Source organism: Opisthorchis viverrini, assembly GCF_000715545.1.
Source record: "Opisthorchis viverrini unplaced genomic scaffold opera_v5_40, whole genome shotgun sequence".
In the NCBI taxonomy this organism is placed as follows: Eukaryota; Metazoa; Platyhelminthes; class Trematoda; order Opisthorchiida; family Opisthorchiidae; genus Opisthorchis; species Opisthorchis viverrini.
The window spans coordinates 93,941-199,034 of NW_008751694.1; the positions used below are offsets into that span (position 1 = coordinate 93,941).

Below are 105,094 nucleotides of genomic sequence, written 5' to 3' on the forward strand. Positions count from 1 at the left end.
TTTTTTACCGTTGACCCAGCAAACACCCGGCGGGGACATAGTAAGAAAATATTCAAGCTCAGGGCACACACATCCGTTAGACAAAACTTTTTTTCATTTCGGGTAGTAGCTGCGTGGAATGACCTTCCTCCGACGGTTGTCCACGCTCCTTCTCGAACCCAATTTAAAGCACTATTAGACACTTAGCTATGCGAATCCTCGCGCTGGCAAGCATACTGCCTCGCGCTTAGAACATAAAGAGCAGTGCCACACCCTTTTTCACTTGTGCCTTCAAGGTGAACGACAGCCACTGACCGACAAAAACAAAAGCGACCCGGGAAACTTGGGCGAAAGCCTGGATCCTATGTATCAATCCGTGAATCCGTGAATTGTGTGATGCGAAACCGAATCAAATGCTTTCGAGATATCAAAAAACGCCAAGCTAAGGTTAGAAGCAGTGGCTGAAGAGCAAAGAAGCAGTGGATGCAACAGTGATGTGGCTTCCGAACAGCCGTATCAATGTAGAATTGCAAACTGAAGTGGGGATAGTTGCAATCTACGACTCCAGCGATCAGCAGGCACTTTTTGGAAGCAACGATCAAGAATGGATGACAAGGAGGTTGATCTCAGTTGATCCGGTGAATTCATATTTGGGACCTTCGGAAATAGGGTAATACGGGAACAACACAGATCTGGGAGACAACCCCCAGATGATAACAATAAGTTGAAATACTCAGTGAGAAGGTTAGCACTGAGGGCGGGCACTCATTCGGGCAATGCAGACAAAAACTGACAACACCACTAACGTCCACTAGTAGCTGCATCTTATTTTATTTAACCGCAGTGGAGAAAAAACTGACAACACCACTAACGTCCACTAGTAGCTGCATCTTATTTTATTTAACGAGGCGCAGTGGAGACCACGCAGTCTCCATCCTAGAATTCGAGTTGCATCAACAACACCTGGGCCTCCTGTAATTTCTTTTGTACCCCACTGTCAAATCAAAGGCTAACCACCTCCATTTTCTGCCACCCTGAGTTGGGCAAGCAAAACAACACTCCCTAAGGCAAATGATGATTCGGCGCACGCCGTACATTGCTTCACCAACGCAGCTTCTGGTGCTAAACACATTTCCCGTGAAAGCTTCCGACGCTAAACAGAACACTCGCTTCCAAACGGCCTCGTCGCCGATTCCCCCGCAGCAACCTACACGACAAACGGTTCTGAGATAACGGTTGACGAACACATGAAGGCCTGCACGTGAAGGCCACAACTCACAGCCACAGAAAACAAATCATCTGCAGTACAAAGCCGCCAGGTGATCGGAAAATTTTTTCGAGACCAGACTCTACATGAGGGAGAGCAATTTGACAACCCAAAATAACCTAATTAAATACTGGCTTACGTTTTATATAGATAGATGGTGTGGAGATGAATTGAACTTCTGTGATCCTCGCCGAATGTCCAGGATGCGAACAGTCCGGTAGAAAGATGAGATGTTAACGACACGTTCGTTGGAGGATCCGGAACGTCTTCAATAGAACCAATTATGACCAAACATATAAATTACCTTGCACAACGACTTCTGACGTTGCATTGTATTGAAGACTATCGAGCGAATACGCAGTACAGGAGTAACTTCCTGAATCTGCAGCGGTTGCGTTCCACACACTGAGTGTCTTTTCCGAATTTTCTGAGCCTGATCCGTAGGGAACCTTCGTATTGTCTGGTGTCCGCCAGATAACCAGAGTTATGTTTGTCGTTTCTCCACATTGCAAGACAATCGAACTGCCACGACGTACGTAGATGCCCGAATCTTGCATGGGACGCAAAATCACTAATTCTGAGTCGGCAACTTTAGCCAATAATGATGAAAACAAAACAGCAGCCATAAAGCAGTCCCATATAGCGCAAAAGTACGTCATGCTAGAAGTAATTGATATACAGAATATTTATTACATGGAATCAATTTACGCAGGAGGTGAAACGCTTGATTATGGAAGGGTTTGGCCGGGTGTCTCTGTCCAGGGTGGCTATAGTTGGAAGCACCATTCTCCAAACATCCTTGTTTCAACCGCAGCCAGCATTCGGCGCAATTGGGTGGGCATCAGAGATCTCCCGATTGTGACACGCCGATTGGTCAGTATTGAAAGACCACGATTGACAAATGCTCGCACTGATACACAGGATCGAGTTCGTTCTGGTCGTTCAGCGGCTTCCGTTCTCCTGAAAAGCATTGGCGGAAAAAGAGCGTATCACTTTTTCCGTAAGTTCCCTGCGCTGGGAAGTAAGTTTGCCCACGCGAGGCCCCAAACAACACTTAAAAGAGCGTTGAACTAGGTCTCAGGTATATCTTGAACAACCGATGAAAAACCTGCTGAATAAAAATTGTTCAAACAAGGTATAGGTGGGTATTATGTCCCATCCGAGGGATTAGTTCGAGCTCCCCGAGACGTACTTCATAATCCACGGATTCGAGACCGACATACCTCTTCGTGGCAGCCCCTTGGGCACGCTCATTAAGACTTACGTCCTTCGTGTGTCCCAAGTAGACAACTTTGTTGGTCCGACGTATGCTCAATAGGGTATCTGGAAATCCATGCAATTAATATGGTGGAAGCAAGGCCGACTCATCCCAGGAACCACCAATGGTCTTAGAGCCGACTTTTCATGATGAAGTAAGAATGGCAAGTTGGACGAGAGCCTGATAGCCAATTCCTGTTCATAACTACCCTCTTAGTAACTTACTGTTAGTTCTCGCAATTCAAAGGAAGGTGCCAGTTCGGTACAATTGCTTTGCTGGGGTGTTGCTGTTTTACAGGCAGCCTCTGAAAGTCGTCGAAGGCGGAATTTCCTTCCAGAAACATGTGGTTCTTCATAACCCTTGAGGGGAAATTAAGATGATCCGATACATTCCGCGCCAAATTTCGTGCATGTTTATCCTCACAAATTGATTGACTCAGCATTATAACAAAAAAGTTGTTTTCCAACTGGTGGGTGGCCTACACTCAGAAGTGTTCATAACGTCACAGTCAGAATAAACGCATTACTGGTGAGGTTTGTAGGTGCAAGTGATTGTGCGGAAAATGGACTGTGCCATAAACAGTGGGTATTATCCAATACGTTCGTTAGGATTTGAAGATGGTGAGTAAAAACAAAATGGGAGGGCAAACAGTGGGCATCTCTCCCGATACATGATAAGACAATTGCAAATTACGGGAAATTAGGAGCCATAATAATCGAGTTGGTGAGGCAGCATATTTGGCGTACGCAATCCGATCAATCTGAACTAAAATATAAAACCAGTGGTGTGGCCTTGTGGCCTTGGACCGTTAGGCCGATGGCCAGCAGCACGAAAATCATAGGTGTGGGCGATGAAGTGGAGGAATTAGCAATGCGGCTAAATGGTAGCAGGAATCTCAAAACCGTGGTGTACAGAGAAACTCTAGAGACCTGGTTTCGCTGATTTAGTGGAGTCAGGTGTAAAAGTTGTTTGGAAGAGTGAGTTGGTGGCAACACACTAGCAGGAACGTGGACCGTACAGATAATTATTGACTTTGTGGAGAGCACAGACTGAAAATCTGCCGAAATGGTCAATCCCGAAAGAACCAGTAACGCCTTCAGGCGAGAGTCGCGTATACTGACGGTGGAGGGCCAGGAATCTCCCTGAATATGTATATACATTTCTCACATTGTGTTCAGTTCCGGAAGCAGTAAGTAAATGCGCGTGATTTGTTTGGCTGATGAGGTGGGTTTTAGTGTGTTGCGGCCCCAACTATGATGAAGGCAACCAGAGCTCTGCACGTCGATGTCGGCCGCGGCCACCGCAGTGTTCCCAGGCCATCTTATCTTTGATTAGCGAATTTCTTTTTTAACAGGTGAAAACGCAGTTCTGACCGTCTTTGTTTCATAGTGTTGCCACTTCAATTCCACAACGAGGACGAGTATGGCCCAGCAGCAACAAGCGGAAAACAGCGGTGTTTTATGATGGATTTCCTGAATTAAAGGCCATGCTCATAACCGACGGCGATGAGCGGAGCATCCGTGCTATTGGAAGGGTGGCGCGGAAACGACGCGTCATCGTGCAACAAAACATGACAACTTCCTGTAGGACGTGTCGGCCACCACACGAAATTTTCGGCCCTTGTGCGTGCTACCAGATCTCAAGGCTGTATGCCACCAATCAGCCATTTTTGCGACTTATGCATTGATAAACAACTCCAGCTATCAGATATTTTATCCGGTCAGGAAAAAATTAGGCCAGTAAAACAGCTCAGTCACTTCAAACAGGCAAACGTCAAATAGCCGCTGGAAAGGGTAAGTCACGGAAGAGCCAAATGAGGCGCACCTGCCCTTGGGACGATGGCAGCAGAACGGAGTAGCCCAGAGCATACGAACCATGGCTAAACGATGAAGGGGTGTGAGCTACCAGGCCAGGCAAAGAGTACCGCAATGCCATGTGTGAATTTGGGTAATGGTGTATAAAACTTTCAAATCCACGCGATATTTTCAGATAAACTGGTTGTTGCATTAGTTCAATCATTCAAATCTTTCAAAGGGGTGAAAGCGTCTACGGAAATGACACTTATGACGTGCTTTTGCGCGTAGATGCAAAACAGGAGCAGTGATATTTTGTGTTTTAAATGGTTCTGCATTGCATTCCCAGAAGAGAACAGTAATTTTGGGCGGCAATTGTTGTGTGCATTATACCGCATATGCATAACCTCTTGTTGTCAATCTAACTAACGTGGTTTTTCAGAGGCATTTAATTCAGTTTGCCTATGCTGTCAAAAGCACGTGGCGTCTCAAGGGTCCTCATGCACAACAATCTGCAAAATCTGTAGTTGTGAAGAAGCTAGATAGAACGTAGTATCAAACTTTGTTCCAAATCCTCAGCCAGCTATTTCCAGCAACGTCGGATTTGGGATACCCTCCTCTTAATTTGCACGCATGCGCAATGTTCATGCTGTGGGATACGTTCAACTTTGGTGAGCAACCAAAAGATTATTGAGCTTCCTTGACTCATAGTGGCGTTATATGACTAACCCTGTTCTCAGCAGATCCGACCCTGTATAAACTTTAAATCATCTGACGATTTCACGGCAAGCTCTGAGGGTTCTACAAGTCTCCATGTTTTTTCGCCAACGTAATACAAATTTTGTCGGACGAAACTATCTTGGAACACAGGTTGAACACAGTTTGCAGGACGTTTAACACTCTGATCAGTTAGAATCACATAGGTTGCAAAAATTGGGAATAAGCATTTTCAACAAGTTCATGTACATTTTTGTGAAATATTCGGTGTTTCTGTCCTGATAATTATACTGAATGGGTCTTATCGTGTTACAAAGATGGAGTTTCGTGCATCCACCCATACAAACGTGCAATTTTTGCGTTAACCAGTACATTAACTCACAGCGGATTATTCTTGCCATTGTGGCTTAAATTCACTTTGACGATCCTTTCACTTGGACGTACCTATCGCACTACAAAATCACAAAAACGTCCAAAGCTCAGACTACTATATGGTAAAATGGTTTGACGACAATCCAACGCGCTTTCCCAGTAAATGTACCTTCTTCAGCAAAGACAGCAAACCTTAGTTTTGAACCTCTCTGCCTGAAGTTCCTATGGAAAGAGTTCTGGCCTTGTTGGAAGATTCCAATGATCGCACGGTGCGGAGCTGGAGGTGCACGCAAAAGCAGACGATCAGCGACTTGGTGGTGAAACCAGATATCTAGTGTGTGACTCGGAATTTGCACGTGCTCTTTTATACGTATTTCGATATCACTGAATGGAGGTACACAATTATTTAAAGATTATCGAGCTAGAGTTGCCCCGTACTGGAGTCAGTTATTGCTCTTGCCTTTTGAGACAAATCGCCTTGTACTAAACTTGAACCTCCATAGGATCACAATTTGATCTTGCTCGTCGGGTGCAAAGACCTGGTATCAATCACAGCACTTGTGACTTGCAGTATGGTGAATCTCAATGCGGATCAATGAAATGACGTTTCGTGTGGGTGAGATAGCTTGGATCAAGATCAGGTGAACAAGTAAATACCTGGCCTCCACGTGCAATGTACCAGCAATCTTTGAATTCAGTTACTCCTTACAGTGGTGGAGACGGTCACGTAATAAGTGGAGCAGTTGTGCGCTGAGTGGGTTGTGGTACCGAATATGTAAGGCTTGGTTGAGTCCTGGCCTAAGCTACACTGTGGACCTTCCAGCACGCGACGATGAAGATTTGGAATCTTTTCGGAGGTCGATACCAGGCCAGACTAAGGCGAAAACGCCCTGGTTCGTTTTCTGAAATCAGCTTAAATCCAACACCTAGTGCTGGACTGCAGAACAATAGAAGATCGTGCTTGCTTTGTTTACTTGGTCTGAAATCGCGCACCGCGTTCGACCAAAGAAAGAGCGACAGCTGGTAGCTATGGCGGAATATTTTTGCACATATGTGTCACACGCAACAGCAGGGATCCTAGACCAGTTTTAATGACGTACAGTTGTTAAGAATTGTTGATCTTAGTCTAGATTGTCTGTAGCGCCTTTTCATCTACCAGTTCGTCTTCTAATAGGGGCCATATTACTCTCAAGATACTCTGAAACTGTCTCGCCCTCCACGATATCTGGCTTTCGATACGGAGAGCACCCATTAGCGTTCGCGCTCCAGGAAATGGATGGCCAAATTATCGAGCTCCCATTTTCGGAAGCATTCTTTCACGTCGGCTTCAGCCAGATTAAGATTTGACCCGTTGCCTCTATGAGCTTTCGCTGGACCGCATGTCTAGCAACAAATATTGAGAACGCGCAGAAACGAATTAATAGCCAATTTTGTCTTCGGTGTAAATAGCGTGGCGTTTTGCGCAGATGAACGAACAGCCATACGGCTCCTCTGTGCCACGTCTTCGTTTGTCTAACGACGGCTGAATGTGCAGTCCAACTGGGTGAATGCATACAACTGCTAGCACATATTCAGAGCACGCTTTTGCATAATTTTTTGGTATGTTTTACTATAAATGCGTTGACGGATTGTCCTCTCGACAGTATGTTAGGGCGTTTATTCTTTTAATACATTGCAGCCTATCAGAAGCGGTTCTCTCCACTAAAAAGCCCGTGATCCCTAAAGGTGATCAGTGGACTGACGGGCAAGATAACTGTGCGCTTGTCACCGGCGGGTATATTGTTCGGCATGTAGAGTTCATCTGTAAACTAGTTCTCCTGAAAAAATTACAGTACACATTGATGGCTGCATTACCCCTTACTGAGTTAGATGCTGGTTAGAGTCGGTCACTGAGTTGTTTCGCTGTTTGATCAGAATGCAAAATCTGGGCTACGTAATAACCATTGTGAGCCTTATGTAACCAAGAGATGGTTGACCGCACACAAGCAACTGTACAATTCTGGCTTGTCTTCATCATCTATGAGGCATGTGGGGCTTGAAGATTTGATTCTTCTGACCACGACGACTATTCGTCTAGCAAGAGTGTCAGACCTCGGATACGAAAAATAAGTCCTAAGTGTTCTGCGGTCTCAACCAGAGATGCGGTATCCGGTGGATTGTTTTTGCAGTCAACGCACGTCGACTGATGTGTATATGTGAATTAGTGTCTAGTCGGTTTTGGCGCACCACAAAACCCCGAAAACGGGTAGTTGTTTTGAGGAGCGTCCGGAAAACGATTAGTGGGTTTATTCAAAACGTGTCCGGTGTGATTAAGACACACGACTCTTTTTAGTGTGCATAGCCATTAGTTCAGATAGTAGACCATGAGCTTTAATGTAAAATCCCGATGTCCTCCAGAAGAGCAGCGCGGGGTCATTCAAAGTAGCATCTTTTGTGGCGATCATTCCGCAGCCGAAGATAAGAAACTGCCTCGCAGGCTTTTACGATGCTTCCAAGAAAAATATAGTTCATGAGATTAGGAACAGACAATTTTAGAGAGTAGGCATCTCGGGGTCCTCAATTTGGTGAGGGCGTTCGTAGGCCGTCTTAATTTCAGCCACAGCCGAAAAAGTTCGGCATTCAGTGTTTCATCCATCTTAATCTGTAGCCTACAAAGCTGTACTAAATTTGGCCTTCCAGGCAGTTGAGCTGGGCAGACGAATCCTTTTGGGTCGCACAGGAAGGGTATAGGTGGCAGCATCTTCCCATTTTCGATGGGATTCAAATGTGGCATCTGCTTGATAAAGGGCTTCTTCATTCGGCATACCCTTTTGAACCCCATATTTCTCGTGCCACGAAGGTGGCTGTGGATATGCATCAAGTTTTAACTAGTAATAATAGCGTTTATTCGATCCTCGACATATATTACTGCCCAAAGAATATATTCGCATTCGCACCATTTTTTGGTCGGACTGCCAGAGATCTCGCCAGATTAGACGTGACGGATGGATAGGGTTCTGGAAAAATGACGCTGGGAAGTGAAACGTCCACATAAAGCACGTGTTTTGCTGCTAATACCTCACATTACGGTGGCTCTTGATGGTATGCATTAGGTTTCAACCGGTGTAGAAAGAACAGGAAGTCTCTCTTAAGGGTTATAAAGTCATACGCATAGGCCTTTAGGGACTGCTCGTTGTCACCGTGCCCTCAACACAGTAAAAGTAAGACTTCTCTGTCGGTTCGATTCCGTATCTGCCGCTATAATTTGCTTATACTGGAGGGAACAAAGGAGACTCTGGGTATAGCGTTCACTATTTATGAGCTAATATGCAGTTACGAGTTGAGAAGGCCCACGTGCACTTGACATGCACAATCGTATAAAACTCTCATCCTATTCAGCTTTTGAGGGTGGACCACCAGATGGTGTGACAAGTACCAAACTCACTCGGGGCTCGGTTTCGAATTTTGATTGAAAGGCTTGGCATATCCTTTGGTCGGGCAGCGGTTAATGGATGTTGCACAAAGATCGTAGAGGTGTTTGTCGTTGGTAAATACCTTACCAGGTGAATTGAGTATTTGACAAGCAACATATTAGCTTGATTGCGAGCTCAGACAACGGTTTTCCAGAGTGAACCAATTTTATAACGTACATCCGACGGACTCAGTGAAGAGTTCGCAATAGACAATGCCTGTTCAAGTGCCTGTGTCGCGGTGACTTGTATCACTGAAAAGCAAGCTTCCCATTCAGAAAAACCGTTTGTGCCGAAGCTTGCTGAACAAATTTATATCATTTGTTATGTTTTGAGGGTTTTACGCGTGAACATGTTATTCCAACATTTTTCGCGGTTGAACTTGCAGGACGTATGCTGTGGATGTTATCTCCATTTTAAAAGATGCTACAATATATCAAAGTTTGATTATATTTTTTACTTCGTAAACCGGTGATAAAATGCGAGTAGGCGATGGTAGATTACCTCAAAATTTTGCTGGCCTAAACTGAAGGGTGAGACCAACATGTTACTAAAACATTCATACCCATTAGATGAATGGCCCGGGAAAGTCACAAGTATGAGCACCTCATGGTTCCCCTTAAAATAATTGCGGTTTGGTTTCGGTGATCAGCGTGTGTAATAACAGTGCAACTGTAAAAGTGAACTGATTAAAAAGTGTGAAGCTGAGTACGTAAAAGAACTTCAACAAAACTCTAGTAGATTGTGCTGGTACTTCGTTTGGGCATCCATCAAGCGGATTGCAGTTTTTCATCCAGAAATTTTTTCGACGCAACTTTTAGGAGGAAATTACGTATGCCGGACAAGGATCGTTCCCCATGTACACCTATGGACGCAATCAGCAGAACCGACGATTTGTGGATGTGCTTAGGTGGCAACTTGCTCAGCAGGCGATGGTGTATTGGCAAGTCTCATGAAGTCGCAGCTAAGTTAGAAAGTTTAAGTGATTCCTGCCGACAAACAGTTTTAAGATTTTGAAATGAATCGTATAAATCGGTGCGTGGGGAGATTCTGGATAGTTTTTACTTGGTACCTTATTCATTGGCAGGATTAGGGGGTAGATGATCGCAAAGATTACTAGAAACTCGCCAATGAACTTTTGAGCCAGTGATGAAGAGCCGCTCCCGTCCATGCGCATTGGTATGTGTGCTCTCTTGTTTGACTTATGTGGGGTAGATCACATGATCTCTTATTTCCCTGGCTGCTTTGCAGTGGCTAATACAGAACGCGGTTGTTAAACAGCTGACTGTATTTGGAGCTACACGTCCGTCTCTTGATACTCACGTGAGTGCTTGGTTAGCTCATTGGCACTTGTTTACTATCTGAGCCGCCATGGCTGGGATTTAAGTATCGTATTAGCCTCTATCGCTCCCTCCTGCTGCTTTCCCTGTGGTGCTGAGTGTTGTGCACCCTCATTGTGGCGTTATCCACATTATGGCTATAGTCCAAGGAAGGCAAGTTGACTCATGAAAGAACAGGAACCTTTTCATCCCTGAGTCGTTGATGTAGGCGCTATTCGGGTAACTCTTTCCTCGGGTTTCCCATCCGAACCTGCCAATGAGAGACCGCCTGCAGTCAAAGCCCACATACCCATTTGGTGTAAAAACTCACGTATAAGTTCATGCATTTGTTACAACACACGTGGCAGCAACAACAGTGGGCAAATACCGGGAGCAATATATTGGACTATTTGTTGCTTGCCTGCGTTTATTTGTGGCTGATAAGGCTATTCTCACCAGTTCATCTGACCCTGGCTGTTGGTCTGCAAACGTTTCCTTGCGAAGCTAGGCGACACCTTACGGCGCGCGTTGATGAACAGGTAATATAATGATAATAGGTTTATTTCCAAACTTGTAGGGAGCATAACGGTTGTGGCACGGTCAGCTCCTTTAAAGGAGCCAAATGGGGGATTCAAAACGGAGACATACTTGTCACGTGGTTGGTAGTTATAAATTGGTGAAAACAAGAGACACCAGAACAATGAAGCAGGGAGTGAAACAATTTTAGTTGCGCGTCCGTTTGATTTGAGCTAAAACTGGAAACCGCTGCGAACTGCAAGTGGCGGTGAACTGTTTAATCAAAGGCCAGTGTCACGGGGTTGTCCAGAAACCGAAGTATGTCCGTGCGATGATTGCAGGGCACTGACATACGAAGTTTGATAGCATAATCGTAACTATGAACTTCATATTTTTGATAATGCGCTTACCTAAAACTGCGAACGAACTATTCACCTGGCTCCAGCCGCCTTCAGGTTCATTTTAACCCGCTGAACCTTCGTTTTGGAAGGTCCGTGGTTCGAACCTAACCTCTGCATCCCGACCGCTCCTGTCTAGTCATAGTCAACCTGGAAGTATCCCAGTCCTCGTGGTTCTTTCAGATGGCATGGCATCTATACACCGGAATGACATCTGAATGATTATTATTATTGACGGTCCTCCACTCAGGTTCTCGGTTAGGTGAAGCAGTGATGAGCTATCTGATGTACAACGATTAACGCTATTGGGGCCGTGAGTTACACTCTTCTCGCTCGTGTTTTGCACTTTGAGTGTGTGATTTCGAACTCCCACTTCTTACGACATAACGAGCTGTTAAATGCAACTGAATTTTGGAAATTTATATATGCTTTATATGCTCCTCACAAAGTCACTTATTTTCTGTGCAGCTCGCGTTTCGTCTTGTGCGCTGGCACCAAAATAATAATAATGTATATTCCAAACTTGTGGGTGGCATACCGTCTGGCATGATCATGCGTTTACAGTCAGGCTGGGGTAAGACAGAGGGGTTTGCGGGTAGTGGGGCTTGCGCGAAAAGCGGATAATGTCATAAAAAGTGGGATGTACTCGAATAAATTATAATAATATGTTTATTTTGAAACTTGTAGGGAACAATAGGCCTGAGGTCCGACTAATTCAAAGACTCAGTCGGCTGACTTGAACTAAAACTGGAAACCCATTGCTGGCCATGAGTGACCTTGGGCGGTTGCGTAAATGACCGGATTCATAACGAGCAAAAGTGGAGGTGGAGATGGGCTAATTCGAATTGGAAGAACACGGCAAGTTTAGTCTCAAAAATATGGTGCGATCTGAGAACAAGCAGACTCACTGGTTGCACTGTTGTTGGGAAGTCAGGTGAGGGGTTAGTTTGGATGGGGACGCTAAGGTGGTTGAATTCGAACGAGTAGTCCAATAGGTTGGAATGAATGTCCTGGTGGTCGTTGGGGTCAATGAAACGAGTGTGCAAGAGGGCACGGTTAAGAGGAGTAATGGTAAAGTTGCGGGTGTGCTATCAAACTGAGTATGGCAGTGCCGTGCCAACATTGGCCTGACATGCTGCAGTTTTTGTACAGTCCCGTGACGGACGTCACATATGAGATGATTCAGCTGGGAGTGTGCAGCTGATTGAGCAGCGGTATTCATTTCAGCTTGGTCGAGGAAACAAGCTGGAACGAAGCCGATATGAGACTGCAGGTTTTATTGGTCCGCTTGGTGATCCCGGAGTTGTAGATCATACGCCAGGTGGAGTGGAGATCAGCTAACCAGGCCGTCCAAAGCGGCCACTTCCGAAGTTCAAACCTTGAGAAGGTGAGGGGATGGGAGGGGATTCGCAAAACATAGTTTGAGGGGATATTAAACGGGATAATATGCATTAATATACACAGAAAGAAAAACTTGGCGTCTGCTGCAACTAGTGTGATGACAAGTGATTACATGGAGTAGGAAATAGATATATTTGTACTTAGTAGGCTAGCGACCAAGGGCTGATTTTCCTAACGTACGATATTATATTAAAAGGGATCTAGTAAAAACCGATGTAAGCGCGGTATGGGAATCATATATGTAAGGGCTGGCTGGAATGGACTTCTAAGCTAACTGGTTAATCGAGTGTTTATTACATGAGTTGGATAATACCAGAAGGGAAGGTATGTGCTTGAGAAATAGTCACCAGTCACCGAAGCACTGCTATCAGCTCTAATCTGTAGGTGATGCATAGCAATGAAGACTTTCTTGTCTACCACTGGGAGTGGTGAATAGATGTATTCTCTGTTTGGTTGACGGAATGGGCTTTGGTGCGGTGTAGCCTCCGTTCTGACGAAAGCAGATACAACTATGCTCGCCGATGTAGGCCATGGGCATTGCAGAGTATCTTCCGGCTATCCCAAGTGATCTTTTAATTTTCCTTTTTTCCAGATGAGAGGCCAAATTTTTCCATGTGTGGTTTATGGAATTGCCAGTTGCATAACTCCGCTAAGGCGAGCCCAACACCAGCAGCAACAAACAGAAGTCAGCAGTACTTTTTTATTTCCTGAATTTAAAGGCCAGACTCAGAACCGCCGGCGATGGGCGATGCACCCGTGCTACTGGATGGGTGGCGGGTGTACGAACGCACCATGGTGCAACGTAACAGATCGACCCCCCTGTTGGGCGTACCCGTCCATCACACTAGGTTTTTCTCCCTCGTGCATGCTACCAGATCTGCAAGGTGGACAACCATCCAAGCAGACATAAGTGCGGTTTGTGCATCATTAAATACTCCAGCTACCATTTTTTGGTCGGGGGAAATCAAGGCCGGTAAAGCCAGCTCAGTCAATCCGAACAAGCAACATCATACAGACGATGGTAGGGCAAGTTGCGGAGGAGAAGTGAAACGACAGTTGTCAATGAGTCGGTGGGACTGGAATGTTGATACTCGTGGCGATTGCACTATGGCTAAACGCCGTCGGAACGTTGGTGTGGGCTGCCACGTCGAGCAGAAGCGTTCCGCGATATTGTGTGAGTTTTTAGTGGAACAGATCATCGAATGGATATATATAAGCGCAGAATGCGCTCTGATAATGAAATGAAGAAATAAATCGACTTTGGTTTGGTTTTTATCAGTTAGACTGAAAGCACTATTTACTAGACAGAGCTGATAGAGTAAGCCGGGTTAGGGACTCAACTAGGACGACGAATAAGTTTACTGAGTAGGAAAAAACAACCAGGCAAGTAACACAGCATAATTATAATTAGTAGGTGATTAAGTCGTGCAGTGATTTGAGGAAGAAACAGCCAATTTTAATTTGGTTTTTGTCAGTAGATTTTGGACGAGAACAACAGACGCTAGACAGAGTTTATAGAGTAGTCCGGGTTAGGAACTAGACCAGTGCGAGTTGTAAGTTGGTACGGGGAAAAAGGGGAAAAAAGAAAACAATCAGGCCAGTAACGCTGCATATTTAGATCAAGTTGGCATTTAGTCCTTTATTAGCTCAAAGCGGCTCAAGTGGATGGGAAGAAATAATAACAGGATCCTTTACTTGCCTACTAACTGCAACGTCGCTCAACTCATGTGCGCACCGGACCCGATTCGTGGAGGAGGTCAGAGGGTAGTCGAGTATTAAGTAAGGCGGCAGCAGTTTCACAAGTAAGGAATTTGTCTACAGGCCAAGAAAAATCATGGTGATGCGTGATGCTTCGCAGCTGCTCAAGAAGGCTGTTCCAGATGCGAGCGTAATAAACTAGAAAGAAGTAGTGGCGTACGTTTGTGCGAGCTGGGGGACACACTATGAGATTGCAGGAGTTGCGGAGTCTGTAGCGAGGTTGTGAGTTTATGCTTGGTCTAGCCTCTGCTATAAAGGCGCCCTTATGCAGCAAACGGTGTAAGAGAGCTAAATTCAATTTTAACCGTCTGAGCCATAGTGGTTCGAGGCCTAGGTATTTGACAGCGGGAGCTGTAAGGGAGGGGGTTTGACCGAGGAAAGAGTTTTCGTAAATGAGCGTTGGACGCTTTCAATTGCGAATCTGCAACTTTAGGTGTAGAGGAAGGAGAACGCGGAACAGAATTCCACGGTTGGGCTTACGCATAGCTTAAAGATTGCAAGGAAGGTGGCAGTAGCGCAGTATTAAAAAAAACTGAGCCTGCGCGCTCCTGCAACCTGAAACTTCACCCGGTGGAAAAAGCTAAATGTACATGAGTATCTGAGGCCGATATCTTTGATCTCTGTAGAATGAGTAATAGGATTTCCATTAATTGTGAAAGCATCAGCTGGGAGGGTGCAGCGGCAGGAAGTTATACAGGATTTTTTTGGAGGGGAAGCTTAGGCCAGAGTCGTTTGACCAGCGAGTAAGTGAATCTAGGTCTTGCTCAATCTGGTGAAAGGCAAGGGTTTTTGCAGTGGTGGGGACCTTGTGCGCGATTTTTATATCGCCCGCGAAGAAGAAGGCCTTACCGTGGGATATGGCGCCGAAGACTTCACTGATATATAGTAAGAAAAGGATGGGGCCTAGCACGCTTCCTTGAATGACTCCGCTAGTGATCGCTAGTGGAGATGATTGTATGTCCCCGATTTGCGTAATTTGCCTCCTGGCTGATGAATAGTAGGCGAATCACTGAAATAAGGTTCCCGTGATGCCAACGGTGCTAAGTTTGTGTAGCAGGGAGGCGTGGAGGACCTGCTCGAAGGCTTTTTGGATATCCAGATAGACTGTCACAATGGAGTATCCAGCGTCGTAAGCTGCTGTGACGGTCTCAAAGAAGTGAAGCTGGCGGCCATTTACGGATCTTCGAGATAGAAATCCGTACTATCGATCATCTATGGCGTTTGTAGCTAGGAGAAACCTAATTAACGAGCTTTCGACCTGACTTTCGAGGGTTCGCATTAAAAGAAGGGTATGGTGGATCCCTCTGTAATCCGAAGCAATTTGCCTGGATCCGTATTTAGAATGGGGACGAACAACAGATTCTTTCCATTCAGAGGGGACGATTCCAGAGTTGACTGAGTGAGTAAAAAGTTTTAGGACAAGGTTTTTGGCATCTTGACCACCATATCTCAGGACACGCGATGGTATGTCGTCGCCTCCCGGCACGGCGGAGTCATTGAGGGTTTGAAGAAAGGCTGATACATCAGCTAGGGAGATGGTCAAGCTGCTCAGAGACTGGCGGTTACTCTGTTGTAGAGAGTTGGAATATGAGGCGGAGATTGTAGGATTGAACTTGAGAGAAGGAGGTAAGTAGCAGCTGGCGAAGTAAGCATTCAAGTGGTCGGCTATATTGATAGGACGAGTGCTGAAGCGACCGTTGGTGGAGCTCAGACAAGTGACTTGGTGACAGGAACTTTTACTATAGACCCCACTCCAGCGGCGATACTAGTGGGCCTCTGCAGTTTCATTGTATAGAACGATGAGATTCTCGTCAACATAAATCGATATTACTGATTCATCTACTTCAACATCCCCAATTTTGCTTTATATGACATTGGCCATAAGCTCAGCAGTACAGGGACGAGGTTTTCTCAGCGATGGTTTTGAAATTTAGTCCACACTGACCGGCCAGAAAGATACAATCCAGCTACCCTTCCAGATTCGTTGTTAGGGTTCTTCATTTTTCGAAATTTGCAGTTTTCTCCCCATTTACCATGCAGGATGCTTCGTTTTTGCCCTCTCTCTCTCTCGTTCTTTTTCTGCCCGCGACCTTAAAACCTTAACGATCCGATCTTCGCTCAGCTTGATGCGTCCTCTCCCAGAGATAACTTCCTGGCAACTGTGTCTCCCTCATTCTGGTTTGTGCGTGGTCAAGTCTAGAATGGCTATGGCCAATTATTTATGACGTTTTATTCGCGCAATCCCCGCAAATTCCCACAGTCATGCTCTATCCAGATTGTAACCGTATGATCATGTCTGAAGGTATGCCACCCACTTGTTGGGAATAGACATTGGTAATATTGTAAGCAAATGGCGAAATTATGGTAAAAATCTGAAGGTATGCCACCCACTTGTTGGGAATAGACATTGGTAATATTGTAAGCAAATGGCGAAATTCATGGTAAAAATAAACAACAAGTTGCGTTTCAGGCTAATTGGTATCGCTTTTGGAGGAACGTCACGTGTAAAGTTTTTGTGGGAGGGAGAAATGGTGTTAATGCATTGATCAGAATGAGCGTTTTTAATTCAGTCGTTGAATTTGTAGATATGGGAAACTTCAATTGGTTTAATACAGTGAGATGAATAAACCCTAAGTGTTTCGCAAATTAGAAATAACTCGTTTCAGATGTGGTAGAGGATAGGTAAATACTTTTTCGTAGTTGCACGTAGAGGTCCGAGATAAGGAGAGGTTACAGTAGAGAGTATGAAGAGCATATTCGCGGGTGTGACACCAGAGTGGACATGAGAGTGCCTCGCTGTCAAAAAACTGACATACTTCGCTTTCTGGAAGTCTTGTATTAGAGGTCAAGCATGTGGTGATCGGACAGAGGATGCGCATTCCTGTGGGCAGTTGATTTAGACTGCATAACGCGCATAGAATCAAGGTGATGTAGGATCACGGATAACTTCATTTAAATGGAAAACGTCTCACAAGAATAATTTCCATTCCATCATCAAATCTATCTCGAATCAACGATGTATACGCAAACGTAATTCAAGGTTGCAGGTATGTATTTGACAAACAGCTCCGCCATTCAGACGCTACAGAACAATATGGAACACAGTCGCAAACAACGCCGGGTCAGGAGCATTTTGAAGGTGGTCGAATTCTTGAGGGCGGCCAAGGTGGGTCGTAATAATACGCATAGTGCCCAGTGAATGATGGTTAAAGGGACGTCTTGCGTTAAAATCACTAAGTATAACTTGGAGACATGAACTCTGCATGCAGTGAATTTTCAGCACAATTTGGGCAACACCAACGTTGCGGACAAGCCTCAAATCAGCTCCGGGTGCGAGTGAGCAACGATGGAGTGCGAAAAGGTCTTTTGGCATACGAATTATTCAGTGAATTAGTCGCGTTGCCATTGCACCGGACAATCCAGTTTGAAAAAACGCTATTGCTTTGATTATTTTTCTTCTGTAATGCCGTAAGAAGAGTGTGGCCTGCTGGTCGGAGAGAGATACCTTCGAACATATACCTCAAAATTCTGGGGATCTATGTTTACCAGGAATTATTGCGGAAATGTTTTGGTGCATCAAATAAGTACACGTACTATAACCAAAAGTACCCGCTCCTTCTCACCCTAATTATAGAAGGCGACACATATGCATTGAAAGATCTTACACAGACTGCCATTTTTGGGCACTTGTTTGAGGCGGCCTAAACGAATAATATGCACAAGTAAAAACTAATAATAATTCAGTTTTGAGTTAGATCGACCTAACATATGGAAACGTATGTAGTATTGAAATTAACGGCAAATTATTCCGTTCAGATTTTATACTGTTACATGCAGCAGTGCAAGCACGAAAAGGTCATAAAATGTCTGGAAACCACCTATCTGGCTAAAAGGACAAACAGATATTATTTTTACGACATACATGCACCACACACAAGGCCAAAATATACCATTTATTAGATTGTTAATCTTGTTTGACCAGGTTGACAGTAAAGATTTAACACAGGAGGACGGATCTTCACACAGCTTGTGAGATAGGTACAAATAGTTTGGTAGTAATCTCCGCCTTATGGAAGCCAGCTTGGTTTTTCTCACTTTAACTTCTTCAGGGGTATAGCACCAGAAGCATTGAGAGACAAAATAAGACTTACGGAGCAACCCCTCATTGCTTCAGGGTGGACAAGTACATGCATGTTGCCTCACCCTCATAACACCTGTTGTCGCAAAGTCGATCTGGTGACTGCGACGACAGAAGCCTCAAGCACTATCCTTCTGATTCACTTGACTAATCAAAGTATGGTGGTAATTCCAACCGGTCCCCACAATGAACGGTCTTTGTGTTGCTCACCAATATTTTTATCAACCCCCTCGCCTGTACATTTCTTGTATGTCACCATTGTGGCTGTTCTTCCAGTCAGTCGCCGCCGGATGTTGTATTTCAATTGGTTCAACCCCTAGTGATCGCCGAACCGGCCTGATATCCATAGAACTTCAGAAATGGGGACAAATGTCAGTCGTATCATTGGTAAGTGGTTCTGGGTTGACAAATCACACGTATAAGGATACTTAAGGTATGAGACTAGAGAACATTTGTTCACCATTCGCCTCACTTCCTTTAAATAGGTTATCAGTGGTTGCACTTCGCTAGCGTTCAGCTACTTACATTGCTCGGTTCCCGAACCAACCGTACCAACCACCCTTAGAAGTCGCCCTATTGGTTGAACTTTCAGGGACAAAAGTAAAAATCAATCCTTCAGTGTAGCATGTTCTTTCATTTGCTGCGTCCTGCAAATTTATGGACTTCTTCGACCACTTTTTATTCAAAAAGGAAAGCCTATTCAAGTAGCTATTTCATTGTGGGTCCCTGTTTTATTGATTAAACTGCAGGGCTCCATGAGGAGTGGCGCAGTTTACAGTGAGCAAGCTACTCATAAATTTGCACGGCGGGCCCAAAAACGAGAAAAAACACAATCGTATAGGTTCTTTGCAAATGACTAAGGGGCGGACTCCAAGACAGGTAAGATATAAGTCTACGTATACGGTAAGGTATACATTTATGGATTTCCCGTACAGTGAATAAGGTAAAAAGGGTAAGATTAACACAAATTTACCATGAAATTTTATCATCGAAAAGCTTTTACGAACACACTGTGTGGCCTGACTATGCTCTACGGTGCCTACTGCTTACATATTCCTGAGAAGCTGTAGTTGCCTACGTCGTAGTTGTAGTTAAACCGCACCAAAACCCACTTCGCCAAATGAAGAAAACGCACATACCCCCACCTACTGCTCTTAGTAGTACAAACATTGAGATTCCCAATTCTATACTAACAGCACCTAAGTTTTATCTTGCCATGAAACACTCGAGTAAAGCACTCACTTTCGCCCCCTAGATTACGTTACTGTCCAGTTCACGTAGGAAATCCCACTCTGTCCCGGTCAGTCAGCCCCTGTGTTTGGTATCATCCACCACGGGATCTCCTGCACACTTATGCAGGTTTTCTGTCTCGTGCTGTGATATTAGCAGGCTAAATCAGTTCTTGACTTCTGGGCTAGTGACGTAAAGCTAAGGCTAATACGTAAACCCCTCTACATAGTCTCATTTAGTCACTTTTTTCACCGCCGTAACTGTAGTAAACGCTAGTTTTTTCCATGATTGAACTTTGTCCCATCTGGTGCCCCCTGAAACGCATCAGGCCTTACCGTTCTCATCCACAGCTACCCAAGCTTCAGTCTTGGGTGGTACCTTCCCTGTTTGTTTGGCCGTCATTCGCCTGGTCCGTACTTTAACACGAAGGGACACCGAACCGGACCAAAAATGTTTGTGATCTTACATAGGTTTTGTTCTACCTCCGCGAATTTCCCTGACAGACACAAAGTCTGGTCATCTCAAACATTACGCCTGCCATTGAGATGTACAGAAACTAAAGCATTCCAGCGAAGTGATAGTACGGCACTACCACACCCAGTCTGAGGGCACATCTACAACTATTTCCATTCTACTTTTTGCAGTGCCCCCTCGCCCACTCGGTCCTTTGCCTGCAGCTATGAACCCATTCTTTACCCGGTCGCAGCCGCTTCTGGGAAGAGTTCTTTCCAATCAGCTAAACGATTCGTTTTGATCAACCCATCGCGGTGGGCTTCCGGTTGGTGGTACCACAAATTTCAGTACAGTTCGCGTTCATTCCTATGCGTTGGCAACAATTCCAACTCCTACGAAAATTACGCATTCGGCTCGGCTCCATGGACGTTGCCGGGGGGATTATGCAACTTCGCTGTACGCCGTGCGTCCGATATTTAAGCGACTGCAAAGTTGTTGCGAATATTCCTAATTTATCATCCTTAAGCGCGATTTTTGCGGCTCCAGTGTAAAGTTCGCTGCCTTACTGGCCGTTTTTCGATCTCCAATATTCATTATCGAATTAGCCATATGTGAAGTGATTTATGGATTGTGATAATTAGAATAGTGGTAGATATCTTAACTACCGAATGTATGCGTAGTATAGAAGACCGAATATGAACGAATGAGTATCGTATATTCGCGTATATCGCGGGCGTATTCTCAATCGCATTGTAAAACAAAGGCGTATAAAAATACACTAAACAGAATGAATAGAATAGAGTCAATGTTCACCACATCCACCACACGTTGAATGAGCGTGCGGGTGTTTATAGTCTCTAATAGGTTGGAACCTTAAACGTTCAGATCTTCTCAACGTCGGATTGTCAGGTTCAGTGTTTGTTTCATGCTCATCAGAACCATCTGTAAGAGAACCTGAAAGGACATTAGTGTTTGAAGCAACAGACGTATTGTCGCCAAACTGAACTCTAGAACTGAATTCGACTTGATCAGCATACCGTCTGTGACTTGAGAGATCTTCGAGGTCAAGAACCGTGACCATACGATTTCCGTTCCTCCCAATAACAAAACCTGTAGATGGACGTAGATCGTTACCTTTGAAAAATGTTACGTCGGCAGTCCCAATGCATTCCAGGTTCGTGCGTAAGGATCTCGACTTGAATAGCTCTGCTGGACTCTTACCAGGAATTGAATGAGCAGCATTCCTGTACTGCATCAAGAAATTATCAATACCTCGATCAAGATCATGGAAAGTAACAGGGGAAATAGAATTGATGGCAGATTTCAAAGTTCGAACAAAATTTTCAGCGAGTCCATTAGACTGTGGATGACGGGGAGCAGTAAATAAATGACGACAACCAAGTCCTTTTAACCAATATTCGAGAGATTTCGCTGTGAAGTGTGAGCCGTTATCAGTGACCAAAACAATTGGTACACCTTCACGACTAAATAGTTTCCTCAAAGCATACTGAGTAAACTCAGAACTCGGGGATGTCGTGAGAAATACTTCCGTCCAGCGTGAATAGGAATCTACAACCACCAGTGCATAATATTTGTTCAAAAATGGACCGCAATAATCTGCATGAATGCGTTGCCATGTTTCACAGGACAATGGCCAAGGAATCCATTTGGATGATTTGGAATGAATTTTGTGTGTACAGTTCATACAATCCTTAGCCGTACGCGCAATGTCTGCATCCAACTCTGGCCACCAACAAGTAAGTCTGGCAAGAGACTTCATTTTGTCGATGCCTAAATGTCCGGAATGCAAATCGGATAAAATGGCACTTCTGTGTGTTGGTGGAATCACGACACGATCGTTATAACACAACAATCCATCAGGTGTCAATGCTAAACTGTCTCGACGAGCATAAAATGCGGGAAATCGACGACGTTCTTGGTGCGTCCATCCTCGTCTTAATGCAGAGATAACGGATGAAAAGTATTTTCGGGTATCACGCACAAGCTCGTCTCGTTTAATCGGAAGCGGTTGTACTAACAAACAATCAGAAACATTAGATTGTGATAAACTTTCTGGAACTCTGGATAGATAATCGACGTGCTGAATGGATTTAGCACCACGATGAATAATGTCATATGTATACGAACTGAGAGCGATGCTCCAACGTTGAACCATGGCTGCGGATGACTTAGCCAATGATTTCATAGGATGGTATATGAATTTCAAGGCTTCATGATCGGTCACAATCGTGAATGGTTTACCAAAAAGATACTTGTGTAGTCTACTTACACCCCAGTAGACAGCAAGAGCTTCACGCTGTGTTTGAGAATAGCCCTGTTCGGCTTGTGTTAGTCGACGGGATGCACAAATGACAGGACGGCCATTTTGTTCGAGAATAACACCTAATCCAGTTGGAGACGCATCAGTTATAACGGTTGAATGATCTTTCGCAGAAAATGGTTTCAAAATAGCGTCAGATTTAAGATAATTGAGTAAAGAACGCAAAGTTTTCTCATGCTCAGATATCCATGAAAATGTTTTCAGAGATAACAGTTCAAATAGACAATAAGCTTTCTGAGAAAAGTTAGGTATGAATCGGGAATAATATTGCAATGCACCAAGTATGGAACGAAGTTCGGACAGATTAGAAGGGGATGGAGCATTGACTAAAGGCGATAAACGTTCTTTATCAGGAGAAAAACCATTTCCATCAACAGTGTAGCCTAAACATGATAGTTTGTAAACAGAAAATGCACATTTCGAAGAATTAACGGCAACATTTAAGTCATGAAATCTTTTGAATAATGCAAGCAAGCGTGAATCGTGCGTAACCTTATCGACAGCATGAACTATCACGTCATCTTGATAAGTTACAACACCTTCAAGACCGTCAGTAATTGAATTAATCACATCTTGAAATACAGCAGGAGAGACATTAAGTCCGAATGGCAAGAAATTATACCGATATAATCCAAATGGTGTATTGATGACTGTGCATTCACTAGTAGCATCATCAAGTGGTATCTGCAAGTATGCATCCTTCAAGTCTATTTTTGAAAAGATTTTTGATCCCGCTAGACGATACAACACATCTTCAGGTTCTTCTGTAGCACACGAGCGTTGAAGTAGGCTTTTGTTGAGTGTCAATCGATAATCGCCACAAATTCTAACAGTTTTACCATCAGACTTTAATGGCGTAACAATCGGCGTAGCCCATTTGGAAGACTCGACAGGTGTCAGAATACCTTTTTGGCACAATGAATCTAGAGCTAGACGCACTGGTTCACGCAAACCAAAAGGTACTATACGTCGTTTGAGGAAAATCGGATCACCAGAAACCTCGAGTTTCACTTTTGGTATGCGCATTCCTCCGGTGACTTTGGAGCAGCTCGTGATCAGTTGTTTTAATTCGGTTTCGTTGAAATTTGAAGTAAGTAGTGAAATGTTAACGTTAAGCGCACGTAAAACTTTGAGACCAATTATTGAAGGACCAGAATTCGATACAAGAAAATTACAATCAACAAAGTTACCACTGGAAACTTTGACTGGTATAGTACATGAACCAAGAAGCGGTAAAGCATGTCCAGTGATACCTCTAACAGATAATTGTGTCGGTTTTAAAACAGCAGTAGGATAAAATGCTATAAGATCTGACTCAGGAATAATGGATTCGACGCTGCCAGTATCAATGATAAAACTATGCTTTTTACCAGAGCCTGATATGAGCGTCTTCGACACATGCATAGAATTCGATAAAACAGATAAAGACATGGATGAGATGTTATCAGTCAAAGGCTTGATATCAGAATTTGAGTCGACAGTCAGTCTACAAACTCTTTTGGACTTACATACATCCTGAATATGCCCAATCTTACCACATGAAAAACATTTTGATTGGCGATGTATGCAAGTATATCTGGAGTGGTCCTGTCCACACGAAGCACATTTGCCAAGAACTTTTTTTGGTTGGCGTATTTGACGATTTTGAATGTTCGAATTCAGTTGGTTGTTTTTGTTATGATAACGCATATTGGTTTCAAATTTACCGTGTGGGCGACCTTCCAGCCCTTTCGACTTTAGTGCATTAAATAAAACGGTCTCGTTGCATTTGGTTACTTCTTTAACATCCTGGTATTGCTCGCAAATTTTTCTGATCGATATGAAGCGTTGATCAGTCTGTACTAGGAGCTTTTGTTGTAGATCTGGAAGATTAATTCCGGCAATGAGGCGATCACTCAGTTGGCTTTCAAGTTGTTGGCCGTAGTCACATTTTGCAGCCTGTGTTTGCAGTTGGAGGACAAAATCACGAATACTCTGAGATTCGGATCGAATAAGCGAATTGAATTTCGCTCGTTCTGCGGCCACAAAATTGATAGGCTTAAAATGACTGAGAATTAACTTCTTTAGAACATCGAATGTGCAATCGATCGGCGCCGTAGGGAATGATAAATTCTTCACAAGAGCATAAGCATCCTTCCCAATGTAGTGCAGGAAATAAGCTGTCTTCTTTTTATCATCCAGATCCGATTTGGTAAGACACCAAATGCTGAAGCGTTCCAAATAATCCTCCACCTCCCGTGCAGTTGAATTTACACTGAGCGATTCCAATTCAGATAACATTGTGATGAAGAGAAAAAAATTCCGGACCGCGACGCCAAATGTGATAATTAGAATAGTGGTAGGTATCGTAACTACCGAATGTACGCGAAGTATAAAAGTCCGAATATGGACGAATGAATATCGTATATTTTCGTATATCGCGGGCGTACTATATATCGCATCGTAAAACAAAGGCATATAAAAATACACTAAACAGAATGAATAGAATAGAGTCAATGTTCACCACATCCACCACACGTTGAATGAGCGTGCGGGTGTTTATAGTCTCTAATAGGTTGGAACCTTAAACGTTCAGATCTTCTCAATGTCGGATTGTCAGGTTCAGTGTTTGTTTCATGCTCATCAGAACCATCTGTAAGAGAATCAGAAAGGTCATTAGTGTTTGAAGCAACAGACGTATTGCCGCCAAACTGACCTCTAGCATTGAATTCGACCTGATCAACATGCCGTCTGTGACTTGAGAGATCTTCGAGGTCAAGAACCGTGACCATACGATTCCCGTTCCTCCCAATAACAACACCAGTAGATGGACGTAGATCGTTACCCTTGAAAAATGTTACGTCGGCAGTCCCAATGCATTCCAGGTTCGTGCGTAAGGATCTCGACTTGAATAGCTCTGCTGGACTCTTACCAGTAATTGAATGAGCAGCATTCCTGTACTGCATCAAGAAATTATCAATACCTCGATCAAGATCATGAAAAGTAACAGGGGAAATAGAATTGATGGCAGATTTCAAAGTTCGAACAAAATTTTCAGCGAGTCCATTAGACTGTGGATGACGGGGAGCAGTAAATAAATGACGACAACCAAGTCCTTTTAACCAATATTCGAGAGATTTCGCTGTGAAGTGTGAGCCGTTATCAGTGACCAAAACAATTGGTACACCTTCACGACTAAATAGTTTCCTCAAAGCATACTGAGTAAACTCAGAACTCGGGGATGTCGTGAGAAATACTTCCGTCCAGCGTGAATAGGAATCTACAACCACCAGTGCATAATATTTGTTCAAAAATGGACCGCAATAATCTGCATGAATGCGTTGCCATGTTTCACAGGACAATGGCCAAGGAATCCATTTGGATGGTTTGGAATGAATTTTGTGTGTACAATTCATACAATCCTTAGCCGTACGCGCAATGTCTGCATCCAACTCTGGCCACCAACAAGTAAGTCTGGCAAGAGACTTCATTTTGTCGATGCCTAAATGTCCGGAATGCAAATCGGATAAAATGGCACTTCTGTGTGTTGGTGGAATCACGACACGATCGTTATAACACAACAATCCATCAGGTGTCAATGCTAAACTGTCTCGACGAGCATAAAATGCGGGAAATCGACGACGTTCTTGGTGCGTCCATCCTCGTCTTAATGCAGAGATAACGGATGAAAAGTATTTTCGGGTATCACGCACAAGCTCGTCTCGTTTAATCGGAAGCGGTTGTACTAACAAACAATCAGAAACATTAGATTGTGATAAACTTTCTGGAACTCTGGATAGATAATCGACGTGCTGAATGGATTTAGCACCACGATGAATAATGTCATATGTATACGAACTGAGAGCGATGCTCCAACGTTGAACCATGGCTGCGGATGACTTAGCCAATGATTTCATAGGATGGTATATGAATTTCAAGGCTTCATGATCGGTCACAATCGTGAATGGTTTACCAAAAAGATACTTGTGTAGTCTACTTACACCCCAGTAGACAGCAAGAGCTTCACGCTGTGTTTGAGAATAGCCCTGTTCGGCTTGTGTTAGTCGACGGGATGCACAAATGACAGGACGGCCATTTTGTTCGAGAATAACACCTAATCCAGTTGGAGACGCATCAGTTATAACGGTTGAATGATCTTTCGCAGAAAATGGTTTCAAAATAGCGTCAGATTTAAGATAATTGAGTAAAGAACGCAAAGTTTTCTCATGCTCAGATATCCATGAAAATGTTTTCAGAGATAACAGTTCAAATAGACAATAAGCTTTCTGAGAAAAGTTAGGTATGAATCGGGAATAATATTGCAATGCACCAAGTATGGAACGAAGTTCGGACAGATTAGAAGGGGATGGAGCATTGACTAAAGGCGATAAACGTTCATTATCAGGAGAAAAACCATTTCCATCAACAGTGTAGCCTAAACAGAATAGTTTGGAAACAGAAAATGCACATTTCGAAGAAGTAACGGCAACATTTAAGTCATGAAATCTTTTGAATAGTGCAAGCAGCGTGAATCCGTATGTAAACTTATCAACATCATGAACTATCACGTCATCTTGATAGGATACAACACCTTCAAGACTGTCACTAATTGAATTGATCACATCTTGAAATACAGCAGGAGAGACATTAAGTCCGAATGGCAAGAAATTATATCGATATAATCCAAATGGTGTATTGATGACTGTGCATTCACTAGTAGCATCATCAAGTGGTATCTGCAAGTATGCATCCTTCAAGTCTATTTTTGAAAAGATTTTTGATCCCGCTAGACGATACAACACATCTTCAGGTTCTTCTGTAGCACACGAGCGTTGAAGTAGGCTTTTGTTGAGTGTCAATCGATAATCGCCACAAATTCTAACAGTTTTACCATCAGACTTTAATGGCGTAACAATCGGCGTAGCCCATTTGGAAGACTCGACAGGTGTCAGAATACCTTTTTGGCACAATGAATCTAGAGCTAGACGCACTGACGCACGCAAACCAAAAGGTACTATACGTCGTTTGAGGAAAATCGGATCACCAGAAACCAAGAGTTTCACTTTTGGTATGCGCATCCGGTGACTTCGTTTGAGGAAAATCGGATCACCAGAAACCAAGAGTTTCACTTTTGGTATGCGCATTCCTCCGGTGACTTTGGAGCAGCTCGCGATCGGCTGTTTTAATTAGGTTACGTTGAAATTTGAAGTAAGTAGTGAATTGTTAGCGTTAAGCGCACGTAAAACTTTGAGACGGATTACTGAATGACCGGAATTCGATACAAGAAAATTACAATCAACAAAGTTACCACTGGAAACTTTGACTGGTACAGTACATGAACTAGGAAGCGGTAAAGCATGTCCAGTGATACCTCTAACAGATAATTGTGTCGGTTTTAAAACAGCAGTAGGATAAAATGCTATAACATCTGACTCAGGAATAATGGATTCGACGCTGCCAGTATCAATGATAAAACTATGCTTTTTACCAGAGCCTGATATGAGCGTCTTCGACACATGCATAGAATTCGATAAAACGGATAAAAACATGGATGAGATGTTATCAGTCAAAGGTTTGATATCAGAATTTGAGTCGACAGTCAGTCTACAAGCTCCTTTGGACTTACAAACATTCTGAATATGCCCAACCTTACCACATGAAAAACATTTTGATTGGCGCTGTATGCAAGCATATCTGGAGTGGTCCTGTCCACACGAAGCACATTTGCCGAGAACTTTTTCGGTTGGCATATTTGACGATTTTGAATGTTAAAATTCAGTTGGTTGTTTTTGTTATGATAACGCATATTGGTTTCAAATTTACCGTGTGGGCGACCCCCCAGCCCTTTCGACGTTGGTGCATTAAATAAAACGGTCTCGTTGCAGTTAGTTACTTCTTTAACATCCCGGTATTGCTCGCAAATTTTTCTGATCGATATGAAGCGTTGATCAGTCTGTACTAGGAGCTTTTGTTGTAGATCTGGAAGATTAATTCCGGCAATGAGGCGATCACTCAGTTGGCTTTCAAGTTGTTGGCCGTAGTCACATTTTGCAGCCTGTGTTTGCAGTTGGAGGACAAAATCACGAATACTCTGAGATTCGGATCGAATAAGCGAATTGAATTTCGCTCGTTCTGCGGCCACAAAATTGATAGGCTTAAAATGACTGAGAATTAACTTCTTTAGAACATCGAATGTGCAATCGATCGGCGCCGTAGGGAATGATAAATTATTCACAAGAGCATAAGCATCCTTCCCAGTGTAGTGATGGAAATAAGCTGTCTTCTTTTTATCATCCAGATCCGATTCGTTAAGACACCAAATGCTGAAGCGTTCGAAATAATCCTCCACCTCCCGTACAGTTGAATTTACACTGAGCAATTCCACTTCAGGTAACATTGTGATGAAGAGAAAAAGTTCCGGATCGCGACGCCAAATGTGATAATTAGAATAGTGGTAGATATCTTAACTACCGAATGTACGCGTAGTATAGAAATTCGAATATGGACGAATGAATATCGTATATTCTCGAATATCGCGGGCGTACCATGAATCGCACCGTAAAACAAAAGCATAAAAATATACACTAAACAGAATGAATAGAATAGAATCAATGCTCACCACAGGATCCACATATTGATAAACGGGATCGATGCATTCGCCTAAGTTTCCCGGGTCGGTTTTGTTCTCTACTGACTGATACAGCGGTGTGCGGCAGTCGACCATGCTTCGCCGGTTGAAGGGTCAGGATAAACTCGTGACGAACTCCGTCGAAGGTTGAATCACCGAATCAAGCGTTTTCCCTCAGGCCTTCGGTCTATGTGGACGACTGTTGATCTTATTGTTTGAAACATATAATTGCAAGGACTCACGCGCAATATCATCTCCCGGGCTTTCGTTTTCCGGGCAGTGTCCAATGATGGAGTACGGTTATCCTGGCTATGTAGATGGTTACTACCAAACGCAAGAGGAAGAGGAGGAGGAGGAATGGGATCGGCAGGCGTATTTGGATCCCATGTGGGAGATTCAGCAGAAAAAGGTGAGACGATGAGGTCGCTTTCCAAGCCGTAGACTTTCACTGCATGGTGTAATTCCTATCTCAGAAAAATAAACACTTCAATTGAAAATATCGAAGAAGATTTCCAAGATGGCCTCAAGCTTATCCAGTTATTGGAGACCCTCTCAGAGGAGCAGCTTCCTAAACCAGATCGTGGTAGAATGCGGTTTCACAAACTGGCAAACGTGAACAAAGCTCTGGAATATATTCAGAGCAAAGGAGTTCAGCTTGTTTCCATTGGTGCCGAAGGTTTCATGGCTCCTGGTGTTCCGTGTGCTTATTGTCTTATTTACAGAGATTGTGGATGGAAATATAAAAATGACATTGGGTATGATTTGGACAATAATCCTTCGGTTTTGTATACAAGATATCACAGTAGAGGGTGAGTCTCAAAGAGCAATGCTGTACATTTCGATTGTTGATTGCCACGTATTTTACGTCATTAAGCTATTTCATTGACTTCTCTTGGAACCTCTAGGCTGAATTATCTAAATCTCACAGGGCATCCTGATGCCCAAGTAACCACAGTCGTTCATGCACTGTATGGATTCAGATGACTAAGACATGTGTCATTATTTTTCACTGTTAATGGCTTGGCTGCATATAATGATTAGCTTTCTGGGAACTTCGAAGGTAACACAAGTGCAATCGGGGTAACAAACAATGTGGTTGTGTTAATACGCTAATGTGTGGTCTTGGCCACGAAAATTAGGTAAGATGCATAGCATTCGACGTCGATAATATGCAGTGAATGAACAGTAACGCCTCGATCGGTGGGCCGAATACTGCAAGCAGCACCTGGCGTGGGCACCAACTGTCATTCACCTGGAGCACACAGTTGACTCAGCACCCTGGACGGTTAACGTGGAGCCCTCCAAGGCCTCGGAGATTTATGACTGAATGTGTTCTCTCAAGCGTCCCGGAGCTTCTGGTCCGGATGATTTTCTACCCGCGTCCAAAGATGGGGTTAGATTCTCAATCAACGCTTGCCTGATTTATTCACCTGCATTTGGGCAAACTGTCCCAGATCGCTGGGCGAGGGGAGTCGGTGATATTGCCCATTTTCAAACAAGGGGCTCGTAGTGAATATGGTAACCACAGGGGCAGCTTAACCCTGGTTGTAACTAGACTGCTGGAGTCACTTGTGATGGTGGTTCGTGGAACAATGACTCGAGAGCAGCAAACGGGGTTGCGTCGACCAAACAGTCACGCTCCGTCAGGTGCTAGAACAGCGTCACACGTACGAATGATACACTGTTTTAGTATTATTGGAAATCCAGGGCTCATTCGACTTGGTTGACTGGTCTGTTCACCTTGTCACACTTGCCCATCAATAAACGCCCCGGACGTTTTTGAACATAATAAATTATTTATATTCTCAGACTTGTGGACTTGTGAGAGTATCCGGAGATCTCTCCAGAAGCTTTCGTACGCAAAGCGGCGTCCATCGGGAGTTTCAGCTCTCTCCATTCCTATTTAATTTCGTGATTGATGAGGTAATGAGGCGAACGATGGAGGGTCTTCAAAAACCCTGTGACGGAAACCTTGTCTATCTGGAATATTCAGATGACATCGTTCTTGTCTTCGAAGAGGAGGAGAATGCGCAGTTTTTGGATGAACCGATGAGGGCCATCACGTTCTTTAGTATGCACTTTGCACTCAAAGTGTAAGGCTATTCTCGTGGAACTGCAGTCACTAAACATTCCACCCACAATCCAGGGAGAGGCACCGAGAGTTGTGGAGCGTCTTACGTATCTTAGAAGTTGTATTAGTTTTGTGTGACAAATGAGGTCATTGCACGGCTCCGCAAGGCTGGGGTCGAGTTTGTTGATTAAGGACAGAGTGATATATCCCTGAATTTCAAGGGACTTGTGTGTCAACTACAGCGTGGACTGTTTTATCGTATGTCTGTGAGACTTAGTCTTTTCGAGCAGCGGAACTGAGACTTCTTCAGATGTTTGACAGTCGTTGTCTCAGGACCATAGCTCGTGTGGGTCGGTGTCGGCGAATCCGTAACGAGGCCGTTAGAAGGCGAGTTTTCGGCTGTTCAACAGGGATTTCCGGTACCAGAAGCTGCGTTGGTTACCCATGTATTGCGCATACAGAACCATCGTTTCCCAAAGAGAATGCTGTTTTCAGTGCCCATTTCAGGGTAGCGAAAGCAGAGATGGCCAACCCTTGACCTGGTAGAGGGGCATGAAAGATGTCACAAAACGTCCGGGTACTGTTGGACCAACGCACCTTCCAGGATAGGAGCCGCGTGTTCCCCAATGCCCCTGGTTGAAGACGCTACAGAATGTATTGTGTGTGTATTGCACCAGCACCTGGTGCTGGTGCTAATTTGCTTCACGTGTGGCGTTGAAAATGCATTTCCCTAAATCCCAAGGGTCGCGCGTACCAGACTTAAGTAAGGGCTGTGTTGTATGGATGCAAAACGTGACATTTGGGGACCGATGTGGTGAAAGTCTTCAAGTTTTTAACCACTGATGCCTCAGAAGCGTTGGGTGGTATTAGCGGGTTAGTAGGTGATTAGAAAATGGGTATTTGGTTGTGCGGCATATACTTTACCCGATTAAAACATCTAGCACCATCAACTGTGGTGACCCGGTCATTTGCTACGCATACCTAAACACCATCTGCCGTGAAAAGAGTTGTTTTCTGTGTTTCCTTTGGAATAGCTCAAACCGCTAGGTGGACAATGTTTGACGTGACAGGAGGGCGTGAAAGAGATCACGAAGGATTTGGGTGTTCTACGCCATCCGTGATCGGGTCCGCGTGACTCCACCTGTGCTTGGCTGGAGCCATTGCAAGAAATGACGGTTGATCAGTATCAGTGGCGTTCGTGCTGGCAGTTTTTTCCACATCGCCTGATTGAGCAGTTGGATGTGTAGGTAGCTCAGAATGCTTGACATAGGCCAGCACTATGTCCCCTCCCTCACCCATTGTTTCTCCCATCTTTTCGCTCTATAGCTATAAAAATAACTAGATGATCTGTATGATTTTTCGGCAGCGAAGCATCAGTGTCGATACTGATTTTGATGCCTCTGAGGATGATGATCAACGGGTATCCAATCAATTAGTGGAGCGTGCGCTCGGCTGATCAATGCAATACGCACACTGGCACATCCGGCTGCGGCGGCCCCTGCATCACCAGAGATGCGCAGCCGCGACCCGGTAAGGAGCGAGGGTGTAGTCAATTCGTAATTGTGACATGTATCCTAGTTTGACAGGCAGCGTACATCAATGCAGACGGAATCCAGCGGGCGAGCAAAAGCCACTCGTTGCCCTTCAGTGTGTGAACAGTAAACGCAGCCAAGTTGAAAACACACTTCGAAGTATTTAGGTTTTCACTGTAGTCGGACACAAGTTGCAGCTGAGTGTGATGCACAGTGAACCAAGTGGTCAGTTCTATTTCTGGGACCTGCAGAGTGAGTATTCAGATTTGGGTGGGATAGGGTCGAAGAGGGAATACGTGAAAGTGTAAGAGTCGAGGTGTCAGCGGTAGCATGATTTTGTGATCCAACTGGTGACCCCACACGATGGCGGATTTAGCATGAGAGTACCGTAACTTGTAAGTCTCATGGTTGTACGTGGACCGGGATGTTGTCCGGGCCCCCTGATTTGGACATTTGGTCAATTAGAATCCTCGACCAAAGCATTTGGCTCAAGAGCCTTACCATAAAGCAGCTGTCTGACTGAAAATGCAAGGGGATTACCGTCCTTTTATAAGTCACCATACATGTTCAACCCCCTGAAGTGGATACCAGCAGACCTTCAGCCAATGACCAACCATTGACCATTGACTTTGTACGTTTTGCATGGACACTACACAATATACCTCAATGGGTCACGGAGGCACACAAACCGTCACATCACGGGAAGACCCGGTTTCTTTGTGACGGATTACGTACTGCAAATATGCATATGAAAAACGCCAAGGATGAACTCAACGTTTTTATATTTCACTCTCCGCCTGTTTGGTGATCCAGAAACGATGACTTATGAAGTGGATGTCTAGAAAGCTGCCCCATTGTCAGTGGTATACGCGATTCGCTAGGTTGGATTCCAGTGGAGTCCGTTCGGTTATACAGCTTCGTCTAGTTCAATGCTTATCGACCTGGAAGACTGTGTCTGTGCCTCAACGGACTGCAGTTCCGACGCCGAGAAGGATACATTCTATCAGTGATTATCCGGGTTCATTTCAGGAAAGCTATATCAACAGGCAATGAGTATGATGGTACACGCAAATCCCTCAAACGCCAAATCGTGTAGAGCCTAGGCAAAACCCCGTGGGCTTTGATGGACACTGAAAGCTCAGGAGGTGGAGAAAACTTGCCGCCGGTAACAGCCATGCCCTGTCCAAAATAGTACGATCGATCGGCCGTAGGAGAGAAATGGTCCGTGAAATGATAAATGAAAAAGATGGCTCATCAATTCCTTCGGAAAAACGCCGGCTAGAAAGATGGGTCAAACACTCCCAAGAACGGTTTAGCTGGCCTCCTGCAACGCAGCCTCTAGAGACAATGCACACAAGCGAATGAAGTGTGAATGGTGATTGCTTTCCTGAAGGAGAAACAAAATGCGAAATATCGGTATTGAAGCGTGAGAAAGCATCTATCAGGAAGGTCAGAGTCCTGAAAGCAACCACTGAATGCCCGATATCTACTGGGACTCTCAGCTCCGCTAGATGCTGACCAGACATACAACGCCCCCTCAATGTGCAGCACGTCACAGTCTTGTATCAAACTCAGACAACGCAAGCCAGCGTTGATCAAGGTTAGATAACGACCCCGCAATATGCAGCGTGTCACAGCCTCGTACTAAAGCCAGGCTGTCAGCGTTGGACCAAGTTCAGACAGTGTCTCTCCATTCAATAGCTTGAGGCGTCGTATTTTCGCATTCGCTTGTCCGGAATATAGCTGTTGCGTTCCCTCCTGTAAGTCTTTTTCCCGGCACTAGGCATTGGAGCGGGTCAGCAGTCGGATACAACAGATTGGCGAATCAGCAGGTATAACAACATCAGGACCAGGCGGTGTGTATCCAGCTTTTTTCAAATAAGGGGAAGAAACTTCGATGATCCATTCGGCGAAGCCGACTGATGCGATATGGAGTAGGGAGGTTACATTTGACTTTCAAGTGGATACACTTTGAACTGCCCTGCTATCACCTAATTCGAGATTCTATTTTACTGGGAACTCAAACGTAGGCTTGTTAACCTGTGGTAACGTCAACTGACGGACGCTGGTGGTCGATCTGTTGCATCATGACTAGGGTTATCGTTGACCACAACAGAATACTGTGTGGGGTTAAGTGACAGCGTAGTCTTTTTGGGGTTGTCGTTTTCACTGGCTCACACTGAAACACAACCTAAACGGCGTAGATGTATCTTTTCAGCCATATATATACACCAAAATGGTTGTTGAAATGTGGGTCTTGATACTTCCTCTACATTTCTTGGATCGTTGATTTAAACAGATAATGCTGTCAGCAAACTTTACATTCACATCACAGTAAAGCTACATGTTTTCTTGACGGGACTCACCGCTTATAAGGGTGCTGAAACTTCGCACATTCAGCTGAATAACATAGTAAACAGGAGATTCATTCGGGATTTGGTTGAATCTCCCGAAAACACTAACACTCGCAAACAAAGTTTTTCTTTTGTTTGTTCATCTCCGTGAACCCTTTTACAGTGATGGTCTTTAATGTCTTCAATTTGTCGACTGAGTTCACACGCCACAAACTGATTTCGGATGAGTTTTTTGTGACTGCGATATTGGATGTACGTTGATTACTTCTCCAGTTTTGGTGACCTGTTGTCTAACTGTATTCACTGTCAATAAGGACCGACTTGACGTACCGGTTACTTCGACCCGTTTAATTTTTTTTCGTTTGTGCTGACTAGTACCCAGGATGTTCTCTTGCGACTACTACTAATATTACTGCAGCTGTTATCAAAACACAAGTTTTTTCCCACCAATCTACCGCTGCTAATTTACTTCTTATATTTGTTTGCCAGAATTGTGCGCTAAGGAAGGTCTTCTCCTCTGGTGCCAGAGAAAAACGAGCCCCTACAAAAATGTGAACGTTCAGAATTTCCATATGAGGTAAATCCTCTCCCATTTTAAATATTACGGTATTTACGGTATTTTATATCGCGCTGAACATCTAAATTTTTATAGCTCGATTTCGGCTAAACTTTGGAGTCATAACTATCCAGTGTAGGCACATAGCATTAAGCTTGAGTTTTGTCCATCTGTTAACGAGTACACTATCCTCTTGTTCGGACATCCCTAAGTTCAGTCATTAGCAAGTCAGTTTCTGATATTTAAGTTGCACACAATTTCTTTGAAAATGCTGGTGAACTTCTGAATCGCATGTTTGGTTTCATTTTCGAACTGTGTACTGACCGGAAGTATTTAACTGACCCTACAGGAAAACTTTAAATATATGAACTCACGATTTGAGGGTCTCGATAGCAAAGTCCAACCAGGCTAGTAAACACGAAACTTAGTGTATGAGTTATCCAGGTATGAAATTTTCACGCTCTCGAAGTACGTATTCAACATAGCTTGAATTGGGTAATCACAGTGCCTGGCTTGAACAAAAAAGCTGTGATCTCTACTCATTAGAGGTTAACAACACATCGATTGACACACAAAGGTTTACAACAAATAGTTCACTCTGATGGTGAGTGAGCTTGGTGTAGGTTTATACCGATATGTTAGAATGTGAATGATGTAATACCCACTGCTCAGTTATTTCAGAGTACGACGCAGATGCAGATTATTACCACATGGTGGCCGCAATCGATAGGTCATAGAGACATTCGGTGTACTCCATAATAATGATGACTACTGTTCCTGGTAAGCGGCTCAATCGATTTGTTAGTGGTAAGTCCCGGTACCAAACCGGCATTCAGCCTTTTTAATGACGAATTGTCGTGTTCCGCCAGATGGGGAAAATTACCAAGCTCCTAGAAGGAACGAGATTCGATTTCACCTGGTCACTGAAGTGTCTGTATTTTTAGAATAATAGATAGCCAGATAAACTGATATTAGAGATCATCAGTAAAGCACAGCATTATCGGAATGACTCGATATCTATCCTAAGGTGTATCGACAGGAATCCCAAGACCAATGCATATTACGTTATGATGTCCTAAGGAACAGGCTTTGACATAAAACTCGTCAGGACACCTTACCTTGGTATCTAGCTCTTTTAGACACCTTAAGAAGTTTGTAAGACCTCTTAAAACCTCAATGTTTCAATCTCGAATTTATATAAAGAACTTTTGACTCTGGCAAGGTAGAGTGGCTGACGCGGAAACATGCCCTGCACAGGCTAACGCTAGTATGCTGGGTTAGAACTGTTCCCTTCTCCATAAAGGCTACCCTAACGTAAGGGGCGTGTGTATTGTAAACCTGGATTAATATCTACAAATGATTAGTTTACACCATTCCGGGGAGCGCTAATGACCATTGACAGCGTCGTCTGTCCCCGATCAAATACTCGAGATAAACTGATAGAAGCCTAATCGATCACAGTCGCCTTCAGGCATTTTGCACCACGCCACTTGTTTTCCTCCAGCCTTTCGGTTCCAACCTCCTATTTTTGTGAGGAATTCAAGGCAAATTATTCAGTGGCTGGGCATTCCTGGGGTGCGTCCTTGGCAGTGGTGAAGCACGAGCCACGTTTTCCTTATGAAGACGGTAGATTTACGTGAATTTTTCCATCCGATTTGAGAATCCCATTGTCTACTGTAGGGAAATGGACCTACATCCATCTGAATACTCCGAACAGTGTCTATACAGACTAGTAAGGACTAACTGGGGGTATGATTCGGGAATGTCTATGCAGACACCAGTCGGCGCACTACATAGGTGGTAGTTTCTGTAGGATATTCTGATCCCGCAGATTCACTTCAGATCTTCGATCGCGAACACGTCGGCTAAACACAGTTGTATTTCTCATAGAGGTGCTTTCAATTGGAACCTACCAAAGGCTCTCTGATGGATACTGTTTTGCCCACAGCCGTTTTTGAACCCGATTGATCTACTGTTTTTCTGCCTGAAGTACTACCCTTTCAATTCACCTTTCGGGGGTTGATGAAGAGTTGCTCCTTCTGAGACATCGTACACTAGTCCACGGTTAATTAAGAACACCAACTTTGGTTTTCCATGTAGTTATCCACACTCGAAGGGTCGGGCAATTTCTTGTTCTTTGTGTATAGACACTGGCTTTTTTCGGAAACCAAAGGCTGAACTGAAATACCTTGGAAATGGGCTTGGACTAGAATCATGATGACTGAGCGAAAACAGCAGATTTTCTGTCGTCCCGACTTCATTCAGTTTTTCACTCGTGACTGTGAAAATAAGCCCCACACACGCGAGACATTTTGACCCGATCTAGTTGTACAGAAGTTCCCGTAGAGATGACGCGCCGATCTTCATCGGAAATATCCGCGATTCGAAGTGTTTTTGAAGACAACGGTTGTGGGATTTATTTGTTCCTGTTGTTGGATACTTTCTTTAATTGACATGTGGGATGACTCATACGTCAAAGTTCACACCGCTTTTGAAGATGTCAGTGGAATAAAAGGGCAATGTAAACCATCGAAGCGACGAACACAGTCACAGTAAAACCATCTGCAATGACCATTCCTCACTAGTGACTGTATTGTATAACCTGTTGGCTTACTGTTTTGGCAGCCCAACTTGAATTACTGCCTTTCTGGTAGTAACAGTTAGGCTGCCGAATCATCCGCCACATTGTTTTTTTTTTTGAAATTAAGAATGCATCCCAAGTAACACCAAAACAACACGCCACAGCGTCCATTTCTCTGAAGCGGTCCCATAGGCAGACAGCACAGTGTTTTTGGAGACAATCAAAACGCTTGTGAGTGACATTCAGATGTCGCTTTATCACCGCCTGTACGAAGTTGGCTAGACGCAGACGTGTGAAGTTGTTTTTTTTCTTCTATCTAAATGAAATATCTCCTCAAGCCATGTTAAGTGATCGTGAAAGCATTCACCTCGCTTTGTAATTTCGCTGGAAGCACCTACACTTTTGTACACACCACTGTTCCACGCAGACACTCATCCCATATGTTGGCTATCGGTGGATCGATAAGTTAACCACATTCCATTTTCTGTTTCACCACTGTCTCCCGTATCAGTTGGAAAGATGGTCTAGCTTTCTGCGCTTTGATCCACCGGCATCGACCGGATTTGATTGATTACGCCAAATTGTCAAGGGTAAGATTTATCGCATGTGTCGTTTGTTCCGTATGCGAGCGTAAGAACCGGCATGCACTTCAATTCAAGATCATCCGGCATGTCCAAAGCGGGAATGCATTACCTTGAGTTAATAATACATTCACCACCTATCGTTCACCCTAAATTTTTTCCTCTATAGGACAATCCCATTCAAAATTTGAATTATGCATTCGACGTGGCTGAAAAGCATCTGGATATTCCTCGTATGTTAGATGCGGAAGGTGAGCTATTCTATTTTGTGTTCATGAGTTTTTACGTATACTGTTCACTCGAAACAATTCACACAGACCAGGTTCTTTCAGAATAGTGGTAGAAGTCACTGCATGGTTCCATGAGGGTTTGAACACGTCCGCTACTTTGCTAAACCTGACAACTTATACAAGACACACTATTTCTGAGACTGTTGAACACTGTTCGACAACCTACTGCTGGTTTCACCCTCTTTCGGATCATCAGTTGGGCGTATTTCCCTAGTTTTCATCCACCTTATGTTCTACGTGAACACCAAAGTGTGTGTAATTGATGAAATGTGCTGATTTACGAATTACATTTATGTGAACGGAAGACTCGATTGGGTCTCGTTCATGACATTCTTAAACTGAATGTGCTGCACCATTTTGGCACTATTCAGGATATCGGAGCATATTTTCTTGACGGAACACGTCACTCATAAGGTTGCTACATAAGTGCACTTTAAGGTTACGGAATTCGAAGTCTACTAAATTGTGTCATCATCGTCGGCAGAAGATGAGTGTTCAACCAAAGATGCTCTGTTGCCGCACACTGGTTTGACACTGAATCAAACTAGTGTTCGGAAACCATGGTACACGCGTTTTAAGGAATTGCTTCTTTTGTTCGGTTTCATGCGTCGTGTTCCCTTCACTCAGTTATTTCCATCTTATGCTTAAAGGCTACAGATTGGCTACAGTGCTCAGGCGCAGCGTCACTTCAATAGTTTAGAGCGACTGGGCGACTGTTCAGTCTGTTTTGGTCACAAAGGACTTTTGGCGCTGGCATTCATTATCGCATGTTGCTGAGAAACGGGTGGTTGGTCCTTTGGCATTCGGGTCCTTTTACTTCAAGTCGGCCCGTAGCGCTGGCATAACGAACCCTGCTGGTTGGTGGAACGGCGGGACTAATTGGTGTTCAGCGTAACCCCACGTTAGTCGACACACCTCGATGAGTGTGCGCTTAGGTAGCTAATCTATTTCGACAAGTATATTCCCCTTGGGAGTCCATGTGGTGTAGTCTGTGTGATTACGATTGTTACAGAATGGGTTAATGGCACACAAAAAATCCAGTGTGTGACAACTAGTAATGGAAGGCCAACTTGTTGAGGTGTCCATGTACGGTATGAACTGGCTCCTGCAGTAAATAGTTCGATTATAATTTTGTAGTGTATTTTCTATCGCATTGGGTTACCTGTCTTCTTTTCCGAATGTTACCGTCGGTTCAATATCATATCACAGGCACTGGGTTTCACTTTCCACCGACCGAACAACTGTGCATACAGTTTTCAATGGAACTTCCTTCGGGAAATGTAAGGTAAAGGTCAATATACAGTCACTTGAGATGTGGAACGCTGAAGCTCTTTTACCTACCCCCATGCTCTTTGTTTGGTATGGGAGATGGGTCAACAACTAGGCACTGTTAGGTTCGCCGAAGTATCTGCGCGTGTCCGGGTTCAGCTGAAACCGCCACTCGATTTCTCAGTGGACATAGATTTTGCACTCGGTTCCGCATATAGATACATTTTGCTCCCGATTTCGCATCTAGCTACGTTGTGACCTCAAATTATGTAATGGAGTTAGGCGATGCAACGAGAAGACGCACCTTAACCAGGTTTAGAACAATCTTTTGAAACGTACAATGGATATCCCTTAGGAAGCCTCAAAACTCGCAATACCAAAGTGTGGAGAACGGTTCTGGATCAGTCGAGCTGACATGTGTTGGTGTGCGGTCATCGGAAGGATGAGTGGTCGTCATCTGAATTCCACTTGACCTCAACCCCCCTCAAACTAGATTATCCGAGCACTCACGACCCCACAAAGACTAGGGAAAATCTACCAGTGGCCACCGAGGTGAATCATCAACAGAAGCACCCTGAAGTGGAAGATTAACGAACCAAACCCGATCGGAATTAATTTGAACCCTCCCAATCCACAAAAGCAAGATTTTGACAACTTCACTAACCGACAAGAGCTGTTAATTGACACTCAACACTGATCTAGTGTGATAATCTGAAGAGGACTGACTTACTGATTGGTTCCTCGTCTGCCTTATAACCTGGCCAATTTGGTGACCTGCTCACTTGGCCTGATAAAGCTTTTTTGTCAAAAGCGAAACGTTGCCCAAATAAAAACTACCGATTGTTTATCAGGCTCTTCTGAAAAGAGTAAAAGATTTTCTATAGAGGAGAATGTCGGTAGCTCAGGTAGCGTAGATGGTCGTTGGCTTGTTCGCTGAGCGGTTGTGCACAACCGCTACCCCCCGGTTACGCACAACTACGCACTGAGATGTCACCTTTAGTGATGAAACGTTTGCAACCAAACTGCCCAGCTCAGCGAACAAGCCAACGACCAGAGTAAAAGATGTTTAACATGATGAGCTGACAAAGGAGTTTTGTGAAGTAGTTATGTGAATGCCTAGATATGTGTTCGACTCCTCGTGGAACTGTGCAACTCTCAATGAACAATTCATATACACTTTGTAAATAGTTCACTTTGGAATACCGTTCTTGGTAAATGTACTCATGAGAGTGTGGATTTTTCCCTTTGGCTTCATTTAATGGACCGGGTTATTTGACCTGATTGGTTATGGACTGGCCGGTTTGTTTGGAACCATGATCTTTTGAAAAATATCCGGTAATCTGACTTGTGGATGTACGCGTCACATCCAATACTGTTCCCGAACACCCATTGTTTAACACAAGGTGAATTCGTTTGTGTCAGTATTTTTTCACTGTTTTCGAAAAATATTGGCAGATCAAGCAACCCGCATTACATCCGTCAATTAACAACCGCGTTTTACCAAAGCTTACTTTATCATTCGAGTCTAATTTCCGGTAGCTATCCGATCTCACCGTTTGACGAAGTATCATCACTATTTAGATATATTATCACTCTCTGGTCAGGAAGCTCTTCTGTAGCACAGAAACACACGGAGTACCCAAGGTGCATAGTACTTCTGGTTGTTGGACACTAGACGCAGACACCAAATATTCTCTTGTTTTTCGGACTACCGGGTTATAGATGACTCGGATGGATTACAAAGGTTTGAGTACCCCGTTATCTTTATCCTAAGAAAACAGCTTTTTATACATCCATATATATATATATATATAATGGCTAAAATAGATGGAAAAATGACACGACGCCACATCGCCAACAGACGGGATGAGATGAGTGCTGAGAAACAGCAACGTCGACAAGCTGCTGGTTGGAATCGGTACTTCGGAAACTTTTCATTTCAGATTGGCTGTTCGTGGACAGCTGGCCGTTTTTTAGTCAAGGCTATTTTCAGGATCCCTTCGCCACCTGGGTTGTTACCTAGACCGAATTTAGTAACCTCAGGTGAAGTGGTCATTTTGTTGTTAGGAAGAAGCTGATTTACGAATTTTTATAGATTCTTCAACTTAGTTTTGGAAAAATCGATGGGTCTGGGTCCGTTTGCTGAATTTATTTCCGGGAGTGTTCCTGAAGATGTTTCCCATGTGAATCTGAGAGCCTCTTTATTCTTATTGCTTGTCGGATTTCCACACGTAAAAACAGTAATTAAGTAGATCAACTCCATTTACCGTAAATTCTCAAACAGTGTGAAACGGATTCGTTTACGGTTTACTCTGTGACAACCGAAAATGGCTTTATCTGGTCGATAATCCCTATATGACTTTGGGAAACATGATGGATCACCGAATCCTACTACTGTTTCCAAGGCTAGTAATTTATCACCAATAGGTGCGAACGGATCATATGATTTCAAAAGAAACAAGGCGATTTGTTTAGCAAGAAGATGGATGAACTCAGCACTCTTTTGTCATCGTAACTTTCCGAAACAATCGTTCCGGGCGGAAACGGGTTCTTGTCAGGGCAGGAAGCGTGATCAGGTGATTTCTCTGAACATTCAGAATTGGAAACGCTGCAAATGAATGAAACTCTACCCATAGGTATAGTTGTCTAGTTTTTTCGGCAACCGATATATCATGAAAACAGTTGCAAGTTTACCTTCAGTTGTTAAAAGATTGAACAATACCAACCGCTTCGGTGACAGTTGTTCAAGAATGGTGAAACGTTTATTGGAAAGATCACGGTATCATCAGATTACCAGACGAGCAGGTGGTTTACATTATGATATCGATGACTCGGTGCACTCTGTAAGAAACTGCTACTTTCAAAACAGTGAATACGCAGATGTGAGACACCAGACAAAAATTGCCACGAACGAAAGTATCCTTCCAGACAATAAGCACTATGCCATTTTGTCCGTCAAATATGGGTTGTTAACTGCATTTTGTAGTTTTGAACCAGACATTCTCACCTAACCAGACACTGTGTTTCCTCATTTTAACAGCCCATGTAATGTACCCTAAAGTACTGCATATCTGGGTCATTCAATTGTTGGTGTGGAACCTTCAGTCTTTCTGGCTCAGAATGATCTCCATTTTCCACATACTAATCAGGTATTTCTGATGGTCTAAGTTCCGCATCCTGTCTGTCCGAACGCTCACAGTTTTCATGCTTTTCCCTTTTAACAGATATGGTGAACACAGTAAGGCCCGATGAACGATCGGTGATGACTTACGTCTCCGCCTATTATCATGCCTTCGCGGGTGCACAGAAGGTAGGTTTTCGGTACCTACACTAATCAAATGAATGATTACTACGTGCCGCATGCACAGCAGGTTGGGCTCTCATACGTCTATCTCAAAAATGTCCTCCATCGGTCAACTTCACAATTCTATGGCCCCAACGTTATATATATATATATATATACATATATATATATATATATAGTACTCTCAATTCCCGGAGCTTGCATGTGTCGCAACAAACGTGTTTCATCGACTTTTTCGAACTCCCCGTAGCAGATCATTCGCAAGGCTGGTACCTGAAGCAAATCCATTAGCGATCTTTAATAACATCCTGAGAAGCGATCTTTGATTTATGAAATCAGGTTGTTGGATGTGTAAAATGAAATTCCAGTTTCGGAGTCCGGCCTGGGCATATTTTTGTGGCAAGTTTCTTCATAACTGCAACTTGTGCTTCTAGAGGTCCATTGCGTGACGGTCGTTGTTGACGCGTTGTTCATAGCGTTTAGTCCCTCCCCGTCCCTTCGGCAATCTTGCAAAAAGGAGTAAGCTGGGTATCAGTGTTTTGACGTAAACGGGAGGGGATAAATTTTCAAATATTTTACAATAAATAAAGAATAAGTTTCAATATTTGTCTCCGAACTAATCAAAGGTATTGTAACAAGTACGGAAAACTGCGTGACACACATAAGTTCACAAGCGTTTGCCACAAAGTCCGCAGTTTGGCACACGGCATAACTATCGTCCGGACGCCATTCATGCATCTACCATTTTCGGTGCTGGGTGTGCGTATTTGTGATGTCTGTATGACCAGGTGCTGCGATTTCGTCACAATTTTCACACAGCTGAACCTCACTATGGCGTGGTCTGGTCTGCTCAGAGAGTCAACCAGTTGGCTACACTTAACAATATATTGAACCTAGGTGTCTCATCGGCCACACCTTGCAGCCCGTCGTAAAAACTCAGTTTGATTGATCTGCTGCAAATGTAGCTCGGTAGACAGCCACCACAGTGAATGCCTTTCGGGTGGGCCGCCACACTATGAACGCAACTGGTTCCAAAATAGATGTACACCTTGGACATGCTCACTCAGAGCGAACCAGACGTCTCATATACCCGAGTTATCCACTGGATCCCTGCTACTGCACTAGCAGTTAATGCCTACTACCAATACTGGACTTAGCCAGCTTGTAGCGCCCGACCTTCAGCTTCATCGTTTTACTGTAGTACTGACATTTCTGTCACAAGAAAAATCAAGCGGAATTTGTCGGCGGAGCCTACATGTTTTGAGGCCTCCGAGGAGCATTTTTTGGGGCATAATACATGACGTATTTTCCAGTTCATCCCCCTTCGCCAATGCTGAGAGTCTTTACTTGACTTGTCAGTTTTAGAGATTCGCGATCACTAGTGTTTTATGGACCGTTACGCACCTTGGGCACTGTTGTCGGAGCTCACCAAGACGATATTTCCGAGGAGCATTTTTTGGGGCATAATACATGACGTATTTTCCAGTTCATCCCCCTTCGCCAATGCTGAGAGTCTTTACTTGACTTGTCAGTTTTAGAGATTCGCGATCACTAGTGTTTTATGGACCGTTACGCACCTTGGGCACTGTTGTCGGAGCTCACCATGACTAGACGATATTATGCAGAATTGGCTTGTTTTATCCACTGCTCTAACTTTCGAGAAACTGTTAAATGTTTATTAGTTTGGGTGCTTCGAACAAAGAATTTTATGAATTTTTTTTCAATTTTTCACTGCTTAATGGGCACGGTTTCAAGGAAATGGCGTTCAAACTCGAGAAGGTCCTGTGTGAAACACACCTGACACTTTCAACGGTGTCCAGCGTTGTAAAACGTGCAGCACGCGGCAAACTAGAGGACTCACGTGCTACTGTGAAGATAGTTATCCCGTCAAGTCATTCCTTAAAAGTTGCGCATTGTTGAAACGATTTGAAAAGCCACATTTATTTGGCTACAAAGGACACTAGAATCAGCTGAACTTACTGAGGGATCGGCTGGTGACAGAATCACATGACGGATGTCACCCAAGGCCTAAGATGAAGCAGAACTAAAAAATTTCTGATATGGTTTCTTTAANCAGTCATGTGTCACATTCAGCAGGAATTTCACACGAGAAAGATTCTTCCGTACATGTGAACTGCATCCCCCAACTTTGACTGGAAAATTGTCCTGATTGTTGGCTTATGATATACATATATTTTGTCCGTGTATTCAACTGGTCTCATGACATACATATCCTCTTCTTCAGGCATTTGCCTCATATCCTTCGCGTGGAAAACTAACGATAATGACTGGACATCCTTTTGCAAATTTGTTTATTTTGATCACTTGAGAGCCCATCGAGTAGGTATTTCTCCTAGCCCCTTTGAGAAGAATGAGTAATTTGTTAGCTCACCTTGATTACCTGACTATTGAGTAAGGCAACGTTCGGTGTAACAAGGTGACCTGACTAAAATTTTGAGGCGATTCTCGTATTGCCTATATCTGTGATTCTCGCCTTCTATGAAAGCTGGCCACACCAAAGTGATGCAGTCCGGTTTGGAAGTTTGCCTGAATAAATTGACTTCAAAAGGACTTTACCAAGCCCAGGTCCCCCCACCGATATAAATAAAATGTTTATAAATAGACACATGGGAATTTGGATATTTGACTGATAGCCTGATAGTTGTTCTCGTAAAACAGTGAACTCACTAACTGTGACCGTTGACATGCCACATTGCTCCGTGGCGATTTACTGACCCGGCGATAGTCCATACATAATTACCAGCTGCAAGTTGTGCTGGTGGCCCACGACCTATCACTAATTCAATAGATTCCTCGCTCGAAGTTATCTCGGAACTGATCAAAAAGACTACTCTAGGGTGATGTTTGTCATATGGAAATTTCATGTTAAAGTGTGTTTATTTGTGTACGATTCAATCACCTCTAATATATTTATGCAATTGGATTACATTCGTTGTAGGCAATTCGCTTGTTTTATTTTATGGTTTGTACATTCTTAATGCGTCATTTGAAAACAACAACATAATTGGAAAATCTAGCGGCTGATATCCATAATGGATTTCTTTTCTCTCGCCCGGCTGAAAAAAACAGGCTGAATCGGCTGCCAATCGTATCTGCAAAATCCTTCGTGCGAATCAGGACAATGAGCGTTTGATGGAGGAGTATGAACGAATTGCTTCGGACCTTCTATCCTGGATTGAATCAAAGACGGTATTTCTGAAGGTGCGTCTACTCGTTCTTGCTTAGATTCCCGGATGAATTCGAAATGAATCCACCGTTTGTCATTTTTACAAGCTAATTTCGACAGTTATCCGTAGTGGTCTGTAATCACTTGGTGTTCTAAGGTTTGGGTAGATGGATTGCTGATCCTCCGGGTGAGGCATTTCTTCATGACCCCGTCCGTTCTGCTCTGAGCATCGTCCATATTCAGCACGTAGCTAACCATAGGACCATATTAATGATGAGTGCCTGTTGCACGACGAACTCCAGCTAATGAGTTGAGGCTGTTTTGCCAACCTATTGCGAGCATCTTATAAGTGAATGTTCTTCCTTATTACTGTCGTTGAAATACACTGCCATTCTATTGTGTAAATTCTACACCATCATGTGACAATATTTACTAGCTGTACCGTGATATATGAAATGTTAGACTGTCTATTTCACTAGGGTTTTCAGGGCATACCAAACCTGAGACGTCCTGGACAACCTGATCAGAAACATGGATCGTCATTCATACGTATAGCTTTGGAGTAGTTAGTAATTTGGACCAAACAAGGACTGGCAGGTGCTTATTATTGATAGAGTAGTCGCATGGACCGAAGTAACAGATTACACGAATTCATACTGCAATGCGCGTAAGTGTGATTAGTAACCGCGTGTTATTCTCCTGGGAAACCAAAGCCATGCACGACCGCTCCTGTCACATTTACTGGCTATACCAAACTGGTAGTGTTTGGCTCATCCTATCCTTACCAGTAATTTGTAATTCATTACCGTAGTCCTACATAAGGAATTTCATCGCACCAAACATTTTCCCCATAAAGGATCGGACGACTGACGGCACAATTTCCGGGACATGTATGAAACTGAATAACTATCGCTCCTATCGCCGGGATGAGAAACCTCCACGATTAGAGGACAAAGCGGCGTTGGAAAACTTGTTCAATACGCTGCAAACTCGTTTACGTCTTGCAAACCGCCCGGTTTTTCTGCCTGTTGAAGGCCACATGATTGCAGACATCAACTCGGCTTGGAAACAACTTGAAAACTATGAGAAAGGATTTGAGGTGAGCAATCCTAGTCGACATCACCGGACCATCACAAAACCCACATTTTAGCTGGGTCTTCCCTGATTTAGGACCTTGATTCTTCCGTGAGCGGCGTTTTCGTCTAACGTGTAACTGTTAACGACTGTCTCTTCCTCTTTGTAGAAACTAGCTGTTTCACGTAGATGCTTATTTGTGTCGCCAGTATTCCGCGGCTTGATCGTGTATCCGTCCGCTTGTCGTTGCGCAATGAACTAAAAGCTATCTCAGGGTAACATGCTTGAAAAACTGCGGGTTACTTTCTTGAGGCCTCTACCTAATTGTTGGCCGCATGCGGTGGCGAATTCCCGTGGTGTCATTATCATTCCAGGCTTATTTGTTGAACCTTGTTTGAACCTTATATCACTGATCACTTGATACATTTTCGGAATATTGTTCACGGCTTGGTTTCTGCTCTGAAATGAACGAAAAATGGCCGCGATGAGCTTGTGTGCACATGCCTCAGTGTCCGAGTTCTTCTTCACTCCTCAATGCTTTGTCCATATGGGGTACCAGATCGGGGACAGCATCATCGGTGTTGAAACTGATGCTTCACCGCTGTGCAACCATAAGACCCAGTTACTTGTATTTAAACCCCTAAAAAGAGAGAGGGCCAAAAAAATCGTCGAGAGCCGGACATGGCAATCGTCGCGAGCTTTTTGAGAAGCCTACACTTCAGATGGTTGGGGAAGTGACAGAGAGCAAGAACACGACCTCCATCGATTAGCCGCGATTCCTTGAACTGTCGCCAGCCAAGTGCGGGGCTCACGTGGACCCCGTTCTGAGAAACGGGATGCATCAACAACCCCTAACTTGGGAATCTCTATCAAGGATCGGGAAGCTTTTATTCCCCAATTTTTGGTGAACACCGACTACATTCGACTGCAATGGCGAACGGCTGTTTGGGAGCATGCAGCTATATGTTGCATTACTTGTTCAGTAATTGACTCAAAGTACTAGGTAGTAGTGTGACATAATCCGACGAGAGTATTTTTCCGTGCAGTTAAATAAATATTTTTGGTGGGTGCACTATCACTTGGATGAACAAGATAAAAATTAAGACTGTTATTTTTCCAGAATTTTGAATAATACGATGTGAATACAGGGACTGGTGGCTGAAAGCGTTCCTACTTGCCTCTTCAGTATTGAGGCAGGTGAAGAGGGCAACTAGTCTTACGGTATCTGCAAAGTAACTTGAATCACGTGATTACGGATAGGATAGGTTAGTCGATCAGGTTGCTTATTAATACATGAAGAATTCATCGATTGATCCAATGCAAGAGCCCAACCAGACGTCAGAAGGGGTGAGTTTTTGTACCGGAGACTGGATGATAAATATCGAGGTGAAGTAAGCTTAGTCCTCAGTAGCGAGAAGCTATCCGGTCATAGAAAACCGTTTTTTCCCCTTGGATATCCATCCAGCAGTTTCAACCCCCCACAAGTAAGCATATGCTTATAAAGATAGGGTGATACCTGGAGTATCTCATATGCTTTATTTAATCTTATCGATTTCTTAGAGTGCGTCTGTGGCATTCACGCAAGGACATTAAAGCAATTGATGTACGAAACCGTTTAGTGTGGGCTCCTATTTACTGATCACACATCTATATATATATATATCATATATATGATGTATGATGTATATGTATATATATGTATATATGTATATATGTATATATACATACACATATACACATGTATATATATGATATATACGATATATATGTAATGTATATATATATATATATCACATATATAAACACATGTAACCGTCTGTCGTCGCTCAAGAATACTCACTGGTTAGAACGCGAAATTCTTGACAGAACGTCCATGGTTCGAACCTAACCCTGGCATCCCGGCTGCACTTGTCTAGGCTTGGGAAACCTGGCAGTACCCCAGGTGCCTCCTTCGGGTCGTTTAGCAGCTAGGCAGCGAAAGGGTGTTACAGTTGGACGATATCGACAACTTTAAATCGTAAAACTACTTTAGGTATGCTTGTGTTTGCGCGGGACAAGAACACTATTGCCGGGTGCACCTTTTATCTTCACACAGGACTGGTTACTAACTGAACTCAAACGCTTGGAACAAATTGAGCATTTGGCGCGGAAGTTTCGTTTGAAGTGTGGCACGCATGAAGCCTGGACAGAAGGCAAAGCCAAGGCACTGGAAATGCGTGATTACGAGAATGCCAGTCTGTCCAGTTTGAGAGCAATGGCGCAAAAGCATTCGGCTTTTGAGGCTGACCTAGGGTCGCATCAGTCTCGGGTGGAGCGAATTGTGGCTATCGCAGAAGAGCTTAAGTGAGTTTGCTGTTTATCAATTCCATGCCATGTTTGGTTGCGTTTTTTCAATATGTAGCTTGTCTATATTTATAAGCAGCGAAGAATCAGAAACAGTTGATAATTTTTTCTCGCATACCATTTTCAGACAATATTTTTCCACCAAAGTAACTGTTTTTAACACACTTGCATTATCCAAATACCTTTTGCAGGCGAGTGTAAAGTGAATCGTAAACTCCATTGTTTTGACAGAAGGGTAGCAGACCACCAGCATAGAACTCGAAGCGAATGCAGGTTAAATGCAGGGCGCCATCACTCATGCGAGAGACGGAAAATCGGCCAGTACGTTTATCATGTGATACACGTGTGAAGTAAGGGGTAGATAAGCCACTGAATACTAGCTTGATGCATGTTGTGTTGTGGTTTGTGGGATGTGTATTGTTCACATTCACATCACTCTCGTTTGAACAGTCGTCCTCCTGTCCTGGCGCAATTATTCTGGTGAATCCGCACCTAAGGAGGGGGGGGGGGCAAGCACTGGACTCGAGTGAACTCCGGACACCTGACACATGCGAGACAAACGTGTTACCACTATTCTACCAGAGCACGTTGGACGCATATGAATTCTCGCGTCTGAACGGGCAAACGTGTTCACGCTTGAGCGAATACTAGCTTATCATCGATTACCACACGGTCAGCTCAATCAATAAGAGTCGTCGATGTTTACGGTCGTTAACACTGTTCGCCTGCGCTGGAATCCTGCCTGACCTTCACCAGTGGAGTGAAACTATACCTTTTGTTTCATCTTCGTATTGTTGTGTGTCGACTTCAGACAGAATTAAGCATGGATGTCCTGGAGGGACAACAGTTTGATGGGTCTCGTTGGGGTTCTGTTGCGAATGCAATTCTTGTAAAGTTAAGGATGAGGTAGTCGACAGGTGCTACATCCTGGTTGTGGCCAGTACTATGGGTGCCCTCAGGTGGACCACGGTTTAGTGGTTTATCCAGTGAAGTATGGTTCAAACTAATTCCCACAGCCACCGTGCTATAGTCCATGTGTCCGCTTCCAGGAATATATATCCAATGTGTGGAATCGAAGGAATGAATTTTCAGTAAGGGATTTATTCTAACACTCACTTAAACGGTAGAACAACCGTGCGACCTACGCTCGTGGGAAGTACGTTCAAGAGGGCCGTAACTTTCATAATATCCTAGGTATCAAGTCACGGTTCAATTACCATGGCACGTTTCTAACCTCGTTGCAAGAGTGCTGTAATTAGACCACACTGACAGCATCTTTGCCAAGATTAAAAATGAATGGATGTACATGCGGTCGATTTTGACAACAAGCGCGTTTATTTTACGTCTCACGCCGGCAACCATCATTGTTATTTTCCGAACCGCACTTCGCGTATTGTGGAGAAACAGTCTTCGAGTCTTGGTTGGTCTGAAGCATCGATGGTAACTGCAAATTTTAGGTTCCTGTAGAACTTTTAGAATGATTCCTATTTTCTACAGGTCTTTGTCCTCTGCGAACGATAAAACTCTGTGAACTGCTGAATTCCATAACAGTAGTCGTCTATGCCCCGAGGACTGTAGAGGAATGGTATACATGAAAACTAGCCTGAAGTGCTTATTTCCCCAGGGTTCGAGCAAAGTGGCCACCGGACGAACGTCTGTGTCATTATTCAGGCACCATACTCCTTTCCACAAATTTCAGTTTACACAGAATGACGTGAAGCCGCATCTAGATCTGCAATGTACGCTTGACTTGACGACGGACACCGCTCCAATGAACTTCAGCGGATAGGCAGATTCAACCACACAATGAAAGCGATTATAACAAGTTGATCTGAGGGCCCAAAAGATGCCCATTGTGTGGTTACATGGCAACCGAACACGAAAAAGAAGTTTGGGATCCCGACGCATGCGAACACTGCTCAGTGCAGTTCATTTCTGTAAGGGCTCAAAAAAGGATAAGCCGCAGCACTCCATTTCGGTTGATGTGTGGTTGATGCCTTTGAAAAGTCGCACATGGCTGTATGCCTATATGTTCAATAAGCCTCGTGATAACGGAATCGCGTTCGGGTTGTTGTTGGGTAGTGAAATGGAATGCTGTTTCTCACTTGTCTCGGGTCTTTCGAAAAACAGCCGAGCGGAAGGAGCAACCAAGTATACATATATTGATTAAGGGGCTTGTTCCTAGGGAAATCATTACTACACCTAATTTTCAAGTACCAGTGTTTTGTACACAAAAACGGAAGGCAACTATCGTTAAAACTGTCCAGTTTTTTTACACCGCTCATCAAGTGGAGTAGTATGAAAGTGCTACGCGTGCAGGAGAACAATTTTCTCCAGAGTTTATATAACCTGTTGCTTTTTGGGTTTCACTATGCAAAACGTTCGCCCAAAACGTCGAAATGGTAAGACTACAATCCGAGGTATGTGCGAATTGCTCATATTTATGTTTAAAAAGTGGTGTTTTCCTTATTTTATAACCTTTGCCATTCCGACCAGTATCCTTAGCTCAGCATCGCCTGGGAGCACTGAGCTGCACTCTAGCCCCCCCCCCCCCAGAACGTTCGCAAAACCATCGTCAAGGAGCGCCGGCAACTTTGCACATATCATGGATTGGGAGCTTGTATAGTTATCCTCGGTTCCGGTTTCTCAAAGATACCATAATCCGTTTTCTTAGCAAATGGTTTACACAATAAGTTTTCTGAATTCTGTCATCTGTTTTCGATTATGGTAGTCCATCAGATCAAGCCCTGTGTTTTTAATGACTGTCAGAACTCAAAATTCTCTAAAGTATGATGCCTATTCATCTGTAGCTAACAGCATCCCGGTTAGTTGGCACTGATTGCTTTACCAAACACCTGGGCACTCACTTTGGGATCCGTACCTGCTAGCATGCTACTACAACTACGGTGCCATGTTGAATATGGGCATAATTCTCGTTTCAAACAGTAAAATTAAAGTGGCTAGGTGGCAAGTAAATTAATTCTGTGCCACTATGGTCAACGGCTACCATGCATGTGTTATTTAGAGACTACATCTGATCAACAATCGCCATTGTCTGAATTCGTGCGCCACACAGCTTCTTGTTCTGGCCACCTTTCCCTCTTCACTATTCTCCGTATATCACAGTTTAAATTACCCCTTGGTTCTCGCTCAGACTATCATTTTTTAAACCTCCCTTGTTTGTAATGGCGGTAAATATATGTTTTGTTAAAAACGACGATACGCTTCGAACAACTTTTGCCTAGTTAACTTTTCTCTCATCGGCCTATGGTGAATGAATTTCTACTGCACTCACAGATCAGGGTGGCAATTTTCGATTATTCTAGATTTCGGAGGGCAAATTATGCGTTTTGTGGAATAGTTCAGCGGACTTTTTTCAAATAAAGGTCACTGTGGCATCATTCTAGCTTTGTTACGGCCTTCTGACACAGCAGCTTCTTTTCCCACGGTTATGGTGCCATCCAAGAATGTGCACAAGATTTGTGTTAGACTAGGCGCCAGTTTAAAACGATCATTTATGCAGAGAGGCAAATAATAAGGGAGCTTGTTGATTGCCAACCAAGGGAAGTGAACCTTTGGAAAAGTCCATAACCGTAACATGTGGCACTAAGCAGTGGCACTAACAACAGTGTGTGCTATGCTTGCCGCTTTTCTAGTTCCTATTAATGTGTTTTGGAGTGGCCGAGGTTGCATCCGGACGTTGCGGTGAGACGTGACGTGCAGTACAGTGCATGATCAATACACCGTTCAAGAAGGTCCACCGTTTTCAAAGTGCCTTAGTCCCCTATTCACTGACAATAAGGGGTTAGCAATTTGAAATAAGCTTGCTTTGGTCGGTAATGGATTACCCTATTCCAGTGGGAGGCGTTAGCTCATCGATGACATCGGAAGTTGATGTATAGTTGATGCACGTTCCTGTGTGGTGCTCTACGGTGCTTGAGTAATGGTGCAGATAGCTGCACACTAGATTCGATAATTTCGGGATATGAAGATTGACTACCATGGCTCCTAACGTCGTTGGTCACCTGCTTGTTTTCTCTCAGAGTTTCTCACTCAGAGGGAATCCACAGTTAATGCTTCGTTTTCAGATCATCGTCTAACCAGTTTTTGTCCCTTTTCACTGAGCACTTGATTGGATATCTCAGTGACAAATGGTGCTCCTGCATGTGGTGTATGTGACCTAACTGACAATACTCGTAGGCGGCTAGAGATCTGCCATTCTTCTCAAGACGAATCCTGTCAACAGTTACCCATTAGACCTGGACAGCATTCTGGAAACAGCGATGATTACAGGCTGAAAGCATTTCTTTTTCCCTCTATTCGCAGCAGCTGCAAGATAACTTCGACAAGAGCAAGCCCATTGCAGCGTCATAGACTTTTCCCTCAAGGCCCAGTCCTGCGCCATAGATTTCAAAGCTTGGATTTCGATATCGATGGGTAACTTGTTCCCTTGCTGGGCAGCCGGGTCGATTTTGACTACCCAAATAAGTGGTCAGATGAACGACAATCTGATCGATTGTTTGAAACAGCTACCGAGTTTCTTATAACAATTTACCCAACGCCTCTCTGGTTTTGGTACCTTCGCTAATATGGTAGGAACACCAGGTAGAGGCCTACTGTAATCCGTCAATTGTTGCTTGGAAACTGTGATGAAGTTAAAAGTTGTTTTTTTTTCAACCTGATTCTACCTGTATTTAGGTTAGTGAAAATAATCTCTTCAAGCGCCCATCGATTTTTGGAGAATATCTTGTGGAATTTATTCGTTAAGAAATTCGGCTGTAGTAATTAAGGATCAACATGAATTCTCTTATTTCTGCGGACAGAGAAACAAACGTTAGTCACCAAAGTGCTTGGGAAACAGCTTGCTTCATAGTATTGAAGTACTCAATATAGATTGCCATAATAAATCATTCTAACTTTCCCGCACCAATCTTAAAGTGGCCTGACGATTAGATTGGTTTTCTACAGTATGTAGGTGTTCTTTCGAATTATTATTATTAGTAGTAGTATTAGTGAATTACCCATCGAGATTTCTTCCTGGGATGAAATTCTCGATTCCTATTGAGGAACCGGGTAACCATATGATCGCGTAGCGTGAACTGTGCAGTTGATGAATGATGGTTCTGTAACCCGTCCAGACGTAGGTCAGTTTCACAGTGGTGCAGCTTTTGCTCCTGACAACAATCTTCGACCGTCAACTGAAAGCCTGGGTGTATGAATCTCCCCAGATCCTGTCTTACACCTCCCAAGGAAAGAACGGCTAATACCTATCGGAAGCTGGATAAGCTGATCTTCCAATCCTTCATACCCTACTCTCCCCACCCGACGCCAAAGTTAAGGAAGGATGTGTCGCGTGGAGATAATGCACTGGAATACCGAGTTGCGTTGCACCGAGACGCCACGGTCGAATAACAAATGCGGGTTGGTTGACGAACACCCTCGGCTTCATAACGCACTGCCCTGGATGGTGCACCTGTCAAATTCGGCATTTACAATAACCTTTTTTCGAGTTTGTTATTCTGTTGGATAAACAGAAATGGAATAATTTCGGAGTGAACACAGGAGGAAACTTGGCATATTTATCCTTTTTTTCACATGATGCACATTGTACTGAGAAAGACTTTAACACCACTGTCTGTCCGAACCTAAGAATATCAACAAAAGCCACCATAAATCTGTAAAAGGTACCGGCGCTCCACCTAGAGGCACTCTGGACTTGGCGGTTTTTTGACCCCATGTCAGTGGTCATGTGTAGCAAAAAAATTTATCGGCTTAATTTGGTCACATTCAAATTTCTGGCGCTAACATGAATAGACTAATCCTGTGAGGTCGTTCGTCTGGGTTTGACCTGAACACACCCCTCACATCCTGGCTACCATGTGAACTGCATCTGCAAGTTTTCATGACGGAAACTACTCACAAGGTTGCTGAAAACTCTTCGACAGCCCACGACTGGTTTCGGCTTTCTTGGGGCTCATCAGGCAGGCGCAGTCCCCGAGTTTTCGTCAACCTTTTGTTTTACTTGAACCCAAATTGGACTGTTTTCGAGAAATACACTCATTTGCAAATCAGTTTGGTTTTCACAAGAGATAACTGAATCTCTCGTTTGTGATATTCTACAACAGTCCAATTTGGGTTCAAGTAGAACATAAGGTTGACGGAAACTCGGGGACTGCGCCTGACTGAGGAGCCCCAAGAAGGGCGAAACCGGTCGTGGGCTGTCGAAGAGTTTTCAGCAACCTTTATGAAAATATACTGCTATATCTCGAATATCGTGCCAACTGGAACGTGAGGCGACCTGTGTGCAGCACATTCAGTCGTAGGATGGCATCTCCAAGTTCTTTGGACAGTTGGTCGCCAAATTAAAAGCTATTTAAAGAAATTATTTGAGTTTCTGTCGCTATCGTTTTACTTGCATGGGCCAGGTTTAGAAACCTTTCGGTTATGAAGAAATAACTTTTTGTTTTTTGGTAAATAAAATGTCTCTTGTTTTAATTGGATGGTTGTTTTCTTTCGACGCACCATACCCGTCTACTCTAGGGAAGAAGGAAGAAGGTAGGCTAATTTCACTCACTTTTCCGCCTACTTTTTCACGCCAGATTTGACAGATCTCGGATTTAGGGGAATAGAAGCCAATTATTATTGTAATACGGAGCGAAACGAAGTGTATACTCACTTTTCTTCGTTCACCCAAAAGGCAGTCCTAAGCTCTTAGCTGTAAAAAATACCTTTAGGGAGAAGGGAGTGATGGGGTATGGATTCGGCCTGTGAGGGTACATCCGCATTTTGCGTTCAGTTGTACACGTGAATTCGAACGCATAATATTATGGAGGTCCAGTGGCCGTCGAGCGACTCAATGTGGAGCACGAATTGATAACTTATAGCGTCAAGCGCGACCGCAGTATGTATACAACTATTTGAATTCACGGGATATCATTTGGGCACAGATAAAATTGAACACTCGTTCTTCAGAAGTGATAAACGCTTAGCGCAATGTGTAATCTCAGTCTGCTTAAACATGCCTGATAAGTCTCGAAAAGTGCAGCCAGGCGGTTTCTTTCGCCTTTACCGGGAACCTATCAAGTACTCTTAAGTCTTTCGTTAAAAACACTCCTAGCAAAATGGCTGCTGAACTCACATATGTAACCACTTCTAGGCGTGAGCATTCTCTCAGTTATTTTTCGCAGAGCATTTTCGGCGACATTTGCGATCTGAGCATGCAAATTCCCTTTGTTTTTAACCAGACTGTCCAGAGAATCTCGCTGTGTATATCATCTACAACGCAGCCGGGTGGGCCAAATACTGGACAAAACTAGCTGCCTTACACCGTCCTTTCCTGACGGGAAGTTCAATTGTAAAGGATTAGCTTGTGTTTCAAGTTAGTCCTTTTTAATCTAGATAATGTTGCTCTAAGGCCCAGGGGGTCCTCATCCTACTCATGTCTTTTCGGAACATGACGGTTTTTTTTGTTTTTCGTCACGATGCTATTGCTGCCGATAGCAGCGGTTCATCGAGATGTCGCAATACGGCCATCAAAGCAATTAGAGCCCTCCTCACTTGATTGAGATGAAATAATAATAGGTCAGTCTGCATTTGAGGCACCAGTCAACCTCCTTACTATTTTCTGGTTTCGCGATGGAGGGTTTGAGACTATACATCTCATTACATTGGTTTATTACTATGTTTACCATATAGATGACCATGAGACGATAACCTTTCCGCTAGTGCACAGGTTTGCGATCAATATAATGAATTCTGGACAACTTATCCCGGCTGTGGCAAAAAATCAAACGAAGTTAAATGCCAAATAAAGCGACAAGGCCATGTGTTCGATAAAAACATAGTGCCCACACGATCTGCCGGCGCGTCAAATATATCCGTGTCTGGTAAGCGGACTCCCAAAATAAGCCTCGTTTCAGATCCGTGTTCATCCTAGGTGAACGTGATACATATCGATTTTGCCTATTTGAAGCTACGAGTTTTAAATTCCTCACTCAAATTTGAACCCTGTGTAATTAGAATCGTTTTGCATTTGGACGACGAATTTTTTCCGCAATCATGTCTTACCTGATCCGAGAAATTCCAATCCGCTGTAATTATACTTATCAGAGCTTGATCTTTTTATTTTCGCCGACCCATCAAATCTATCTGCTAGTTTGACGTAGCAATTTTGTGGTCTACTCGAACCCAACCTGATTGGATACTGTGGTCTAAACTTTTCAGTCACAAGTGGCATCACAAGGCAGACTGCATCACAGTAGAAATTGCTTATTACGTCTGTTAAACTTTTGAATGTTGGTTGGATGGTGGTCACATCTGCTGCGTTGTCCAGACAAGGAAGATTGCGTTATCATAAATAACTTGTGGAAAATATTGCAAGCTTTTTTACATGTTCGCCTCAAAATCCCTTCATAGTTTTGGTTCCCTTTCCCGACCAGAGGAACTAGTTTCTTTATATGGAGGTTTGACCCGTAGTTTGGCGTAAATAAACACTTGCTTGCAAATTGAACTCGAGTCTCAAAGCCGTTGTCCCGAATTCCCGTATGAGCTGCACACTCAGGGGGTTGCACGTAGAGTAGTTTCGCCGTTCGCCGAACTGTAGCCAATTTTTCGATACCATTTATTCGCTACGTTGATCAGTACCTCTTGCAGTAGACGAATCAGCGGTGGGGTTGTTCTCAGCTCTTCGTGCATGATGTGGTTTCACTAGGGTATTCCGTTTCACTGTCTATACCGAATAGTTTGGTGCTCAGTTTTCCGTTGAACAACCGGACTAAACTGGGAGAAGAAGTAAGCTAATGAGGAGCTGTTCTATCACCTTTTGAATTTGAGGGGAACGGTCCGTCAGAAGGTTTTAGAGCTAGTCAATCCAGTGTAGTTTGGGCGTCAGAATGGCAAAAGAAAACATTTGCGCAGATTGCTCAATAGGTCGAACATATTGAGTCTGGTCCAATGGCCAGGTGAGTCCGGCCTGCCTTCGGTAGGTTGTGATTTCCCTAGATTATACAAAAGATATCACGCTGTGCTGTTCATATTCCTTTGCGAGGCTGTCGTAAATAGAGACATTGCTAGCCACAGTTTTTCTCCTCTTAGACCACTTAAAGGGACCGAGTGAACCAGGCGGGGATACCCTTTGGTATGAATGTTGAAATTAATCCATCAGACCAACCAAAAATGACCCATTTTGAGGACCGAATCCTGCGGAGGACTAAAGCCGGCCACGTTCTGTCCGAGGTCACCTGCCACGTGAATCTGGATTTGCCTGTCACAGTGAACTGCACGCATGGACAGTCACACACATGAAGTTTTGCCACATGGTTTTTCACTGAACCGTGTGTGCAACCAGCTTAACATCCTCTCTCCGGTGTGAACGCGAGGAACTAAGACCGAATGGTGAACAGTTGTGTTCAGTAGCAAAGCCATCTGTGCGCCAAGATCACGGTCCGCAACTGTCAAATCGTTAGGTGCGACTAAACAGTATGCAAAAAGTAATTCAGTGAACATACTCGCGTCGCTAGTGAAAGCTAATAATCGGCTTGGTCACAGAGTGTCACATATAGCGTCCGTGTGTGCCTAGCACTCTGGAATGTCTAAACTGCAAAGACGGACCATTTTCTTATCTGTGCATAAAGTGTGCATAAAATACAATGCACTAAAGAAAAAGTTTAATACGGCGCAGTCCAGTACAATTCAGTATAGTGCGACACACTGGTAGTACAACATAGGTATAATATAATTCGAACTAAAAACGAATTCACATTCAGTCCAAACCAGAGGCTTGTTGAGCTGAACCACCCAAAGCTGTTCTTGATTTGATTTGGAAAACATATGGTCGGTGTTACTTCAGCGAAGTCTTTCTGTTTGATACTTTTCTCCCAATTCGACAACAATCTCCCTTTAGTGATCTCAACCAAGGGGATATGTTTTGTGAACCCTTGTCGTGAGTCATAGATGTGGAGAGAATATAGTAAGCGGCGTATATACTGAATGTCGTGCACTTAACAGTAAACATCTGAATGTATTTTTGTTGCCTGTTAACGTCTGCGTCAACTATACCGCCACCATGCTCATAAAATGTTGTCTATGTAAGCTTCGGAATTAAACACATTAAAGAAACTATTTGGCGGGTTGTCCAAGTGTGAATTTAGCTGCCTACAACTGTCATCTTCCAACTGCAGAACACTGCTATTGGTAAAGTTCACAGCGGGCCCTCGAGGTTTCGTGGGCCAGATTACATCTTTGAGGAATGTGCTTGGATTTGTAGAGGTTCGCTGCTGAATAGCTTGGGATAACGCCGAATTGTATGGGGGAGCGCAATGATATACGGATCCGTAACTAAGATTACGCTGATCTATTCAACAAACTACCAGATAAACTAATAAGTTATCACTGGGGTTCATTGTGTTTAGGACAACATGCAGTAATTTGATTTGATCGATTTTGTCCAAGTTTATTTGACTCCACAGTGTCCGGTGTATAGTTGATATAAAGGTATTTGGTAACTTCCCCATTTCAACCACCCCAAATTATCATATGGGATTCACACAAATTTTTCTGTTCGTCTGTACGATGGCGGGAAGTGAATACTATTCATGTCAGTTATTCGCAGCAATTACTTGCAAGACCTGCTGGTTGGACACTGTGAACGATCCCTAGTGAATTTTTTCATAAGGGTTGATGCAGCGGTCTTCAGGTTTATTCTGACTGAAGGACTGGAAATACTTACGCTCAAATCTAATAACTAATAGATGTAAGTGACTGTGGACATAGAATATTTTGGAATATATTGCAGTGCACCTTACAGATGCATAATGTTAGACGAGCCACGTTGCGTGTATGTTCTGTACTGCATGGTGCATGGTCGCAGACAAGATAACGAGATGCACAACCACCGTTGTCGGTGCCGTGATTCATCGCCCTAACACCTTTTCAGGTGTCCATGCAACCGCGGAAACAGATGCGTGTACCGAATTAGGCCACGTACCTTCGGTTCGACATCCATGAAGCGAAAATGGCATTTGCAGAACACATATTGATTAGACAATATAATTGAATAGGCTGGTGAAAGATAGGCTGATACATGGGTTGCGTGAGTGTGTATAACTCCATTAAACCAAATTCCGGTACATATAGACCTGTTCAGTCGAATCAGAGATGTCAGTATTTTAGTAAGCTGATAGACAGTAACGAAAAGGTGATTTGGTTTATCACTTATGTCTATTTTATGGTGTAAGTTCAGTTCTTTTGTATGTTGCTTATATGTAACTGCATCTAGTATGCTGAAAACGCTCACCTTTCCCCACGCGAATGCCACAGGGAGTTGTTAACCGCTGCATCAGACTTTCGGATTGACTGAACAGGTTCGGCCGGGTCTGGAACAATTCTTGTCCCCCATTTGTGTGGATTAGATATTGTCTTTGTTACGCGTAGATCGCTTCAATTTGACATTTCCACAATCAATGTAGGTTAGTCTAAGGTTTATTTATGTCCTCGATTTAAAACTACCTTAGCCTTTACCAGATCCGTGTGGCTTTGGGATGTCCCACATATTCTTCTCACTGGTACACGAAGGTTTTAAATTCAACGCAAGCTGGGTCGACACTGGATGCCAGAATCCCATACCGCTGTAATGTTTCGCAGTAATTTCCTTCTACTCAAACTGTGTGCAAGAGGGGCGGCGCCTGATAAAGTATGGTGTTGCAAACGTATTTTCCCAAAAGTCTTCACTAAATAACTCGTAGATTTAAGATCGCGTTCGGGAACCGATTAGAGTTTTCTTGTCCCAAAGTTATCCGCTATCGTTTTTCAGCTTGAAAGTTAAATCATTCTTTCCATAGTGTGTGATTACACTGTTTTGTTGTATTTGTCCTGTTCGAAGTACCCTGAACTACGCCGATGTGGCTTCCGTTAACGAGCGCACCGAACGCATCGTGAACGAGTGGGACAGGCTTGGCCAGCTGTCACAAGCACGGAGACAAGGAATCCATGTAAGTCTTTTGCGCTCGTTTGGCGTGCACTTTCTCAGTTGCACATACGCGCACACATCCGTGACTAGCACTCATTTAAGGAAGAAAAGCATGCACTTTAACGTATGACTACTCGATCGAGCTAATTGCTTTTTACCGTGCCAGTTGTATATGTGCCTCATCTGACAGTCGGCTGTTATCAGCCACGTTGATAATCTACTTAAGTTCTTCGCGAATTGCATTACGGAGCAACGCTAATTTCCGGCTGTGCAGTTTTAGCATCTTGTAGCTGTAACCTGTTGTCAGTTTGCTCGTGAGTGTCTTAGGATTCCACATCTTCCTCATTCGAACGGTCCTTTTGTCATGATTTGATAATTCTGGTTGCTCTATACCGAGGGGGTATAACTGGAATAGAATTGTGATTATATTAGTTCACATCGATAGCTCGTGCCCTTCATCCTACTGGGATTCAAACTCAATTTCAGCGTGATCTGGTTGAAAATTGGCAACACGTTTGCTTCGGATGTCAGGCGACTGGAATAAAAACTTCGATATGGCTGAGGCTACGCAATACCAATAAGTTTTAATAAAAGTGGAGCCCAATCCTGATTGTTCTGTCCTCTGGTGCGGACGAACCAGAATAATAACAACAGGTTCCAATGAAAGTGACTGTTTACGTTGTGTAATCGGCCGATTGTGCAGTAATTTCAGTTCCAATTTCATCTTCATATGTATTGGGTAGTTTGGTCCAATCTTTTGATCTTATCCACTTTCCATTGAGAGCAAACTCTAACAAACCCTGTTTTTGAAGATGACCGGTGTCTATCACTGTAGACAATGAGGAAAATCTTTCTCTCCCGGAGAAAGTAATAGGGAAACGTGTTCAACGGAACTGGCACTGTGTTAGTGGCTTTTACTGGCTGGAAAATAACTAATAAGCGACCGGAAAAAGTAGAAACGTGACGAAGGTTGCAGAGAGGTATTTTAAGCTGATGAACTACTCGCAAGTTACCAAAAAACAAATGACTCCACAATTTAAATGTACTATAAATTCTTGATAATTTATTCCCAGTAGCTTAGTCCCGTGAATATCTCTTATGGTCTCCTAATAGTTCTTGGTTAAACCCCCCAGTGAGGTGTTCACACCCTTTCGAGGATACTCAATCGAAACGTTAAAGCGACATTTCAGCAGGGCTGGACGCTCATCGTTGTACACTTCTACATGCCTCCAAAGCATGATAGTACAGAGGACTAAGTTGGATAGTCAAGAGAACAGTGTTTCTCAAAGTCGATCTGTATAGACTAGTCACTAGTCCTGTGGGAGCCTATTGAGTTGTGAACCCAGGATCTTGAACTCTCGCTCATGTAGACTAGATATCCTTGGTTGTATTACGTCCATTGTAGTTGATTTTTATTGTTTCTTTCACATGGAGCGAACTACCACGTGAGGTAGACAGCCCTCGAAAGCTAAGTATCATTGATCTTTCACATCCGTCAACAACTGGTTGAAGACTTTGTGACTTGGCCACCGGTCCACTCATCCAGACTGTTTTTTTATATCGCACACTTCACCGTTGCCTCAAAGTTGTTCATATTTATCGTCCTAAGCGGGCTTACGAACACTCGTAAGGAGCCGAGTTGTGAAAACCACGCAAGGTTACGACCGGGTTGTAGATGGATCGACTACGCCTTTACCTTACGACCTATAGCGAGGTGGTTAGACATAGTTTCCAGTCAACCGTTCATGAAGATAATAATTTCTGTCAGCTAATCACCAAGAACCCGAATATTTACCATTAAATTTACAGCCATCATGATCCAGAGCTGTTGTGCTATTGATCGCATAGTTCACACATCCCATTCCCCAAAAATAACAGCCCTACTTGCTTTCCCTTTCGCTTTCTAGAAAATACTGGATGTCCTAAATCAAATCGATCGGCTACATTTGTCATTCGCCAAACGGGTCGCGGTAAGGTTTTTTGTTTTCCCTCGATCGGCTACATTTGTCATTCGCCAAACGGGTCGCGGTAAGGTTTTTTTTGTCTCCACTTTAACCGGCTGCCATCTGTTGTCTTGGAATGTGTCCCAATCCAACGGCACTTCCGGGCGAGCTTTGGCATTGGTTGCTAATAATAACCGAGAATCGGTGGCTGTTGTTCTCTGAGCTTTGCTATTCTGGAAAGTTCACCAGGACTGTCACTGAACTGTTTGCGCTTTTATTTAGTTTAATTTAGTTTCATTCCAGCTGATCCGCGACAAAATATTTCATCCGTTTTATATATCCTCACCACAGCCCTTCAATACGTGGCTTGAACAGGCCCAAGAAGATCTTCAAGACATGTTTATCGTCAATAAAGTGGAAGATATCATGGTATGTATTGTTCCCTATGCGGATGTTGGTTTCTAAAAATTATGGTGGTGTCGCCCGTAGCAAGAGACACTGTGACGGCTTCCGGACAGAACTTCATTTGATCGATTTGTTTGATTATTGATATCCTTAACCCGATTTAATTTATTCCGATGTCTTCTCCTGCCTTTTGATGGTATGATGTCTCATTTCCTCAGCACATCTTCAGCATCTTCTGATGTTTGTTTTTGACAATGTCATCCTGAGATTGTGTTCAACGACTAATTTGCAGTTTCACTCTCCTTCAAAACCTCCTTCTATTTGCCTTAATTTGACATGAGCTATCGAACTGCGACGTACGTATACTTAAAATTAGTTTCGCAGTTGCACCGTAGTCCATTGAGGTATAGTGTGAACGAAAGGATCTGCCTGTAGGTGAATTCTGACTATCGACCATCCATATCTGGACTGCATGTATGCACTTGAACCCAGGTGTCATTCGCTGCCTTCCTAGTGGACCTTTTCCCAGTAGATCAAACGTTTTTATCGTCCAAATATCCAAAGGATTGGTGTAAACTGATAAGAAACTTGAAGGGTTTTGCTAAAAATCGGTAAAGCTTTAGCTCCCACGTGGGTTGCGCATTGGTCCGGTGAGTCCTAATCAATATTTTGTGTCTACCTCCCACCCTTTAATAATATTTTTTTTCGCTTACCATCACTTCATTATTTGCCGAATATCACGTCGATTTGCGACTGGGAATGTATTTTAGCTCAATATTTCGGTTTGTTTTGTAGGAAATGTTTGTCATATTGTTTGAAAACGGGTTAAATTGGGTCACTTTCCTTAAATTCCGAGCGCGTTGCACTTATGTGTTTGAGTTTGTGCACTCCAGTTATGTTCGGACCATACGTCGACAGTCGCTAGAAATAGAATAGGTTAAACAGTTGGTTGGCATTTGCCATTCATCTATAGGTCAAGGTAAGCTGTGATTAAACTAGGGAAATATTTCTACTAAGGCACCGCACTTCATAAATCGATACTGTAGATTGCTCAGTTTCCCGAGACTGTTTTGTTCCTGATGTGTCCTCTTCTTCCCCTTGTCAAAAAGGCACTTGTGAACGGACACGAGAATTTCAAGCAAACTTTGCCGGCGGCTGAAAAAGAGATGCACGAAATGTTGGCCGAAGCCAGACAAGTACAACAGATTGTGGAACAACATAACCTTCCGTCAAGTTTCATAATAAACCCATACACCATGATCGAGTTCGAGGTGAGAACGTTGAGATTATTACCGTTGGTGTTTTCGAATACATGACGATAAAGTTTCTCAATTTATCCTGACTAAGATCCAGTAGTATTGGTTGAAAAACGTGATTTCAAATAGCTGATTTTGTGTTACCATGTAATACCAGTTGTGAATAAGGATCACCTCTTGTAAAACACCTTTTACTGAAATCGGCGGTGTTCCGTTCAGCCCTAGGCCGGGATCGCTTGAATCCACGATCACAGTTGTTTTTATTCACTGTTACTTGAATAAAGAATGAGTAAAAGTCCGACGCACCAAACAGACTGTTCAGAATTCTGCCTGTTCATTCGCGTCCAATCAAACGGGATTTTATTTTTATGCAAATCCCCTACTTTATTAATATTTTTATCTTTCAGATATCTAGTCTCCCAAATTGTAATCTCATTAGAGTTTGTTTACCAGCTGAATCCCCTGGTAGTTTTGTTTATGTTTTACACAAAATAGCCCATTGGGTTTGTCTTAAAAACACGTCAACTGTGGGACTCTGAGATATTAAACATCAGCTGTCAACAGTGAAGTTTTAACAACAGCCCTCACTTTGATTTTGGGCCAGACAGCAGATTAACTGAGGAATCCAGGCGCCCACTCTTGGCCGTACAAATTAGTTTCCCACTGCAATCCAACAGGTATTCTGTACATTTCGCATATTCACACGTTGTTTCCTACCTCAAGGTTGTGTAAATATTGCGGCAACAGTAGTAATTCACTTATGTTGTTAGTCTTAGTGAAATCAATCAGTTATTATCACTGGAATCGATATAATCAGTGTCTGGAAAGTGGGTCCAGATATCTCCATTGGATGAGTGAGGAAAAAGCAGTTCAAACAACGCGTAATTCGGAATTGCATCCCCCCCTGGAGCCGTGCCATCGAACCGCTCGTATCCTATAGAATTTTAAGTTGGTCCCGTTTGTCTTTATTCATATTAGGAGCACGGCTTCCTGAAGAAGCAACGACCAACACCACGCTGTTCTTCGCAAGCCTTACCACCTCGTAGTGAAAGCGAAATTAAATTCCATTTAACAGCGTCCTAGACGTGTAAATTTCCACATTTGACCCTTCGACGAACAAAACCCAATAAACTATCATCCTTCCAAAGCTCGTAAGACACTAAACGAATAGGCTGCCATCCATATTGAAAAGCTGTCTGATTGGACACCATTCCACCTTAATCCATCACTGATGTCATTATTATCGAACCCCTGCTGCTGTTTTCCGTAAGCATTTCGGACACAGTCGAATTGCGTTTATGTTGCCCATTTATGGCCTCACACACCTTGAGGTCATGTCAACTAGTGTTGCTTATCTGACAGACAACCCTCTATATTTGATGGAATGCCAGAGCGCAAATTTTAACACCTAAGCCAGACGGACCAGGTCTGTCCAAAGTGCTGTGATCCCAAAAATTCCCGTTTACCACTAAACCTTTTTGTTAGCGCGTTCGTTAAGGTAGAATAATATTTTTGTACCTGCCTCTCCATTTGTATGAAACAGACTAGTTGCTGTTCGCATGAATGTATTGTGTATATACCCTACAATTTCGTTTCTTTTCAGTCTTTTTTCCAGACGTTATTCAGTTATGACCCGCTTAAACTGTGTACATTCTTCTTTTTTCACTCCCACAGTTTGAAATTCTCCTTTTTGGTTTCTTAATTATTTAGAGAGGAAAAACAGCCTTAGATGCAAACTTTTTTCCGTGAAATAGCAGAAACCGTTCCATGCTCTGATGTTCCCTTATGTCAGACGTCTTGTAAGGATTCTTACCTTATAGATTTGGCTACGCCTGAATCCAAGTCAGGTTTATTAAATCCCGTTTCACCCGAAATTCAATTTCAGTATAACTCCTGTTGTTTGCTTTCATGTCCACACACTGCAAGAATGACGGCCTGTGATGGTCATTAAGTAAAGATTTCCATCTTCCCTTTACACCTCAAGTATAAATAGGTTCTGCGCAATGTTGTATATATTTAATGGGAGGGTTCAGAGATTCTTAATCTTCAAATCACCGGATTATCCCATCAAAAGAGACATACTTTGGTCTAAGAATCGCTGACTCCTACTTCTCTTTAGGATAATATAAAGCAAGGACGCGGAGAGGGCATTTCTCAAGCTGATTTACCCGAGTTCCACTTGCGCTTCACATGATAAGTCCATCGGAATTGACATACCTGAGACTGTAGCATCAAAAACAATCAAAGAACGGGTCAGGTGAATTCAGTATATTGTAAAATGCATTTTGAAACAGTTTACATACCTGTTCGAATGCGATTGGTCGGCCGCTTTTAGTTGAAAAATGAAGATGAACAATTAAGCCCAAGAAGTTTCAAATCTCATAGCGTAGAATGCCGACCGAAAGTTCTGTCGTTTGGACCTGCGACAATGGACTTGAGTGATCTGACTTTATCCGTGTCTGCATGACTCCTACACGCTGCACGGTTGCCACGCGCCGACTAGGTGTCACAACCAAATCACTTGATTTGTTTTTTCACTATATCGAAAGACCTGACCGTTCCTGTTGATAGACTATGGAGGGCTGAGCGATGGTCTATAGGCGAATTTCGATCATACCTCCTAAGATCTCAACAAAATGATGGCATTTTATGGACTCAAAACTTCCAACAGATAAACAAAAACTGGTCTTCGGATAGTCGGGAGTCGGTCTATGTGCTTATAGGTCCGTGAGCAATCGTCAAGGTTTTGAATATTGGATAAATTATGTCTGTCAAGATAGGAATACCCAAATAAACCCTAAATTACATCGCAATCTATAAGATTGCTTGAAACAAGCAAGTAAGATTTGTTTCTGGGAGGTTGTCCCTTTTTCACGCAGACTCATCAAAGCAGGATCATGGTAACCAATCAGAAGTGGCATTTTCGGATGAGTCATCTCTCCAAGGCACGCAGTGATGTATCATTTTATGTGGATTGCGTGTGCTCGGCGCTCAGTATTCGCACAATGGAAATGAATTTTCGAAAGCTATTACGTGTACCGGATGAACTAAAGCACACAGGTGGTCGAGTTTTAAATACCAGTCCAAACTTTTGCGCCCCATCTAGGTATCTCGGGGCCCAAGTGATGCTAGGAAAGTATTTCACCAGAATTTTACCGTCAGAGGTATGATTGCTGCAGTGGACAATGAATTTTGGTGATCTGCGAAAATGTGAACGTAGATTAGACTGATTTTTGGTTTGAGCACAAATGCAACAAAATTCAACCTTTTGGCGCAAAAAGTTTAATTCCATTCGCAGAGATTTTGTAGCCAGGAGCGTTGTGCGGCCAAGGAGCCGTTCATGTGCTCTTGATAAATATTTGATCCATTCTTCGATCTTCCTATGTCCAATTCTTTTTAAAACATTGGAAACGAGCAATTTCGTCAGTTCCTGATTTGCGTCATCTGTTTGTATCATTCCGATACAGACAGACCCTTCAATAACGGACATCCATCTCGGGAATCGAAATACTCCCACTTGCGGTGTTTTTTCAGCGGCATACGGAAATATTCAATATCAGTCGATGTCGATGACACCAGAGTGTGATGAAGTGGACCAGTTAAGACCTTGTTTTCACGTTTTTCCCCTAAAATACAATACTTCGCCAACAAGTCAGCAGCCTTGACTCATTTACCGGTATGTTCATAAGAGGAAATGGAGGACGGAGGCTGCTGCTATGCCTTGGAAAGTCTCTCGCTAGATTGTTTAAGGTCCCAGATTCTTACTGGAATTTCGGTGATGCGTCCGCTACTGGGGGTGCTGCTCATGGTTCAATAAATTAATTAAAACAGACTGGGTTATGTCTCTCGTTCTGTCCACCCAGTTCGCCAAACCTTTTTTACCCTCTGTATTCAGTCCTCCATCCAAGACACGTGGTACCGCGGTGTGCACCTTGCTTGAGGGATGACAAAACAATACGTGTCTGATAGTTCAAGTGCCTAAATTGGCTGAGGTTGTGTAGTTTGCATGCGGACAGTTTTGAAACCTTTGTTTTCATCCCATTTTCTAAAAACTAGTGAATTTGGGGCCTATTACTTTCAGTTTTTTCTTGGCGCGTAGTTTCTCCACAAGCTTTGACACACACTGTGCACCTCTTTGTTCTCTGTTCAGAGTTCCTATCTCATAAGTTCAATTAAGACTTAAAACAGGAAAGATGCATTGTGCTATGTGGTTGCCAACCATACCTTCAAATTTCAATCATCCACACACCGTAAAACTTCTAATAAGCGCCCCTACCAAAGCGTTATCACATTTTCAGGAGTGAGTAAGGGCGTTTCATGTCAGGGAGGACGTGGCGTCAAAATCCGCAGGAGGAACCATCCCTTAGAGAAGCTCAGTGATTCTTTAAAAGAACCCATCGCGGAAAAATGCTGCGTTTTCCTCCCTTTTGGTGTTCTATGTTTGGGGGATTGGATAAAATTTACGGCAAATTGGAAACGCCGTAATGAAAATGAATTCTGTGGGGAGGTAGCCTCCATTCCGAGATCCTTGCAGTTCATAATCTACTTTTGGGATATCACATTGATACCACGGAATCGTTTCGTTAGTATTGCAATCAAGAAGCTCGTAACTGGGTTGTAAATATTCGTGCAGGTGAGGACAGATAGCGCTATTTTAGCTCATGTGTCAACTGGTCATTATGAATGGGTTACTTTCAACTGAACTGTATTTTCCTTGATGGGCGCTTCGACCCCGTCATTAAATACCCTCTCTTCTTTATAACTTATTGACTGGTGCTGAATCCAAGTTCATTACCTATTGGAATTGGACGTCTACAATAAGGTAGTGCGATAGACGCATGCGCAGATACTTCTCTGGCATCATTCTTCGGTGAGGTGTTCCTTTTCGCGCACACAGATATGGTGGGCGGACCCGAATGACTGGCCCCACAAGTCGGTAGAAAAAAAGGCGCTTTTTTTCAGTCGCCTATGTGATTAATGAACAGACTCACAAACTAACTAATGATTTTGACTACTAAGATAAGGTCAAACCACTTTGCTCTAGGTAGTGGAATGCAAAATTTGTGTCCATTCTATGTATAACGTCCAGAAAGACTGAATATTCTGTCATGTGGTTAAAACGAATAAGCAATAGCGAATCTGAGCAAACTGCTCCAGGTCTTCCAACGTGTGGTGCTTAACCACTGGTTCGTCACGCCTCCAAAATTAAGAGAAAAATGCTGTAGTTCCGCTTGCTTGTCCAATGTTAGTCCAAAAACCAACTGGAATATCCACCTGAACTCTCAGTCATCCACTGGCTAAGATACTCTTCTTAGTAATGACAGACTTACAGAAAAATGATTTCCGTGTGTTACCATTGGGTTTCAGACCCTAGAATCCCGATGGGAAGCGATGCGAAGCCTGGTCGGTGCCAGAGACCGTGAGTTGCAAGCAGAGGTTGCACGTCAAGAAGAACACGAGCAATTACGACGACAATTCGCTCAGTTGGCCAACCGAGCTGGTCCTTTTTTGGAGCGTACTTTGGACGCGGTTCATGCCGTGCTCACTTCGACCAATGTTGCGCTTGAGCAACAGCTGAGGCAGTTGCAGAAATATGATGAAGATTTGGAGGCGTGGAAACCAAATATGACCGAACTTGAACGTTGTATGCAGGTAATTTGTTAGTTGGATTGTGACATCTATCGATTCGGACTGCAAGCTGGTAAGAGTGGACACCATTCAAATATGTTATTTTGTCATAATTCAGCACGTGGTCTTCAGCATTCTAAGTCTTCTTGATTGTCTCTCAGACAGCTGATCGGTTCAACTACACTGACCTGAGTTTTGACACAATTGTTACCCGTGATTATCCATTTTAGTCCACTTTTGAGGGGGATGGTTGCCTTCAACTTACAATTTTTTGTCGTAAATGATATCAGTGGAATTAATGCCCAAGAACATTGGATGCACTTAATCCACTGCGCCAATCCGCTACTAGCGTATCAAGGCGAATTTCAAGCTCAGAGTTGGTACAAAAGACGTACAAACTGAATAAACCCTGTCTTACCCTTCGAAACTATTACTACCGTTATTCAAGGAATCTCCCACGTAACCCAGATTTACAACTCATTCCTCTATTATCCATTTGTGGCACCGTACTTAGTCGTTCACGTGAACAGTCTACAACCTAGATGGATAATTTTTATTCGCTGTGTAAAATATTGATAATAATGTAGTTAATAATAGCAGTGCACACTCTGCCTTCGGTTGACAGGCTTACCGACCCGGTGTACACCATGAACCGACGTAGCGAAGCAAAGGTTGAGTTACATAATAAATTACTATTTCGTAGATATTTTAGCTAGACATTTGGTTGATCTCGTCTACCGAGAACTCGATGCGGTTCACTCATCCTCAAGGTCGAATCAAACAAGTGCGTCCTGAGCTGGATAAGTACAATCCATCCTGTCGGATCTTTTACAAATTGTTATCGCTGTCCATCAAACAGTGGGATACATAAACACCAGTATGCAGTGTTGTTATCCACTTATACGGTACAAATACTTCTAATAGCAGAATCAATAATAGGTCCTGTTTGTTTTCCGGGTGCTGACCTCAGTACGGGTTTTCATTTTTTCAAATCATGAAGTGTCAATACAACAGTCTTGTGGCGTTCAGGAGGATTTTTACTCTTTTTTTGTCTGGTTACTATGATCGAGCTGAAATTACCATACAGCACTGTTTTGAGTGTTTCTCCGAATTACTTTTGGTGGGGGTGAAAGTCTCTGATGTTCATTCTATTTCTTCCCCTTGCTTGTCCTCGCCCTACCACCACAAGCTTGTTCAAGAGGCACGTATAACGTATAACCCGCACACCCGTTACACTATGGATACGCTCCGCATTGGCTGGGAACAATTACGAACCAATTTGAAGCGAGCACAGAACGAAATTGAGAACCAAATCTTGGCTCGTGACTCGCGGGGTGTTTCCGAGAAACAAATTGATGAATGCCGGCGTTGTTTCAATCACTTTGACCGGCAGAGAACACGGAGGTTAGAGCCATTGGATTTCCGCGCTTGTCTGCTTTCGTTGGGATACAACATACCGAATAATGCACAAGTAAGTGAATTTGGTCATCTCTGAAGCGATCCTCTGGAGATGATGCTACCTTTTTCGCTCGTTCGGAATGTTTGGGACAGTGGTTTTTATTTCAAACGTCTGAACTCTGCCTTTGACAGCTCTTAAGTTGCGAACGGATGTGTTATTGCTTATGGCCCGTTAAGATTTGACGCCTGACAGTCGGCTGTACCTCTGTGACGGATATGCTACCAAACACCTGCTGATGTGACTATTCCTCATTACTGCGTGGAAATGGGAAACCTAGCGAACAGATTCTGGGCTCAGTTTTTCTTCTGTGTCAATGTTTCAAGTGGAACATTTCGTTTCGAGCAAAAAAACGGCGGAACCTGTCGATACTGAGGTTCATCAAGAAGCTGATCTCTTGGAACCGTTTACGCTTGATGGCTATCGACTGTCTGTGATCCACAATAAGGATTTTCATCATAGGTTATCTTTTCAACCCGATCATGGAAGGTGCATTTTTCAATTCATTGCAAGGTTAGCTGGACCATCCGGAAATGCCATAGTCAATCTGTTTTTACAACCGATGTTATATGGTCTTGCCCCTTTCACCATAAACTTGAGTCCGGAACTTCCGCATTTCAAAACCTTTTATCAATAAAAAGATTATACGGTGACGAAACACTTGCAGTCAATCGCCAAGCTCGAGGAACATATCCACTACCACCTGATCGACAGCCAATCAACTCATCACCTATATTTTGACAAATTGCCTGATGATCTGGTCGACCTCACTTAATCTGGCACAGGCGTTTGCAATTGGTCGCGTTCCCGGTATTATTCACACCTTTATTCAATCGATTTTTTCAATATTTCATGACCTATAGTTACATGGCCATTGGGACTAATGCCCTACTTGAATGCAGTAAAAATGTTGTTGCTCTTCAGTTTTCCCTTCTGCGTTCACTCTCGTGTTTCCACTGTTTTTTTGTTGCTGTGTCTGGTGGCGCCTGTGCACAGATGCACCCAACTTACACTCATGGACAGCGCTAAACTAAATCAAGTGAGAGGCAATAAAAAGCTTATCTACTACAGCATGGAGAAAATGAGGTCAATCTGTTTGATGATCAATCGGGGGCAATCGGTAACCAATTACCTTTGAAGACATGCTTTTTCCTGTATAGGGAATAAAAAGTACGTCGAATCACACGTGCTTGTTCTGTGTGCTTGGGTGCATGCAAGCACGCTTTCTGATGGGTGAAAATGACTGGGGCATGACGACACCACAGCTGTACTGGGCGATTGACAGGTATGCTAGTTTCAGAGGAGAAACACGTTCGAGTTTAAGTGGGAGTTAATAAGAGTTATCTGGAAGACTACCAAAGTGGATATTTTCGTGTGAAACTTGTCGGGATGTGCTGACACTAGGTGCAGCTGCTTTTTTCGTCTTTCCAGGGTTTGGAATGTGTGGGAGTGACGTGTCCTATGTGGGTGAATGTGATGGACAGTCTAGAAGCGGACGTGTGTGGAGGCGGCGTATGGTGGATACCCACCAATCAGGTCTTCACGTTTACGAATAGCGTTTCTAGAGCGTGTTGTGAAATCCTATTAGATTACCTTTGCAATTGCCCAGCAAGGTATTCACTTATGGACTTCACAAACGTCGAGCTAGGATGCGACGCCCTACATCTATTCACGCATTCCTGGTTTTCTGATTGACTTAATTTATCAAATATTATCACTATTGTTTATTCCTAACTTTCATACTTCGTGGATCAATCGGACCACCACTTTATTGGTATTGAGATTTCGTCCAACAAGGGAGGCAAATCTGTACTGCTCAACTGTTTTATCCTTACTGGGAATCATCAGCTATGTGCATTTCACAAAACTCAAAGAGTTTCGAACCCGCTACCTTCCGGCCAGTGTTTGAGCACTTGACCGTTCGACTACGGGTTGCTGAACAACAGTCTGGTTAGCTCTCAGTTCGTAATACCTAACACATCAGTATACTGAATCACATAGGGTTGGACTGACACGGTCTTTCCTAACTCGTGACTTCAAATGGAGGACGATACTTCTAGCGGTCAGTGCACAACCTATGGTATAGTAACGTTTTTGCATATGGTCTTACCTGAGCGCTCACACTTGTATCGTTATATTCTCTGAACACCAACTTCCTTATAGAATTGGTGTGCTCTCATACTTCTTATCACCACTTATCTTATCATCACTTCTATGAACTGCAAGGATTTACGTATATTCAAGTTATCTTTTTGGCACATATTAAAGGGGGGGCTTTGGCCTTTTACCATTGTCCTATCAAAAGAACTAGGACACCATGAATGTATATCTAGAATGGACTGAGGACAGCTTTGAACCACCTTATCTATTGCTGAGGAGACCCAATGATACCAGAAGAACAGATATAATTCAGATGTGGGTAGTAGACTGTCTTTGGCACTTGTGTCTTGGCACTTTAATACTTTTACTTAATTTTATGGATGGTTTCCTGCATTAGTTGTGGTTTGGTTTCTATACTATATACGGTTACAGCAGCTAGTTCGTCATATCCCGCTTGTGGCGTTCGAGCCCAAATGCCTCATCCTTCCTCGATATTTTCCGTAATAAGCTTTTCTGTTTCCCTCGTGGTGACCGCTGAAAACTTTTGCATCCTGAGCGACCCAGAAACCATAGCGACGTTTAAACCCTCCTTTCAAGCCAGGGGTAATTCAAAACCCTGTTCATTAAAGTGAACTCTGAAGTCGCATGTGAAACGAAGATCATTTGTCTTATGGTTAAATAGGAATCTGCTGTCAGTTGGCCTTCTTAGAAGCAGCTATTCATAACATTCTAACGATAGCACTGTGATCCTACTGTGACTAAAGTAGACCTTTGTGTGTTTCGCCAGACAATCTATCGGTTGAAAAACCTATTGTCACCATGTGATTTTTGTTCTGAAGGAACTGTGGATACAACCTGTGCTTAGATTATGGAATCGTATCAACTGAATGCATGAATCGAGGGCCGTGTATTTTATTCGACATCAGTTAGGTTTCATAAATTAACCAACCGGGTAAACAGAGTGTCAACAGTAAAACTTGTGTTAAGGAAGTTAGACTGCCGGTCTCTTTCAGTTCATTGTTACGGCGAACGGTTGGACAATCAAGAACAGGCCGATCGACTGAAAAAATTACAGGTTGACATACCGATGACCTGGGTCCGACCCCATGCGTGCTCTCAGGTTGTCAGCTGCCCACCCACCCCGTTCTCTATGCTTGTTTTACTTTTCTGTTGTGTTGTTTGCCGCTGATGTGGACGGTTAGGAAAAGGAGTTCGATCAATCTGGTTATCTTGAGAACATCATCAACATCGGATGACATGCTATTGAAGAATCTGTTTCAAATGCTTCCTGTTTAAGAAAGTTGCTTTTGAGGGTTTTGCAGCTGACGTTTTGGCAATATATTCACATTATCGATGTTTATTGTCTAAAAATCCATATCGCACTTTTTCCCACTCTCAAGGGTGAAGCGGACTTTTTGCGTATAATGAAATCTGTCGATCCTAATGGAACTGGTTTCATAACCTTCGATGCGTTTATGAACTTCATGACAAGTCACACACAAGAAGGAGACAATGCAGAACAAATGGTTGAGTCGTTCCGCATGCTGGCTGGTGACACGGTAGGTAATCAGTGTTTTTGCCTGACTGGCGTTCAGTGGTCGCGTGCAATGCACGCAAGTTGCTCCGCATACCGCAACGGAATATGCTGCAATTCATTCCGTTTATCTATGAGAATCCCTAATCTGCAGAGTTCACTTTACCATCCCTTACGTATTCGTTTCTTGCCTCAATCCAATTATTGTTGGCCCCAGCTAGTGTTTCCAGAGGAAATCACAAAGCCCATATTGGAATTACCGGGCGCCCAAAGCGGGCTGCTTTATTGCATTAACTATGTTATATCTGACTGAGTCGCCAATCTGTTACAGCTGACTGCTGTTCCCGCTCCACCGCCGGAAGAAAACTCATCGATAAGGAACACAACAGCTTTCTTGCGAACACGCGAGAGCGTGCGAGTGCAAAAGTTGCAACGGCCCCGCGCTATGTGAAGGGCACTTTTCGACCTCGATCCAGGCGTTTAGTGAACGCCCATCAACATTGATCGTTGCTTTTATGAAATATCTGAATGCTGATCGTAGTCGGTCGTGTTTCTGTGACGTGTCTGAATACTCATCGTTTTCTACTGAATTGATTGAATGATTGACTGTTCTGGCTGCTTGTCGGCTTTCCCATTGAGATTTTGGTGCAGTTTTGCGGTCTCAGTAGGTTCCGGGCGTTCTGGGGTCACTTTCAGGAACCTTACCTTGCTGATAGACAAACTAGTTTGGAACTCCAAGTAGCTTCTAGACGTGCCACCTTGGATCCAGTTGATCGAGCGACAAAAGTTTCGACGATTCAGTTCGTCCTGACAACTAAGCAGTGGTCCCATTCTTTCATCCATGTGTAACTTGGTTAGCTGCCATATCCATCTGTATGCTACAGAACTTTGTCCAACCTCCTCACGTACCGAACTGAAGGTAGAATTTTTTTTCATTTTATAGACTATCTTTGAAGGTTTTTGAATTTTCTGATGTCAAAGAACAAGGTCGTAACGCACAATCAATAGACTTATGAAACATTTGTAAACATCTGCTGCACGTAATAGTTTACGACTTTTTGGGGTTCGACCTTCGTTTACATACATCGTGTTAGGTAAAATTATGGCTTCTATGCCCGACAAGAAGTCAAAACTTTGCTCACTGACTTGATCTCTGTCAAGTCCTTCATTGCCGACGCCATCCGTGAGTCATTCACTCACGGATGACCACCACAAACAAATTGTCATTAAGTCAAATGATAGATCATCGTAGACTTGAGCAGTTCGGTGTGGCTGGCGGTCGAACACAAAATACATTGTCGTCTGAGGCCAAAATATCCGTTTCTTTTGAGCAACTTGAAATGCTCAAGATATAGGTATTGAACATATACTCCATTTTACGCGTGTTTCATCTGTTTCACAGCCGTACATAACATCAGAACAATTGCGCAGAGAACTTCCGCCAGAGGAGGCCGAATACTGCATCAATAGGATGAAAGCATACAATGGTCCCGGGGCTGTAAATGGACAAGATGCACTGGATTACACGGCATTCGCAACTGCACTATACGGGGAATCAGAGCTGTGAGCACTCAACTTTTGCGGTCAACCTCATATGCTCATGCCCAATCCACGGGGCTTTATACTTTACAGAGACGATCTCTGACTGAGCAGAACGTTTTTCTCAGTTTTCTCATCATCCGCTACTTCCCCACTGATTCCCAACGGATCATGCATGAACCTGTTCTGTAGTGAATTTCACTGTGCGTATGATCGTGAGAGATGCATATTTTGTCCATAGCTGTTCGAATCGTGTTCCCGCTCCACCTTTGGTTTGCAGTGCCTTTATACCTTCGGCATGTCATCCTTCAGACGCATCGGAAAACTTGCTCCTTCAACCTAACTGTTTTGACCAAAATTCACAAGCGCATGGAACTATAGGCTAGTTTTTCCTCTTGAGTAGAACCACTCTTCTGCAGTGCTGCATTTTCTGTATTACCAATCACCGTCAACCTACCAAAGGAACCCGACTCCCGAGAACCATGTGTTTGTGACATAGAGCTCTTGACATTAAACTGTGCTCTTTGATATTCTGTGTTATTTATCCGATGGGTTGCACGATGGAGCACTTAAGATTTACTGGAATTACCACAGACTTAGCTGGATAAGTCAGTATAATACAGCTCACATTAGTCTGTACAATTTTCGGTTGAATGAGCTGAAGAGGATAGAAGCTAGTGTCTGTTATCTCCCCAGGACCACCCACGTACCCCCATCTTCGTTCCAACGCCTCGTTTTTAGTAGTACCGTAAAATAGCCGCCTATACTTGTTGTCATATAATTCGGATGCCGACTGCAGCCACATAAGAAGGTCGACGAAATGGAATCAGGTAATCGTGACGCTAAAAATCCCCATCGGCAAGTTGGACACAAATTATAATCGTGGACATTAATCAGACTGTCAGGAACTGGTACCTAACGTGCTCCAGTGTTGCTGAACACGCTTCAATTGAAGTTCCGAAGAGGTCTACGGGAAGGACATTTCACGAAACTACGTCGCTGCTGTTCCCATCACGAAAAATCACGCTGTTTTATTATTTGGCGAACGGGGACGATTAATGTTCTGAGTACAACTGCACACTCACTGCGTATGAACGTACAGTCAGTGTTTTCATCCTCAGCATACCGACTAAGAAAACGAACTGTTATTTGCGTGATATCCACTGTTCCCATCGCAAAGGAGGCCTGGAAATACACACCACTGACTCTAGTGAGTCAGTTATTGGTACGCTGTTTTTTTCTCTCCGAGTAGCTGCGTTTCAGTCGCCGGAAGGGAAACCGAAAAAAACCAGTCAGCTGTAACACCCTTTCGGTGCCTAGCTGCCATGCCACGCGAAGGAAGTACGAGGGCTGGGATACTGCCAGGTTGTCCAAGCCTAGACGGGGGAAGTCGAGAGGCAGAGGTCGGGCTCGACCTTCCGGTCAGTAAATTCGCGCTCTGACCACTTGAGCCATCTCCCCCCAACCCCCCCCCCTCAGCCCTACCTCAAATTATATGTTTAACTCTCAACACGTAGAAATTACGGACACCACCAGGACCTCTCTGTGAAATCCTTAAGCAGGGTAACCTCAAGTCAAAAACTGATGATCCTGAAAAAGACTTCAAACCTCTGAAGATGAAAGTGAATTCAGTCTGCCAAGTATGAGGTTCATCTAAACAAGTCACTGAGCTGAGGGCTGAGCACAACAGGGCACTAAGACAACGATCAATCACCTATGGAATAAACAGGCCGTTTGTACAAAGTCGTATGAACTATGGAAAAGTATATGAATGTTTGTCAGTTCTGACCTCAACGGCTCGGGAATGTCGGACTACGGAATAGTAAATTGAGGCTTTGTATATACAAACAACAGCGCTGAATGTGAGCCTGAAGCCCAGCTAATCAACTAAAAACCACGCTGTTTTAAACCCGTCTGCTGCAGCTGTTCCTTGTGGAGTATCATCCGATAAAATAATTATCTCGCAATAATGAAATGCTTCCAAATAAATCAACGAAAATTTCCCTGTAGTAGACCAGCTTTTCACTTTACTGCGCGCCGTCATCCGGTCGCCAACACTGTCCGAATATTTTCTGAATATCTGTCGACATCAAAATCCAACCAAAATAGTACACGGCTACTTCACTGGTTGACATGTTTAGTTTTTGTACCACCAAATATTCGATCTCGATGTTTGGGACTTTTGTTTGTATACTACCGTCATGATCGGGACGCCGCTGCCACTGGTTTGATACTCTATTTTGCCTGGTTCAAATCATTTATTGACCATATAGCTTCTCGCACCACTCTGAGAGAAGACAGAGTTGAGGTGGTGAGCGACTGGTACAAACGCGTATTTAGCTATTTTAACGCGACACTGTGTAATATCCAATAGAATGTGTGTAAACGCAACCAGTTCCCAATTGAATCGGAATCCCGAATGCAGGAATGAATAACGAATATTGGGCTAAATTGTAAGCGTCCAGTACACCAAGCCTACCATTTAAAAACGAAAAGTAAGGTCGTCCAACTTCAGTTATTAAAAATGATTGTATTTGTCACAAACTGAAGTAGCCTTTCTGCAGTCTATACCAGGTGTGTTCGCAACAGCCTGGGACCTATTTTGCTAACCCTTGATTGTGTATCGGCGAAATTTTTACGAAACTTAGAAGCCACAACGGAATTCGGAAAGAACTGCCCAGTGTCTTTAAAATTCATCTAATCAATATGATGCATGTGAAGCGTTCTAAATCTACTAGGCTTGTCATGTACTAGTCACTCAGTGTCAGTCGGTGGTCTTAGGTAATGGCCCCGATAATAGGTCACTTCCACAAATGCTAGGCACTACCAATTGAAACTCAAATAATGATCATCTGTTGTGCCCTGAGAAGCCTTTCTGCATTGCAAGTTAAAATAAGCAACACTTGTTCGAATCTCTTGATACGAGGCTTCTGTAGAATTCACAGTCTGACCATCAGAGTAGGCATGTCAATCAGTGGGTCAGTGATGCCTGCACCCGATGCTATGGTGCCAGACCGCAAGAAAACCGCCAATGCGCACATGAAGAATTCCGCTGCAAAGTGCTTTGCAGGGATCTCTGGAACCATTGCTTATTGATACTCAGAATACTGGGCTGCGTTCATCTGCATGAACTCACTGCGAAGTTTTCGTTGAAGCTGACCAAGAATGCGACAGAAATTAATGGAAAGCAGATTGTTACCGTTCAACATACGGTGGAACTGGCCTACGAAACATCTGGTCCCACAAGTCTGTCTGACATTGACGTCATGACCCATTGACCTACCCCTCACCCAACCCCCTTCCTTTGACTTCGATTTCTCTAAAGTGTAGCCCCGATCTTAACTTTTTCCACGTGATTTCTGCTACCATATAAATTTGTGATGTATTAGCCAAGATGAACAATCACAGAAAACAAGCTTTGTTGGCCGAGGTTGGCAATTGGCTTGCAAGCGTTTCGTCATCATACGAGGAGACATCATCAGTTCGCAGTTGGGTGGGTACTTCTTTCTTGCTTGCGTGCGTTTATATAGTATTCAAACGCTATCTGTTATCTTCTGACGCGATTGGCTCCTTGAAGTCAGAAGATAACAGATAGCGTTTGAATACTATATAAACGCACGCAAGCAAGAAAGAAGTACCCACCCAACTGCGAACTGATGATGTCTCCTCGTATGAAGCCAATTGCCAAGCTCGGCGAACAGATCAACAGCCACCTGATCAACAACCAATAGACCTGATTTTGTTTGTTCATCGACTGCTTTCTTTTGTTTCGTCTGGTCCCTTCTAAGTTTCGGATATAGTATAGTAGTTTGCCATCCTAATAAAACTGGGTACCATTAATTCTAGTTAGCTTGGCTTGTTCTGGAAGCACTTCAGGTCACACAGGTGAATGCACAACAAGGCCAGCGAACAAAGCACATAGATTTTTTTCACAAAGGAAACTCTTCGACAGCCCACGACCGGTTTCGCCCTTCTTGGGGCTCATCAGGTAGGCGCAGTCCCCGAGTTTCCGTCAACCTAATATTCTGCTTGAACTTAAATGCTAACAGCTCTACACAACACCCGAAACGATGGTAGAGATGCAGCTAGAATATCCGTCCAAGCACGTGAATCTCCCCGAGTTTAAAATGAAAACCTCCTGTGTGCACCGAACTTCAGTCGTTCAAACCTCACTAAATGTAGCTGAAATTTGCTTGTCTATGAATTCGTGAGAATGTGCGCGTAGTGTCGGGTTCTGCCGCATGTATTGGATGTGATTTCCACAGGGTAACTTATATTTGTTTGGTGTTTTCTTGTTTTTGCAATTTCCTGAATGAGCTTAATTTACATCTTCGGTCGACTCAAACGTACGCCACCCTACACCGTCGGATGATTCCGCTATTATTCAAGATTTTGTCGGGAACAAGAATTCGAAACCCTTTCATTTTTACCTGTCCGCCAATAGGTGAAACTCCGCCAAACTTTAGTTCTTAGTTTAGTTGTAGATAATGATCACGATGCACTTCGCTGCCCTGGTTCACATGTATGACCCGTTTTACGACGGATACTATAATGTGCCTTTCTTAAAATACCATTCTTATGATGTGCTTGCAACATGCACTAAAGCCAGTTCCCCCCCCCCAAAAAAAAAAAAGTGAAAATTTGAAGACTTCTTTCCTGTAACTTGGATGCATAATATCCCAGTGACAATGAGCAAGCTGGATTGTTTGATCGCTCTAATTTTTAAGGCCAGGTGGGGGTTCTAAGGTCCGGATTTTCTTCCTGAGTGGTGGTCTATTATAGCACGTGATTCACTCACAACCCGGCCTACTGATTGACCAACCTTTCCGCAAGCCAGAGAGCGCGCGTGCAAATCACATTTGCTCACAAGCCAAATTATGCTAGATTTAGCCGCATATTATGTGCAAAACAAAGGATCTTGGGTAACCAAAACATGAGGAAAAGTTTATCCATCATAATTTGGTGGATAAATTCACGGAAGTCTAGGTAACACGCTCATCTGTGTATCGAGTGCCAAAGTTAATTTAACATTGCTAAATACGTCCAAACACCCAGAAACGCTCTTCGTCGATCCCTCTTTCACTCAACCTCAGTCGGGTTTTCCATGCTGTGTCCTCGAATATGAGGACAGCAGGATGTCAAAATTTTTTATTTCAGATGTCTGGATGGGAACTAAGTTACGCACTGAAGTATTTTTATGCTCATCAATTATATTATAAATAGATTTTAATTACCCCTATCTTAATTGGCATCATTTTTGTGCTTTGGATAAGTGCCAGAAACTGTCTTGTATGGAGACTTGCATCAGTAGTGTCATTTGTGATGCTATCTTTTTGTGAGATTTGTGTCGAAGAAGCGGAGACCACGTCGTCAAGCCGTTTTTTCCTGTAGCGATAGCGAGGCAGTACTAGCGGCAACATAGCGCCATATTTTCGAAATTTTCCGACGGTGACTCCTCAGCTATCCCATGGGTTGGGGAAAATCACACATCGACTTTGATTTCGTGAGTAATGAGCCATAACTTTGAGCCCTAGAAAGCTTCGACGGTAGTGAGAAGAGCTCCGGAAATGAGCCGTTAAAGCCAGTCTATGTCTGAAAACCAGAGACACTGTATGGCTGTTTCATCCCTATTGGAAATCAGCAGCAGCGTTCCTCTTAGATTACTGGGAAAGTTTCTGGCGGAAATACCTTTGCCTCCCAACCTAATTGAATCAGAGGAAGGATAATTTAACAAGATGAGTGTTACTCGAGGAACCAGTCAGTATTCGACCACGTGTTGTGATTTAGCGATGAGCGGCACTATATCCTGTCCACGTGAGAGCTAAACACTACATGTCAGCCGCTCGTGGGACGGTAACGTGTCTAATTGCTGACCCGAAGGTTGCGGGTCTCTGAGCTTCCTGAAATTTACACTACCGATAATTTTCAATAGGGATGAAACAACTGCATAGTACTCCTCTACCTTTCACAATAGATTAGCCTCACTGACCGGACGAAATCTCAATTGAACACTACAAAAACTTCCTACACTACGATCAACTTACACATTTGGTTTGCAGCACCCAACTTTTGCTGATCAGCAGCGCTTTCTTTTTTATTGATTGCTGGAATGGTTCACCACGCATGTTTACGTCAAGAATTGAGTGTTAACTGTATTTTCAAGAGTGGGTTGGATATCCCTGAGCATTTTGCTACAGGCAGTCACATCTAGCGTATCATTTGAGGCTCAAACAAATCTGAACTCAAAAACCGTTGAGTTCCTAAATACATCATCCACTTCATTCACGGGTAAGAAAGTGCCACATGGAGGTGCAAAGTCGGTACCCTTTGCACTCGGATTTTGGTGGATATGTACTTATGAGTACAGGTAGTTCGGTTTTTTTGTGAAAGTGAAAATCAATACAATGTTCCTAGCTAGGTTCTTCTTCGCCCACAGGGTTACATTGGCTACTCAAAACAGCGTCATTCATCCAGGACTTGAGCTCGGAAATCTCATCTTATGAAACTCAGATAAGAATATATAAAAAACTAACCATTTTTGTATCAATCCGAGTGATAAGGGCTACGATTCCCTACTGGACGAGGTTTGGATTCTGATGAAACGTTAATCAATGACAGTAATTGGCTCGAGAAATATTCTCACTTAGTCAATGGAAGCTTTTTAACTGACTGTCTATTAATCCGAATTCACCAAGGATTTTAGTTTGTCGGTGTTTATCATGAGTTACAATGACTTCCTCTTATGGCCACATGCTTCGGCACAGCAGACATACTTGAATCCCACTTACACATATTCATTACGTTTAAGTGGGGTGTCATAGCATACTTCATCGACCATACGTTCTTCTTTGGGCGGAACCCATACCATGAGAGACGGCTTCTGTCTAGTGCAAAAGTCAGTTTTCTACGTGTTTGTACAGATAAGTAGGGTACATGTGGTCTAAAAGCACATTTTGAATCCGAGTCCTTCCTGTCTGATCGTAGGCAGGTGTAATATTGAAGCTGTCTGAAATTAGGACGTGCTATCAACGAAGGTAAACTCTAAGTTTCATCATAATGGTAAAATCATGAGCATTTTTGACCTAAAATTTGAAGCCCGGCAAGTCACAGGTAGGAAGCAAAGGAGTATGAGGACTGTAGAGACAGGATTCATCACCCCAGAAAGTAGAGTATAACTCAGCGGCCTTCCTAAAATTTGACAGTTCGATCTGTGACCCATCTCCCTGTCAGAGCCGGAAGGTCATCAACGTTGGAGTTGTGATGACAGAGCAGCTTCCCTAATTTACTGATCACTTCTTAGACAAAAGCACACACACAAGGCAAGTTGACGGACTGTCACAAACTGTAGTAGTAGTTTAGATGAGGATGGTGAGATGCCTGAGTTGATTGACCAATGTTGCTAACAGCTTCGACTTCGCCTTTGGGAGTTTGGACTTTTGCAAATTTTTTACACTCTAACAACTTGTTTTCAAACATAATGACTTGGTTTTTCGAACATATCAGAACAGAAAGTCTAATATCACGTTTTGCATGCTAAATATGGAGAAAGATGGCTTCCCGCCCATGTTATCAAATCACGAATGAATGGAGCTTCAATACTGTAAGTGATCCGATAGAACAAATCTTTCGATGCAAATGCACTGTAGGCCCAAACTAGCCTCATTTTCCTTTGCTCAAACCGACGCCCATGGTCTAGCGTGTGTTTGGCAAAGTCACCAGACGACTTAATTAACCTTCGATGGCACTGTAATCGTATATAAAAGATCTGCCATATGCAAAGGATTCTGTAAGCTGTAATCGCATTGACGCTCTACTACAATGTATAAGGTTTTACTTACTTTGTGCGTGATAGTTCAACTTTTAGCTCTGCATGGTGAGTGACTAGATGTGGGCGTTAATTTTTCCATACTACTTGGTCACTCTATTGATCAAGGAATAGCCTACAGTATTTAGACGCCTCACAAAGTAGATAGACTGGGGGCTTCTGTTTTTTGTTGATGTGTTGGGGACCCATGCTTGCGACAAAAATGATGGAATTATGTACAACATGCAGGTTGCATTCTATGCATAAAAAATGTGATATTCGCTCAGAACACCAGTGATCCTCCCGGAATTTAGCACAGGAAACGACCCAAAGTCTCTTTCAAAATTACGTACCTTTTAGTCTCTTTTGTGCTCAAAACAAAAATCTATCAGCAACCCTGGCTTTGTGACAGACATAGAAACGAGCATTGAATTCACTCCGTATTCGTGGAAGTGAATTTGATTGCCCACCAGATAGCCGTACGTTTAATTCGATCACTGTACAACTTCAATCCACCGGCAGATAGATACATATTCTGGTGCACGTTACATTAACCTAAAATTTATAGCCTAGCAAGTCATCTTAACCAGTTTGTCTGGCGGCTCAAACGATGTGTAAGATAATTTCAAGGAAATTGATGCAACGAAGTTTCAAACGAAAATTTTCTTCTTAAAGAGTCTACCGCAGAGGCAGATAAAACGGAGTGCTTGAGTAAGTTTACTAGGTAATTGTGTAGACGCTACAGCTTAATAATGGGTCATTTTTTATGCAAATAAACAAACAGTATCTTACTCTTCCTCGCAGAAATCTCGCTGACTGAAGGGTCCTTCTGTTTTCAGTTCTATCACTCCATAACCGCATGGACTATGTTTCAAACAATATGGCACACCAACTGGGGATTGATCCTCCTTTACCTTTAACCAGACAACAAATTTGGATCTTAGATACGGCTTTGACGATCGTCTACGACCCACAATATTCGTACTGATGGTGCAATGTAATACCCGAAAGTCCTGCAGACTGTGTTCAGACCGTAAAAGCCAACACAGAATGCAAGTTCAATGCTCCATGGCTAGGTACGGTAAAAGCTCAAGCATGATCTTAACAAGGTATGCAATTAGCAGGCACTCTGAGGACTGTTTGGTCTTCACAAGCAAAACACTTATGGGTATCTGACCTTTCATACCTGGGATTGATCCGAGTTGTGATGACATCCCGCTAACGTTGTCAGTCTAAATGTTGACAAACTGAACAACTATTTATCGGAGTCCTGTAATCTTATATATGGTCTGATATATGACAAAGTTATTTTTGTATGCGCTAGTCCGAAGCAGCATCCTCTTATATAAACTACCAGCGGTGAGATGCAGAAGACTGCCCACATTTGATTGAATGATCGAATCTGTTGTAGATTTCGAAATGTTAGGCAGAATTCATTGGTTCATGATCACATTATCTCTTTACTCTGGTGTTTCGTTCCACCCTATTCATTTAAAACTACTGAAAATCTTACAGTATGCCCCCTTTGAGTATGCATAAATATTAAGTGAAATCTAGCAAGCCTGACGTTAAGCGAGAACCCAATTCAGGATTCAGGTTGCCTTGAGCATGAATATTTCGATCGCAGCTCAGAAGCTTCTCTTGATTAAATGACAGGAAGAAATGTAATGGGTTGTGTCCTGTGCTGGGTTTCCACCAGCAGACTTGGCAACTCGAAACAGCTGATCAACTGCTTCCAAGATGGTACTGGAATGTTCCAGATAAACCAACTACGTGATGGACAGAGGTGATCGGGAAGCGGCAATGATAGCACTGGATGTAATTCCCAGAAGATATGAGTAAGCGACCCTGATTGAATGTCCCAGTTTCTCGGCTTCTGAACGAGCTGATCTTCCAACACTTGGTGAAGCGTCAGGTAGGGCTCGACAGCAAGTAGCCAGTTGCTTCTGGAAACCTTCTTTGTTTAATTCCCTACCCGGCTGGAGATGGCCTTCCATGCTGACCATCTTGGCACGCTGGAGTTCTTGCGACAATCCATTAGTGTTTTGTAGTACGCGTTGGTACTCAAGTTGTCCTAGAGCGTGTTACCTCATAGCAGCAACCAACGCCTTGATACTCTCAGACAGCTCTTTGCTGGCAGTAGAAAAAGGAAACGAATGCGTGTTCTGGTTGTCGTAAGCGTGCATTGGTAACCAACTTCCGTGCGGCTCTCAACACAGCTAAACTAAAGAGACCGGCTAAGAAAACGGGCTGCTGAGCCTCGCTAGCTTCATTTGTCACACGCGCCACCTGGCCGATGAATTGCGGACCTTGTGATACCATATGAACTAAGCCTGCCACATTTGAGCTAATGCCATGAGCACTGGCCAAGGTCACTTGCCGATTAGCTTCATCCCATTCTTCGTTCACCTCGGCGAGTTGATGTTGGCGTAATTGGTTAAACAGTTGACGGAAATGACGAAACACATGCAACCAACGATGAGTGAACAAAAATTTGTGGAAAATTGGCCAAGAAGTCGACGATACCCTCAACTCCTGGGGAGGTACAGACAAACAGTATATATCACATTACCGCCCAAGACGCCAGAGAGCAGGAGCTACAACTACTCAAAGAGACTCACTGAAAACGGTCAGCCACCGAAATACTGTGGACTTCAAACAGAACGTGAGATGTCACAAGGCTTGCAGGCATGCCTCACTTCACCATTCAAAGTTTGTATACTGCTTAGGAGCTGTTAAACGAAACTACAGTGCTACCAAATAGGTAGTGTTCCAAGGAGCCATGGGCTTTCCATCGCACTAAAGCACCCCGCAGCAGGGAATCCCCTGCTGCATTGTTGTGAGACGTGGCCTGCGCGGAGAGCGGAACCGAGGTATTTTCAGGATTTCAATAGCAGTGTTTTCAAGATCACAGCTCGCTTAGTCTGACGTCAACGATTCAGCAACGAGATTGCAAAAAGTGAGTGTTCCGCTATGCAGCAGTGACTTTAATCGAACACTGTGTCCACTACTAGAAGCTGCAGTGGTTAGTCCATGTACAGCGCATGGCCAGTAATCGTTCACCGAGGACATTGCTGTTTTGCGCGTCCATGTGATTGTGGTGGAATCAGAGAGTAGACCAAATTTTGCCACAGAACAGGGTGTGAAAGTGACTACTAAATCCTCTGCATTGTCGATTTGACCCACCGTCTGGAATGGAATCCGTTTTATCATCCGTACACCTGCCCGAAAGCGCTGTACAAATGGATATCAATAGAGGTCTTGTTGTCAGTTTCTATCCAGGTTGTGTGAATGAGTGCCCAAAGATGTAGACAAAATGACATTGTTGAACCAGACTAGTAGCAATTTCTTTCCCTATACTTGCTCATTGTCTCGTTTCGACAGTAATGTTAGCGAATGAATTCCAGTGCCATTACGAGAGCTATTTACATGCTTATATAATTTTTTTGGCGTTTGAATCATATGCTGTGAGATGTGTTCCATCTACTTACTTACCACGTGCAACAGTATGCGTTAGGCTTGACACGACAAGAGTAATGATCGTTTATCTGTTTCGGTTTTGCAGAAGAATGTAACAGAATACGAGGATTGTGTATACGTACGTGTTTGTTTGATACAACCTTCCTTTACAATAGTTCTGTTCCCACCTAGGTTTCTGTGACGATGTTTTAACTGATCCAACGCCCTCGAAGCAAAGCAATCATGTTCACCTCTTCACACATGATAAGGCAGTTTCATCCAGCGAAAGTTGGTGGAGTCGTGGTGGCATTCTTGACTTCCGGATCTGAAGCCCGGACACCCGGACTCCTCACGAGCTCCGATAAGATCGAAACTTGAGTCTAGCGCTTCCCTCCTTTGCGGGGACTAATCAGACATCATTGCAACTCTTCGAACAAGCGTGATGTGGATGGGAATTAAAACGTGGACCTCCCACACTGCTAAACTGACATGACACACGAACGTGAAACAAATCAACAGGAACAGCGTACAACTAGGCGAAATGAACACAGACGACTGCTTGCATGAGAGCGCTCGATGATGATGAATTATCATACACTTAATGAGTGATTGACCAGTGCATAGGCTAATTCAAGGCGTGCACCATGTGATATGTGTTTGGCGTAACGCACCAGATTTAGTGGGCACAAGTACGGCAGTAAAGCATCAGTGACAACACTGATGTTTCTCTCTCCGGTGATGATGATGAATGGATACAAGTCAGTGAAATGTTGCAGGTCCATGCTTATGCGTGAGTGTTTACGATTAATTACGCCTTCCAATTTCGACCAATTTACAAGGCGTCCCTGAGTGACAGTGCCCTGTTGAACAGTCGAACAATATCCTTAAAAAAAAATAGGGTCCTCAGAAGCAACACCCCGATTTCCATCGTCTCTGAAAACACATGGGGACCTTTCACTGCGCCACATAAACTTTAGTATATGAAGTAATTTTGGTGTTATTAGAGATCATTTTTTCTGATATTTTTACATCACAATGGATTGCGTGTTAAACCTACGGCTTTTCAACGCGAGCAACATCGATCGGTTTCTCAACAGTTCTAAACTGCATTCTCAACACTGGGGGATAAAGCAGTGTTGAATAGAAGATTTTCCACCCTGTATTTACTATTCCTAGTGTTCAGGTGTCTCCAGATCTTACATTTTCTGGGAAGTTATACACTAGAAGTGATTTGTATGCTTGTGAATGATGCATATGTTTGCAATTCCCACCATTTTGGGAATGCTTCAGAGAGATGGATAATCCAGCACCATACTGGATTGAATGTGAGGTACCGTTGACAGCTTGGCTGTTTAAAATGACCAGAATTGTTGATACGAAATAAAAAGTACTCTAAGTCTACAATTAGAGAAGACGTTTAGCATCAGCGTTATGAGGTACACCAACTTCGTATTTAGACTATTTTAACTTCGATAATACTTGTTTCTTCACCCAAACACATGTTGCGTTCTGGTTGTTTTGCTGCATCCGTATTCTGTATACGTGTTCGTGATGGAAAGCGTTGTGGGCAGCAACGCAGAATAGATAGGATTCAAGTTTTATTTCAAGCGATACTCTAACGGTAGAAAAGGAAGGTTCGTTGTTCACAGAAAATCAAACGAATTTCGAACACCAGTTGACTGTAGTGTATTTGATCTCTCCGGTGTATGTAGTACGTCACACATTAGTCCATTCTTCTGGTCCCACAGTTTTATTCTGTATTCATTTTGACGAGGTCTTATCGCACTAAAGCACCAGTGTTCTTAAAGGGCATTTTTGTCACTGACAATGATGATAATGACTTTACAGTATAATGCTGCTTGTTCAGGTTCAAAATTTCTATTTTAATGGGTAAACGCTGACTGTCCACTATTTATCTCCAGGACGTGTTGACTGGTTCTGTATCGTTCTTGCCAGACTACAATAAAGTGAAATAAATCCGTTTCATTCGGTTCTCAACGACCCTTTAGTTCTGTCCAATAACTTAACTCATCGATACAGTTGAACAAACACTATTTTACTCGAACTGTTAGTGGATATGCTGGCTTGCGGGTCAAGCACTACACCATTGATGTGTTCGCAATCTTATGCCGTTCTTGAGACAAACACATTTTGGCGTTCGGCCGTGTTTGCTTGACCATCAAGGCGATAGGATGTGACCAAATAGATCAGCAGGTATTTAGTTTACAATCTGTGGGACTGCCAAACAAGATAATTAGAGCCTTTTGCTGGTGTACGACGAACTAGGCGATACGCTTAACTAGGCATCTGGGTTTTTCTTCGGTATGTACATTAAATCGAGTGGGGATAGCATGCAGAAGTGCATTACTTTAGAAGCTGCGTGCAAGCCCGATGAGTGATTACGAAGAAAACAAACACTAACAAACCTGACTCACCCATCACTTGAGCTAGGTGCCAGTGTCTTGTTGCGCATTAGAATTTTCGGTTGACCAGAAATCGAGCTAACCATGCATTTCATCCTTGTTCGAAATCCTCCGCATATTTTAATTTTACCGAAGTTCCTCAGTATAACTGTGCCGGCTATATCATATTCCGTTTTAAGTTCAACAATTCTGAAGCTCACAAGATTCTGCAGATTTGACTGTGTTTTAACGGGCTTGCCACAGGAATGATTGCTGTCACTCGGTAGGAGAGTCCCTTAGTAAGAGAAGGTAACTTCCTGAATGACCCAGTGACCATTTTCTTCTCCCAGTGGGTACTTCTGACGTTCGCAGATCTCTCATGGTGGAATAAGCAGAAAGAGAAATATCCCGGATAGTCTGGGATGGCTGTCTCACGTTCAATCCACTGCCATCAAAGCTCGAGCAGTTGTTCTTTGTCTTCCCTGGCTTTGAATGCCACATGCATCTTGTGTCCCTATCTTATAGGTTGTTTCCTACGTCTGGCGTGGAAAGTGAATTTGTTATTTTAATACTGGATTGCTTGAAAAGGACCACACTACCTAATACACCTCGTTGGAGTGTAGTCCTAATCTAGTAGAATATCACGAGGTTGTTGCTAAAAATCCCCGGTGACTGTTATTTTCCGAGACCTACTTTCCGTAGTCAACACTTCCAGTTTCCAACTCCTTGTATTTCAAAAACGTGCTTTCCAACCTGAACTGAAGGATGTCTCGGCCACTCTTCCTTCATCATGAGCGGATGATCCAGTCAAGGTGAAATTCAGGCGAAACGTTAAATTTTAGCGTTCCCTACTTATTTTTAAATGTTCACTAGTTTTACCCAAACTGCGCTGAGACGTGGTTTGTGCATCCAAAAATGACTTTCGAGTGCATGCATATATTTCTCACTTTAACTCCCAAACAATCACAGAGCAAGAGCCACACGAAGCTGATCTATATATCCCTATATATCCCGTAAGCTTAGCAAGAAATCATACTGCTGGTTAGCCTACTGTTCAAAGTGACTAAACTTCCAGAGTGCCGGGTTCTCGGAGCTACCGTTTCTGTAACTAGCGTGCTATTGTTATCATCACGTTTACGCCTCTCTTCTTAACGCTTTTCGTGTGTCTGCGGCCCTGTCCAATACTCTTAACCGTGTTCTTATGCTTACAACAGTTCCGTGCAGCCTGTGGTTTCCAACATGTTACTGTAAGTAAAAGTTACCTCTCCACACAAGAAATTTATTTTGCATCATGCGTAAACCATGAAGGGAATTGCTGAGTTGGAGAGAACTCAACATTTTGCTGTGGTTTCCACCGCATAACACTCAGGTTAATGACAGGGTGAATTCCAAATACCCGAATGTGACGCGGTCAGTATAATCTTTCACAAGGGGTACTGAAAATTGTCACCGCAAACAGAAATCTACGCAGTGTGAAGTACTAACTCGGGGAATATAAATTTCCAAGAATACAATGCCTCAAATATGAAATATCTTGTGTCAAACTGACGCTGACATCTTTATGTTTCATGAGCAAACTTGTGTATAACGTTCCGAGGCATACGGCTCATAAATAATTCTAGAGAATTCCCTCGCAAACCGAATCATGGTAAGACTACACGACGTGTTGAGGTTACCATGCTGGAATAATTTAGCACTCGCGCTAAACATGGTCCAGCAGAGATTGTCGTCTGTAGTACGCTGGCAACACAACTTTCCAATGGGAGTTCCAACCACACCGGATTCATTAAATGTTCGGACGATGTTAAGTACAGAATTGCCGTTCAGTAATGGTCAAGGCAACAGGCGAAATCAAAGTTGTGCACGAGGCCGTCTACGCTTCCCAGAGTGAAAAATTAAAAGGATGTTAATTCGAAGTAATACGACCATTTTGACAAAAATCTCGTAGACAGGTCAGGACGCGGACATCGGCACTACGGCATCTCTTGTTCCGCCAGGTAAAGTTAAACAAATTGGTGTTGGTGTCCTATCCAGTAGCTTCACTTGACACCTTATACACATGAGAACTGTTTCATTCCAATTCAAACCGTTGTATTCATCCCAACCAAGCTCTTTTTCTGCGAGCTAGTACAAAAATGCAATGTCGCATTTGGCCTGCATCCACTGCGCATGTTACTGATTTGTTACATGTCAAACGTTTCCCGTAAAGTGGTCTTTTCTTCGGTATGCAGCTACCTGTAGTTGAACAACTTCAGGATAACTGCCTATTATTTATCGGATACTGCGTGAAGGCAGTAACAATTTAAGGGCGATTATCCCGCCAAAGTCGCAAGATGAATGAATTTCGGAATATGAGCTGATCGAGTTTGTTCCGCAAACGATTCTCATTCAGTCGGCTGCTCAACATTTCTGTCAACCAATGGCAATCGAAGTCTGGTAAAAATGATGTTCTCAGACAGGGCACAAGCTTTGAAATGCTGGACACACCAAGCACACAGGTTGCTTACATTCCTACCTGAAGCAAGTTTAAAGTGAACCAACTCACCCTACAGATTACCGCTACTGCAATCTTTGGCCGCGGTAGTTTCTTTCCGGACAATATTACCTCGTTTGGTGTTCCGTTTGCACGCAACTGTTTTAAATCTCCAAACAATTGTTTCACCATAATCATTCAATAAGTATATTGGGAAAACAAATCTGAAAACACTTTGGGAAGTTCCACTGACAGGATAGTATTTCTCCCCTTGTTCTATGGACAGATATGTGTGGAGTCCAAGCAGATGCTTGCAGAGGTGCGTTATATGTTCTCTCGAACAAACGAATACCACGAACTTTAGCAACTGACAACATAATGTGATGGTTTTATGGACTGTTAACCCCATGTAGACATGAAAACTTCCAACCATTTTCACCACCCGAAAAACATTTATTGCACAGTTTCATTCTGCACCAGACAACTAAACCGCCCAATTCCTCTGGTGGAAACAAAAAATATGGTGAATAGTCCACCTGGTGCTTGCACACGTTCCTCGTTCGTCACAACAGTATAGTATTTGGATGAAAACATTCACGGTCAGTAGCCAACGCCTTACGCGCGTGCATGAACGATTGACTTTATTGAAAATTTTCGATGTTCGTTGTTGTCGTTTTATTTTGAAAAAGCCGCTTGCTGATGAGGTCAAAGTAAGCCATTTTATTTATTCCTATCAGTCGATGATCAGTCAGGATCGGTTTTGAAGCTGTTTTGCGTTTTTGAAGTTCTGATGGTGAGTCAGAAGTTTGCTCAGTCCATGAGTCGAGGCCCAGAACCTTTGCCAGCAAGTATAATGTAATTCGTTCTACAGACTATAACATAAAACTATGGAAGGACACCCGTACACAAAAGGTAAGGTAGACAACCACCATAGACTGCGGGTTCGGAGGCATACAGACTATGGGCTTGCGACAAGGCAAACAGTCTGAAACGTGTCTTTTGAAAGCTGTCTCAAAGTTCAGGTTGATGTGTGCATTTATTACCTGTATCCCTTCGGACCTTGTAGCTGCTGCCTCATTTGTTTAGTTCAACTTAGGCGAATTTGTTTTGATAGAGATATGCACAATATATCGCGGTAATTGACAGGAACATCACTGAACTTGCGTCAGAGAAACAATGGGTCTTTCAAGTTTGTTGTCTTTGCTGCGTCGCGTCATGAAGCGTTTGTACAATGCAACATGCAGCTAGAATATTACCAACATCAATCTCGTCCAGAGGGGCATTTTAAAGATACATCAGTGGTTCCATCAGTTATTCACAGTTCAAATCAATAGTGTCACAAATACAGATCTACATGCGTATTGCACCATGGCGCGCATCGCATTTGTGACATAGATGTTTGTACTGCAAACGGTGTTCAAGAGGCCTGAGGAAGGGCAGGGAAGGCAAACCGGTTTACCTGTTGAAAGCCAAACGATCTAGGATGCCCGATCGTAGACTTTGTAGAGATTGAGAGCGAAGTCTCATTTTTGTAAAAATTTGTTTAAAGTGAACCCTTTATAGAAAAACGAATTCCAATTGCGAAAATGCATTCACGCTGACAACATTGCATCCATATTTTGTTTTCCCTTCAGTTCGCGTTTGTCACGTTATACAGTGGACCCATGGATTAAATACATCATCTCTTGGTACTATCTTTCTGTTCTTGCATTTTGTGACGTAGGCGCTAGTCACCAAATTGCTTGTGGATCGATGCCTTAGACAAACACATTAAATGATTTGCTAATGAGGTTATTGACCGAGATCCAGGAATGCAAGATAAACGGCACGCAGTAGTATTCCGTATCACATTTCGCTACAAAGTTATCATCATCATCCGCTGATCATCCAGTCGTCGGATGGACTCCACAGCTTGAAATGAGGTAAGCTCACGAGTGCCTTGACTCCCGTGCATATTTTGACAACCTGGGAAATCCCAAAGACATAAATCTGCAAGGACAGAAGTCGTCAGTGTGAAGACGCATGTCTCGCTTTGGACGCAAAACTTTTGTTCGCTCTCAATGACACTTATGCTGTACAAGCAGATCATCGCAGATTAACGCTATCAACTAGGCAGTAATGTGGCCTTCCGTTGTACCATACTTAAGACCGTTTAAGAGGCATGAGTATCGGGAGTCACGGCAGTGAAGTGGAAAAGATGGGCACAAATTTTGCTTGAGGGAGCAAACACGAGTAGTGCAACTCATGCGAAACCATGCCTTTATTCGTAGTGAATGTGACACTTCAAAAAATAGATTACTATTGTTCGTATGACATTCTACAGCGGCAACCGATCACTCAGCTATGTTGTTGATATAACCAAGCTTTACCTAAATTTTGTATAAATTTCACTTATAGTAATGCTACTGTACACTTAAAAGGAACAATAAGTCTGTATCTGTGTTTAGACCTAGAGCAAATTTGTAGCTAGGTTTATTAGGAACGATATTGGCTTTTGGATTATGCAAACATTCACACGGTTCAGAACTCACATGTCGTCGCTGTTCCCAATAACACCCATAAACTAATACACTCCTTGTCCAAAAAGAACGCCCTACATCTAAAGACGGATAGCCTTCCGAAGATGCATTTTTTGGGGTCCATTGTGGCTCCGGCACCTATGAGTGCCAACATCTAGGTAATAGTCTGTGCTGAATACTCAAACCTTATTAGTGTCTCTCGCTTCTACTATTTGAGATCAACGTCTGTTTACAAGGACACTAATAGCACACTTCACCGTGGTAATCAGCGTTCCAATATTAGCAATGTTGTGGAATGTAGGTAGCTCGGGTGCGCTGTTTGGCTGTTGGTCTGTTAGCGGAGCTTGGCAGTTGGAGTGCAAACGTTTCATCACCGATCGAGGTGACATCGTCAGTGCATGGTTGAGTGGGTCTCAACTCAACCCTGCACTGACGATGTCACCTCGATTGGTAATGAAACGTTTGCAATCCAAGTGCCAAGCTCGGCGAACAGACTAACAACCAAAGAGCGTTCCAATAGTCCTAAACATAAGATGTGCTAGAGCAAGGGAAAATCTCTTTTCGAGCCATAACACTAGTACTATGTAAACTCATAAAAAGTAGCATCGGTACATAGTTAACAGCAATCGTTCAGTGTGTCTGACGACCACGTACACATGATTAAGGACAGTTTGTGGTTGCTTGCATTACTGAGAGGCGAGGCTACGCCAGGTGAGCACACTTTTCAGCCAGCAATATTGGTATCGTTATGATTGCTTATGAAACGAAATGTGTCAACGTGGCTAAACCTGTTTAAGCGCTTCCCTGCTGGATCAAGGATATTCAGCCGGAAGTTGAGTGGTTTGTGAGGAGATTAGCGACGTCAGAGCGAACAGTATCATGATGGATTTTTCGTTATAATGAAGTCCCGATTAGTACTGTTTAAAATACAGGCAGATGAAATTTTTTGTCACAACCATTTCCCCGGCTCGAATGACTTCGTTTTCCCTGACATTTCCTCACATTTGTCCTCCAAACCTACTCGGGATAGAGAGTCAAGAAAGACTGCATAAGAAAGCCATATCACAAAATTATATCACTATACAAGGAAGAGCGGGACTGAACTGTACAGGATCGAAATGTGATTGAGTTTCAGAGACCGAACTCAGCCAGCATATTCCGTTTGGCAATATCTGTAGGTTTTGCTCGTTTGGTGTTTCGACTGCTGGGTTTCGGATCAAACGCCAGCTCAAAAGCTCGCCTGCGTTAGGAAAGGGAAAAACAGAGTGAACTGAAAGTAGGAGGCTACGTGCGGCCCAATAAACGGCAGTTGTGAAAAACCCAATAGACCCGCTAACTGTTTCAGCATGACCGGGTGCTAGCTTCCCGCAGAATATCACCCAACGGTGCCCGCGTGGCTCATTGGACAGCGCCGCAAATGACCTTAGACAACCCTAGTCAGAGATCCTGAGCGGACACCTTTTAATTGGTTCACGAATCCTGTACTGATATGTTCGCAACAAAAGACGTATTTTATGCTTGAGTCGACAAAATAAAAATACTGATGGCGAACCTTATCTGTTTTTTTTGGCGAAGTTTCCTTCTAGGCTATGTGTGAGTGATTCAGTGGTTGCATTTGAATGGATCACAGCTCCTAATTCGAAGATGAGAACCAGGCTAAGGCAAAGAGTCCGTGTGAAGCCTAACTGAAAGATTTCCACACCTAGATCCAAAATGTGTCCGTTTTAATCAGAATTAGATTATATGAGCTCGAGATGCCAAAAAATGAAATGCATTACATTTAGACAAAAATTGGTCATATGTTCAACCATAGTTCCTTTGATACCCGAGCTGCTCAGTGGACTACATGCACAGCAGCAGTTCATGTATAGCTAAACTTCTTGATTAGTGTACTCACCAAAAGCGTGGCAGTCAGCTATGGGGTTCGCCCCACAGTGCACACTTAACTGCTGTCAGTATTATTTCTGGGTTGAACCAAAGCAGCACAAACTCATCGCTTGGAGTTCGCGAAGACGACCACAAAACAACTAACCACACTTCTGCACGCCGTGTTCTAAATCTCCACTGATTTACAGTCTGTTCATCAAGACTTTGTCCCATCAGTTCCGACAATCAGTCGGACTAGTTCGGCTTAGCCAGACCGAAATTTCTGAGCGTTTTATATGTCGACCTTCTATATCATCTAAGTGGGAAGCTTCGGGAAAAATGAAAACTAACTTTTTATCTGTTGGGGCCGACTGCTTGCGGTCCTTGATTTCGTTAACTTTGACATTCTTTTCCTTTTTGACCTTCCCAGACTTGCTGGAGAATCGTCCACTGACACGGGCGGCAATGTCTTTGGGTGTAGCTTGGAGACAAAAAGCCCGAGCAACGTGACCCAAATGAAGCCGCTTGAAAGTGAAAAATGTGCGCAGTTCCCCTGAAAAACTTGCGTAGGAGCGTAGGAATGAAGTGTAGGCCACCTCAGCGAGTGGATGCAGAACCGGGTCTTCGCAGACAGCGTCCAAGAAAAGATTGAAGAAACGACTCACACCTTCCTCAACAGTTGTACACGGATTCCGCTGGAGTAATAGCAAAACAGAGAAAAATGGTTTGTTGTAGACTATGATAATCCAATAAACTTTGTGTAGATGAGGTAATGAAGATGAACGAGGGCATAAAAGTACAGTAAATACGATGATACATGGCTATACAAAGAGTGAACGGAAGACAGACAGATAGGTATCGTAATTTGGTTAGTAGTCGGTGAGTTTCGGAGGAATACTTTTGTGTAATAACGTTGCTACTCACCTTGCGTATGCGGAGTATTCTTATCTGGCTTGCTTCTACTATGTACCCAGGTAAAGTGGTCTTAGTGGCCAAAAGACACGTCAACGAAAGAGCAGTTGTCCGTCGTAGACTGGATACCTCAACCAAACATGCTTTAATACATAGAAGCAGCTTCTATCATTGTATGAGCAGGTCTTTATGCAGTGTTCCCTTAGTGTGGCCTTTACCATAATCAGGTATATGCTGATCGATTCCGGTGCGCTCTCCCAAAATCGTCCACCATATCTTACCACATTTCCAAAATGCAGGTTCTCCTGATGGAACATATTATTGTCTTTGTTACCACAAGGAGGATTCCCAACCTCACAAAGTTTAGTCTACTATGTATCTCAGCACACCCAACCTGCATTACAACAGCGATCTTATGAACGACAAATAGGAAAGCAGTCATAGTGATTATTGGTGACAGACACGGCAGATTTACCACAATTTATCGTGTTCAGTGGCGAGCTGCACAGTTGTGTATCATTCGAATAACAATCAGTAATCGAGGCACTCCACGTGCTTGACGAACATCGAAAGCTAGCTTGTGTTGAGCAACACCTAAATTTAACTTGGAACCAAAAGCTGGATGAGACTGGTGATCGTCATGAACTAGAAAAGTTTCTGAAAGAGCCACTCAATGTACAGTAAGTTCCGTGATTGTCTCACAGAAGTGCCAAACACCCGTAGAAATATGAATAAAAATCATGACTGGATTGGTACTCGTTAATTGGATTACATAAATGGTAGAATTAGTAGTTCAAATAGGAACAAACCTGTAGTCCGTTTTTCTTCATGTGCCGAACATGGAACAAAGCAGTTTGCATCAAATCCGCCAAACTAAGTTCCTCGAATACGATCCCTGCACGAGCGCGAAGAAGGTCAGCGAAACCCAATTCTATACTGTCCAGGAACAGTAAAGCTTTACCGCGACCACCTGCTCGTGCTGTGCGTCCGACACGGTGCACGTAATCCACAGGTCCTCCAGTCACATGATATTGCACGACCCACGCAACACCCGCAAGATCGAGACCACGGCTTGCAACATCTGTTGTTAGTAGAATTCCAGATTTGCTGGTACAGAAACTGTGGAAAACTGATTCTCTTTCCTAAAAGGTTGAAGCGGGGAATTACTTAGGTAATTAACTACGTCTTAGAGAAATAAACAATCACAACCGATAGAAAGTGGGGACACGCATCCAGAGTACAGACAAAACCTCAGATCCATATATTCGCACTACTCAGTACTTCAAGTAGACAGAAATAAAACTGTCGTTGAGGCAGTGACGCGTCCATTGGGCGCCACAGATAAGACCCGTGGTGTCTCAACAGTTGAATAAATCCTAATATGATTCCTGTTCCGAACCCCAAACTTCCGATTTATCATCAGCATATCAATTCGCTACCCTGTTATTGGCCATCCAGTGAAATCCCCATTTTATGAATAAGATACACATCCCCATTTCCCTGATAGATTGGTCCTCATCGCAGATGGCAATTTGGCAATAAACCGTCCAGTGTCATACTTAGACACTCAGACATGTGATATGGTGAACGACGTCGTGTGGGTACTGCCGTGCATTGGCCTACGTCTTGGCCTAAACAGGAGGAGGGATAAAGCAGCATTGCCCATTGAATAACTATACTAAAATGTTTGTTGACACGTATTCCATATTAGTTTGTCAGTGTCAGATTATCAGCATCATGGAAACGCAATCGTTTACACCCCAGAAAAAAAGGGAGGTTTTTTCTGTGTTTTTAGACTGACAGGTCGATAGAGAGAAACGGCATACGTGTTAACTCCAAGACAACCTGAGGGATACATCGAGTTGCTACCGGGCACAACAAGGACTTGATTCGATTGATTACAACGGCCTCAACGAATTCAGCAACAAGTGAGTTCTAATGACCGAAGAAAAGGGAGATCGCTGAAGTCCACTTAATTCGATGACCCGTGACCAAAAGAGGTCTTTCAGTTGCCGACTGTGAAGCTTTATAATCGAGCCAGGACCCGGAGTCCTCATCTGGGATGAAAGGTGAATGTGTTGCTCCGTTAGGGCTTTGAGACAACTATCGGTTTCACCTGAGTAACTTCCTCCGCTGCTAAACGGAGGCCAGCATACGAAGGTTTCTCTCCTCTAACTAAACTCAGCTTTAGAATAGCGATCTCCACAGCGCTGTATGTCCATTTAGTGTTAAAACCAAATGCTCGGTCAATTCAGTTCAATACAATTTAACAGCTATGAACAGTGTACCAAGGGTACACTGGTTCCAGCTGCTACACTTTCGATCACCGGAAAAAAGGGAGAGTATGAGATGTAAAGTCAAACATTAGGGGCGATTGCATGTTTAATTAGTTCGGGAACCGAGTAGCTACGTATCGAAGGCGACATTTATGATGCACAAGCACCATTGAGTGCGCGACTGGGTCACTTCCGCCAATGTCATTAACCAGTGGTCAGCTGAGTCATAGAGTCCTCATTCAGCGAGGCGGCAAATGTCGACCCGAATGGTGCTGTTCAAGGATGTCAAGGTGGAGATATGATCGGTGCATCCTCGGCAAGGGCGAAACCCAGCTTGATTCTCACGAATCGCTCTCCCGACAATCAACCAACCTGTGCAAAATAATGCCAGAGAGCCCTAGATGCGACGGATATCAAGTTGATGCCACAATGGTTATCGCACGAAGATCTTGCGCCGTTTTTGAAGACTGGGATGACAGTCGAGGAGCTTCATTCGACTGGTATTCTGCTTTCATTCCAAATCTTCTGAAGCACGGATGTCAGATTGTTCACCAGGACCTCGGTTGTTCGAGCGGTTGGTTTATCCCATTTAAGGGTGAGTTGCATTAATACACATCTTTTTGGAAGACTCAGATTTTTTGCCTTCACTTCACCGTGTCGTTAAGTAGACCGTTTAGGATATCCATTTTACTGAGGGATATTTGTGACCAGTTCTTGTTCGGCTCCAATCGAATCCGGTGAGCAGATCATGTGTGCTCTCGAAAACAGTTTTGACGGTACAGTTAAAACTTGGGGGAAGCCTTACTGCCTCAATCAAATAGATTTACTGTCAATGTTGCGGAATATAGGTAGCTCGGGTGTGTTGATAGGTCGTTGGTTTGTTCGCCGAGGTCGGTAGTTGGATGGCAAACGTTTCATCACCAATCGAGGTGACGCAGTATTGACGAAGGCACGGCATAAAGAAGGGAGAACGAACTACTGAGGAAGCCTCCCTTCTTTCTATTTCAAATAATTTTTCTCCTTCCTCCTCGCATCCTCATTAAGAATACTTGCCTTGTAGGCCTATCCGCTAGGATAGATGACCCACTCGTTTTGCATCGGTCTTGACCAGATCAACGCGTCGTACCTCTGATACTGCCAAAGACAACTTTTATAACGTCTTAACTAACCGGTTAATGTGGGTTAAGTGCTCAGATATCACCACAATTGCCGGAGGTTTCGAATGCCCAGTCTGGCAGACTTAGCGCACCTGAAAGTCGATTTGGCAGTCTACTTGAATTGATCTCGTTATGTACCGGTAGAGCCGACCGCATCCTGTTTTTACGCACTGCCAACTTCCGGAATAATCGAAATCTTCTGGCTATATTGGGTCTTCCGACAGCGTATCAGCAACTGGTTCAAAGTTGATCACATCACCATCAGCTAACGATGGCGTGAATCAAGAATCGAACGAAAAAAACTCCGTTTGAAACAATTGTATGGATTCTGATCATGTGATTGCCTTGAATCGCTCTTTACGTCTTTTAGGTGTGTACTGGGCAGACAACTCTCTCAGCAACCGAGTCTCACAAGTCCGGAAGGTAAACGAAGCCAGTAGAATAGATTTCTAGACCGTTGTATTGGGATCATGGCTTACTTAGGTTGGCGCCAACGAATCCTTAAGGAGACAAGAATTCGTTCAGCACCTAAAGCTGTCGCGGTGGTGGTCCTGTATTGCGCACATTAACACATTGTGCATCGTTCAATGAAGAGAATGGTACTCTCCGTGTCCAAACCAGAGTGGAGCAAGCACGGAGGTGGCCAACTTTTACCCAGCAAAAGATATGGAAGCGACTACAAAGTCCGGGTACTATTTGTGTTCCTATGAAAACTGTTGAGTTGCGGTGTCCTTTGATTGGGTATTTGACTGCTAGTTGGCCAATGAACAATAAAAAAACTGCCAATAGAATTCGATAGACTGGTATTTTGACAAGAAACTCATACCCCAACCTCAGGGCTAGCTCGTACTCAAATGTGGAAACTTGGTAACAAGTATTATGATAAGAAGATTGAACACAGACCCCGTGACTCACATTATGCTCCATTTTTCCATGCAACCGGAATAGAGACAAATTCGCTACCTCAATCGGAATCGTGAATTCTTCGTCGTCGGACACAAGGACCGTTTTGAACAACTGATAGTGGAAGTCTACGGAGTCTTGGGTGGCCATGAAAATGATCAGTTTTCCACCGCCTTTGTGGTACTACAGAGGAATAAGGAAAAGACGCGATGTAACAGAGGAGAAAACAACAGCAAAAAAAGGAATGAAACGCTGCGTAAGTCTGTGATTTACACGAAAAGGATGTTTCGCTGTAAGAATGCAGCGAAAGTCCGATAGCTACCACTAGGATTCAAAGCCTTTCATAGTTAAAATGAACACTCAGTGGAGTGAGAAAAAACGATCCATTGAGTAAGGGAATTTTTCAAGCGGATGCTGGGTTCTTGGTCAAGAAGAGGCCTAAAAAGATTTGCCTGTGTTGCGAGGCTGCTTATTTCATTGTTCAGTCACACGTGACCGCTGGGGCTTTCGTTTAAGTTGTTTCACACATGCGTCATTCGCCAAAATAACTTGAGTGCGAATGAAGCCGGTTGGTGCGGTGCAGCGGTTGCGTGATCACCACCGTTGATTTTTCGGACCCACAGTTATCACCGGAAATTCCAACTCGTAGATCCACACGAAGGTAAAAGACAAGGCATCTCGGGGGTTTTTACCTGCTGTTAGCATCCTATTGTAAAAATAGCATCAGGAAGGTATTTCTTATTCCATATTTTACTGCCTAGTTTCAGCTACCTCGCCAACAGGGACTCTACGGATGAATAGATCTAAGATGACATTTGTTTGGACAATGTTTTTTCTCAGCTGGGTGAATAAAGTAAGCCACAGTAACCCTATAGACCGCATGTAAGTTTTCTCGCTACTTTTCACTCTTCCACTTTAAGATCCTCTCGTGAAAATGAAATATCAGTCTGTCTGACTGCAGCTCTTCCTCCTATGATGTACAGTCTCCGTATCTCAAATTTCATTCAAATCAGCAGTTTGTTTACCATAGTATTAGGCAGCGTACTTACTCGCCAATCGTAGCACCGCCAATTTCAGATTATGGGTAACTATTCTCGTCCACAAGGGAATTCACAAGAAAACCACCAGGGCCCCCTTCGAACTCTCTTGCTTGTGATCATGCCAGTTGAGAGAAAAGTTAAGAAGCCGCCTGACACTGTTGCTGACGATGACCATAGTGGCATGGTAAGGGGAACGGGGAAACCGGTACGCCCGTTTTTTTCGAAAAAAAAGCAATGAATGAATGGATGTTCGGACAAACGGCTCCACCAGGAACGGTAGCAAGGTAAGAGAAGCAGGCTTATATGTCAACGCATCAGA

General features: G+C 43.5%; 4 protein-coding genes across 4 annotated transcripts in view; 1 reads left to right on the forward strand and 3 right to left on the reverse strand.

Moving 5' to 3' along the window:
- Positions 1–18,420, reverse strand: part of T265_13110 (hypothetical protein) — a gene marked incomplete at both ends in the record, with an annotated part of 76,583 nt that extends 58,163 nt beyond the window's left edge. Inside the window, 4 exons of the mRNA XM_009167263.1 lie at positions 1,386–1,512; positions 1,551–1,906; positions 12,783–13,024; positions 18,379–18,420. Of these exons, the coding sequence (XP_009165527.1) occupies positions 1,386–1,512; positions 1,551–1,906; positions 12,783–13,024; positions 18,379–18,420 (767 nt within the window). The remainder of the gene's footprint in view (positions 1–1,385; positions 1,513–1,550; positions 1,907–12,782; positions 13,025–18,378) is intronic.
- A 10,865-nt stretch (positions 18,421–29,285) lies between these two features.
- Positions 29,286–78,494, forward strand: T265_02869 (hypothetical protein; the record flags this gene model as incomplete). The annotated part of the gene is made up of 18 exons (XM_009167222.1): positions 29,286–29,405; positions 29,438–29,687; positions 29,719–29,805; positions 35,443–35,530; positions 38,602–38,680; positions 38,841–38,922; positions 43,455–43,540; positions 46,625–46,756; positions 47,578–47,820; positions 49,891–50,138; positions 62,017–62,125; positions 64,011–64,073; positions 64,398–64,475; positions 65,561–65,722; positions 71,075–71,359; positions 72,525–72,806; positions 76,292–76,450; positions 77,828–78,494. 18 exons carry the CDS (start codon positions 29,286–29,288, stop codon positions 77,990–77,992), a joined length of 2,718 nt encoding a protein of 905 aa, XP_009165486.1.
- Positions 32,154–87,774, reverse strand: T265_02870 (hypothetical protein; the record flags this gene model as incomplete). The annotated part of the gene is made up of 4 exons (XM_009167223.1): positions 32,154–32,387; positions 45,515–45,562; positions 50,321–50,630; positions 87,542–87,774. The coding sequence occupies 4 exons, from the start codon at positions 87,772–87,774 to the stop codon at positions 32,154–32,156; spliced, it is 825 nt and encodes a 274-aa protein (XP_009165487.1).
- A 112-nt stretch (positions 87,775–87,886) lies between these two features.
- On the reverse strand, positions 87,887–94,300 carry T265_02871 (hypothetical protein; the record flags this gene model as incomplete). The annotated part of the gene is made up of 2 exons (XM_009167224.1): positions 87,887–88,303; positions 94,175–94,300. 2 exons carry the CDS (start codon positions 94,298–94,300, stop codon positions 87,887–87,889), a joined length of 543 nt encoding a protein of 180 aa, XP_009165488.1.
- Between the last annotated feature and the right edge of the window lie 10,794 nt (positions 94,301–105,094).